This window comes from Vigna umbellata, chromosome 2 (assembly GCF_029865625.1).
Source record: "Vigna umbellata cultivar VRB3 chromosome 2, Vumbellata_1.0, whole genome shotgun sequence".
In the NCBI taxonomy this organism is placed as follows: Eukaryota; Viridiplantae; Streptophyta; class Magnoliopsida; order Fabales; family Fabaceae; genus Vigna; species Vigna umbellata.
In genome coordinates, this window is record NC_142166.1 from 7,971,124 (window position 1) to 8,093,019 (window position 121,896).

The following is a 121,896-nucleotide window of genomic DNA, read 5'->3' on the forward strand; positions in this document are numbered from 1 at the left end:
TATGGCGCCAAAAAGACGGCAACAACACGGCAAAAGAAAAGGAAAACCGTCTACGGCCTCAGCGTCAGCTTCGGCACCGGCACAAGCACCGGTAACAGCACCGGCACAAGCACCGGTAACATCACCGGCATCAGCACCGGCACCGGCACCGGCACCGGCACAAGCACTGGTATCAGCACCGGCACCCGATCCAACATTTACTCCTGCACCGGCACCAGTGTCGGCACAGACATCTTCCCCGCCGTGGCCAGTGTTACTCCTAAATTCGTTACCGACTAAACTGAAGGGAGTGGGAAATTATCGTTTGTGGAAAGAACTAGTTCGGAGTACCATCATCTCGTACAATTTGGAGCGGTTCGTTGTAAAGTTTCTGATTCCTGACGAATACGCGAGCGAAAGCGATCGGAAAAATGATATCTTAAGCAAAGAGTATCAAGAATGGCTTATTCAAGATCAGATATTGTACAGTTGGCTTTTATCGTCTCTATCCGAAGACCTTTTTCCCATAATAGCGCGATGCATACACTCATGGGAGGTTTGGAACACAGTCAACGAATACATGGGTTCTGAACTGCAATCGAGGGTTAAAGAACTCAGAGCAGAGCTCAATACGATAAAGAAAACTGGCTTTCTTGGAGATTATCTTGAGAGGATCCAAGCCATTGTTAACTCTTTAGCCGAAGCTGGTGATCCGGTCTCTGAAAAAGAACACATTCAGGCCATCTTGGAAGGCTTGCCGGAGCAGTATAACGATTGTGCCACCGTCATAAGAGGACGTTGCAACCCTCCACCGCTTATTAATGTTGTGTCCTTGTTGTCCATTCAAGAAGCGCAAATTGAACAGTTCAACATTCTTGTTCCTGTTGAATGTCTAATGTCATTTAAATCTCCAACTGCTGCTGATTCTACCGATCATGATAGTGAGAGACCTCCTGGCCCTCCAGCTGATGACAACGCTCCATCTTCTTCCCCTAATTGTCCCAGTGACCCCCGTCGCCGTAGTGGCCGTCGTTGATATGTGGGCTAGGTATTTTTCATTAAGCTCTATGCGAGTTTCAACCTCGATTACTGTTAAAGGCTGAGGTTAAAGATATGAGTGTTTTAGATGTTTCATCAGATTCTGTTTAACAAATGCTGTGATGTGCCATTCAAATTTGGTGGTATCAATTTTTAGGTTATGCAGAATAAATAGTTTTGTTGATCAGTGCTGTTGAATGCTATGGAGTTTTATTGAATTTTTAGGTGTTGTTGTATGCAGAATAAATGGTTTTGTTGAATGTCTAAATTGCCTGGGTGGTTGATGTGTGGGAGTTATGCTATACGTTAATTGATAGATTAATCTTCATTCACCAAACTTTTCCAATTAAATTGGAAGTCATTCTACGCGTTTTTCAATTAATCAGCTTTTTCATTCAATTTCTACAAGCAAGTCGTTCTAACCCTTGTCGTTTTTCAATTGCATACAACATCTACCATTGAACTCCAACAACAAGTTCAAAAATCCTGAGTTGGTCATTAACATGATGCTAAATTTACTAACCTTTTTTTAACAAATATTGTCAATTTTTTTTAACTTTATCTTATTTAATTTATTATATTGTGACTGCAGATGAGGTGAAACAACCTATTTTGCACAAGGAAAACTATTCATAATGAGAGTTCAATTTATTACATTGTCAAAATGGATGAGGCGAATGGAAGGAATTTAGTTTTAAAGAAAACACATTCGTTACTCATTTGTTCTATAATTAAGACAACCTTTGATAGGACAAAATCATGATTTCTTGAATGGGACTTCTAGGCAGACTCCATGTTAAATGTAGACCATCCGTATCCAGAACATATAACTGTAATCTTTTCAAAATAATCAACAACAAATAATCAGTATTTTGTCATGTGCATCCGTAATATTGTAAAATTTTAGAATTTGAGGTTCAAGAGATATGATTCCTCTACCATCATCGCAAACCAATGTCATACAATGTTAGATTAAATAATTAGAGGTGTGATTGCGATCATTTTTAAACACTTTGACTCTCTTGTAATCACATGATAGCAGCAAATGACTATTATTCTATACATCAATACTTACATCTCTTATATTACGAGTGGAGTGACAACTACTTTTTATATCATTATTGTCGAATAAACTTATATCACAACTACTTTTTATATCATTATTGTCGAACAAACTTATATCGCATTTACTAACAATGAGTAATTGAACAAACATTGCGTAACACTTCAAAAAGGTGCTACTAATAAAACGGATAACAAATATTAAACTAAAACGAAGATATATGGAATTAATACCTATTTTATTGTAAAAGTTTAAATATCCACAATGGTAACCGTAATTAATAAAAGAAATAATTCATTATGATAAAAAAAGTTATTCGAAATACATAAAAATTTAGACAAAAATCTCAACAGAGTTTTTCCTTTCCACACGACTGTGCATCCTGACCTTTATCTCATGACCTCTCCTCCTCACAAGTCATATGTAAAAAATCACAACCACACACAAAAATAAGGGTAACCTAACATATATATATATATATATATATATATATATATATATATATATATATATTTACCATTTATAACAAATTTCACATCACATAATATTCTATAGAAATGTTGTATTTACACATATAACACCCAAAACAACATCTAACATTCACAATTATCAACTCTTGTCATTAAGTCAAATTCTATGCATGTTGTATATGTTCCTTTCGAGTAACTTATTGTTTATTTTACTTGCTTAACAAGCTTTACAATTAAGATAATTCTGCCTGCTTACTGTAAGTAATCCTATCTGCTCAACAAAACCTTATAATTAGTCTGTTCAACAAAACCTTACTAACATAGAACTAAGTTGAAGCCAAGTGTTTTATAGTCAAAACCCAAACCTCACTTTTTCAGTTACCCATAAGGACATACATCGAATAACTCGGATTTACAGTCACTCACTCATTTTTAGTCTATTTCAGTCGATGGTTGAAATTGTTAGAGAATTATGATGGAGTTGAGACTCTACGTGTCATACTGTTAGAAACATAATAGTTAATTTAGTTTGAATAAAAACTACATTATAATTAATATGTATTAGAAAATGATATAATATGTATTAGAAAATGAACTTTTATCATGATATTGATGTTGGTTGATGTGTTATTTACAGGATAATATATTGAATGTACTATTGGATTGTGCAGCATGCAAATGTCTATTCCTACTCACCATAAAAATTAATTAGATAATAGCAACACGAAAATCAAAGGAAGTCCACAACTATTTGCTTAAGATATAATTCAGAAACTTTCAAAAGTCCAATATTAAACTTTTATGGTTTATTAAGTACTGAAAAGGTTATATTTTTTTAAGTATATCTTATTTTATTTTTTTTAAACAGGTAATGTGATGTGTCTATTGATTATTTATGTTTTTAAGTATAATTTTATGATTTTATATTTTATTTTATAATTTAAAATAAAAATAACTTTTTCTTGATACTTGGTATGTGGGTGTTTGAGTATCATCATCTTAAAAAGTAATGTAACTTTAATATAGTTTTATAAAAATAGGTAAAATTTAAAAAATCATGAACATAGATAAATTATAATTTTTTTTAATAAAAAGCTTGGTTTTTTAAACAAGAGGTGGAAAATGAAAGCATATGACTTTAATAAAAAAAATATTAGAAAGAAACCTGGCTTAAAAATAAATGCCCGTGCAAAATAACTTTTCAGTTGAATAACATAACCGTTGGACAGTTAATAGTTTTCTTGATAACAGTTATATATCATTTGGCTTGTCCAATCTATATATCAATTCAAAATAGAACCTTTCTCTGTATTTTCATGGCAGACAAACCAGTCTAAGTCGACGAAGCAGCATCAACATCAGAATCGTCATCAGCGTTGGGTTGATATCGAGATTAGCATCGTGGAAATCCAGGGACAGTGAGAGACGAGATGCCGCCGATAAAACTGGAAGGAGTGAGCAATATATTTCCATGGAGAGAACAAATCAAGGGTGAGTTGATCTCAGAAAACTTAGTAAGCTTCGTTACAAGCTCCGAACCCCTAAAAAATATGCAAACGATCTCTGTCGTTCTGCTAATGTCACAACGGAGGAGGAGTATAGGCGGTGGTTATCTAAAGATCAAATGGTGCGCATGTGGCTGTTAACATCTTTATCTGATTTCATGCGTTCTTTTGTCGTTGGATGGAATCACTCATGGGAGATTTGGAGTGGGGTGCACGAAATCTGTCGTACTGAGTTGGTAGGCAAGATCAAGATTGCCCTTTGGAATGAGATGAAGAACACAAAGAAAGAAAATCGTAATGTCATAGATTATCTTAGCAGCATCGGTTATTTCGTTGATATGTTGGTTGAAATGGGAGAAGATGTGACTGAACGAGAACATATTGACGCCATCTTGGAAGGGTTGCCGGAGGAAGGGTATGAATCTGTGCGATTCGTTCACGTGTAGATGCCACGTCTTCGGATCTTGAAACGTTGATGATAATTCAAGAAATGGTAGTTAGTGGGGCTCAACCTCCCATTGATGATCTTCATCGTACCAACGACAATGTTGATGCAGAGGGAAGAGGCGGTGGTGAACATGGTGGCAGAGGCGGTGGTGAACGTGGTGGCAGAGGTCGCCGGCGCAGCGGTCGTCTCCGTCTACGGGGTCAAGGCAGTGGTGGCGGTACAGGTAGCGGCTAGGTCTTGCTTTTCTTTTTTTGTGTACTTTGACTCATGTTGTTACTGTGTTGACTCATGAATTCAGTCATGCAGTTTGATAAACAGTTTGTTTTGAATTACAAATTATGCTTGTTTTTTCTTTTTTTATTTTTATTTTGAAAATTGTCTTTCCTTATTCTATTCAAACATTTTATTTGTAAAAAGAATAGTTTCTACAATGACAAATCCCATTTAATGTTGAAGTTTCATGTTATTTCTAGTTTGAATCGATGGATTGACTTAAACATAAGAATCGAATGTTCATTTCTTATTTCAATCATATAGAAATATTGTATGTAAGTTTTAGAATCCAAAAACATAGGATGGAAAAGCAAAAAAGCGTCAACTATATATTACTAGTATTATTAGTATTGTTGTGATGTGATAAAAATAATAATAAATGTAAAATATAATTAATTAATATCCATATATTATTACTATATTATTTTACTGAAAACACATGCCAAAATGCTAACTGATGGTGAAAATTATAAATTAATGATAGGAGTGTCGTATAAAATTTTAAATCTCAACAATAAAATAAAAACTATGATATTAGTTTTTAACTTATAAACAAGTTTCTAATATAAATAAAGTTTTAAAAGTTGAAACCTTATTATTAAAAAAATATATGATATAATTAAATTCACTTAAATTAAAATAATAAGATAATATGATAACGACTTGCATGCATTACTCACCATCATAATGAATTAAATAATAGTGACACGTAAATTATAAACAGCATTCAATAAGTATTAGAAACTAGATAAAGGACAATAAAAAACTATTTGCTTAAGAGATATAGTTTTTATAAGTCTATTGCTTCCAATCCCCTGAAGAAAATATTATTAAAATTTAAAATAATGTAGTTTTTACACAATTTTATAAAAATGGGTAAAAATTATGAATATAGATAAATATGTATGGAAGCATGATTTTTAATACCAAAGATGAACTCGAGGTGTTAATCTTTTCTTTTACACACATCATTATAATTTTTTTATTCTTTTAAAGGGATTTTTTTTTTTCAATAAGAAAGGGAGAAAGCATGCCTTTTATTAGAACAAAATTAGAAAGAAACCTGCCTGAAAAAAGTAAATGTTGGTGTCAAAATAACTTTTTCCAATAATATAAAAAATAATAAAATGATTCCTTTCTTATTTAATCGTATGATCTATTAAATAAAATATTAAAAATTATGACAATACATAGCACATAGATAAGAATCATACTGATTATAATAATACACAGAAAATAATAAGATCATACAAAATATTAATACAATTATATAATATAATAATCAAATTAACATAATATATGTACAAGGACATAGATAAATTAAATAAGTTTTTCAAAAGATAAATAACTATTAACAAAACTAAACTTAAGATTACTCAATAACATTTTTGATCACCACTAAAAACATGTCAGTACCTAATCCATCCTCTATTCACATAAAATATGTCATTACAAAGAGAAACATCATACATAGAAAAGAAGAAAGAGTAAGTTAGTGTTAAAAGAAAATATCGTAAAACAATTTAACATATCTCATATTAGTTCATCAATATAATCAACAACAAATAATCAGTATTTTGTCATGTGCATCCGTAATATTGTAAAATTTTAGAATTTGAGGTTCAAGAGATATCATTTCTCTACCATCATCGCAAACCAATGTCATACAATGTTAGATTAGATAATTAGTGGTGTGATTGCGATCATTTTCAAACACTTTGACTCTCTTGTAATCACATGATAGCAGCAAAGGGCTGGGCAAAAATAACTGATCTGTATTGTACTACAGTTAACTATACTATATTATACTTAAAAAAACTGATCCACTTTTACTAAAAGTTCAGTATACTATTTTATGGTTTATTTTTTAAAAACTGAACTTATAACAGTTTTGGTTCAGTTAACTGTGAGAACTGTATCTACTCTCTTCTCTTCTCTAGTTCGGTTCAATTGCTCTGCTAAAAAAACGTTAATATTAATAAAAGAAACCGTTCAAATAAAAAATTAATAATGAATTTTTTAAGACAAAATTTTTTTATCACAAATTTTTATATTCTTTTATCAATAAACATATATTATTTTTTAAATAATATTATTTTAAGTAATAAAAGTAAAATATTTTTTTTTTAAATTTAATTTTATTAAATGATTAAGTAATATAAATCATAAAAAAAATAATACTTTAAATATATTATATTCTTTAACATATTATTAAATATGTAAAAATATGTTAAAAAAACTTTTAATGATATTAAAATGTGTGTAAGCGCACACACTAAAATAACTATTTATTTTAAAAATCAACTTACTTTAAAATATATATCAATATTATTATTTTTAAATGATAGTATTTTACATAATAAAATTAAAATATATTTTTTAACGTTAAATTTTATTAAATGAATATATAATAAAATATCATAAAAAATTAGTAATGTAGCAAAAATAATTAATATTATAGAAATATCAAATGACAAAAAAATAACAAACGTTTATTAAGAGTAATTTTTCTAGTATCATCTTTTATTATATTATAATAATTAATAAATATTAGTTTAATTTTTACATAATAAAATATAAATAATAAATAATTGATTAATAAAACAATTTTACAAGGGAACAAAATAAATATAAATAAAAAATTATTTTAAAATAAAATAAGTAGATAAAAAGATAAAATAAATTATATACACATATAAAACAAAAAAATATAAATAAAAAATTAAAAAAATAAATATAAAATTAAAATAATATTCATGACAAAATAAATATAAGTAAAAAAATAAAAAAAATAAATAAATAAATAATAAAATAATTTTCATACACATATAATAATAAAAGAAATATAAATAAAATAGAAAATAATAATATCAAATAATTAAAAAGTTAATTTGTAAGATAACTTATGAATAAAATAAAATAAATATTAAAATAAATTTCAATTAAAAAGAACAAGTATTGTTATACTATTCAGTTTAAAAATTAGTACAATTCAGTTTATAAACTAGTACGTTTAAAATTAGTATAGTTAGTAGTTCAGTTTAGTTTATATTGTAGTTTAGTATAATTTAGTATAGTTCAATTCAGTCCAGTTTGATAAAACAAAAAACAGTTCAGTTCAGTTATTTTTGCCCAGTCCTACTTAAGATATAATTAAACTTTCAAAAAGTCCAATATTAAACTTTTATGGTTTATTAAGTACTAAAAAGGTTATATTTTTTTTAAGTATATCTTATTTCATTTATCAGGTAATGTGATGTGTCTATTGATTATTTATGTTTTTAAGTATAATTTTATGATTTTATATTTTATTTTATAATTTAAAATAAAAATAACTTTTTCTTGATACTTGGTATGTGGGTGTTTGAGTATCATCATCTTAAAAAGTAATGTAACTTTAATATAGTTTTATAAAAATAGGTAAAATTTAAAAAATCATGAACATAGATAAATTATAATTTTTTTTAATAAAAAGCTTGGTTTTTTAAACAAGAGGTGGAAAATGAAAGCATATGACTTTAATAAAAAAAATATTAGAAAACCTGCCTTAAAAATAAATGCCCCTACAAAATAACTTTTCAGTTGAATAACATAACCGTTGGACAGTTAATAGTTTTCTTGATAACAGTTGTATATCATTTGGCTTGTCCAATCTATATATCAATTCAAAATAGAACCTTTCTCTGTATTTTCATGGCAGACAAACCAGTCCAAGTCCACGAAGGAGCATCGACATCAGAATCGTCATCAGCGTTGGGTTGATATCGAGATTAGCATCGTGGAAATCCAGGGACAGTGAGAGACGAGATGCCGCCGATAAAACTGGAAGGAGTGAGCAATATATTTCCATGGAGAGAACAAATCAAGGGTGAGTTGATCTCAGAAAATTTAATAAGCTTCGTTACAAGCTCCGAACCCCCTAAAAAATATGCAAACGATCTCTGTCGTTCTGCTAATGTCACAGAGGAGTATAGGCTGTGGTTATCTAAAGATCAAATGGTGCGCATGTGGCTGTTAACATCTTTATCTGATTTCATGCGTTCTTTTGTCGTTGGATGGAATCACTCATGGGAGATTTGGAGTGGGGTGCACGAAATCTGTCGTACTGAGTTGGTAGGCAAGATCAAGATTGCCCTTTGGAATGAGATGAAGAACACAAAGAAAGAAAATCGTAATGTCATAGATTATCTTAGCAGCATCGGTTATTTCGTTGATATGTTGGTTGAAATGGGAGAAGATGTGACTGAACGAGAACATATTGACGCCATCTTGGAAGGGTTGCCGGAGGAAGGGTATGAATCTGTGCGATTCGTTCACGTGTAGATGCCAGGTCTTCTGATCTTGAAACGTTGATGATAATTCAAGAAATGGTAGTTAGTGGGGCTCAACCTCCCATTGATGATCTTCATCGTACCAACGACAATGTTGATGCAGCGGGAAGAGGCGGAGACGGTGGTGAACGTGGTGGCAGAGGCGGTGATGAACGTGGTGGCAGAGGTCGCCGGCGCAGCGGTCGTCTCGGTCGTCAAGGAAGTGGTGGCCGTAGCGGTAGCGGCTAGGTCTTGCTTCTCTTTTTTTTGTGTACTTTGACTCATTGTTACTGTGTTGACTCATGAATTCAGTCATGCAGTTTGATAAACAGTTTGTTTTGAATTACAAATTATGTTTGTTTTGAATTACAAATTATGCTTGTTTTGAATTACAAATTATGCTTGTTTTGAATTACAAATTATGCTTGTTTTGAATTACAAATTATGCTTGTTTTTCCTTTTTTTATTTTGAAAATTGTCTTTCCTTATTCTATTCAAATATTTTATTTGTAAAAAGAATAGTTTCTACAATGACAAACCCCATTTAATTTTGAAGTTTTATGTTATTTCTAGTTTGAATCGATGGATTGACTTAAACATAAGAAATCAAATGTTCATTTCTTATTTGAATCATATAGAAATATTGTATCTAAGTTATAGAATCCAAAAACATATGATGGAAAAGCAGAAAAACGTCAACTAAATATATATATATATATATATATATATATATATATATATATATATATATTACTAGTATTATTAGTATTGTTGTGATGTGATAAAAATAATAATAAATGTAAAGTACAATTAATTAATATCCATATTTATTACTATATTATTTTACTGAAAACACAGGCCAATGCTGACTGATCTTAGTAGGCCTTAATCATATTTCACACATGGACCAGAAAGCAAAATTTTTATAAATAAAAATAATTTGTAAGTTAAAAAAAAAATCTATATTAATATGTAATATAGTTTTAGGATAAGAAAAAAAAGTAATTCTAACGCAATATTAATTTTGAAATGAAAATACTAATTCTACACAGAATCAGATGTTAGGCATATCTAATGTACTAGAAAACATTAGCAAAAATATGGTGAAAATTATAAATTAATGATAGGAGTGTCGTATAAAATTTTAAATCTCAACAATCAAATAAAAACTATGATATTAGTTATTAACTTATAAATAAGTTTCTAATATAAATAAAGTTTTAAAGGTTGAACACTTATTATTAAAAAAATATATGATATAATTAAACTCACTTAAATTAAAATAATAAGATAATATGATAACGACTTGCATGCATTACTCACATCATAATGAATTAAATAATAGTGACACGTAAATTATAAACAGCATTTAATAAGTATTAGAAACTGGATAATAAAAAACTATTTGCTTAAGATATAGTTTTTATAAGTCTATTGCTTCCACTCCCCTGAAGAAAATATTACTAAAATTTAAAATAATGTAATATTTACACAATTTTATAAAAATGGGTAAAAATTATGAACATAGATAAATATGTATGGAAGGATGATTTCTAATACCAAAGATGAACTCGAGGTGTTAATCTTTTCTTTTACGCACATCATTATAATTTTTTTATTCTTTTAAAGGGATTTTTTTTTCAATAAAGGGAGAAAGCATGCCTTTTATTAGAACAAAGTTAGAGAGAAACCTGCCTGAAAAAATAAATGTTGGTGTCAAAATAACTTTTCCAATAATATAAAAAATAATAAAATGATTCCTATCTTATTTAATCGTATGATCTATTAAATAAAATATTAAAAATTATGACAATATATAGGACATAGATAAGAATCATACTGATTATAATAATACACAGAAAATAATAAGATCATACAAAATATTAATACAATTATATAATATAATAATTAAATTAACATAATATATGTCAAGGACGTACATAAATTAAATAAGTTTTTCAAAAGATAAATAACTATTAACAAAAATATTTAACTAAACATTGGATTACTCAATAACATTTTTGATCTCCACTATAAAAACATGTGAGGATCTAATTCATCCTCTGTTGACATAATTCAAGATATCTATTTTATGAACTCTTACGTCAAATCACACACTAAACAACAACAACACCATCAAACCCTTCTTTAGTGGTTCCAATCATTCTCAAATACTTATCACAAACTAATCATTATATTATTATTCAGTAAGGAATTCTTTAAAACCGTATAACTAAAAGCGCAAGTGGAAAGAAACGTTATAGACTCTGTCAATCTCGTCCAATAAGGTCATCTATTTGCTCAATTAGTAGAATTTAAAAATACTCTTGCTCAACAACCAGACACGTCTTGTGAGATCATCACTAGAGTACTCAGCCTAAAAAAAATCACGAAATTTATCTAGCGAGAATGGTCTCGCTCAGTCACTGCTAAGTCAATGAGTTCTCTGATTTTAGTCTCGTTCAGTGATTATCATCCAGTAAATACTAAATCAGTACATCTCTCACTTTGAGCTCGCCAACGACCATATTTTCACCTTACTAAGGTAAAGTCAGTGAATCCCCTGACTTTGGTTTGCTCAACGAGAGATTTTTGTCCAACAACAACCAAGTTAGTAACTGTAACTCTAACCTCATCGAACGAGAATATATTCACTTAATGAGTCTACATAATTGTGAAAAATATGAACTCTACTGATTTATGACTCACTAGCCTTTGTAATTCAACTTAACACGAATTCTATATTCCAAAAATACAAGTTCTCACATCATATACAATTTCAACACACATTTTACTTTAAAAATAGTTCCAATTATTCAACATAGCAGATTTTAAATCATAACATCTCTAAAGGCAATTTAATTCTCTAATCTCAACTTTCAAGGTTAAATTGCATAAGACAATGAAATTTCACAATTCAACTAACATAGATGTTTGTATGTAAGGAAAACACTATTACTTATGGACAATATTTGTATGTAAGGTCTACTATCCATACACAGTAGTGTTACATATGAATTATATACAAACAAAAATTCATAATTAACGTTACCTACAAATATTTTCATATAATTATATATGCATTTTTACATAAGTAATTACTTACAAAAAAATTCCATATGTGAAAAATCAGTATATAATTATATACACAAAAATTCATATATATAAAAAATTGGTATGTAATTATATATGAAAAAATTCGTATGTAACTTTATAGCTTTATAAATAAAATTTTAGGAAATCTCACTTTTGCATCCAATAGCTAAGAGTTCTATATAGCTTATAAGAGTCGAAAAGAACTGCTAAATTGTCAAACACAGTGTCAAATTATCAAGTATTAAGATCTGATTATCTTTTACAATTGATGCATTACCTAAATCAGTCATAAATTACTTTAAAAAAGCAACAAAATAAACATAAGCATGGATAAGGTTAAGTATGAATATCTAAATAAATTAACCAACACATGTATTATAATCTTCATAGCTACCTTCTCTACCGATCGGTCCTTCTCACTTCCACCTTCTTTCCTGGCTCTTGCTCTCTCAATCTCAAAGTGGGGTGACATGCAGAAAAACACTTCGACGCTCAAGTTAGAATTTGTCCCTGCGAGTCTATCGAAATTTAGTCAAAAGAGAACGTTTACCGATTGTTATTTATATGGTTTCAGAAAATATTATCCATTAATTTATCTCTTAATGACGTTCAATGCTCACCTTAACTGCTCGACAATGACGGTTACCTCATTATTTATACATTCATGAACATTCAAACGCTGTCTCCGGTTGGAGAGGCCCGATCAGACAAATTGAACTGTCGTTCCTACGTACTCGGTATTGTCTAAGCACGCTCGGTCAGTCAATCCTACTTAGTAGTAACAATAAGAATAACATTTATAAAAGCTAATTAACTGTCTCCAACGCCTGAAAAAGAATATCAGAAAAAATCTCTTTCCTAAAAGAAAATTTCATCCCTCTTCTTCATTCATAAAAAAAATATTGGAAACTTCTTGTTTGCTTCCCATCACCATATACAGTCAATGAGTGCTTACGAATAGCCTGCAAAAATAAATGAACAAATAAATAAAAATGAATAGTATAAGAAAACAACATTTTCAAAATAATTTGAAAATAAAGAAAAGAAAGTCAAACCTGTGCAACAAAATTGCTAACGACACGACCATCGTCCAAACACAGATATGTATTGAAAATTTGAGCAATACGACCCTGTATAACATAAAACCAGATCAGTCTCAATAACATGTAATTTGCAGAATTTACTATAGGTAGTTTAAATTTATCTTGTGTAGGATTAAATAATAACACAACTTTGCCACAATTGCTTTCATCACCAAGTCATCACAGTGTACAAGCTAATTAATATTTGTATGTTCTTGAGCACATTCAAGCATCCTCTTGTAAATGAGGCTCTAAAAGTAAAGTGATTCATTAAGTTATAGTAACACAATAAAGGGAACTGGAATAACTTTGCAAATGAAAAGCATGTCAAATTATTAATTTTTTTTTGCTGAAAGAGTTGCTAAATTTATTATATGAAAAAATGTGTTTTTAATCTCTATGTTCTGTTAAATGTTGCCAAGGTCCTTGCATATTTTAATAAATTTTTAGTCATTAAACTATAATTAATATATTAATAAATAGGAAGATGTGCAAGCAGTGGATTATAAAAATAATTAAAATATTATTGTTTAATTTGATAAAATTAAATACTTGTAATTATATTTCTATAAATTCAAATTAGTATAATTAATATATTATGATTTAAAAAAAACGGTACATTGCACGGCTACAAATATTAATTATGTATTATGAATGTAGATAAATTATATGTGGAAGCACGAGTTCAAAGCAAAAGTTGCACTATCGTGAATATACACATCTTCCTGTTGATTTTTTAAATGTGTTTACACACTTAATTATAATCTTTTATTCTTTTAATAAAAGGATTGTTTTTTTAATAATATTAGAAAGAAACCTGCCCAAAAAAAAGAAAAATAAACGAAACTAACTTTTCAGTTGAATAATATAACCGTTGGATAGTTAATTGGGAGATTTTCTGTTTTGACCAGTTATCATTCAGTTTCTTCAATGCTATATTTATTTATTTCTAAACTCATTTACCTTGTCTTCGTACAATTCAAGATAGAATATTTTCATGGCGGAAAAACCCGTACAAGTCGATGAAGGCGATTCAGCGTCGTCTCCCACCTCTGCTTCTGTCACGGTGTCTGCATCATCTCCCACCTCTGCTTCCGTTTCGGTGTCTGCATCATCTTCCACCACTTCTTCGGTTTCCGTACTTATGTCATCTTCCACCTCTTCTTCTGTTTCCGTACCTGCTTTATCATCCACCTCTTCTTCTGTTTCCGTACCTGCGTCATCTTCCACCCCGTCTGCTGGCATATCTTCTCTTTTAGTAGCTGCATCAGCTTCGGCTTATGTTTCCGCTTTATCTTTGACGTCAGCATCGGCCACAGCAAACAAAGTAGTATCGGCACCGGAGTTGAAGTCGCTATCGGAATTAGCATCAGCAGCATGGGCAACTGACTCAGCACCCAGAACATCTACATCATGGGCACCACAGCCTGTATCCACGTCATCTTCGGTGCCATTGAGACTCACAGACGAGTTACCTATAAAACTAGATGGAGTGTGCAATGTAACTGAATGGAAAAAACAAGTTGTGCGTGTATTGATCACAGAAAACTTGCTAGGGTTCGTGACAAACCCTACTACTCCTAAAAAATATGCAAGCGAAAAGGATCGTTCTTGTGATACGGTAAGGGAGGAGTATCGGCAATGGGTTATTCAAGATGAAAGATTGCGCACTTGGCTGTTATCATCTTTATCTGAAAATATGAGTTCTTCTGTGACGGGAAAAGAACACGCATGGGAGGTTTGGAGTGGAGTGTTGGAAATCTGCCGTAATGAGTTGATAAACAATATCAAGGCAGCCCTAAGGGCAGAGATCAAGAACACGAAAGAGAACAAAGGAGATCAAACTGTGAGGGATTTTGTTAGCAGGATCACTGCTCTCGCTAGTACGTTGATAGCTTTGGGAGACGATGTTTCTGAAGAAGAACATGTTGATGCCCTCTTGCAAGATTTGCCGGACCACTATGAAACTTTGCGAGCGTTCATTCGAGAACGTCGTGAACGTCGTGACCGTGAAGGAAGTAACTAGAATTTTCTTTTCTTTTTGACTCGTTGTTAGTGAATTTGGTTGACTCTTGAACTCGGTCATGGAGGTAGTAACTAGATCTTGCTTTCTTCTTTTTTATTTTTCTTTGCGTACTTTGAGTCATTGTTTCTGAATTTGGTTAACTCATGATCTCAGTCATGGAGTCTGCTACTGCAAAATTATGCTTACGTTCAAGAGAAACTTGACAGAAAAGGCAAAAAAGAAGGAAGTCTGTGTATGAAGAACTCACTGAATTTACACTTGATCTTGTGCAAGTTTTACAAGTTTACACTTCTTGAGATTTGATTTTTACAAGTTTTAATGAGATATACATGTTAAGGTGACATATCATTTGAAGCTCCATGATTTTTGAAAAGTTTATCAGATTCTTGATTGGTCATGAATTTAGGCAATTTGTAATGGTGACTGCTGACCCTCGTTTAAACTTGGATAACACCCTGAATTTAGGGCGTAAAATTATTGCACGTATTATGGTTAATGAGAGATTTTAGTGGATAATTATTGCGTAAAATTATTGCAAGTGTAATTTTTAATACTCATTAAGATAAATTTTTTGCTTGGATACTGAACAAGTGAATTTTAAAAGCTCTAAGATAAAAAAATGATTTTGAAAATTGTGCCTAAATTGAAGTCGAATTTCAGAAGTTCTTCAAGAACTGAGTGAACTGATGTTAGTCACGCGGGGTATAATTAATTACTTTTTTAGATGAATTTTTATTATTTAGAAAAAGAAATATAAAAGCCCCAAAATATATTACGACACCCAAAACAATGATTTTGATTTTTTTTCTTTTTTATTTATTATGTTAGAACACTGGTATTTTGATAACATAATATTTTTTTATTACTATTTGATTTTATTCCTCAGTTTTTTTCAGTAAAATAAAAATGAATTTTTATTCTTATAAAAATAATCAAAATGATAGTGAGTGTGAAATAACCTTTTTCATTCTTTTAATAAAAGAATGCTTGCTTTTTTTAATAAGGAAAAAAAAATGAAAGTTTTACTCTTAAAAAAAAAGAAAAAAGGAAATTGGAGAGTACGCTTCTAACAAACTCCATAAAGACCTGTTCTAAAGCAAAATTCCCAAATAAATGGGAAATTCTGTTTGAAGACTCAAACCTAACAATCTTATCTGTATTCTCATGGCGGAAAAAGCAGTCCAAGTCGACGAAGGCGATTCAGCGTCGTCTTCCAGATCGTCTTCTATTTCAGCATCTGCGTCGGCATCGTCGGCATCATCAACATCAGAATCGTCATCGTCGGTGCCATGGACACTCAGAGACGAGTTACTGATAAAACTGGAAGGATTGAGCAATTTAGTTGAATGGAAAGAACAAGTTGAGCGTGTGTTGATCACAGAAAATTTAACAAGGTTCGTTACAAACCCTGTGCCCCCTATTAAATATGCAAGCGAAGTCTGCCGTTCTGTTAATCTCATAAGGGAGGAGTATCGGCAGTGGGTTGTTCAAGATCAAACGGTGCGCATTTGGCTGTTATCATCTTTATCTGAATTCATGTGTTCTTTTGTGATGGGATGGGAACACGCATGGGAGGTTTGGAGTGGAGTGCACGAACTCTGTCGTAGTGAGTTGGTAAGCAAGATCAAGATTGTCCTTAGGAAAGAGATGAAGAACACAAAGAAAGGAAATCTTACTGTCACAGATTACATTAACAGCATCACTTATTTCATTGATACGTTGATTGTTTTGGGAGATGATGTGACTGAACGAGAACATATTGACGCCATCTTGGAAGGATTGCCGGAAAAGTATGAATCTTTGCGAGCGATCATTCATGCACGTGAAGATGCCACGGTTTCTGATCTTGAATCGTTGATGACAATTCAAGAAACGGGACTTAACACTTTAGCGATTGAACTTCCCCTTGAGACTCGACTTCCCGTTGGATCTCCTCATCTTGTTACTCCAGGACATCCTGACAGCGACAATGTTGCTACAGAGGGAAGAGGCAGGGGCGGTGGTCAAGGTGGTGGCAGAGGTTGCCGGCGCAGTGGTCGTCGCCGTCGAGGGAGTCAAGGCTGTGGTGGCCATAGAGGTAGCAATTAGGTCTTGATTCTTCTTTTTTTTCTGTGTACTTTGACTCGTATACTGTTACTGTGTTGACTCATTAATTCAGTCGTTGAGTTTGTTACTCAAGCTGTTTGTTTTGAATTACGGATTATGCTTGTTTCCTTTTTACATCTAATACATCTTTGTTAGTTTTGTTTGTTTCAGTCGAATGTTTTTTTTTTATAAAGTTGTCTTTCCTCTTTCTATTTCAAACATTTTTTTTTAAAGAGTAGTTTTCATATCAAGGAATCCCCTTTAATGTGCAAGTGATGTTATTCTAAAAGTCTAAATATTTAACTTAATTTTACTTTTTAAGTAGAGTGATTTAAAATATAAATTATAATAAAAACATTAATATTAATTTAATGAAAAATATTTAATTAGATTATTTTAAAAAACTGTACATAATTACCTACTTTTGATTATAATGTCTTAGTTTCTTACTAAGACTATAATACCTCAAAAAGGAAACAATAGTACTTAATCATCAGAAAGGCTATAGGACATGATCCAAAAGCCATGTTTAATGAATATGAAGTGCGTCAACAAGAACATATGAAGCAAATGAAAGCATAGTTTATGTATCTAAACATGGTGGCCTTTGTGAGTCTTAATTAAGCTCTGTCACTACCACCACCTTTTACCAATTTATATATATAGATGATAGAAATATAATTGGGACCCGATGATTAATATATAATAACTCATGACGTGTTCTTAAGAAAAAAATTATATAATTTCTTTTATCTGAGATTTATCATATTAAATAAGAAGTTGTTGGTTATATTTTAATTCCAAGCACTTAATGATTCACATCACTTCTCGAATGGACATCGAATATAATTAGAGACTAATGATATTTTTTAGTGGATCCATCAACTATATATAGGTAATGTTTGGACTCAAAAATCTTTCAATTGAATTTACTTTTAAGTTATTAAGTTATTGTTTTATGTTTCATATTTTATTCTATTTTATTTTATTTTTTTATAAACGGTCCATAGGTAAAATAGTAGTATAAGTAAGGTGTGATGTGAATCTTTTTTTAGGCATCAACAATAAATTGAATTGGATCTTTTTTTTAGGCACCCACACTCAGGCGGCATGTGAAGGTTGTTTACCGAATCAATTTTTGTACCAAGCACTCATAACCAAATAAAGGTTTCAACATATATTGTTGAGCTCGCAATGGATGGATAAGAAAGCAAGGACCAATCACGAGAGAGAAGGGGAAATTAGCGCGACAGAAACAAAAGGAGAGAGAGGAAGAAAGGGAAAACTCACATTGTGATGTATAAAAGCTGACAAAATCACGAGCAATATTTCCTGAAGCGTGTAGATTCATTGTCCTTAAGGACTTATCTGCGGTGTATTGCGCAAGTCCCCCAAGATACTCAGAAGAATATCTCTAAAGATCTCATAACTAACAAGGATCTCTAAAAGGAGTATAAAATAAACCCGGAATAATTTTAGAAGAGGAAAAGAATAAAGGAGAAAGAGAGAAGACTGGAATGGGGAAAAACTCTTTATTTAGGAAAGAATAAAATCAATAAAAAAAATAAAAGTCATTAAATATTTTACCGTTGAAGCACTTAATAAAATGAATTTAAACATTATTGACAATTAAAGTTTTGACTATTGCAATCCAACGTTTTCTTTTTTGCAATAATCTAACATTATTACAACACATTGCTCATCATTCATGGTGTCAAGTGCATCAAAACACACTTTATTCCCCAGGAAGTGTTTGACTTTGTTTTGGGTCAAATTTTCCATTTATTGAAATGGATGATTGAGTTCAATGTGAAAGGTTGTGTTCCCTACATCAATTACAACAACGTTTGCCCATTCAATTATTTATAACACAATTTTGATGTATATCATTTTCATCTCCTATTTATATGATTTTCAGCTTATGTTTATTTTGTTATGTTCGTATTGTCCAAATCAATAGATATAATTCAACATAATATATTGTTTGCTTGGTTGTCCAAATGTCTTTCGATGTCTTCATTTCGTTCAAAAATATATCATAACTATGATTGGAATTATGTGCACAATTTACACAGAGCGATGCTTCAAATTCAGGGATTCAAAAAAAAAGGCAGTCGTAATCGATTTCGAATGCTAGGTAATCAATTACAAAATGAAACATTGTTTTGTTCCTTAACACTCTACGTTGTCACAATTGTTTCTCTCTCCCACTTCCCCTCACATATCTAAACCCTTCAAAATTTCTTCCCCTTCCAAAATCTTAAACCCTAACAATTCCCCAATGGCTGGCAGAACACGCTAATTAAAATCAAAGGGTATTGGAAGTCCAACATCGACTAGAGATAAGGCCAAATCATAATATATAAGTGAGGTGCAAACCTCACATTACAAGCCGACTTTGTGGGGTTCAGTTAGGCAAAAACCCACTTTCTAATAAAGGGCTTCCTCTTCCACAGCGACACGTCGTTGTCACGACAACCCATACTTTATATTGTTTTCCCATACTTTATATTGTTTTCCTTATTCGTTTTTATTTTTGGAAGGATCAGAAGTTGTCTAACCGGCTCTGCCAGATTCAACTTCTTATTTCCTCAGACCTGTTATTATTCTTACTATTTAATTACATTGTATTCCTGGAAGGATGAGAAGTTGTCTAACCGGCTCTGCCAGATTCAACTTCTTGTTTCCCCAGAACTTTTATTGTTTTCCTTATTCGTTTTTATTTTTGGAAGGATCAGAAGTTGTCTAACCGGCTCTGCCAGATTCAACTTCTTATTTCCTCAGACCTGTTATTATTCTTACTATTTAATTACATTGTATTCCTGGAAGGATGAGAAGTTGTCTAACCGGCTCTGCCAGATTCAACTTCTTGTTTCCCCAGAACTTTTATTGTTTTCCTTATTCGTTTTTATTTTTGGAAGGATCAGAAGTTGTCTAGCCGGCTCTGCCAGATTCAACTTCTTATTTCCTCAGACCTGTTATTATTCTTACTATTTAATTACATTGTATTCCTGGAAGGATGAGAAGTTGTCTAACCGGCTCTGCCAGATTCAACTTCTTGTTTCCCCAGAACTTTTATTGTTCTATTTAATTTTTTGCATCTTTCTGAAAGGATGAGAAGTTGTCTAACCGGCTCTGCCAGATTCAACTTCTTGTTTTCCCAAGAAATTTTATTAAGATTATTTTAATGATTTTCAAACATTTGATTCTTCTTCGGTGACCATTTATAGTAATATTTTATTATTGTTAATTTGTTTGTAATATATTTATCTTGTATGATTTCTGTGATGAATGTATTTTATGATGTTGATATGAAATTATACATCTGAACATGATATGAGTAGTATGGGAAGATTTTGTAATGGTATGGTATGAGTTGATAAATATGAACATGATATGAGTCTCGCGGAGAGATTTTGTAGTAGCATGGTATTGTGTACACGTTGATGTTGAGGGTCCTGTATGAAAGGTCATCCTGGATACTCTAATAACTCTCCAATCTCAAGTAAGAAGGATGAGTTATGTGGTGAGAGGGGCAGGAGGTCCTTGTCTATGTCCCAATTTTGGACATAGTGTTAACGGACTAACCTTGTGGTTGACAAGTTGTATCTGGCCATGATTTTTAGTATGAGGAGTGGAGGTCATCACAAGTGCACGACCATCCGAGACTTCCATCAATGTTAGATTCGGATAATTGAGTCTAGCAAAAAAAATCATTTTCATAAATATGAGTTAGGTGTAGTAGTAGTATCATGCATTATTTTAATAGTTTGTTGCATGGTAGCTCACTCTTACTTATTTGTGCATATACCGGAAAAACCATATTTTTGCGATGATCGTATAATGTTTTTGTTATACGGGAGCAGATGAGGGAGTGTCGTCTAATCCAGTACAAGTGAAGATGGAGGAGGAAGGATAGTTAAGAAAAACTCAGATTATGTGAAATATTTTATATTTCCAAATGAATGACGGTATAAATGTTATAGATTTCATATTAATTATGAAAGTGTGAGAATTTGGGATGTTACAAAATAACATTTTAACACATATGTTCGTTGTAAAAATGTTATCAAAACTTAACCTTATATCGGCATCCTTTTGAAAATTGTGCCTATATTGAATGGAATTTCAGAAATTCTTCAAGAACTGAGTGAACTGATGTTAGTCCAATTACGCGGGGTATAATTACTCTTTTAGATGAATTTTTATCATTTAGAAAAAGAAATATAAAAGCCCCAAAATATATTACGACACCCAAATATATTTACAGAAAGAATTGTCCATATAACTTTACTCTTCAAATTCTGTTTTTTGTTTGTATCTTTTGTTGGTTTTCCTTTTTTTTTAAATAATTAATCCAAAGTAATAAATGTTAAAGGAATGTGAATTTGAAGGTTAAGAGACTTTCGCTTTTAATACTTTCTTTGATTTTATTATAATTTATTTTGAAATTTCAGGTAGTTTAGGTAAAGCTTAATACGCTTTAAAACTTAAATAGAGCTGCTAATTGTAGATTATCATAGGTAATAAGATTGTGACTTTTATCACAAGTATAGAATGCCAAAATCGAAGCATATAGATCCAAAGCACCAAAATGAATTATTAATTCAGATAAATTGTATGGAAGCATGGGATAAAAAAAATAGCTCACTCACTCATGAATATTTACATCTCCGTGTTGATATTTTTTTTTCTTTTTTTGTGTTTACATACATAACTTGAAATTTTGTTTATTATGTTAGAACACTGCTATTTTGATAACATAATTTTTTTATTACTATTTGATTTTATTCCTCGCTATTATTCAGTTTTTTTTAGTAAAATAAAAATGAATTTTCATTAAGAATTTTTATTCTTATAAAAATAGTCAAAATGATAATCAGCGTGAAATAACCTTTTTCATTCTTTTAATAAAACAATGCTTGCTTTTTTTAATAAGGAAAAAAAATGAAAGTTTTACTCAATAAAAAAGAAAAAAGAAAATTGGACCGCTTCTAACAAGCTCCATAAAGACCTGTTCTAAAGCAAAATTCCCAAATAAATGGGAAATTCTGTTTAAAGACTCAAACCTAACAATCTTATCATGGCGGAAAAACCAGTACAAGTCGATGAAGGCGATTCAGCGTCGTCTCCTACCTCTGCTTCTGTCACGGTGTCTGCATTATTAAAGTTGTTGTTATATGTAAAAATTTATTATTAAAGTTTCCTTAATTAGTTAAATAACTATTTGTTCTTTGTGATAGGTCGCACTGGCAGCTGATGGTCATCATTCCCAAACAATGTAAAATTATATGGTTTTGTTCGATGCATAGGAAGATGAAAAATGACTTGAGAACAATGCTTCAAAGGTAAGTGTTTCTCCAAAAATGACTTTGAATTTGATGTTCACCTTAAACTTTTATGATAAATATAGTTACTGTTATGTAGTAAGGATATTTATGTAATAACATAAATATCTTAGATATTTGTCAAAGCCACTAACCACATTTTTAGGTAAGGTGGTTATTTTTATTTTGCTTATAAATACAGTGACAGGACCAAAGTCCAGGTACGTTCTCTTTATGCTCTAGAGATCCTGAATAATATTTCAGAGCAGTATCATAATCATTCTCTTGAGAGCTTCAGCTCCATAACTCACATCTGACTTGAGCGTCGGAGTATCTTTGCAGGTACCTCCCCCTCCTTTGGCGAGTATGACGAACAACAATGATTGGAGAAAAGCACGCGTCCCAGACAGCCAGCAAGCGTCCCAGACAGCCAAGAGCAATAAAGACACACCGGACAAATGTAGACCGAAACATTTTGGCGCCCACCGTGGGGCCGAGGGCCATCCCAATGAAACCACAAGAGGAGCCTCGGCCTCTACCAAGCATTCCTTCGGATAAAACTACTCCATCAAGATGAAGCTGCCGCATCACTCCAGGATTCTCCTCCGTGAGCCATTGGCTCCCCCACGAGCACCTCTACGAAAACGCTGATCCTACGACAGTGGTGGAAACCACCGAACCGATGCATCTCAACAGGAACAACCCACACCAGCACCTCCATTGACGCCACTCCTCAGATCCCAAAGCGCGCAATCAAACCAAACCCAGATCACGAATTTCACGAGGTCGTTCATCATTATCCTCGGAGACCTTCATTCATATCTGCAAAGAGGAAACGGTGCAAATCAGAACTCATTCATTTCCACCTTCACCACGGAAAGACCATCCTTACTCCCTCACCCTTTAATCATCAGCTATTTTTTCCATAACTACTTTGAAATCCCAAATCTGTGAACCCCTCATGCGGGTCTCGTAACAGAAGCCACCAAACTCATCTTCCATCAGCAATCATGCACCTATGTCGTCATCACCATCTCCATGCCTTCATCGTCGCCACTGCGAAGATCAAATCCACAATTCCAATCAATTCCAATCAATTCCAATCAATGAAAATCCAGTTACAACAGAAATCCCCAAATTGAGCGCAGGTTCTCATTCTTCGTCTTCAATGGCAACATCTCTTCTGAAAACTGCACCCAACGTGTTCCAAAATCAATCCCCAAATCGGGTCCACCCATCAGCCTCCGTCGCGCCACCAGGCACTGCTGTTGCAGGAGCACCGTTAGGTCATCCCTATCATCTCCACGATCGCACAATCCGCAAACCGAAAACCCTAAATTCCCAAACTCGGGGACAAGCCATTTCGGCGCCTCCAAGAAAACCACATTGTCAGACCTATTCTCCACGTCTTCCGCAAGACTCGCTCCACCCACGCGTCATTCAGTTTGGCCTCCACGTCATCCAACCCAATTTCTATTCCTCAAATACTCCAGCGTTCGACCTCGACTTTCGGCCTCGAGGACGCTCGACAATCACTATGTACGAGCGTCCAAACAGTCGGCCTCACATCCCACTTGAACGCTCGAAAAATCGCTGTGTATGAGCGTCTGTCGGTCGTTCGGCCTCGTAACGAGCGCTCTGACATTCGAGCGTCGCGATCGTTCGAACCAACTGATGATAAGCCATCCGGCGACAAAGACGTTCGTCCTCAAACATCCAACAATCATTGTGAACGAGCGTTCAAGCAATCGGCCGTTCGGCCTCGACCATTGGATTCGAACGCTCGACAATCAATGTGGACGAGCGTTCAAACAGTAGATCGCTCGGCCTCGCCTTCGTAGACGAACGCTCGACAATCAATATGTGGACGAGCGTTCGTCAATCCATTTCAACGAGCCCTCGTCCATCCACTTCAAACGAGCGCTCGTCAATCCATTTCAACGAGCGCTCGTCCATCATTTCAACGAGCGCTCAAACACTGCTCGACACTCCACTTGGTTTAGGCCGCTCGGCAAGCAATGGGACGAACGTACAAACCATCCCCGACGTTCGTCGACTCGGTCATCAACGTTCGTTCACTCTGTCACCAACGTTTAGCCATCCATGGCCTCTCCACTCGGTTCCAAGCGTTCGTCCACTCGAATAAATAACGTTCGTCCAATAACGTTCGTTAACTAATGGAGTGTCGGCAACCCGCCTCAATAACGTTCGTCCAATCGACGTTTCAGCATTCGTTCTGACGCCCGTTCGGCATCAAGAGTTCGGCATTCTCTCAACACGAGCACGTCAACGTTCGAACGTCACTGACGTTCGAACACCGCTCGACAAGCCATGTGACGAGCGTTCAAACCGTCCACGAGGTCAACCTACGTGTCGAGCGTCCAGACCGCTCCCACGTTCAACCGCTCGGCACTCCATTTGGATTCGCCCATCCTTCCATCTCTTTGACGATCGGCATCTAGCGTTCGGTCATGCACGATCCAACACTCAATCGTTCGGCCACACTCTCGTTCAGTCTCCGTACGTTCGTCCTCAAACGTCCCGCTCTCGTCCTCGGGTACGTTCGGCCTTTCGACTACGAGGACGCTCGAGCACTCGACCACACGTACCACACGAATGTTTAAGGAATCAGACGTTCGACTTCAACAGCGTTCGCATTTAGTTTCAACAGCCCGACCATAAATATCAACCAACGTTCAAAGAGTCGGCCGTTCGGCCTCAAATGCGTTCGTCATTTCGTTCAGCGAGCGTTCTCAAATTCGTGTGTACGAGCGTTCAAATACCTCTCGACCGCTCGTCAATTCATGTGTACTTCCAACACCGCTCGACTATCTTGGTGTACGAGCGTCCAAGACAATCTGTGTGTGACAGTTCAAACAATCGGCCGTTCGGCCTCACTTTAGTTTCAACCACACGAAATTCTATATGTACGAGCGATCAAAAAAGTATGTGTCGAGCGTGCAAGCAATCCTCACGCTCAAGGGACGAACGTTCAAACGGTCCACAACGTTCGTCCACTCGATCTCCAACGCTCGTCCACTCTGTCCCCCGACGCTCGGCCACCCGCCTCCACAACGTTCGCCCATTCGACTAAACCCTGATGCTCACGCACTAGTCCTCAATGACGTTAGGCGTGTTGGTTTCAACCGTTCGGCATCTTTGCATCAACGTTCGGCCATTACATTTCTCGGACGTTCGTCACTTCGCTCATCATCGACGTTCGGTCTCTACCGCAGGAAGCGTTCGGTCATTCGGACTCACCGGCGTTCGGTCAATGGATCTCTTTGACGTACGGCCTCAAGCATCCAGCATTCGGCCTAATGAACGTTCGGTCACCAGGTTTGCAACTTGACCAAACGGTCTCACCTATATGTTTAATATTATTTCTTACAGTGCAGATAAGCATATCTTGTACGTAAAAGCGGACATCTGAGCGACGTTCATCCTGAAGCACTCTTAAACTCGGTAGATGTTCGCCCAAGAACACCCGGTTGCATAAAGGGATACACTCCCGCTGGTAGATGTTCGCCCTAGAACACCCAGGTGCATCGAACAAAGGGACACACTCCCGCCGGTAGATGTTCGCCCAAGAACACCCGGTTGCATAAAGGGATACACTCCCGCTGGTAGATGTTCGCCCTAGAACACCCAGGTGCATCGAACAAAGGGACACACTCCCGCTGGTAGATGTTCGCCCTAGAACACCCAGACCATCAAACCTAGGGGACCATCCCCATAGCCTAGCTTATGTTCACCCAAGAACATCGTTCGGCTTCAACGCTCGACATTCAATTGTCAACGAGCGTCCACTCAGTCAGTCGTTCGGCTTCAACGCTCGACATTCAATTGTCAACGAGCGTCCACTCAGTCAGTCGTTCAGCTCCAACGCTCGACATTCAATTGTCAACGAGCGTCCACTCAGTCAGTCATTCGGCCTCAACGCTCGACATTCAATTGTCAACGAGCGTCCACTCAGTCAGTCGTTCGGCTTCAACGCTCGACATTCAATTGTCAACGAGCGTCCACTCAGTCAGTCGTTCAGCTCCAACGCTCGACATTCAATTGTCAACGAGCGTCCACTCAGTCAGTGGTTCGGCCTCAACGCTCAACATTCAATTGTCAACGAGCGTCCTCATGATCGGCCTCGCATGCCACTCGGCCTCTACTGCTCGGTCATACGTATCCTCACGTTCGGCCTCACTTGCTCCAGCTTTTTGCCGTTTGGCTTTGCCTCCTTTTGGTCCATCAAATTCAACCACTCGGTCACGTTCAATCCACACATGAGCAATAACCAGGAACACGCTCTCTAAATTACAGCAAAGACAGCCTCCCTCAAACTCATAAGTCCTATGGTTACCACGTCCATAAAACGGAACGGTTAACTCGGACTTGGGGGGCATGTTATGTAGTAAGGATATTTATGTAATAACATAAATATCTTAGATATTTGTCAAAGCCACTAACCACATTTTTAGGTAAGGTGGTTATTTTTATTTTGCTTATAAATACAGTGACAGGACCAAAGTCCAGGTACGTTTCTTTTTATGCTCTAGAGATCCTGAATAATATTTCAGAGTAGTATCATAATCATTCTCTTGAGAGCTTCAGCTCCATAACTCACATCTGACTTGAGCGTCGGAGTATCTTTGCAGGTACCTCCCCCTCCTTTGGCGAGTATGACGAACATCAATGATTGGAGAAAAGCACGCGTCCCAGACAGCCAGCAAGCGTCCCAGACAGCCAAGAGCAATAAAGACACACCGGACAAATGTAGACCGAAACAGTTACATTAATTTTACTTTGTGTTTTCAATCTGTACAGAGTTATTGGTAAATCTCGAGGTCAACTCGTTCAAATTTTGTATCCAAAGGTTGTAAGTCATTTATAGTTCTAATTCATTTCCTATGTTATTGAATGATCTAAATTCTTAACTATTTAGTTTGTCATTTTAGTGTAACCAGCAGCTAGATTCATGGTAATGTAACTTCTATGTTATGTGTTGGATTAAGACCATCATTCGAGCTGTCATTATAGATGACTGGAATGAGGTAATGATGTATATCTTGAATACATTACAAATCAAATTTATCTTGAAACATATATGAAAACCATAATGAATCTTTCTTCAATTTTGCAGCGCTTCAAGAGTACATCTCCTATACCAGAGGACACAATTAGGCAGATAAGGTAGGAGTAGACAACTTATCTTCTGCAAAGATGGAGTTACGAATAGTTTTATTTGTTGTTGAACATTGTTTAGTTTTAGTTTAAGTTTATATCTTGATAGTTTTGGTAGTGGATTATTTTTTACATTAATTAGAACTTTCTTTATATGAAACGCATATATATATTATACTATATTGTTCTGGGACAAATTTCTGCTTTTCAGGTGTGGTTTTATTGTAAAAATAAATCAATTTTTTTTAAAAAAATACCCAGTAGTCGTCGGTTAGTGTACTAACGGACGTCTATAGACGTCTGGCAGTGCACAAACCGACGTCCAACCCCTAATCCCAGTACAAACCGTTCAGTCATATGGCCGTCGAGGGGATACACCTCGGACGTCTGTGTAGACGTCGGGGCTGATACAGCGGACGTCTACATAGCCGTCGGGGCTGACACATCGGACGTCTATGTAGACGTCCGATGTGTACCCCTCGGACGTCCACATAGACGTCGGGGCTGACACATCGGACGTCTATATAGACGTCCGATGTGTACCCCCGACGTCTGGCTAACGTCACCCACAAAGACGTTGGGGGGAGGTCGGACGTCAAAAAGCCAAAAGAACAGACATCTAAAGCCCTTTCTACACTAGTGAGTGAAATATTTTTGATTTTGAATCATAATATCTAGATCTAGTTTTCCTGGTTGAACAGGGTAATTTTTCTTAAATTTGTCAATCTAATCAGGACACAATATACTTTTACATTGTTATAGATTTTTTTGACCTAAGAAATTTTTTCAATTTAAATGTAAATTCAAAAAGTTTAAGGCGAGTCTAACAATACACAATACATGAATTTATCCATATATTAATTAGACGAGTATAAGAAAAAACATTAGATGAGGTATTTCATATAATGGTTAGATGACTCTAAGCATACACGAATTCCAAGTATAAAAAAAATTAAACGAGTTTGTCAATGTACTGATTAGACAAATTTAACAATATACATTAGATGAATTTGTCCACACAATTACTAAACAAGTATATAAAAAAATGTTAGATAAATTATTCCACACATTGATTATACAGGTTGATGAGTTTGTCCATACAATAATTAAACAAGTCTAGCAAGAAACATTAGATGAGTGTCCATACATTGATAAGAAAGTTTATTTCTCCATACGCAAATTATACGATTCTATTAATACACATTAAGCAAGTTTGTTCATTCATTGGTTAAACAAGTTTTGCAATTGAATTAAATGAATTTGCATATACATTAATTGGACGACCATGTTCATACACTAATTAAACAATTTTAACAACAAATCCTAGACAAGTATGTCCATACATTGATTTCATATGTTGATTAGACAAGTAGAACACAAATTATTAGAAAAATTTGAAAATAAATTGATCAAACGAGTCTAACAATACACATTAGACGAGTCATTCATATATTTATTAAACGACCATAACAATTTATACTAGACAAGTCTTTCAACACATAAATTAGACGAGTCTATTAATAAATATTATACAAGTATGTTCATTTACTACTTAAATGAATATTGCAACACATGTTAGACAAGTCTATTAATACATTGATTAGATAAGTATAAGTATAACAAAAAATACACAGGTTTAGCAATATAAATTACACGAGTTTATCCATATACTAATTAGATGTGTATAGCAAAAAAAAATACTATACATTTATTAGATGAGTATAAGAATATTCACTAGACGAGTATGTCCATATATTGATCATATGAGTCTTGTAACACACATTAGACGACTTTATTCATTCTATGATTATGCAAGTCTTGCAATATACATTATACAAGTTTGTCTATATACTAATTAGACGAGTCTAATAATACACATTAGACGAATGTGTTCATATACTGATTAAACGAGTCTAAGAAGACATACTAAATGAGTTTGTATTTGATGAGTCTAACAATTCACATTATTTCAGTCTATTCATATACTAATTTATATTTTTAGTGAGTCAACTCTACATATTTTTGGATATCTTTCATACTTTTAAAGAGTCTATTATACTTTTGCATATGTTTTATTTTTTATATTTTTACAAACCCTACTATTTATATTTTTATAGATATAACATTCTAATTAAAAACATATAAATTATTTTTAAAGTTGATTATATTCAAAAACTTAATTACAAACTTAAAAATAATTATTATTATTTCCTCAATCTCTAATTTTCTTTTAATAAACACATATACCAACATCAACCCGAGTTTAAAATTAGTCATATAATAAAAAAATTACATATAATAAAAATAAAAAAGTATTAACTTATATAATTAGTTTTTTATAATTATTTATTTTATGATTTTTTTTTATAATTCTCCTTTTTACTTTCCAAATTTGTTTTTCAATTTTACTCTTTAAATAAATTTTTAAATTAGAATAATTTTTTTATTAATTTTATCTTTTAAGTAACTGTTTTTTAAATTTAATCTTTATTTTTTTTTCAATTGACACTTTTTTTTTTAATTTGACCAGTTTTTTAAACCTAATTATTTTTTTAATTATAAACTTACCTACAAAATAAATAAAAAATGATTTACAATAAGATTATAACAATTATTTACATTTAATTTTATAATTATAATAATAATATTAATTTTATCATTTTATATGAATGTGTATTTAAATTTGGCTATTTTTCAAAACAAAAATAATTGCTTACGATAAAGAAAATGTAGCAAATATAATAATAATAATAATAATAATAAGTAATATTCCAATTTTGAATACACTTTTAAATTAATATACGAAATTTTATAAAATATTGCATCTGTTAATATTAAAATTAATTTGAAACTCCACGTTGTTGTATTATTGTACGAGTTAAACTTTGTGTTCATCGAAGCCTTGATACTTTATAATATAAATATTTGTTCACAATTTTATTCTTACTATAATAATGTTTTATTTAACTATTTTTATTGTTACTGTTTTATGGTAACTAATGGGAAGTAAAGTGCTTTCAGCCATCTATCACTTTTTTTTCTTTTTAAAACTTAAACAATACAATTTTAAACTATTTTACATCATTATAATATGAGAAACACCATTTAATAATTTTGCTTGGTATAATTTTACTCAACACAATATACTGAGTCGTTTCCTCTGCATTCTTATGGCGCCAAAAAGACGGCAACAACACGGCAAAAGAAAAGGAAAACCGTCTACGGCCTCAGCGTCAGCTTCGGCACCGGCACAAGCACCGGTAACAGCACCGGCATCAGCACCGGCACCGGCACAAGCACTGGTATCAGCACCGGCACCCGAACCAACATTTACTCCTGCACCGGCACCAGTGTCGGCACAGACATCTTCCCCGCCGTGGCCAGTGTTACTCCTAAATTTGTTTCCGACTAAACTGAAGGGAGTGGGAAATTATCGTTTGTGGAAAGAACTAGTTCGGAGTACCATCATCTCGTACAATTTGGAGCGGTTCGTTGTAAAGTTTCTGATTCCTGACGAATACGCGAGCGAAAGCGATCGGAAAAATGATATCTTAAGCAAAGAGTATCAAGAATGGCTTATTCAAGATCAGATATTGTACAGTTGGCTTTTATCGTCTCTATCCGAAGACCTTTTTCCCATAATAGCGCGATGCATACACTCATGGGAGGTTTGGAACACAGTCAACGAATACATGGGTTCTGAACTGCAATCGAGGGTTAAAGAACTCAGAGCAGAGCTCAATACGGTAAAGAAAACTGGCTTTCTTGGAGATTATCTTGAGAGAATCCAAGTCATTGTTAACTCTTTAGCTGAAGCTGGTGATCCGGTCTCTGAAAAAGAACACATTCAGGCCATCTTGGAAGGATTGCCGGAGCAGTATAACGATTGTGCCACCGTCATAAGAGGACGTTGCAACCCTCCACCGCTTATTAATGTTGTGTCCTTGTTGTCCATTCAAGAAGCGCAAATTGAACAGTTCAACATTCTTGTTCCTGTTGAATGTCTAATGCCCTTTAAATCTCCAACTGCTGCTGATTCTACCGATCATGATAGTGAGAGACCTCCTGGCCCTCCAGCTGATGACAACGCTCCATCTTCTTCCCCTAATTGTCCCAGTGACCCCCGTCGCCGTAGTGGCCGTCGTTGATATGTGGGTTAGGTATTTTTCATTCAAGCTCTATGCGAGTTTCAACCTTAAAGGCTGAGGTTAAAGATATGAGTGTTTTAGATGTTTCATCAGATTCTGTTTAACAAATGCTGTGATGTGCCATTCAAATTTGGTGGTATCAATTTTTAGGTTATGCAGAATAAATGGTTTTGTTGATCAGTGCTGTTGAATGCTATGGAGTTTTATTGAATTTTTAGGTGTTGTTGTATGCAGAATAAATGGTTTTGTTGAATGTCTAAATTGCCTGGGTGGTTGATGTGTGGGAGTTATGCTATACGTTAATTGATAGATTAATCTTCATTCACCAAACTTTTCCAATTAAATTGGAAGTCATTCTACGCGTTTTTCAATTAATCAGCTTTTTCATTCAATTTCTACAAGCAAGTCGTTCTAACCCTTGTCGTTTTTCAATTGCATACAACATCTACCATTGAACTCCAACAACAAGTTCAAAAATCCTGAGTTGGTCATTAACATGGATGCTAAATTTACTAACCTTTTTTTAACAAATATTGTCAATTTTTTTAACTTTATCTTATTTAATTTATTATATTGTGACTGCGGATGAGGTGAAACAACCTATTTTGCACAAAGAAAACTATTCATAATGAGAGTTCAATTTATTACATTGTCAAAATGGGTGAGGTGAATGGAATGAATTTAGTGTTAAAGAAAAACACATTCGTTACTCATCTGTTCTATATTAAGACAACCTTTGATAGGACAAAATCATGATTTCTTGAATGGGACTTCTAGGCAAACCATCCGTATCCAAAACATATAATTGTAATCTTTTCAAAATAATCAACAACAAATAATCAGTATTTTGTCATGTGCATCCGTAATATTGTAAAATTTTAGAATTTGAGGTTCAAGAGATATCATTCCTCTACCGTCATGGCAAACCAATGTCATACAATGTTAGATTAAATAATTAGTGGTGTGATTGCGATCATTTTCAAACACTTTGACTCTCTTCTAATCATATGATAGCAGCTAGTAGGGCTGGGCAAAAATAACTGATTTGTACTGTACTATAGTTAACTATACTATAGTTCAATTGCTCCGTCTTGTTAAAAAAACGTTAATATTAATAAAAGAAACCGTTCAAATAAAAAATTAATAATGAATTTTTAAGACAAAATTTTTTTATCACAAATTTTTATATTCTTTTATCAATAAACATATATTATTTTTTAAATAATATTATTTTAAGTAATAAAAGTAAAATATATTTTTTTAAATTTAATTTTATTAAATGATTAAGTAATAAAAATCATAAAAAAAAGACTATATAAAAAAAATAATACTTTAAATATATTATATTCTTTAACATATTATTAAATATGTAAAAATATGTTAAAAAAACTTTTAATGATATTAAAATGTGTGTAAGCGCACACACTAAAATAACTATTTATTTTAAAAATCAACTTACTTTAAAATAAATATCAATATTATTATTTTTAAATGATAGTATTTTACATACTAAAACTAAAATATATTTTTTAACGTTAAATTTTATTAAATGAATATATAATAAAATATCATAAAAAAATAGTAATGTAGCAAAAATAATTAATATTATAGAAATATCAAATGACAAAAAAATAACAAACGTTTATTAAGAGTAATTTTTCTAGTATCATCTTTTATCATATTATAATAATTAATAAATATTAGTTTAATTTTTACATAATAAAATATAAATAATAAATAATTGATTAATAAAAAAATTTTACGAGGGAACAAAATAAATATAAATAAAAAATTATTTTAAAATAAAATAAGTAGATAAAAAGATAAAATAAATTATATACACATATAAAACAAAAAAAATATAAATAAAAAATTAAAAAAATAAATATAAAATTAAAATAATATTCATGACAAAATAAATATAAGTAAAAAAATACAAAAAAAAAATAAATAAATAATAAAATAATTTTCATACACATATAATAATAAAAGAAATATAAATAAAATAGAAAATAATAATATCAAATAATAAAAAAGTTAATTTGTAAGATAACTTATGAATAAAATAAAATAAATATTAAAATAAATTTCAATTAAAAAGAACAAGTATTGTTATACTATTCAGTTTAAAAATTAGTACAATTCAGTTTATAAACTAGTACAATTCAGTTTAAAATTAGTATAGTTAGTAGTTCAGTTTAGTTTATATGTAGTTTAGTATAATTTAGTATAGTTCAGTTCAGTCCAGTTTGATAAAACAAAAAACAGTTCAGTTCAGTTATTTTTACCCAGCCCTTGTTAAGATATAATTCAGAAACTTTCAAAAGTCCAATATTAAACTTTTATGGTTTATTAAGTACTAAAAAGGTTATATTTTTTTAAGTATATCTTATTTCATTTTTTGTTAATCAGGTAATGTGATGTGTCTATTGATTATTTATGTTTTAAGTATAATTTTATGATTTTATATTTTATTTTATAATTTAAAATAAAAATAACTTTTTCTTGATACTTGGTATGTGGGTGTTTGAGTATCATCATCTTAAAAAGTAATGTAACTTTAATATAGTTTTATAAAAATAGGTAAAATTTAAAAAATCATGAACATAGATAAATTATAATTTTTTTTAATAAAAAGCTTGGTTTTTTAAACAAGAGGTGGAAAATGAAAGCATATGACTTTAATAAAAAAATATTAGAAAGAAACCTGGCTTAAAAATAAATGCCCGTGCAAAATAACTTTTCCGTTGAATAACATAACCGTTAATAGTTTTCTTGATAACAGATATATATCATTTGGCTTGTCCAATCTATATATCAATTCAAAATAGAACCTTTCTCTGTATTTTCATGGCAGACAAACCAGTCCAAGTCGACGAAGGAGCATCGACATCAGCGTTGAGTTGATATCGGGATTAGCATCGTGGAATCCAGGCACAGTGAGAGACGAGATGCTGCCGATAAAACTGGAAGGAGTGAGCAATATATTTCCATGGAGAGAACAAATCAAGGGTGAGTTGATCTCAGAAAATTTAATAAGCTTCGTTACAAACTCCGAACCCCCTAAAAAATATGCAAAAAAATATGCAAACGATCTCTGTCGTTCTGCTAATGTCACAACGGAGGAGTATAGGCGGTGGTTATCTAAAGATCAAATGGTGCGCATGTGGCTGTTAACATCTTTATCTGATTTCATGCGTTCTTTTGTCGTTGGATGGGATCACTCATGGGAGATTTGGAGTGGGGTGCACGAAATCTGTCGTACTGAGTTGGTAAGCAAGATCAAAATTGCCCTTTGGAATGAGATGAAGAACACAAAGAAAGGAAATCGTAATGTCATAGATTATCTTAGCAGCATCGGTTATTTCGTTGATATGTTGGTTGAAATGGGAGATGATGTGACTGAACGAGAACATATTGACGCCATCTTGGAAGGGTTGCCGGAGGAAGGGTATGAATCTGTGCGAACGATCATTCGTTCACGTGTAGATGCTACTTCTTCTGATCTTGAAAGGTTGATGATAATTCAAGAAATGGTAGTTAGTGGGGCTCAACTTCCCATTGATGATCTTCATCGTACCAACGACAATGTTGATGCAGCGGGAAGAGGCGGAGACGGTGGTGAACGTGGTGGCAGAGGCGGTGATGAACGTGGTGGCAGAGGTCGCCGGCGCAGCGGTCGTCTCGGTCGTCAAGGAAGTGGTGGCCGTAGCGGTAGCGGCTAGGTCTTGCTTCTTCTTTTTTTTGTGTACTTTGACTCATTGTTACTGTGTTGACTCATGAATTCAGTCATGCAGTTTGATAAACAGTTTGTTTTGAATTACAAATTATGCTTGTTTTGAATTACAAATTATGCTTGTTTTGAATTACAAATTATGCTTGTTTTTCCTTTTTTTATTTTGAAAATTGTCTTTCCTTATTCTATTCAAATATTTTATTTGTAAAAAGAATTTGAAAGTTTGAATCGATGGATTGACTTAAACATAAGAAATCAAATGTTCATTTCTTATTTGAATCATATAGAAATATTGTATATAAGTTTTAGAATCCAAAAACATATGATGGAAAAGCAGAAAAGCGTCAACTAAATATATATATATATATATATATATATATATATATATATATATATATATATATATTACTAGTATTATTAGTATTGTTGTGATGTGATAAAAATAATAATAAATGTAAAGTACAATTAATTAATATCCATATTTATTACTATATTATTTTACTGAAAACACAGGCCAAAATGCTGACTGATCTTAGTAGGCCTTAATCATATTTCACAGACCAGAAAGCAAAATTTTTATAAATAAAAATAATTTGTAAGTTAAAAAAAAAATAATCTATATTAATATGTAATATAGTTTTAGGATAAGAAAAAAGTAATTCAACGCAATATTAATTTTGAAATGAAAATTCTAATTCTACACAGAATCAGATGTTAGGCATATCTAATGTACTAGAAAACATTAGCAAAAATATGGTGAAAATTATAAATTAATGATAGGAGTGTCGTATAAAATTTTAAATCTCAACAATCAAATAAAAACTATGATATTAGTTATTAACTTATAAATAAGTTTCTAATATAAATAAAGTTTTAAAGGTTGAACACTTATTATTAAAAAAATATATGATATAATTAAACTCACTTAAATTAAAATAATAAGATAATATGATAACGACTTGCATGCATTACTCACATCATAATGAATTAAATAATAGTGACACGTAAATTATAAACAGCATTCAATAAGTATTAGAAACTAGATAAATGATAATAAAAAACTATTTGCTTAAGATATAGTTTTTATAAGTCTATTGCTTCCACTCCCCTGAAGAAAATATTACTAAAATTTAAAATAATGTAATTTTTACACAATTTTATAAAAATGGGTAAAAATTATGAACATAGATAAATATGTATGGAAGGATGATTTCTAATACCAAAGATGAACTCGAGGTGTTAATCTTTTCTTTTACGCACATCATTATAATTTTTTTATTCTTTTAAAGGGATTTTTTTTCAATAAAGGGAGAAAGCATGCCTTTTATTAGAACAAAGTTAGAAAGAAACCTGCCCGAAAAAATAAATGTTGGTGTCAAAATAACTTTTCCAATAATATAAAAAATAATAAAATGATTCCTATTGTACCGTAGGATACCCAAATCCACCAACGGTCGACGGGTACCATGGACGACAACGGTCGACGGGTACCATGGACGACAACGGTCGACGGGTACCATGGACGACAATGTCATCATCGCAGGAGTAGCGAACACTTCTTAACGTCAATCGTTTGTTGATGTCGACACCCATTTTGTTGAGTTGTTGATGTCGACACCCATTTTGTTGAGGTCGACATACTGGTGGTAGTCGACAAGACAACAACGATGTCCCGACATGTATTGCTCGCACGACATTTCATATATTTATGTCAACACAAACAGTGGTCGACATATAGTGAACGACATCATAGTAAACGGTTCATCAGTTAGGAATAAGCAGTTACAAATATTAGCTCACGCCACGAATCACGCCACGGATCACGCAAGTATTTGACTCAGTATCAAACACGACATAGCAGTTACAACTTTCAAGTAGTCCACTTCGGTAAACTGTCCGGATTTCCAGGTAAAACGGTTTATTCTCCTATTTTAAATATGCAAAGCACACCAGAAAAAAAGGTACGTTTTTCCCCTTAGGAGAAATTATTCTTCTTCTTGATCACTTTGAACCAAAAGATTCAGGTGACTCCTTTTCTGACTTGAGCGTCGGAGTGCCTTTGCAGGTACCCAGCCCATCTTTTCCTAAGGAACAGAGCATAAAGAGAGGAAGACAGTATTGTGAAGGAAAGCATAAAGAGAAGCAGTTCAGTTTTGTTAGGTTTGTATCTCGGCCTCCACACCCCTACTGAAACATTTTGGCGCCCACCGTGGGGCCGAGACTTAACATCCCAGCGACGACCACCGGAGCTATGGAAGACGTCAACACTCGCGCTTTGATCCAGCAACTGCAAACCCAGATCGAAGCACAAGCACAAACTATACGGGAGCAGCAGGAACTCCAGCGCAAGCAGGCGGAGGAGCTGGCGGCACTGAGGGCGCAACGCCCACCGCCAGAACAATCTGCCTCTAATCGGCAGGATAATAATGGATCGAGTCACCATGGAAAATCATCAGACCACTTCGATGGGGGGAGGAAAGGGCCTACTTCGATGCGCCTCACCAACTTACTCCCTTTCACGGAGGCCATCATGCAAGCGCACATGCCAGATAAACCTCCCCCTACGTTAGAACGTTATGATGGCTCCGCCGATCCTGACAATCACCTACGCAACTTTGTAGACGCCATGGCGTTCTACACAGACAATGACCCTGTCATCTGGAGAGCTTTTTCCTTATCCCTCAAGGATGAGGCCTTGGAGTGGTTCCACACTCTTCCACGGAATTCTATAGACTGTTTTGCGACAATCGAGACGTTGTTCAGAAAACAGTACGCAACCAACAGGAAACCGGAGATGACGGCTGCTGAGTTGGTAAATACCAAGCAGGAGAAGGATGAAACACTGAAAGCGTTCATGCAACGATACAACGAGACAGCCCGGCGTGTGAAAGATATCAATCACACTTTCATCATCAGCAATCTACCTTCATGCTTGAGGCCAGGATATTTTGCAGAACAATTATATGCTGACCCTCCAGCATCTATGGAAGAGTTACAATCCGCAATTGCAAAATTCATCCGCATCGAGGATCTCCGAAACTGCCGGAAGAAACAGCAACAAGATACCACCAGTCACGATGTCAAGAAAACCGCAAAACGATCGACCAACGACTACAAACCAGATCGACCGCCCCGAAAAGAATCAGGGTGGACACCTAAGTACGATCGTTATGCAACCCTCAACGCACCCAGGGCAAAGGTGCTAGAGGAGGCGTTACACGCAGAACTACTAACTGTGCGACGACGAACTACTCCCAAAAACGCGGACAGCAGTAAGGCCTGCCGTCTCCACATGAATCGTGGGCATGACACAGAAGAGTGTAACTTGGTGAAAGACGAGCTGGAACGACTCATCCGAGCAGGCTACCTCCAGAACTACGTTAAGGACAGAATTTCTACCAGAGCCACAACTCCTCACCGAAAGGATCCATCCAGACGGAGCCCTGAGCGTTCACCTCCCAGGGATGACCGACGCCGCCGGCGATCGCGCAGTCCGCCTCGACGGACAGAGAGAGAACGTTCGGTTAGAGGTCGAATTGACACCATATCGGGTGGTTTCGCCGGAGGGGGAGTGTCGTCCTCCGCCAGGAAGCGACACCTTAGACAGCTAAAATCAGTGCATATGATAGATCGACAGACTCGGTCTATTCCCGATATTACCTTCACCAATGCAGATTTCCACGCGCCCGACCCTGATCACGATGACCCTATGGTCATCACTGCGGAAATAGCTCAATACGACGTCAGTAAGGTACTGGTCGATCAGGGAAGTTCGGTCAACATCTTATATTGGTCCACTTTCAAGAAGATGGACCTATCCGAGGACCTCATCGCCCCTTTTAACGAGCAAATTGTAGGTTTCTCAGGGGAAAGAGTAGACACCAGAGGATACCTTGACCTACGAACTCGGCTGGGAACAAGTCGAGAGGCACCTGAACTCCGAGTTCGATTCCTCTTAGTCGAGGCAAATACGTCGTACAACGCCTTGCTAGGACGACCTTGTCTGAATGCTTTTGGAGCAATCGTATCTACCCCTCACCTCGCCATGAAGTTTCCGACAGAGAGTGATACTATTTGTACCGTGAGGGCGGATCAGCGAACAGCCCGACAATGTTATGTGGTCGGGCTAAAGGTCACCCCCTTCATACCAACTCGAAGGGCGAAAGGAGCTGAGACGGCGGCAGTCGACTTGGACCCCCGGACGAATATAGACGAACGTCTTCACCCGCAAGGCGAGGTCAAGCTCCTTTCATTGACGGCGAATACATCCAAAACCACCACCATAGGTGGGAATCTCACTCCGAGTGAAGAGCACGATCTAGGATGTATACTCCGGAACAATGCAGACTTGTTCGCATGGACGGCCGCCGACATGCCTGGAATCCATCCTGGGGTCATGGCTCACAAATTGTCCATCTTCCGCGAGGCACGACCTGTCGCTCAGAAGAAATGACGATTCGGGGAGGAGAAGCGCAAGGCTATTCAAGTCGAAGTCGAAAAGTTGATGACCGCCCGGTTCATCAGGGAGTTGACCTACACTACGTGGTTGTCGAATGTCGTCATGGTCAAGAAGTCGAATGGCCAGTGGAGAATGTGCGTCGACTTCACCGATCTCAACAAAGCGTGTCCCAAAGACTCATATCCCCTACCTAGTATCGATCGTTTGGTAGATGGAGCTTCGGGTCACGTTATACTCAGCTTTCTCGATGCCTATTCGGGATACAACCAAATCCCAATGTATGAACCTGATCAGAACAAGACATCCTTCATTACCGAACGCGCTAATTACTGTTATGAGGTCATGCCGTTCGGTTTGAAAAATGTCGGGGCCACTTATCAACGTCTCATGGATAAAGTCTTCCATCATCAAATAGGACGATGCATGGACGTATATGTCGACGACATGGTCATCCGCAGCAATTCTGTGGAACAACACCTGCAGGATTTAAAGGAAGTTTTCGGCCAACTCCGACGGTATAATATGCGCCTTAATCCTTCCAAGTGTACTTTCGGTGTCCCGGCGGGTAAGTTCTTGGGCTTCAAGCTTACACGGCGCGGCATCGAAGCTAATCCCGACAAGTGCAGAGCTGTACTCGACATGGTTGCTCCAAAAACTCAAAAGGAGGTGCAACGTCTAGTGGGTCGACTCACACCCTGTCCCGATTCATTCCGAAGCTGGCTGAGCACATCAAGCCCATCCTGAAGAATTTGAAGAAGAGCACCACACAACACTGGACGATGATTGTGAAACAGCATTCAACACGGTCAAACGCATTCTCACCAGCCCGCCTATTATGGCTCGACCAGATGATGGGTCCGACTTGCAGCTGTATATCGCAGCATCCCCCCATGCTGTCAGTGCGGCCTTGATACAGGAAGCGCCCTCCCTCAAGCTGATATACTTCATCAGTCGTACACTGCAAGGGGCTGAAGAACGATATTCTCGGATTGAGAAAATTGCTCTAGCCCTGCTCACAGCTTCTCGCCGACTCCGACCATACTTCCAGAGCCACCAGGTAATAGTCCGCACAGATCACCCTATAGCCAAGATCCTCCGCAAACCAGACTTGGTAGGTCGGATGGTTGCCTGGTCCGTGGAACTGTCGGAATTCGGGATCCGTTATGAGCCGCGCGGGTCCATCAAGGGTCAACATTTAGCAGACTTTGCAGCTGAGTTGATACACGCACCAGAGGACTCGACTCCCATGTGGCACCTCAGTGTGGATGGTTCCTCCGACAAAAGGAGGGGAGGAGCCGGTGTCGTCCTAGAAAGACCAGATGGTTTAGTCATAGAGCAAGCCATCACGTTTAAGTTTCCAGCTAGCAACAACCAAGCCGAGTACGAAGCCTTAATAGCTGGCCTATCCCTGGCCAGGGAATTCATGGTAAATCGTCTTGAGTGTCGAATGGATTCAAAGTTGGTAGTCGGCCACGTGAACGGCACTTATCAAGTCAAGGATAATAACTTACTCCGCTATTTCCACAAGGCTCAAACTTTACTCCAAGACTTCGTCGAGGTTAGCGTCATCCATGTACCAAGGGAGCAAAACGCAAGAGCAGACCTCTTGTCTAAGTTAACTCATTCTAAAGAGCGAGCGCAACTATCCTCAATCATTAAGATGACGCTCGACCGTCCAATCGTCGAAACTTTTGTCACCAGGACGTCGGCCCCCATAACAGACTGGCGTCAGCACATCAAGGATCTCATGGCGAAACAAGACCAAGGAGAGAGCATCACTGTGACCGACTCCAAACGCGTTGCACGTTTTGTATGCATCGGCGACGACCTATACCGCCGCGGTCACAACACTCCTCTGTTAAAATGCATATCTGAGGAAGAGGCAGACTACGTGCTACGCGAATTGCACACCGGGATATGTGGATTCCATTCAGGTAAGCGGACCCTACGGGCACGCGTTCTCCGTGCAGGTTATTACTGGCCTACTCTCGACCACGACTGTGAGACATTTGTCAAGAAATGTATCTCATGTCAGGCCCACGGTCACGACATCCATGCACCTCCTGAAGATTTACACAGTATTGTTTCTCCCTGGCTGTTCGCTTAGTGGGGCCTCGATATAGTTGGACCGTTACCGATCGCCAAAGGGCAAAATAAGTTCCTTCTCGTGGCGGTCGACTACTTCACAAAATGGATAGAAGCCGAACCGTTGTCCATCATTAGTGCCCAACGAGTGCAGAAGTTCATTTGGCGCCTCATCTGCCGGTTCGGCCTCCCCCAGAAGATCATCACTGACAACGGTCGACAATTCATCGAGCGAAAGCTAGAAGATTTCCTTAGTAAGTTGGGCATTAAACATGTCACCTCGTCCGTCGAACATCCTCAGACGAATGGCCAAGCAGAGGCCGCAAACAAAGCCATATTGACGGAGTTAAAGAAGCGACTCGGTGAAGCAAAAGGTTTATGGGTGGAAGAAATACCAGAGGTTTTGTGGGCATACAGATGCACTCCTCACGGATCGACAGGAGAAACACCATTCAACCTGACTTACGGCACTGACGCCATGCTCCCAGTCGAGGTTGGCGAACCTTCGTTAAGGCGAAATATCACTGATATGACACTTAACGAAGAACAGTTGCGGACGAATCTCGATGTACTTCCTGAGCGTCGAGAAATCGCCACCATCCGTGCAGAAGCACAAAAGCGAATGTTATCTCGCCGATACAACACCAAGGTCAAACCCAGAACCTTCAAAACTGGTGATCTAGTTTGGAGAAAACGAGGAGAAGCTAGGAAGAATCGAGCACATGGCAAGCTAGCCGCCAACTGGGAAGGCCCGTTCCGCATCGCCGAGGACATGGCAAATGGAGCATACCGCCTTCAACTCCTCGACGGACAGGCCATTCCCAACACGTGGAACGCTACCCATCTTAAATATTATTTCAGTTAGCATTCAATTTTTCTGAAACATTACTCATTACAGTTTCAAACAAGAAGTATATTTCATTATTATTATCATTTCAGTTCATATTTAATTTCTCGCGTGTCGAGTCCCAGGATCATCGTGGATTACCATAAGCATTTTCGAACGCATAGGAATTATTCCCGGGTAACTGTTCTCCCTTGAACACCCAATCCATTCGGGACACACTCTCGCGGGTAACTGTTCTCCCATGAACACCCAGTCCATTCGGGATACACTCCCACGGGTAACTGTTCTCCCTTGAACACCCAATATTCGCCCTCGACCGTGGCGTACGACGCTATGTATGCATTCGACATCGACATGTTAGGTATTATTCAACATCTTTAACATTAGCTTGTTCAGACGAATATTCAACATGCAAACACACGTCCCATTTTTCAACACAAATATATTACAACCAAAGTTTATCACTCCAAAATTCATAAACACCTAATCTATTACAATATTGGTGGGGTTGCCCGCAACATCTTGGACCGTCTCGGCAGCTGGTTCATCCACAGCAACTGCCTCCACGGGTTCCTCGGTCACAGCAACCTCTTCATCTTCTTCTTCGTCCATGAAGGCATCTTCGGGAATTTCGTTGAGGGGTTTCAGTTCCCCCTCATACACATCCTTCCGGACATCCAACTCCAATCCATCAGTCGACACCTTCAGCAAGTGGGCAACTTGTCTCACACCTTTCCGAAATCCCCTGGTATGTTCAATCATCACCGCCTCCTTTAATTCTTCTATAAGCTCTCGGTCCTCTTTCCCTTCTGCCCTTAGCGCATCCCGCTCCTTGCTCACCGCCGCCCCTATTTTCTTGGCTCTTTCTAGCTCGATTAACAGTTCATCACGCTCCATCCTTAATGACAAGCCAGCATCCCAGGCATCGTTCAGCAGCACCTGAGCCTCCCTCAGCAGTTGCTCTGACCGTTTCTGCCTTGCATCACAGCCAGCATGAACCTCAGTAAGTTCCTTCAGCTGAACCCGCGACTTATCCAACTCGCCCCGCAGCGTACCTCTGTCGGAGGCATATGCAAGTTGCCATGCCAACATCTATGACCGAGTCGTCATTTCCAGCAAATCATCGGCCATTTGCTGCTCAGTCATGCCCTCAACCACCTTCTTCTCCGAATTATCCAAAATGGGTTCAACCCTATGGCTCATGGTAAAGGAGGGATTCCATACACCGAGAGGAAGGGGACGCTCTGTCTCATCTACAACCTCTTTCCTCTTCTTTGACGCGGCAACATTGGCGTCGATCACTTTCCCTTTTCTTTTTCGTATCAATGGCTGCTCTTCAACGGTCGTTATCTCGTCAGTCGAGGCCACCGCCACCGCTGGCCTGATTGGTTGCACTTGACTACGCTGTAACTCTTGCATACGTCTAGAAGATGACCCAGGAAGATCACCTTCGGTCTTCTCGTTGTCGATAGCCTGGAACCAATTACGACCGCTTCCCTTTCTTCCCATTATCTCTGCACAACAAAAGTCAACATAGGAAGTTAACAACTATCACACAACAAATACAAATAACAAGAAGAGGATCATACCAAACACCCTCGACTCAGCATCGTCATGTTCAAGGCAGTTTATGAGCCGACGGGAAGAAAAGGGGCGTGGCAAGACCCTCAACACGTTTAACGCCTCTAATTCCTCGATCGTCATTACATCCTCGGCCCACGAGGTAAACCTCAGCGGATCCTGCGTCTAGTACAATGGAAACTTGAGGTTTCCCTCTCCATTAAAAAAGTACCTCCGTCCAGAGTCCAGGATCGACACTTTGAAGAATTTATTTTTAAAACCCCTATACGATTGCAGGAACAGTTCCAACAGAGCATTACCCGGCTCAGAAATTAACGACACCCAACCCTTTTTCGCAGCAGGTCGACACCTAAAGAAATGTAAAAACAAGGCCACTGTCGGCCTAATAGCCAATGCTCGACACAAAATAGCAAATGCTTGCAGATATCCCCAACTGTTGGGATGCAATTGACTAGGCGCGACATTTAAGGCCCTCATCACATCCATTTGGAAGGTTGTGAAGGGCACTCTCACATACAAATCATAAAATGGCGACGCATAACAGTAAAAAAACTCATGGGAACTATTCTCCCTCCCGTGAAACACCCTCTCATCCTCCCTACAGGCCACCACCTTCACACACGATTTGTACCCTAGGGTTCTCAGAATACAGCTATTTTCTACCCAATCTGCTAACGCGGCCCTACTCCTAAATAAACTACTATATTCGTCAACTTCACGCGCCACCCAGGCATAATCGCCGTCACGAGCCGGCGATGTTCCACGCGTCTCTGGACCTTCACTCTCCACATCTCCATAAAAAAACGCATTTTCCCCAAAAGGTAAAGTGGTAACACCAGGACATTCACACGATGACGACGGGCCCGGTAGTTCTGTACCGGTGATCCGCCCCTTTTCTTCCATTTTCGGTTAACAACAAACCACACGAGGACGAAGACAAAGCAGGATATTTACCTGGAATAGTGCGTCTGAAGATCAGCAGGTTGAACGATTTCGCAGCACGCGAGATAGCTCCCACCAGTGGATAGATAACGTTCTCAAATTCTAGAAAGCACAGCGCGTCTTTTCATCTTCGTTTCATATTAAAGAAGCCAAAACCAAAGATACATCCAGCGCCGTCAGATCCAGTCCCATCCAGCGGTTATAATTTCTAGTCTCTTCGCCTCCTCCTAAGAGCGGGAAAACCCTAAAATTTCCAATCCCGAAACGGTGCGTATCGTTTCCCCAGTACACCACCACTCGACGTCCTTCAGTAAACTCACACGCAAAATCCGTAATCGTTTACTAGGACTCGGGGGGCATGTACCGTAGGATACCCAAATCCACCAACGATCGACGGGTACCATGGACGACAACGGTCGACGGGTACCATGGACGACAATGTCATGATCGCAGGAGTAGCGAACACTTCTTAACGTCAATCGTTTGTTGATGTCGACACCCATTTTGTTGAGTTGTTGATGTCGACACCCATTTTGTTGAGGTCGACATACTGATGGTAGTCGACAAGTCAACAACGATGTCCCGACATGTATTGCTCGCACGACGTTTCATATATTTATGTCAACACAAACAGTGGTCGACATATAGTGAACGACATCATAGTAAACGGTTCAGCAGTTAGGAATAAGCAGTTACAAATATTAGCTCACGCCACGAATCACGCCACGGATCACGCAAGTATTTGACTCAGTATCAAACACGACATAGCAGTTACAACTTTCAAGTAGTCCACTTCGATAAACTGTCCGGATTTCCAGGTAAAACGGTTTATTCTCCTATTTTAAATATACAAAGCACACCAGAAAAAAGGTACGTTTTTCCCCTTAGAGAAATTATTCTTCTTCTTGATCACTTTGAACCAAAAGATTCAGGTGACTCCTTTTCTGACTTGAGCGTCGGAGTGCCTTTGCAGGTACCCAGCCCATCTTTTCCTAAGGAACACAGCATAAAGAGAGGAAGACAGTATTGTGAAGGAAAGCATAAAGAGAAGCAGTTCAGTTTTGTTAGGTTTGTATCTCGGCCTCCACACCCCTACTGAAACACCTATCTTATTTAATCGTATGATCTATTAAATAAAATATTAAAAATTATGACAATGCATAGGACATAGATAAGAATCATACTGATTATAATGATCCAAGGAAAAAATTTTGATGGTTGTTTCAAGTAGCTTATTATTTTAGGAGCTTAGTCTTAGGGATTATCTTGACACTCTAATGGTCATTTTTCTCAAGTAGAGAGGGGTGAGGCATGTGGTGAGAGTAATAAGAAGTCCTAGTCTAGGGGCTTTATCTTGGGCTAAGGCATTGTTTAACGGACCATTACAAGTGTACAACCTGTCATAACTCGAAAATAACGCATGTATCCAAGTGTTTGAGTCTAGACATTATAATATGTTTAGGTGTTGTGCTTAAGTTTGAAAGTGAAATATAATATATAATAGTTTGTGAATTCCATGTTTTATTCCTTTGATAGCTTACACTTTTTTCTTTGTTTGTTTGTGTGTGCTTGTTTTCTCTTTTGCAAATCACCTTAAATAGTGTGAGTTTAAGGGATGTCCTTCCGGTTGATCTAATGCGGGATAAGGGTGAAGCAACAACATAATTAGGTTTTCATTAATCAGATGTAAATATTCTTAAAAGATCTTTAGGTTTTTTTGTTAGTTATTATCATTGTAACATTTTATTTAATATTTTTACACTATTAAAATGAGATGTTAATACAAATTATATTATAATATTAAAAATAAGAAATATTGTTATAATATTATTTCTTGATTTTTTATTTTAATAAAAATTACTTTTCGTTAAAACATTATAAAAATATCTTAAGGGTCGCGTTTTGTATATATATTATCACGCTCTTGTCTTCCTTGCATACGTGGATTGTTTAAATCACTAGTTCGAAAAGAACATGTGCATGCAACATTTGATCACGTAGTCAACGTAAAAAATAACGGTGATAATTTTGTAAATAAAATTCAGAATGAAAGAAATTTTATTAATAATTATACTAATTTAATTAAAATATTAATACAGTCATTGTTGTGGGAAATTTTAACACATAGTCACCGTAATAATTAGATAAGAACATAAATATTGGTAATACCGTTCAATATTTTTAATTATATATATTTATTTATTCTCATTTGCACCCTTTACTGAAATTACTAACATATTTAGAAGATTATCTGAAAGACTTATATATAGGAGTATCATAGGAAACAACAATGCAATTTCTTTTTGGTACATGTGTGACATCTTAAATGGAGGCAATTGCAGAATAATATGCATTTTGTAAATTGTTGTATTTCAAAACAAAGAAGGTAATGACGATCCTCTTGTAACTCAAACTCCTCAGTCAAATAATGTTATTTTTAAGTGATGCTGGTTGTTATTGCCAAAGCTGAGGCCTTCATTGGGAACTTCTACAAACAGTTAAAGATGTAGAAATCTGATTTTAGGCTAGAACCAAGGAATGTTTGTCAATTATCATCTGATATTTCTGTTGATAGAATTTTATAGTGTAAATTTTCATGCTCCCAAAACTAAAGCAGTCCAAATCTGATTGGCAATATGATAAGTAACAACAAATATAGAACTTGTAATGGAAATGAAAATTTCCCAGTATTATTTCTGAATCAAAACAAAAGAAGGTAATGACGATCCTCTTCCCAACTCCTAGCCCAGAGTTCTAGTTGGACTTGTAACTCAAACTCCTCAGTAACATACGGTGGTAATGGTTCGACAATTTCAACTGTCATAGTAGGCTTCAATAGAGACACATGAGAGACTCCATACACCTTCCTATCCTCAGGAAATTTCAATCTATAAGCCACTTCTCCAATCTTCTCAATAATTTCATACGGACCGTAAGTTCAGGTGCAGGATTGAAGAGTAAGATGCCTCAAGCATCTGGTTCTTGTTTGGCAAAATGGGTTCCTTATTAATCAGAGACTACATTAGACCACATAGAAACAAATTCCCCCTCACAGGAATGACGAAAATGACGGTGAGACAATGAAGGTGGAATATCTGGTTCTTCAAAAGAATGATCTCTTCTATTCATCAAATCACCAAGAAACAAACTCTTCCCAGAGAAAACGTCGATGGATAGAGACAATGAATAGTGAACAACAATGAAAGACACTGGTAAAGAATTAAAATTAGGTGAGCAAACTGATATACTTATGTGTTGAAAGACAAAATTCTTTAAATGATCAACCAAAACGATAAAAAATCGCGTTGCCACCGGTCAAAATTGAAACTCGGACTGTGACCACGGTGACGACTACGGTAGATTGCTGCGCTTGGAAAAATAATGTAATCCTTATATACAGAACTTAAAATTCCTTTTATTCTTTTAATAAAAAGTGTTGCTTTTTTTTTTAATAAAGGGAAAAAAATGAAAACCTTTACTTTTAATAAAAAAAAAGAACGATAAAAAAAGGAAATTGAAGAGTACACTTCTAACAAACTCCAATAAAAACCTATTCTAAAGCAAAGAATCCCAAATAAATGGGAAATTTTATTTAAAGACAGAAACCTAACAATCTTCTCTGTATTCTCATGGCTGATAAACCGGTCCAAATCGATGAAGGTGCTTCAGCCTCGTCTTCCACCTCATCTTCAACCTCTGCTTCTGTTTCGTTACCTGCGTCGTCTTCCACTTCATCTTCCACCTCTGCTTCGGTTTCAGTTGCTGCATCAGCTTCGGCTTATGCTTCCGCTTTAGCATTGGCGTCAGCATCGACAACAGCCAAAACAGTAGTATCATCATCGGCGTTGTCTTCGCTGTCGGAATTAGCATCAGCGGCGTGGGCAACGGACTCAGCACCCAAAACATCCACATCATGGGCACCACAACCAGTATCCAACTCATCTTCGGTACCATGGAGACTCACAGACGAGTTACCCATAAAACTGGAAGGAGCGAACAATATAGTTGCATGGAAAAAACAGGTTGTGCGTGTATTGATCACAGAAAACATGCTAGGGTTGGTTACAAGCCCTGTTATCCCTAAAAAATATGCAAGTGAAATGGATCGTTCTCGTGATAACGTAAGGGAAGAGTATCGGAAATGGGTTATTCAAGATCAAAGGGTGCGCACTTGGCTGTTATCATCTTTATCTGAATCCGTATGTTCTTTTGTGAGGGGAAAGGAACACGCATGGGAGGTTTGGAGTGGAGTGCTGGAAATCTGCCGTAATGAGTTGATAAGAAATATGAAGACAGGCTTAAGGGAAGAGATTAAGAATACAAAGAAAGGAAATCAAAGTGTGAGAGATTACGTTAGCAGGATCACTGCTCTCATTGGTACGTTGGTTGCTTTGGGAGATGATGTGTCTGAACAAGATCATGTTGACGCCATTTTGGAAGGGTTGCCGGACGAGTATGAATCTCTGCGAGCGATCATTCGTGCGCGTCGTGAACGTGCCACGGTTTCTCATCTTGAATCCTTGATGACAATACAAGAAACCTTGGTTAACAATTTAGAGAGTGAAGTTCCCCTCGAAACTCTACTTCCCCTTGGATCTCTTCATGTTGTTACTCCGGGACATTCTAGCAACGACAATGTTGATGGAGCCGGAAGAGGCCGTGGCGGTGGTCAGCGTGGTGGCAGAGGTGGCCGTTACAGTGGTCGTCGCCGTTAAGGGGTGAAGGAAGTGGTGCCCGTGGAGGTAGTAACTAGGTCTTCTGCTTCTCTTTTTTTTCTTTGTTTACTTTGACTCATTGTTACTGAATTTGGTCGACTCAATAACTCAGTCATGGAGTTTGCTACTGAAAGTGTTTGTTGGAATGACAAATTATGCTTACTGTTTAAGAAATTAGATGTCAATAATATGGCCATTTCTTTTGTTACAAATACGGTGATTGTTTTCATATGTAGCGCTGCGCACCACCGATTTCTCTTCCATCGAGTCGCCCTGTTACAATTATAGGTAGATTTTTTAATATTAAAAATTAAAATGTATAATAATAATTTTATAGTTGTTAGCAAAATAATTAAAAAAATTAATATATGTTTCAATTATGGACCAACTGTTTTTATAGTTTGTCAATTAATATTTTTAAATGTATAATTTTAAATGTATTTGTAAACTGTATAAATAATAATAATAATTAATAATAATAATAATAATAATAATGAAATTAGTGTATGTTTAAGATTGTACGAAGTTATTAGCTAACATAGAAATAAATAGTTAAATGAAATTGTTATTAATTATAATTATTCATTATATATTATTAATATTTAATTAGTTGTTACTAATGCTTTGGATTTGAGGATACATTTGAGAAAGATAAAACAATTAGTTTAATAGATGAAACTGTAAGATGACTAAATTATCCATGTAATAAAAGCTACTATAATAATAATAATAATAATTATTATTATTATTATTATTGTTATTATTATTATTATTGTTGTTAATATTATAAACTAATGTATTTAGTATAAATGTATTTATATTATTATTATATTTTACTATTATTATTATTATTTATTATTATTATTATTATTATTATTATTATTATTATGTAAATTTATTTTTTATTATTATCAGCGGTAGTTTTTTTTTATTAATATGTTGTAAATTAATTTAAATGTATATTTCTCAAATTCTTTTTTATACTTAATTTTAGTTAATATACTATTTTTATATATTTATTTAAAACATCAAGTTATGTAATATAACTCTTCTAAATAACTTTATGTAATTAAAGTATAAATAAAACACAATTTACAAGGAATTATGTCAGACCTCACTAAAAACGCACCCAAAACCCTCCTCATTAAAAACACACCTAAAACCCTCTGCGCGGCCGCCAGGTGTCAAGCAGTAAGGATCCGAAAATCAGATAGTGGAATGCAGGTGTCAGCAGAGGAGCGGACATTCGGTTTTAACAAAACTAAATTTTCTGAAAAACCACGTCACACACTCTGCATGCATCTTCCTCTCCAAAATCTGATTTTTCTCAAATTCTCCTCCTTCTCTCTAAAAACCCTCCCTTCTCTCTACTAAAACTCACCATTTCTCTTCTCCGATCACCGTTCAGGCACCAGTTCTACTCTTCCAGCGTAGAGGACGATCGTTTGAACTTATCAGTTTCGGATTCTGGACTGGTAAGTTCATCCCTCCTCCATTCGCGTGTTTTCTGTAACATGCAAACCCAGATTCTTGGTTGCCTGAGTTGATCTTATCATTCTAAGTATTTTTCTGGTCTTGTGTTTGTTATAGTTCGTAAAAACATACCGTAGAACGTTAAGGCCTCTGTTAGAGAAGAACCCTAGTCCGTATCTGTGAACATTCGACTACCTTTAAAGGTAAGGGAAGCTTATTTAATTTGATTGTATGTTCGTTGTACGTTCGTTGGTAATTAATGAATGTTGTTGAGTGGTTGAATGTATATAAAGTATGAATATGATTAATTACTGAGTTATGGATTGTATGAAGTATGCAAATTAATTTTTATATGAATGTATAAAGTTATGAAACTATATGTTAAGAAATGAGTTGGAAAATAAATGATCCTGGTATGAAATTCCCTTAAGAAAGTGTACGTACATTACCAAACGGTCCTTGACCGTTCGGTTTTCTAGTGAATTTGGTTAGTAGTGGATTCTTTCATTTGGGAAGAATCCTAGTTGAGGACGAGCGTCTGCACCTCAAAATATTGTGCTTGAGTGTTCGGCCAAGCATAGTTCTGTCTTGATATCCTGTTATAAACTTAAGTATGTATGTATGTATGTATATATATATATATATATATATATATATATATAATTGTATATTTTAGTTATTCTTAAATACTACTCCAATAGTATCTTAGTATAATTATCAATCCTCTTTTCTTTAAGTTTAGTAGCACCTGGTCTTATACCAAGTGTTCGTCCTAAGCAAGTGTTTGGTCTTACACCAGGCACTCGTTCTATTTCCTTAAGCTAAATTTTCTAATACGAGCGTTCGTTCAAGCCTTCTTGGGTTCGCTCACTATAGTGTTCAGTCTTTGATTGGCATTTGGATTTCTCGATACTAAACTCAATTGAACTAAGTATTCACAAGTGTTCGGTTTCTTCATGTGAATTATTCTAAGTATTAATTTTGAATGCCTTGAAATATTCTTATTCATTGGTTTCACTCTGGAGTCCTTGTTCTTGGTCTGGTCTTTTTGATGTTCAGATGGAGTTCTTAAGAGTCAGTTCATCTAATTGGTTTAGCGTTGTAATTGACATTCGTTCCATTCGTTTCTTGGAATATATGATTATGCTCGTTATCTTTCTCAACCCGATATTAAACCCTTGTTATTAATCTATTCCAAAATTTGAGATCTCGCGATTTCGCTCTACGTGTTTGGTCTCGTTCTGAGTTCGAGTTGAACGTTCGTTATTTAGAATTAGTATGAATCTTTGTACGAGATGGTTAAATGAGATACTTATTAATGAAAGATGAAAAAAATGTGATATGGAAATGTTGTGGATTATGGACGAGCATTCCGGGGAGGAACAACTCATGTATGAATATTGGAATTTGTAAGGTATGACTGTGGGCATGCTAAGCTGGTTGTTCATCCTGATGTTCCGTGAGTATTCATCTTCACGTAGAGGAGGGTAGGTCATGTGTGGGAACGGCAGGAGGTCCTAGTCCTTAGGGGTACTTTGGACAGATAGGACTAACCTCGGGTGGCAGCTGTTGAGGGCATCCCAGTTACTACATCACCCGGGTGCACGAACGCCTGTAGCTACACAGATTTCATACAGTCCGGACAGTCAGTCTATTAATAGGTTTTGTATGATACGTATGTTGAATTTATATTGTGTGTGGATGGTTTGAAGATGTATGTTATACGTGAATTAAATTATATAAGCTTACCCTGTGTTTTCTATCATGTCTCGTTATGTACGTTCGTCTTGTCGTTGCAATGATCATCCGTGTGGATGTGAGCAGAAGGGAACGAGCGGTTGGAAGATGCGCTGGAAGAAGAAAATTTGGTCGAGGTTGAAGTTAAGACCGAATAGTAGAACGTTTGGTCAGCAATTTAGTTTTGTAGTAAGGTGGTCGTTCGATCACCTTTGCCTTTTTGTTATGTATGACCGATCGATGTATATTATTTTGTAAATCGTTCGGTTAGTTTTGTACCGCTGTACAGTTTAAGTTTGTAACTCTGTTTGTAAGACCGTTCGGCCATAATCGTACGCTATTCTAAATGTAAGACTGATCTGAATTATTATTAATTGTAATTATTCTATTATATAGTTTATACTGTATTTTTGGGATGTTACAAATTATTAAGACAAAAAATGTTCATTGATAATTCAAAGTATTGTTAGAAAACAAAAACTACTTATATACAAATCACATATATTAAAGGGTTTACATCATCGCTTTCATCCAAGAAATTATTACTTGGCAGTTCAACTTTTTTTCATCTCCTTGATCTTGCTGGTTCATATTTGTCGAGATTGCAATTCTCAAACAAAATTATTAGATAATATAATCACACAAAAATAGTTTTATGCAGGGACTACAACATATATAAACCTCATATACATATACTTTTTTTCTTGAAATCATTTGCAAATTTATATTATCTTACACTAATTATTTGAAAGTCTTACATTAATTAAATATTTTTGAAATATTTACCTTATTTTTCACAAAGAAAGTCTAAACCTGGAATCTCACAATCCTAAAATCCACTTCAAAATAACAATGACATTAAAACATTACAATAAGCAATATGAGCTAATCCACCTCAAAATAACAATCAAACTACTATAACTACAAAGTAAAAGAAATAACAGCAATTATTACAAATAAAAACAATTTCAAAACCTAAATAACATCCAAATTGAAATTGTATCCAAACACTACTGTTTAGAGAATTAGCAAAATTTATGAGTATCCGCAAATGAACATATATTTCAAATAACATATAAAATAAAACAATGTAACAGACTCGAGTACGCATAATATAACAATTAAAGTTAAGAAAATCAACACCTTAAAAGTTAATCATTACTTAAAATAATTTATAACTACAATTATTGTAATTTCTTATAAAATAATTTCATTATAATAAATAAAAATCCATAAATTTATTTTATTTCATTATAATAACTTTTTTTAAAATAAATAATTGTTTAAGTAAATTTATTATATTAAAAAAAATTAGAATGAAATATATTTTTTTTTCAATTTTTAATTACATAGTTACAATAATAATAGTTATAAATTATTTAATTAAAATCATTTTATAAAAAAAATTAATTGAATTACAAAAATAATTAAAATCATAAAATTTATTTATTTAATAATATTAAAAAAATTTAATTATTAATTATATATAATTTTAAATATTTATATACATTTAAATACATTATTTATAAATTATAAATCATTTTAAATAAAAAAAATTGAAAAAATAAAAGTGTGTGGGGGTGCACGACTTCAAGAAGTCGTCAACCCCTACAATTTTATTTATTTTGTTTTTTAATTAATTTAAATAATTTATATTTAATATTTTTATTAATTTAAATAGTTTATAATGAAAAAATTGTTATTAATTAATTATAATTTCTAAAAAAATATACTATAATAATAAAAATGCAAAAGAATAGAAATATGATTTTTTTTTTTAAATTTTTAATTAGATAATTAACACATTACAAATATTTAGATTTTTATCAGGGATTATTTTTTCCGTTTCCGGCGATTTTAACTCCCGAAAAGTACGTTACCCGCGGTTAGAAAAACTGCTGGGAAAGACTGCGTCGCTAAGTAATTATTGACGGCTTTTGAAAAACCGTCGGAATTAGGGGGGTTTGAAAAACCACCGAAACTAGTGGGGTTTTGCTGAAACCACCGGAAATAGCTGGGGTTTTGAAAAAACCGCCGAAACTAGCAGGGGTTTTGAAAAAACCGCTAAAAAAACCGCTGGAACTAGCGGGAGATTTGGAAAAACCACCGGAACTAGCAGGGGTTTTCCAGAAAGCCGCCGGAAATGTGTACATATTTTTTTTTTTTTAGTTTTTGACTATAATAAAATGAGACTGAAATAAAATTAGTTTTATTAACCAAACATAGAATAAAATAATATGAACTAAAACTACATACTATATATAGAATAAACTATATTGTTCAAATTGTTTAACATATTAACATGTTCATACAACTAATTGTTGATATATTAAAAAGAAAAATATTCAATACTAAATTAAAATATTAAAAATATGACTAAGATGTTCATTACATTACTAAAAAAGAAACAATGTCTAATTTTTTAAAGGTCTCTTAAGTCATCCACTCCCCTCAAACTCCTTTAAGCTAATTGCCTCAGTTCCATTTGGTTGGGAAGAAAACCCAGAAAAACTTCTTCCTAATTTCTCATATGTATCAGTTCATCTTGTGTTTCCCAAACCCGAGAAAATATTCATTCATGTAGAGGATCATCTTCAGAGTTTTTTTGTTGCATGCAACTTTGGCCACGATGACAAAGACAAAGGAACCTGCAATTTTGACAGTGAAAACATAACTAGTTTAGACCTTGAAGCTTGAAGCTTTTACATTTGATGGAACTAAGATACGAATATTATCTTGAAAATCACCTACTTTTAACGGATAAAATCATCATATACATCTATCCACTTTACCACCCATTTACTCTTACCACATTCCCATTTTCCACACGATTACGATATTATAATAGAATATCTTAAATGACTATCTTTTCACTTATTCATGTAGAAATATAGTGCATCTATACTATAAAGGATACAATACTCAAATGAAAAATTTGCTTACATATATAACAAATTTAGTTTAATTAAGTTAAGGTAATCAAAGCTATTTGACAAAAAAGTTGTAGGGTTTTTAAAATATTTAAAACATTATTCACATGATAAATTATCCAATATTTTAATCACACACGAGTGGATTTCTTTGAATTCTGTGTCTACCAGTAGTACTTTATATATTTTATTCTGACTTACTTTTGCAATTAATTATCAACTTCAAAATTTCACAATCAAATTTAACTGGCCTTACATGTGATTTTCTAGTTTATTAAATGTGAAAACTTACAATAGATATTAAGCATTCAACTTTTTATTGACACGTTAAAGTAGAAGAAACATAGAAGACTTGTGGATATGTTTGTGACCATAAAGCTTTAATTTAAAATACATTGTTTGGCATAATTATAGAAGTCTTCCCAGGTATTGATTTGATCCATAATACCACCCTATCATCATTTTTTGAGCTATGTATCTCCTCCATGCTACACCTTTGCCTCTCCTTTTTTTTCTATTATCTATGGATGTTGTCACTTTTTTTATTATTTCAATTAAATATTTTGTGATACGTTTAATTCTCTGGTATCATCCTTCTCGGCAACAAAGACAGAGAAGTCGTCAAACTGATTGGAAGAAATTTTGGCACCTACTAAAATGAAATCAAATTCCTAGACAAATTACTTATTTATAAACCATGATTTATGATTGAAATAATCATGCAGCCAGAAAAGAAAAAACAGCACCTGATAATACACCAGCCGCTGGAATGCATTTAATATCTTGCCTGTAAAGAGCAAATGACGTTTCGAAATCAATTTGACTCATTTAAATAAATTCAGTTAAAAAATCATATGGGCAACTGCTAGAAAACTCTATCAAGAAAAATGTCATGATGCCCCCAAATCATCATTTGAGGAATTTAAATGGATGTTGTATAATAAAGTATACACTCAAATAACCTATGCAATTTGAAATATATTTCAGAAAGCAGAAGTGCCTTTTTAAAATATTTCTTGCACCAACTTTAACTTTCCATGAAAGACCATAATGTCCATAAATCAGGATAGGCACAATATATTGGTCTACTTTCTGCTTGCACCTGATCACCTGAAAACAAAAATTTGTGTTACCAAAGAACAGGAAACAAACTACCCTTAGCTTCTTTCAGAAAAGAAAAAAACAAGACAAAGGGAAATGTTAGATATATTATATCTTTTATCTTTTAGTTAGTTTGTTATTATTTCTCATTTGTATTTTGGGCTTAGCCCATATTTCTTCTATTATAAATAGAGAACCCTATGTGTATATTTAATACAAGGGAGATTAATCTCAAATATAGTTTTTCACTATATTCAACATGGTATCAGAGCAGGTTCGCTGATCTTCTTCCGCGTCTCGTTGTCTGCCGGCGGTCGGCCGCCATGGCCGCCGGCAGCCCCTAAAATTTCAGTCGGCAGTCCATTTTCTCTTCTTCTCAGTGCAGCTAGTCACCGACCATCGTCGCTTTTCGCTGTCGTCGCTGCCGCCACCACCGTCACAGTTTCGATGGGTGACCTGCGGATCTGGACCGTCCCTTCGAGCGACGGCCAACCACGCCGGTTTCGAGAGTCACTTCTCAGTCACGCGCCGCCACGCAGCGCTTCTTTCCGGCCAGTCCCCCATCGTCGCCGGCCGCCGTCACAGTTTCGACCGATGACCAGCAGATCTGAAGCGTCTCCTCGAGCGATGGCGAACCCCGCCGGAGTGAAGACCAGACTCCTCTCCACGCGCCTCCACACGCCGCCTTCCTTCAGCCAGTCTCGGGTGCGTATCTATCACGCGCCGCCGTCTCGCCGGCGATCGTCACACTTTCAACCGTTGTCCAATGGATCTGGACCGTCTCTTCAAGCGCGACCTAACCCTGGTGGTCGTCGTCTAAGCCTCGTTCGCATGCACCGTCTGCCGCTGTCCGACACTGTTTTGCCGCTGTCCGGCATCGTTTCGTCGCTGTCCGCGTCGTCTGCCGCTGTCCAGCACCGTTTTGCCACTGTCCGACACCGTTTTGCCGCTATCCGGCACCGTTTTGCCGCTGTCCGGCACCGTTTGCTGTTGTCTAGGCGCCGTTTGCCTCTGCCGCTGTCCAAGCGCCGTATGCTTCCAACCACTGTAGGCCCCATCACCTCGTCAGTTAGTGATGGCAGTCCCTGTAGTTTTGTCGCTTCCAGCCACTACAGGCCCCATCAGTCAGTGATGGCAATTTAGTCCCTACAGTTTTATAGTAGTCAACCGCCGTTGCAGTCACTACCGCCTCAAACAGACGCAACTGCGTCAGTTCTTCTTTGGCTAGAGTTTAGTCTGATCTTCTTGTGATACACTACTAAGTATCACCACTTAAGAGTTGTCCAGCAAAGAATTTTGGACCTCCAACATATCTTTGGATCTTTGATGCCTTTGTTTCAGCATTGTAGCTTAATATTTTGTTTTGTTTTAGTGGTCCAGCAACTGTGATATTCCACATTTCTGTCGTTCACACTAAGGGGAGTATGTTTCCAAGACACTGCAAGTCACATATATATGGGTGTAGTCCCTGCAGTTTTGTAGATTTCAGCTACTACTGTTGATCTCGTCACTCAACCATCATTGATGAGGATTTAGTGTAGTCCCTACAGTTTTGTAGCTCTTAGCTTTCAGCTACCACTGTTGATCCTGTCACTCATCCATCATTGATTGGGAATCAGTCCTTGCAGATTGTCATTGTCCACCACTGCTTTCCTTCATCCACTTTTGAAGTTGAAGTTTCACAAGCTGCTATTAGTCCATCTATGTTTGTCCCACACTCTTGAAGACAAATCATCTAGTTCAACACTTAGTTCATCTATTCCAAGCTTAGTTCATACAATTTGTATGCTCCAGCTTGAGGGGGAGTGTTAGATATATTATATCTTTTATCTTTTAGTTAGTTTGTTATTATTTCTCATTTGTATTTTGAGCTTAGCCCATATTTCTTCTATTATAAATAGAGAACCATATGTGTGTATTTAATACAAGAGAGATTAATCTCAAATATAGTTTTTCACTATATTCAACAGGAAAAAACTAAAAAAATCAAATGAAAATGAGAATTGGATTAACCTATGGAGTGAGATTTAAGATGAAAGTTTGAGATGCTACATGCATTCTTTCTTTCAATTGCAACCAATAATTTCCTAGGGTTAGTTGGTGAAAACTGCAAAAACTAATCATATATGATGTGATTAATGATCAGCCTTCAATAATTTTGTATAGGGTGTCCTAGAAAAGCAAATTCCAAACGAGAAAAAGAGTGACAGAAGTAAACAACCTGAAAACCAGTGATCCTTTTCCCTGATGTTTTCTTCTTTCCTCATAAACACAACTGAGCATCCAATTGCAGATGTTTATCTAGACAAGAGAATTCAACAATATGAAGATTGTTATAAGCTACTCATAATCCTTTCTGAGATCATTGGTTTAAGTGTGGACTTTGTTCTATATACTATAATATTTCCCTATATACAATATATTACATAATTACAAGATTATTATCAGTGCTTCATTTACTTTTATGTAAGGAAGAAATGAAACAACAATGATCATGTAGTAATAATTCCCAAAAGTAATTTCGCTCTCAAATTCCCATGAGGTTTCCTAATAAATCATGCATCAGCTTGCAACATCAAAAGGAATAAACTGATAAACTAAAATCATGACAACATTAAACCTCACTTATAACTCCATGTGCAGCTAGTTCTCGGGGATAGTTCTTTGCCTCCATATAAATACAATGACTTAAAGCATTCTTTGTAGCATTATGGTACTTAATTGCATACTTTGGGCCAACAATGTGGATAACTTTCTTGCAGGTAATTTATCAAAGAATAAAACATGGTATACAAATAATACAAATTGTAGACAAGAGATTGCTAAGTAAGAAATTTGATTGGGTCAGTAACAAGGAGTATAAAGTAGAATGCATCCATATAATTACTAGTTAAGATGTTTACTCATTTTAACAAGTTGCCACTCGTTAACATTTATATCTTATGTTGTGTGAAAAGTTTCTATTTTACTCCTTAACTGGTGCTGGTGCCCACCGGTTAGGATTTTCCCTTTTTTCTTTAGTCATTGGTTTAGTAGAGAAATTTAATGCAACAATTAAACATTATTCCCTGACAAAGAAATACAAGAAGTTGACTTACCAAATAGTAAACCAGATTAAGAATGGGATGGTTCAAGACATCAAGATCTGTATTCTTACCAAATACAGAAAATGCAAGCTACATCAAAGGTGAAAACAAACATCATATCAAAAAACAATAACTTCAAATAAATACAGTAGCTTTAAATGGGAAGGAACTCACCAATCACATCTTATAAGAAAACAAGTGCAACAAATACTAGTAACAGACCCAACCTACCAAGGTGAAACGTTAGTCAAAAACAGCAAAAGCTTTAAACCATATAGTTTTTACCCTTCCTGTTACATATTATTGGAAAATCAAACAGTTGATGAGAAAAAAAAAAGAAAAAAAGTAGGTTAACAGAACACACATAACACATATAATATAATTAAATCCTTATGTCTGACAAGCACTGTGCCAACTGAGCTAGAAACTCATTCTAACTTTGTCTAAACTTCAAAGTTGTGGATTCAATAACACCATAATCTAGATCTGCATAAGAAGTGTTTGTAATGGTATGCAGAGATATACACTACAAAAAATAACACATATTGCAGTACATTGAAAGGAAGATAAAAGAGTTCAAATTGTGTCTTCAAAGATGAGTAAATGAAATATCTTGTCTTTATGATATATAGCACAAACAGCTGCAACCACACTATCTACTACTGAACACACAAACAACACATGCAAAAAAATAAAATGAATCCTTTTAACTAGCATAATATATGATGCTTCAAAGTCATAGAAATGACAGATTAGGTAGATGATAGATAAACTAAAAAAGAATTAGAAGTTTCAAAATGATGAGGATAAATCTTTTCATATTAGCATTATTGCGAATCATGAATACTTCTGCCGATTGAATTCCCAAGATATTAAAGGGGAATACCCTAGAATTTGCACAAACAACAACAATGAATTTTTCTGGAAATTATTAGTAACGAATTCTTATTTGCTAATGCTTCAATAGACAAATTAAAATGAACTACCATTGATGAGGCACCACTCTAGAAAACTCGCGGAGCCAAACAAGGGGTTGCTTCAACTACCGGCTGTTTCGGTTCACAATAATGCATAGAAAGAGACATGCAATGATTTATGGAAATGAAAATGGCGACTGAAATAGAAACAAATCGAAGATAGAAAATGATAGAATGGAGGAAACAAAAACGAAAAAGAAAGAGAAGCTTGTATATCAAATTAGGAATTGCAAAGTGAAACAAAGAAAACGGAAGGGAAGGTTGTGAAGATGAAAAATTCAAGACGAGAAGGTTGGATAAAGCAAGATGTGAAGCCTGTGAAGAGAAAAAGGAGAAGTCGAGGCGAACGTCCTAAAGAAGAAATGGCGAACAAAGACTTGAGGTGCGAACGAAAACTTGAGGCGCAGCAAAATGAAAATTAGGGTTGCTTTAAAAGTGTCAAAAAATTATTAAAAAATAAAATACAAAATCTAACTGCGGATTTTAACTATAACCGCGGAAAGTAGTAAGGGTTTATAAAACCCCTAGAAACAAACCTCTAGTAAAATAGGTTATTTTTGTAGTGACATAATTGTAGTTATAAATTATTTAATTGAAATTATTTTATAAGAAATTTAATTTAATTACAAAAATAATTAAAATCATGAAATTTATTTATTTAATAATATTAAAAACTTTAATTATTAATTAGATATAATTTTAATTATTTTAAATACATTTAAAAACATTTTTAACAAATTATAAATGATTTTAATTAAAAAAAATTAAAATTTAAAAAAAATAAAGATGTGTGTCGGGTACACAACTTCAATTTTTTTGTATTTTTTTTTTATGAAAAAAGGTGTGGTAATCGATTACAATACCTGGTAATCGATTATCATGTCCTAAAGTCGTTTTTTGGATGCACGACTTCATCTCTGATTATAATATCAAAATGAAGTCGTGTAGGGAGGACACGACTTCTTCATTTAAAGTCATATGAACCTTCCCGACTTGTCTATTTTCTTAATTTAAATTTTTTTTGTCTAAATCGATAATTTATACTTAAAATTTGCCAGTTTAATGAAAAAACCTCTTTCAAGCATAGGCTACACGAATTTGCGACACTCATACGTGAACTTACCCAAGCTATTCTTTACATGAGTCACCTTGAATGTAAGATCAATTGTAGAGTAGGAATAAAAAGGCTTGTACCTGGGTTCCCTCAACGGGTTGTAGGTAGATGTTAGGGTTATGTAGAATTTTAATTGGACCCACTCAAGCCCAATTTAAAACCATGTATAGGTTGACTAATTTAAAAGATTAATTTGTTTAAATTATATTATTTTAAGGATGGAAATATACAATTTTATTGTAACTTAAATAATTAATACTTGCAAAACAATTTTTTACTATTAACTGTAATAAAATAATTTAAGATACAAATGTAATAATTATTTTAGTTTATCCAATATATAATTAATGAATTAAAAAATTAAAATTATTTATATAATTAAATATATTTATTATATATATATATATATATAACGTAAAGAGTTACAAGAAAAATAAAAAAATTGACAAATCACAAATTCAAGCTCATTTTACTATAAAAATATAAATATACAAAATAAAATTTTAAGTAGGTATTAAATAATTAATATTTATCTCGTCTATAATTTTATTTTAAAGTTAATTAGATTTTGTTAAATGTTTAAACAAAACCAATCTAAATAAAATTTAACAAATAAATTATTACGTGAATTGAATTAGGATATTTGGGCCTACTTGATAAAAAAAAAATAAGAGTTAAATATGTTTTTGATTCTTAGGTGAAAATTGGAAATAATTCTTTCTCAAAACTTTGACCAAATTTAGTTTTTCAACTTTTTAATGTATAGATTTAGTTCTTTTAACTAAATTTTGTTACATTATTTGACGTTTTAAACACATTTATTTTAACTTTAAAAATGATATTTGATACATTTTTTATTCAATGTTGACTAAGAAACACATTTGAAATACTAAATAAAATTAATAAAATTTAGTTAAATTATTAAATTCATGCAGTTTTAAAGATAGGAGATTAAATTAATTCAAAATTTGATACTAATTCTAATTTTCACTTAAAATTAAGAAACTAAAAATATATTTAATCTTTAAAATAATGATGTTAGCAAACTTTAAAGATATGTAAATATTTTTTCCTATCCCTAATTATCATATATATTTTCGTGTAATATTTTTGGTAAAGAAAGTAAGTTAGTTTATATTGTATAAATTTTGTTTTCTTTTTTAAGATTTTCTCGCGGATAAAATTGAAATTGTGATTTATGTTATTACCATAATTACAAAGCTAATTCACATTCAAAATAGAAACTACACTTCAATATTAAATCCTCTTCTCTATACTTATATTTTTGGGATAAACTTAAATTAGGGTTTATTAATAATTTTGTTTGAATCTTTTATTAGTTTTAGATTTAATAATATTTAATTTAATATTAATAAAAATAAAAAAAAATAAAAAATTTTGATTTTTCATTTATTTAAATATAATATTATTTTATTTTATTGATATAATATAAAAATAAATTAGATAGATTTTATTTTAAATTAGTTTATATTTTGTTTTTAATTTTTATTATTTATATTTGACTCAAGATCCTAATTGTCTAGAAAGTCCCCCTCTCAATCGTCATGCCACCCCACGTCATCGTCGTCTTCCCACCACAATGCGTCCACATTGCCACCCAGTTCGTACTCCTTATCGCAACTGATAACGTTGTTGTCGTCGGCATCGGTGCATCGGTGTGGTCGCTCAATTCACCAATATTGGCGTCAATAGTCACTCTGACATCCGTGTCGATATCAAATTTGTCATCCATGTCTGTAACGACATCATCGTCCACGTCACGGGTGTCGTCCACATACACGTCGAGCGCAACCTACGCAATCACATCTCTATCAATATCCAACAATTAGGGCAAACACTAACAATTAGAGTCATGGTCTAAAGGATACAATAATATTATTCTTGACAGAGTCAACTTGAATGTAAGATCAATTGTAGAATAGGAATAGAAGGCTTCTACCTGCTAACTTTTGTGCCTTTATAAGTGTAAAGAACTTTTCTTCTCTGTTAACTCTCTATTTTGTTATCCATTCTCATCACTGTAAATTTGTTCAATGGAAAATTCTCTTATCATGTTTCAAAGTGTTGAGCAGATTTCCTCTAGAGACAATTTTGGGTGCAATGCCAAAATTAGTTTTATTCAATGGAGAATTATATATATTATAGATTTAAACTTTTTTTATAAAATAATAGAATAAGATAATTGTATATGTTATATATTACTATGTAAATTATACGAAGAACTGACTAAACAATCCATTAAAATGTTATAATAATAATTAAGTAATAGCTTGTTAAAAATAAAATAAAATAAAGGAAGAAAGTGAGATAAGGTTGCACATGGGAAGCTGCAGACCTTATCCCATCTGAGAATCACTTTATAGAAAAATATGGAATGAAAAGTGAGAAACTAATGTAATTGGAATATGTTTAAAGGAATTTATTGAAACTTTGACTAAATTAATTATTACAATAACTCTTATAAATAGGTAAGTGAGGTGAATGAAAAAAAACAGACGTAAGAAGAGATAGATTAAATCAGTGCAATGAGAACAGAGAGATAATCTTTAAAATGTTTAAATTCAGATTGAGTGTATCATCACTAGGAAACGAGACATTTATTATTTATTTATAATTATTTATATATATTTATATTAAGTAAGATGTCTTTAATCTCATTTTAATTTTTGTTTACTTCTAACTACATATTCGTTCTATTTTATCTATATTTATCTCCACTTGTCTTATTTATTTATTTATATTTATCTTGAATTATACATTAGTTTGATTTATTTAGTCATATTTATTTCACTAATCTTATTTATTTAATCATATTTATCTTCAGTTATGCATTGCTCTTATTTATTTATTTTTATTTATATATTATTTGTTTTGGTGTCAAATATAATAATAATAATAAATATTATTATTATTATTATAAAATGATGAAAGTTATAATAAATAAAGATTTAATTATTGTCGTGGGATGTAACTTGAGAATTTAAACGAGGGAGTTTTATTCAAAATAAGATGTTTTTAAGTTATGTTTGCGATAGATAAAAGAATCATACGGCATACTTTCGTGTATTAGCTAAAATATTATGTGTTGATTTTTTAATAATCATATAAACTTTAAAGGGACATATTTCTCAACACTTATGACTGCTCCAATAACAATTAAAGTAATTATGTTAAACAAAGGTAGAAGACATATTTATAAACTTATTGAATATATTTTTATTTTATCAAAACTCAAGTATAATGTAGTCATCTATCAAATAATAATTAAAGAAAATCAAATTATCAATTAATTGGTAAGGGACGTCTCAACGATGTCTGATCAAATTTGGAAAAGTTAAACGAACATGTAGCAAAAACTTTCAAAATCTTATTCTACGTAATTTCGTTGAGCGAAAATGGTTAAGCGAATTTTTCTAATAAAGGTACTTTAAAAAAGGTTTAAAAGAGATTAAGTTGGTCTTTTACCTAATACCTCTAAACAAAAATTTCAGAATGGTATCTCCTTGAAAAAGGGAGAGATATGTAAAGTAGTTAAAACATTTAATAGTATATATTAGCATATAATTTTGAAAGTAATAACATGTTCAAGGTAGCCACTTTTCATATGTGATAATAGATGAATTTGTCTAAATTATATTATTTTAAAAATACAAATATACAATATTATTGTAGTTTAAATTAACACATACAAATTAACTTTATATTTTTATTATTAGTTATAATAGAATAATTTAATATGAAAATGTAATAATTATTTTAGTTTATGCAATATGCATTAATTAATGAATTAAAATCTAAAAAATATGTATATAATTAAATATATTTGTAATATATATATATATATATATATATAACTTAAAAGTTAAAAGAAAAATAAATAAAAAATTGACAAATCACAAATTCAAGCCCATTTTACTACAAAAATATAAATATACAAAATAAAATTTTAAGTTGGTATTAAATAATTAATATTTCTCTAGTCTATAATTCTATTTTAAAGTTAATTAGATTTTGTTAAATGTATAAATAAAAACCATCTAAATAAATTTAATAAATAAATTATTACGTGAATTGAATTACAGCATCAAAAAGAATAATTAAAATAATGATACTTGCTGACTTTAAAGATAAGTAAATATTTTTTCTGTCCCTAATTATCTATTTTTGTGTAATACTTTTTGCGAAAAAAGTAAGTTATACTCATACGGTATAACTTCTTTTTTTTTTTTTTTTTTAAGATTTTCTTGTGGATATTCGAATTAAAATTGTGATTTGTGTTATTAGCATAAATATAAAGCTGAATCACATTTAAAATAAAAAGTACATTCCAATATTGAATCCTCTTCTCTACACTTAAATGGCGCCAAAGAAACAAGGCAGTAGAAAAAAAGGCTCTGCGGCTTCCTCTAGAAAGTCCCCCTCCACATCGTCATGCCCCCCTACGTCATCTTCTGGCCACCCTACGTCATCTTCTGGCCACCCTACGTCATCTTCTCGCCACCCTACGTCATCGCCAGGCCACCCAACGTCATCGTCGTCTACCCGCAATGCGTCCGCATCAACACCATCGCCACCCAATTCGTTTTCCGTATCGCAACCGGTGCCATTCTCAACATCACCACCGGTGACGTCGCTGCCGTCGGCATCGGTGCCGTCGGACAGTTCGCCATCGGCCAGTTCGCCGTCGGCGTCAACAGTCACTACGACTACCGTGTCCACCTCGACTTCGGCATCCGCAACGACATCATTGTCCGCGGCATCGGCGGCGTCGTCCACGTTGGCTTCGGCCGCAACGTCAGCGATGTCATCTCTATCAATATCCGACGACCTAACTATTACCGACGAAATACCAATTAAGCTGAACGGCATGAATTATCTTGAATGGAATGAGAAAGTTGAAGCTGTCTTGAAAGCGCGCAATCTGCTAGAGTTCGTGGAGAAGATCTTCGATCCTGAACCGTACGCAAGCGAGAGCGATCGCACGCAGAACAACGAAAGCGAAAAGTTCCGGCGATGGTTTGTTCAAGATCAGATATTGCGCACGTGGTTGTTATCGTCTATGCGCAAAGACCTTGCTTCTTTGATGGCCGGATGCCAATACTCGTGGCAGGTTTGGGAAACGGTGAAAGAACTCTTCCATTCTCATTTGGCGGTGAGGGTTTGGCAACTTAGGTCAGAGCTGGGGACAATAAGGAAAGGAAATTTGTCTGTGTCTGAGTACGTTGGCAAGATCCAAAGCATTGTTGATTCTTTGGCTGAAACAGGTAATCCTGTGTCTGAAGAAGATCACGTTGAAGCGGTCTTGGCAGGATTGCCAAGGGAGTTTGACTCGGTCGTCAAAATGGCGCGAATGTTTGAGGGTCTCACTCCTATCGCAGTTAGTAATATTGAAACCTGGTGTTTAGTCTTAGAAGAGAAATATACAAGTGAATATCGCCATGTTGACGGTGGAGGAGGCCCTTCAACTCAAGATGACGAACCATCTTGCTCCCCTGAGTGTTCTACTGCTGAAAGAGGTCGTGGAAGTCGTAGACGAAGAGGCCATGGTCGCGGTGGCCGCCATCGAGGCAGGAACTAGGTTTTTCTTTTCTTTCTCGTTCTTCTTTTTTTTTTCTTTCAGAAAATTTAAGCCCTACAAATGTTTTAGTCCCAATGAATGAATCTCCACGTATTATCATAGGTTTCTTCCCTCGGATTAGCTTCTGCTTTATGTTGCATGGCGTTCCGTATAACGATTTGGTCATTTACGTTTTGTGGTCTCACTTTAGGTATTTTACACGCTATTCTTGAACTTTGTTTGATCAAGAACTCCATTATCAAGTTACTATTTCTTTGGTTCAGCTACTTTAGGTGTGTGTAATTTCTTTGCGGTAGTTAGTTCTACTTTAGTTATTAATTATTAGATCGTAAGTTTAAACTTCGCTAAATCAGTTTGTTAATAGTTGGTTCTATCTGTTCATCTGCATGACTGATAGTTATTGATGGAATCTTTCAGGTTAACAATCACTGGCTCGACGCAGAAGCTTGAATCCGGTCAAAAAGAATGTCATTCTGGTTGGAGGGATTATCTTGATATTAGTTACTGGGAATCTAAACATGAGATTGGAGAACTCGTCAAACAAAGGCATGCAAAACGTCATTTCTTGTGTTATCTTATGAATGTAGTTAGCAGTTGCACGCTATCATTACTAAGATAACCTTGTTTTGACAGTACATTACACAGTACTAGTATCATAACTGCCTCATGTGTAATATCATTTTCTCAACTACCTCTGTAAAATAGACAAAAACAGAATATAAGAACATCCCAATATTGCATTTTTAGAAGAGTACTTTTTTAGAAATTGGTGGGTCCTGTGTCATCTCTGCTTATAAGAACTTTAGTCAATTTTCTCCAAAAGTATAATTGAAACGTGTCCTTCAAGAATAATTACTTGATATATTGAGAATTGCAGTTAGTCATGTAACTAACTAATAACTGTCAAGGTAATAATTGTTATAATATTTTATACATAAATTTTGTTAATTCTCATATTCATATTATTATAGTTAAAATCAAGAACTACTTGTTTGAAATGTTTAAAAAAACAGAGGATGTTAAAATAACATTTTTGAATCATTTATTCCGTATACCGAAATGTTTTATCGCTAACAAAATGTAGACATTTAGTTAGAAACTCCTCGACTTTAATGTGTTTCTATTACAGAAACAAAAATCTAAAAAATCGCTGTTCTCATCTTGCCCTCTCTTCAAAAGAGGTAATAGGACCAAAGCGATAGTAAGTACACAATGTAACATAAACGGTGAACGAAAATAAAACCCACAAATACTCAAAGAACAGCAGCTACGTGTTATGATAACATCCATCACTTTACATAATACGAAGATACTTCAACAAGGTGCAAAGAGAATATGGGGGGAATTTATAATAACTTTTGAAGGAAATAGTTGATACATAAGATCAATGGTTCTGCGAATCAGATCCATGAAAATACATGTTCCAAATCAGTATGTTAATGATCCATGTTTCAACCATATAATGCACGCCATGGCTCTTTGCTTTCACCTGATTTCTTCTTAGGATTCAATACCACTCTCTCTTCTGAAAACTGCAGACCTGTAGCGCTAGCCAAAATTTCTCCTATAGCATGAATTATCTAGCAAAAACAAACATAAATTAGCTGTTGAAGAGGCGCCAGTTTATTGAATTGAATGATAAAAAATGAAGAATGCCACACAATTTCTTTTTTAGGTTATTGCAAGGAAGAAATAGAATAACTAAGCCAACAGTCCCCCTGTAACCCTGTTTACAGGACGGTAGCCACATGATATGCAATCCATTGAGACCAACCAGTCTCAAAATTAGTAGACAATTTTCTATAGAGATATAAAATAAGCATGCTTTAAAAGTGATGAAGAAAATGAATACCTCATGATGTTTGGAGGATTTAGTGTCCAAATATTGACTAGTTTGTCCAATTAGAAGAAAGGTTGGCAACTGCATTACACGAACAAAGTGAAGAAAAGATGCAAAATTTACATGTTGAATCCATAACGAAGATGGTAGCTCCTGTGTTTTGTTGAGTAATGCCTGCATTATGTCTGTATTTTGACCAATCCGTATACCAAATATTAGAGGTTTGCTTTCATCTGATCCTAGGTATTTAACTTGCCCTTTAACCTTGGAAGATTCCACCAAAAATGGTACCAAAAGTGTTGGCAGGGATGATTTATCAGCAGTAATTTTATTGAGGACCTCATTTAGAGCACAAGCTAGTACTGGTGGCTCATAATGCTCCATAGCCACAATTGAGACCTGAATACGAAAAGTCTAGCAAAATCAGATGTATTTCTAAAGCATGCCAATAACAAATCATCTCAGAAGATAAATTTGTATGGTTTAAGTTTACCATTATTGTAATCTAATTGCTCAGAGTATTAACTCCAACTTTACAGAATCAAGCAGCAGCTCGTAAAATTTTCAGAAAGCCAACCTCAGCAGAAAAATTTATCCAATATAAAGACAATACTAGAATTCACAATTGTTTAAGTTGAAACATCACACGTAATCATAGAAACACCTTGAACAAAGATATGAAAAATCATATCCTAGCAAGGGAGTGTGAAATTAACTACAAGATACTAGACTGGAGAATAAATCAGTTATGATTGATAAATTCTGTTTTCAGAAAGGAAAAAACAAAGATGTTGATCGAGAGAATCCGCTCAATATGCTGTTTCTAAGCATTGGAATCCATTCATTAATTTCATTTAACATCGAAGTAAGAACAGTCTAGTCCACCCACCACAGAACTCATTTGCAACCTTCAACAACCAACCACCTCTATCCATACCAAAATTTCAGATCCAGCATTTGAAAATAAAAACCTACCCTCTTTGTAAGAGGCTCAAGGATTGTCAGAATGACTTAAGACCTTTTTAGGTTGCCTCACCAGGACTCAGCAGTCAAACAAAAGTTGTATTCACTCTCTTCAATGCCACTCCACTCAACAAGAAAGCCAAATTTAACATATATCTGGCAACCACTCACTATCATTTCACAATTTCATCCAAAAGGGCATCTAATTTTTGTGCTTTACAAATCAATTACCATCATATTACAATATCTGATAAAACACGAGAAAAAAGAGTTAAAGGGCGGTTGAGGAGGGTGACCATATAAGCGCCGTGCTCATCAACGAAGTGCGAAACGCTGCCAGATGCTTTGACGTGCTTGATTCCATAAGGCTCCAGGGAGTGGTCGAATGGTTCCTCTCTACAACACAAAAATTCATGAATGAATAATGATTATGAGCTTGAGTTGAGTGAAGAAAAAGAGAAGAAGAATCACCGGCGGGTGAAGGAGGATGAGGTGTTAGGGTGGAGAGCTTGTAAGATAGCGGCGGCGAAACCCTCATCGTCTTTGAACAAGAACACCACTATCGGAGCAACCTTCATTTTCACTCTCTTCTCTTCTCTGCTCTCTCCAAAACACAAGGGCAGATCACCGATTTGGTAGCTTCCGTCGATTTAATCTTTTATGTAAATATTTTGTTCAGACAAAACTTTCTCGTAAATTTAATATTTTAAATTAGGCTTTCTCATAAATTTAATATTTTAAATTAAGCTTAATTAAGTCTAAATTACTTTGATAAGATTAAGAATTTTCGATAGAGTTCCAAATGAATTTTTGTAATTTATTGAAATTTTAAAAATTTAAAATTTTTCAACCCGATTCTTTATATTAATTTATTTTGATTGGATGATGTGATTATTATCCGTCATGTTACTGAGTTTTTATCACATATAATTTTGTAATTTTATGATTTTGTTATTTTACAATTCTCCAATTTTATAATTTTGTAATTTAAATAGTAAAGAAAAAATAAATAAATTTGAATGAAAAAGAGTCATTCTCAAGGGTTTTACGACATTAGTGGCATATATTTGTATATTTTATCAACTAAACAAATCAAACTAATCATAATTTGAGTTGAACCTATTATTTAACAAGTTCACTCATTTAAGGAAGTTCAATGAATTGATTATCGAATGAAACTTGAAATAAGTTTGAGTTGGTTCTATTTGTTGTCAACCCTGCTTATAACCTTCTAGAACTATGTTTCCACAAAGAAAATGACCTAACAAAGTGTCAATAATACTGAACACACCAATTTATATAAAAACCACTTCAAAACCTAAAAGTGAACAATCCTAAAGAAGAAAGTTTTGAGAGTGATTTCGATCGAGAACAAAATAAAACAAAAGACAAATCTGCGGAATGAATCAAAACAGCAAAGGCTAGATAATTTTGTAAAATTGCACATTCCAACAAGTTAATAAAAATGCCTCTAATACGTAAAAACCCGCCTTTGCCTTTACAGTTACAATAAATAAATGACAGAATGTGCATAACTATCTTCTCTTTTCATTTATGATACTATAAATACCACTTAAAAAAATTATCCAAAGCCATAAAACAGCCTAACAAATGAAAAGGAATGACCAATACACATTTATGACCCTTTTTTCAGGTGGAGCAGATCTCTGATGAGTAAAATTTTGCAATTTATAATCTTCAACTCCAAGGTAAAAGTGGAGCTTACATGACATCTAGATTATCTTAACTTATCGTGTTATGTCTTAGGTTATGTTGATTCATGTGCAATTCACACCCCTTAATGACAGAAGGATCAAAAAGTTTAAGATCATTCTCCATATCCCCTGCTTCCAACTCTAGTACATTTAAGATTGAGTATATATCCTCCCATCTTTGATGAGATTTATCTGCAACACGAAACTCGTGCACTTGTCCATTTAATTCAAGCCAGCTACAACCTGGTGTTTTCTTTAGTCCTCTATCTCTAAGAATACTCCTCATTTTAGCAACTTTGTCCCACTTTCCTGCTGCAGCATATATATTGGAGAGCAATACATAGTTTCCAGCATTTTTAGGTTCCATATTTATAAGCTTCTGAGCAGCAAGTTCTGCTAAACGAGTCTCTGAGTGCATCTTACAGGCACTCAACAAGGGGCCATAAACCCTTGCATCTGACTCCAGTGGAATATTTTTTATTATTTCATTGGCTTCATGGATTTGGCCAGCACGTCCGAGTAGATCAACCATACAAGTATGGTGTTCCTGACAAGGTTGGCAACCATATATTTCCACCATTTCCTTGAAAATCTCTTTGCCTTTGCTAACAAGGCCTGAATTAACACAAGCTGTGAGCAGCCCAAGAAATGTTACTTGGTCCGGTACAATGTTCGATAGTTTCATTTGGCTGTACAATTGAAAACATCTAAACCACTCTCCGTGTTTAGAATACGCACTGATCATTGAGTTCCACGCAATTATATCTCTATGGATACTTTTCTCTTCATCAAAAAGCTTTCTGGCCATTTCTATGCAACCACATTTTGCATAGCTACTAAGAAAGGATGTCTTAAGGGATTTGAGTGAATCAAGACTGATTTTCAAAGAGTAACCGTGTAAATAACTTACACAATGCAATGCCCCTATCTTTGCAAAGGCTGGCAAGATGTTAATGACTATAATGAAGTCAATTCTAGTACCACTCAACTTCATTTTCAAGAATAGAGACAGAGCCTCGAGAGGCTGATCATGCATTGTATATCCTTTTATCATTGCACCCCATGAAACCACAGTCTTGTTCATTATGAAGCCAAAAATCTTCTCTGCCAAATTTAAGTCATCACATGCAGAATACATGTCGATCAGAGAATTGTGAATGGAAACCTGATAATCTGAACCATTTCTTATCACATGAGCGTGCATTTGCTTTCCCCATCCATTATACTTTAACTGTGTGATAGAAGAAATGGCAGGAATTGCCGTGAACAAGTCAGGTCTAAAACCTGATCTAACCATACAATATACAAGTCCTAAGGATTCCTTGGGGAATCCATTCCGTGCATATGCTGAAATCATTATGTTCCAGACTACAAGGTCCTTGTCAGGCATTTTCTCAAACAGCATTCTTGCATCTTCTAGACTACCCAACTTTGCATACATTGACAGCAGTGCAGTATTTACAGCTAGTTCTTCACAGAGGTTGCTCACAACAACAAAGGAGTGTAGGGCTTGTCCTGTCTTCAGAGAGTTCAACTTAACAGTGGACCTTAACAAGCCAATCACAGTACTTGAATTAGGTTGGATATTCTCCTTTCTCATCCTACATAAAAATTTAAAGCTTTCCTCCATTTTCCCATTTTCAGATGCCTCTGAAATCAAGTTATTCCAATAATTCAATTCCATTACATATTTTCCTTCAGCAGCTTCATCCACATTTAAAAAACCATTCATGTCATACAACTCTACCAAAGTTCTTCCCACCGAGTCAAATGCATCCAAACCCAGCCTTACTATCTGCCCATGAACTATCTTCCCTTGTTCATGAGACAAACAAAAGCAAGATCTCAAAACAAAAGAGCAACTTTCTTCATCTGGGTACATGGACTTCCCAACCATCGCTTTGTACAAAAAGAGGGTCTTGTCATATTCACCAGACTGATACAAGTTTCTTGAGATTGCTCTGTAGAGAACAGAATCTGGGTTTTGAATGGAGTAAAAAAGCTTCTGCATTAAGTCCAGGAGTCCAAATTTGGAGTAGCAGTCCATGAGTTTGGAGGAAAGAGATTGGTTTTGGTGGAGGCCATGGAGGAAGAACCTGGCATGGAGTTGTTGAAGGTGCTGGGGCTTGGTGCAGAGATCTAACATAGAAGATGAAGTGCTGAAAAACCTTGTACGGAAGATTCTGGGAATGCTGAAGAGATGTAACAAATGGTGGTGAACGGAGCATTTGGCTGAACCTAAAAACATAAGTTCGGCACGAAGTTCAGAGTAGCCAAATGAAAGGACTAGGATTAATTCATCAGAATACGCATAGAAATCACACAATTAGTATTTTTATACCATTATTATTTAAATAATAATTTATTATCATTACTTACTAAATTATTTATTTATTTATTAATAAGATCATAACTTAATTTAAATACAAGTAGGTTTGTGCATTCTTCATGCTTTCGATTTTGATATTTAAGTCTGTTGTATATTATAATAAGATAAATATAAAAAAAAAATATTTCAAATTCATAATTTAGTTCTGATTAAAACCATCCTTTTAGAATTTATTTAATATTAAACTTATACAAAATTAATTAAAACATTTCAAATCTAAAAAGTTAGTATTATACTTTTATCTATGTTTAGCTTTGGGTAAAACATTTTTCAGAAATAAGAAAATATAATAACTTTCTTTTATAAAACAACTATATATATATATATATATATATATATATATATATATATATATATATATATATTATTTGGTGAAGTATAGTTGTAAATAAAATAAAAGACTTGAACGGCAAGATTACAACAGTAATTAATAAAAACATCATTCATATGCCAGAATGCAAATGCAAAATTGAAAAAAAAAAAAGTTATAAAGCTTGAACTCACTTTTTGCCACTTTAGCTAAAACTTCTCTATAACCGCTGATATCTTACAAGCCTTAATTCTTTGTATTTCCTCCCTGCATGTATTCAAAATAAACAAATTTATATGATGCATAATCAACAATATAGTCTACCTCATACAGAAGTTAGCCTCATCATCAACCTTATTTGACAGCTTCTACACTATTATGCTCGTGTATTACAATTCAGTAAATTAAATTTACAGCAGCAAGCCTCATCATATTAGTGAGAAATTGATGTTCACAATTATATGCCAAAAACAAGTAATGTAGGAGTTACCAACTAGCAACCAATGAAATATTTAAACCAAATATAGGTAATAAAATATGAAATCACATACCTCACTCTACCAAAGCTTCTTAACTTGTAATTGGACCAGCTTTCAGTCCCATATTAAACCTTCTTTTCCTGGCAGCAACGAATTGCTTTAGTATATAAGAAAGACTTAATATCTATTTTAGTTTTTATATTTGTTTAAGATGGTCCTCAAGTTTTTCTCAATTTTCAAAGTGGTTCATTCTTCTATTAAAATTGTTTAATTTGGTCCATAGCATTTAAATAGCCAAATGTCTATCTTAACTAATATCAATAAGCGGTCATTTTATAAAATACTAAAATATGTGACAAAATAACATTAAAAGACGTGACAATTTTTATTATTAATTTTTTTCATTTATTAAGATTTTTGTTCTTTTCTTGCTACATAAAGAGCCACCACAAGGTTAGAAAGGAGCAAACTGTGCTGCCATTAGCCACCACGAACGAACCAAAACATCTACGGACCCAAAATCACATCATGACTTGCGTCTTCTCCGTCGCACACCACCAATGTAAATCCCAAAAAATCTCTAAAATGCAAGATCAACCGTACGTAAGAACGGATTAGTTATGTGAATTAGAGTTGAACAAACGGAGTAAAGAGAACAATTGACCTCCATTCCACACTCGAAACACCTCTTAAAATTCATGAGTCAAAAGGAAAACTTTCGTCACTGATATTATACATGAATGGTTTATCATTATTAAATGCATGTATTCAAGCTACACAGGTGACAGTGTGAAAAGAAAAGAAGAGAATTTGAGGCATGCAGAATATTTCATAGCAACCCCGAATCGTCACCTGAAGCAAAGAGAGAGGGAAAAGAAAGAAAGCAATAATGTTCCAAGACTGAAGGTGTTTGACAGTGACACTAGAAATAAGAACACGGGTTGAGGGTGAGGGTTAGGACCAGTATTCCTTTACCCTAGAAATGAGTCTGGGTATGTAAATCTACCATTGCCCGTTCTGAAAAGGCAAAGAATATGACTTACCTAAAGGCAAAGAATATGACTTGCCTGGGAAAAGGAACAACTAGCCCCTTCAACAAGGTACCAATACTAAAAATAAACTAAAATATGAAGCAAGTAAGAATCAGGATGAGGCATATTTGGTCTTGCCTTGAATTTGAAGCATGAGGCATTATCTTTACAACCTGCATGGCCCTTTTGAAGTAGCAGCCTTAGCAAGTAAAGAACCTAACCTTTCATCTACTTCTCCCATATATAACACCTCCTTCACTTCCACATAACACATCCTTCTTCTCATTTTCAGCCTTTCACAACCTTTTAGCCTTTCTCTTTGTTCCTTCCAACCAGCTTTTTTCCTTGTCTACTTATATGGCTAACGACCAGATGAAGCCCATTGCCACCCTTCTTTTGGGGCTCAACTTCTGCATGTATGTCATAGTTTTAGGCATTGGTGGATGGGCCATGAACAGAGCCATCGATCATGGCTTTGTCATAGGTAAATAAATTATCCTATCTTTCCTTAGTACAAGCCCCTCTCATTTTTATACTCTTTGCATCGAATCATAAATTGCTATGTATGATTTTTTATAACATTTTCCTTATAACTCTTATCTGTCATGGTTTCTGACTAGTTGACAGTACAAACTTTTCACACTGATAATACATAATTTGTCTCATACAAATATTTAAAAACAGAATATGCACAGTAATAACTAGAATTTCTGTAGTGATGAGTGAATTAAAAAATTATTTTGTGAATGCAGGCCCAGGATTTGATCTACCTGCTCATTTTTCACCCATATACTTCCCAATGGGAAATGCTGCCACTGGATTCTTTGTAACGTTTGCTTTGATTGCTGGAGTTGCTGGCGTTGGATCATTAATTACAGGAGTCAATCATGTCCGTTCATGGACTTCCGAGAGCTTACCATCTGCAGCTTCAGTGGCTTCCATTGCATGGGCTCTCACTGTTCTTGCCATGGGGTAATCTCTCCTCCAACTTCATACTCTGACCAAAAACGACACCATATCCCAAGAACATCATTCGGATTTTGCAGTTAATACATTTGTCTGTTTGTTTATTTTTTATTAATAGACAAAGAATTTATTAATACTGGTAAATTTGAAGACTAATTTATGTCTATTATTCTCTCAGTGATGATATAGCCATCATCAAAGTAATTTTGCTTTGCATTGATAAAACAAGTTTTGTTGTATCATGTTACTTACTGATATCACTATAACATATAATTATGCAGTTTCGCCTGCAAAGAGATCCAGCTTAACGTCAGAAATTCTCGCCTGGTAAGAATAAAAAATTCCATTACTTACTGTCATTTCGTTATGCTTTAGTTCAGATTTTAAATTTTATCATCTGCCAAAAAGTAACTAAGTAATTTTATAATTTTTTATATTATATATACTGATTAATCTCTTTAGTCAATTATTCTAATTGTGATAAATATTTCATAGTCTTACTCATAATTTTATATATAAATGGATTTTGAATGAAATATAATTAGAGAATAATTTCCTTCACTTAAAAGACTTGGAATGTGGAACTTTTGCAGAAAACAATGGAGGCTTTTATGATTATCCTTTCTGCTACACAGCTTTTTTACATAGCTGCTATCCATGGTGCTGCTTCAATCAGGAGATAAATTTGAAAGTATTGACGTGAAGTTGTGGTTTTCATTGTTTATTTATTATTTTTCTCCCCTCTGCTTTTCTTAATTACCTCTTATTTATTTATTTTTTTCTTTTCAAACTGGTGTGATTATTAATTACATGAATGGATTTGTATTGAGAAAGAATAAGTTGTGTACAAAAGTAAAGAACATCTTCTATACCATTTTCTTTCTTCTTGAATATTTCTAGAAGTACGTTATGTCGATTACAGAGTGAGAAAGCTAAATTCATTTTAGCTTTTAATTTTCTTGTCTTACACTATTTATTGAAAGGATTATCCAAACAAAAAATGTGATGCCTTTTAGAAACACCGACGAACTATAGAATACAAATATGTTGCCTTTACAAATTAAATATCCTTTTAAACCTACAAATTATGCAGAAAGTTATACAGAAGCTTCTCATGTTATAGTATGAGGAATTCAAAAGTATGGAGTTAAGAGTCGTATATTGAATTAAGATGAGCGACATAAGTAATACATAAAGAAAAAGGTGTATATACTTCTAAGTTGTTGAGTTGGTAGGAATATGAAATGTTTATTTTATGTTTTAGAACTCATCAACACAAAATTTTAACGAATAAAATTGAAAAATTGTAGAGAGTGAAAAATTAGACAAAGCCAAATTTTTGTGACACCGAAATGAGATGAGAATTTTCATAATTCTGTGTACCAATCTCTTTAATCAACTCATTACACCAAAATGAGCTTCCTTAGTTAAGTTTTTCTGAATAGTTTCTCCTTTCCTTTGTCTTTCTTAAAACCTTCAAGAAAGTCACTCAAGAGACTTAAGGACCATTCTAATCACTCAAGATACTTAAGGTATTTCCTCATGAAGAAAATTCCCACATGTTTCCATCATAAAATAATGATAAATGATGAACCAAAAAGGGTTAAAATAACATCATTTCAATTAGTGTTATTTCGTATTCCTTTGTCCAATTTTGTAATGGAACTAATAATCCAAGAATGCGAAATTTCTTAATTCGCTAAGTTTTAGGAGAACCAATTGTAGAACATATGACTAGGTACCCAATTGAGTGTGTGCGGACGACTTTGAATGAGAGAATATGAAGATGAAATATTTTCATAGTTCATTTGACCAAAAATATATTTACTTGGTAGCATTTTCTTCCACCATCTCTACATTTTTTTTCTCCCAACCCAATAAATGTAGTTACTAAAATACCTTTATCCATCAGCTGATACGGATTTGTTGTTTTTGTAAGATTACTATTTTTTTTAATAATAAATTACAAATTAAGTAATCCAAGACAATTTTTCAAAACATGGTTATGAATTAGAGATTTTAAAACTATAATTTGAATTTAGAAATATACAATTACACAATCTTAAAATATATTCCATACTCTGGGATTATAGAATCCATAATTATATTGTAGATAATTGGTTATTAAATGAATCATAACATAAAATAATTTGGATAGGTATAATAGGACTAGAATTTTCTATTCAAAAGCTAGTACCCACCACTCACTCAGATATATGGTATAATTCACTGATAAAGTTGGCAGATAAATAAAATTTACAAACAAAAAAAGGTATTCATTTTAGGAACACTAAAGGAAGTCATATAGGAGACTCATCTTGCATGAGAAAACCAGCTAGGGTTGCAAATTATGCATTATTTTTATCCTATGTTTATATGATGATAAAATTAAACAGGTTACATAGTACATAAATAATCTGATCAACATTAAATCTTCACATAAAAGTTTCAAGGTTACATGGTAGAAATGAGGGAGATAAGTCTAAGAGAACGATAATATAATTGCATAGTTACAAAAATGTAGTTTAAAAAGTTTCAAGCACTTGAGTATATTGAGTTGAAACTGTTGCTAACACAATTACTTACGACAACAAACTTTTGATGATAAACCTCATGAATTATGTAGTTGGGTTTCTGCCCATTATTGTTTGGAAAATCTTAACAACACATCTACATTAAAATATCACAAAATTTTATCAATGAAGTCCTAAGTTTTCACTAAGTCTGATCCATCAGATGAGATCCCCGTGCTTGTATTTCTGCAACAGAAGCAAGTGGCCAATGTTGTCAACAAAAACTGTACATGGTGGTTTCAAAATGTATGCTGATAAAAGACCTCCAAAATCAGAATTGTAGAGAGAATATAGAGACGACTCTCTAAAACAGAACATGCAAACAATTCTTCTAAGTGAGGAGGCACTCTTGATTCTTGAAACCTACAGAATCTGCAGTCTTAGTTCTTTAAATTCACTTTACCAAGATGAATTGAAAAAAAGCAACAGAAGGTTAAAACAATAAATAAATTAATAATCTTTTTCCCAGTACAAGACTCCAAATTCAGGTACTCGATCATCATGCTACAAATGCACACAAATAAGAGTATTCCTCACCTCAGTTGAAATCATTATCAAGACTCAGGCTTCAGAATATTAAGAAACTTTATTTTTTTTAGGAAAAATCATATAATTCCTGTGCTACATTCTTATAGTAATCCAAATGACAACAAGGATTCTAGAATCAAAATAATCTGTCAAACCTTCATAATGTAGTTTTGTCCTAGTCCGTCCGGGATAGTATAAAATTCAATCTTTACTAACCCAATCTTGAAATTACAAGACTGTTTTGAGTCTTGAGCAGATAGCTAGAGCCTTGACATAACTTCAATTTAAGCCAATAATTTTGTCACACTTCATGCACAATAGGCCTTTCTGGGAGATAGTAAATTAGAAAATCTATTCTAGAGCTTATATATAACAACTCATAATTTCAGGTCAAGTATTTAAACAGTTATTTCTTCTTCGTAGCCCCAAAACATAGATGTTATGGACACAATTAACTTATGACTGTGGGAACAAATTTGTGGGTCTCAATGTACTCTCTATTTCCAAACCAACAGCCACAAATTTTAAATCATCCATACTTGCTTCCTGATTACATTATGATTCACTCCACATTTCTTATATTGAATTTCAGTTGACACAACTATGTCATCTCCTAATCTTGCGTTGCATACTCCATTAATAAAAATAAATAATAGAAGTCATAAATTTAAATAATAAAAAATAAAAAGATGCCAAAAAAGAAGGGCAAAATTATCTGAGCAATAATTGGAGAATACAACATAACCAGCAAACTAAGCATTGAAAACATAAAAATAGAAAATGGAATAAAATTGGACCATTTAAGAACAATGTAATAGGGTAAGCAACTTAACAATTGCAAACAAGCACAAGGAAGCACACACACATATATATATATGACAAGATAATCTTATGCAAGCTTCAAAAATATAATTTTCCAAGACAGAATAGTTCCCAACCTCAACTTATCTGTTGGAGCCAGACACAACATCAAACAGTCCACAGCAACTCAACCAGGAAGTCTTCTGCATCACAGGCGGGACTGATGATACAAGAGGCTGCATATTGATTGATTCAGCAAACAAAAAGATTTAATGTAATTGTCCAACAAACAAAAGATTATCACTGCCAAAAGTGTCTAAACTGATACAGACACACACACACACATAAATATATAATAAAAGCACTGAGAAAGATGTAAGAACCTGGTTTTCAGAGCTTTCTGGAGCATCAGAATCTTTAACATGTTCTGCAGCAAGAGTAGATTCAGGGATAGGACTATGAAACACTGTTGCTGATACTTCATTGACAAATTCCCTTGCCTTAGGTTCCTCCAAACTTGGTGTTCTGACATTCTGATCAGTGATTGAATGCTCTTCATCCTCATTTTTCTTCACAGCAAGATCAGTTGCTTCTACTTGAGATCCAGTTGGTTTCTCTAATGAAGCATTATCATTATGAATGGTTTGCCCCTCAGGTACGGATGCCACTGGTTTAACTGGTTCATTAGAAGGTTCTGCAACCGAATCAGCAGTCTTCTCAACCAGAACGTTTTGAGTAACTGGCGTCACTTTTGCATACAACGAATCCTTCGATTTAACCAACTCATCAACTGCAACGGTCTCATTTATCGAATCATGTGACTCATACTTTGAGTTTTTCACAATTCCGGTTTCATCACTTGAACTATCAGATTTTCCATTCCCATGATGGGATCCCTTGGCAGACTCAACATGCCCAGCTCTCACATCTTTGCTCTCAGAACTCTCCTCGGATTTCACATCCCACTCTATAATAACAACACCTTCTTTTCCCTCCTCAGTTTCACCGATCTTAGCCTCCAAATCCTTAGAAGCACCAGCATCAGATGGTTGAGCAGCTGAAGGCTCTCTCTCCTCCTCCTCTTCATTGAAAGCAAGATCATGGTCTCCATGTGAAGGTGAACCACCCTCGCCGCCATCACTTCCTTTCTCATCCTGTGACTTCCCCTCATCATTCCCTAACATTGGTCATTGAATCAATCAGTTTTAATACCACCATCAATCAAACAACCCCAATTACCCCCAAACACCAACAATCATAAAATCCTTCCGTTACAAAGCAAAATCTAATCTTTAACAAAAAAGGAGTCAATTTAAAGATACCCATCTGCCCAAAATTACCAAAAAACACCCAAAAAGATAAAAAATCGAAAAGGGTATGCTTTGCATGAATAAAGTTGAGCAGTGTACGGTGAAAGACGGTACCTTGAAGGTTGGTAGTTGAAGGGTTGGTGTTAATTTCCGTTTCCTTTTCCTTCTTTTTCTTGGCAGCTTTCCTCTTCTTAGCACCTGATGGCATGATTGAGGGTAGCGACTAAAATAGGGGCAGCCTCAAATGGTGGGATGTTGTCCCCTCACACTCACTCTCTCTCTCTCTCTCTTACTTTTTATGTGTGGGCAATACAGAGATATAGAGGAGCTCTTGTAGAGACAAGTTGCACAAAAGAAGTAGGTAGGTTGAGGAAGGGGAAGAAGAGAGAGACCTTGTTTTTTTTTTTAAATTACAAAAATTGAGATCTTGTGTTAGAAAATTGGTAATAGGAAAACGATGGGTTCTGAGAAGGGATATATCCTTCACTCCGTGCTGACACTTGGATTCTGTGACTCACAAACAAATGCAGATTCTAATATTTTTCATTCAGATAATAAAATATGCAGATTATGTATTAGACATAATTCTTGTTGGTTATTATTATAATAAAATATGCAGATTATGTATTAGACATAATTCTTGTTGGTTATTATTATAATAATCATTTTAAAATTCATATTAAGAATTAAGAATGTATATAATTTAAACTCTTAAATTTTTAAGTTTTGAATTATGAATGAGTTTATTTTAAAAAAACTTAATTAAATGTGTTTTTCAAATTAAGTGGATTTAGTTTTATCATCTATTTTTATTGGTATTATTTTTTATTCAAATCATTTTCGGTTGATGAAAAATTTGACATGAAATAATTTTGAAATTTTAGTAGCAAATATTTAAATAAAATAGAATTTCAAGAGCGAAAATACAAGATTTATAATTTTGGGTAAAATTTGATAAGATTCAAACACAATTTCGTTGATACAATTTGCAAAGAATTTAAATAAAAAGGAAAATTTTTAAAAAATTAAGTAAAATTGATTAAAATACAATGTTTATTTAATTTTAGATAGTTAGATATAATTTAAAACATAAAAAATCAAGAGAATTCAAACTATAATCTAAGTTAACTTAAATAAAATAAACATAAATGACTAATTTGGTCTTGTGCGAGACGTTCTCAATTTAATTATTTAAGGAATGAAAATCTGATTTAGTTTTTAATTATATAAAATTTAAGTTCATTCTTGATATTACTATAATAAATAATGTAAAAGTTCTTAATTTACAGTTAAATTGGTCTTTAAAAGTATTTACTATAATAAAATAGCCCTGTACAAATTTAAAACTAAACATATTTTACATGAATTTTAAACATATTTAGGAACTAAAACAAATTTCCCAAAGCTAAATTATGTAATCCATGAATAAATTTGTGATATATGGTAGAAAATGTCAGTTTATCATATAGGATGAATTGAGTTTTAATTTTTTTTATTAAAAGTGTTCATTGTGAAAGGAAAAAATGCAATATAATTTAGTGTGACTAAATTCTATTAAGTAATATCAATAAGAATTTATTTAAATTTAATTAAGAAGGAAAGGACATTTATGATCTTTGAAGAAGTAACTGGGGCAGGTCATGGACCGACATATAAATAAGGGTCCATAGCTATTTATACTGAATTTTTCTAATTAAAAATAAATATTTTAATATTTTAATATATAACTATATGGATATCTCTCATTTTACAATTTTTAGGATGGAGTTTAGATAAAAAGTTAATTCTTTAATATGATATTATATTTTAAGAAAAATTAATTCTACTGAAATTTATTATTTATTAAATTTATAATTCAAATAATTATCGAAATTAATACTGTAAAAAAGTGGATTGAAAGTCCTATCCAACTAAAAATGCCAATTCCTAATATATAAATTTTACCTTATAATTTATTTTGTAACTAGATTTTGTTATTGATTTTTTAAAGGTTGAGAATGAGATTGTGGGTTTATGAGATTTGCAGCCAGATTCAAAATTTGGAATCTTTTTGGGAATGAATGGGTAACGGGACGTGAAAAATGAACCACACAATACTTTCATTTTGTTTATAAACTTTTTTATTTTGTGTATATATATTCTTTTTTTTTTTTCTTTTGTGAATGTGTGATTTAAGGAGATTGAGAGGTCTGTGATCTGCCAAATAAGTTGATGTATGATTTATGAGACACTGACATATAACTTTTCCTTGTTTTCATTTCAATAAAAAGTATATATATATATATTAATTAGCTTATTTGTTTTTTTGTAATAATTTTAGTTTTGTTCATATTTGTATAGTAGCTATGTACATTAATTAAGAAATGAAAAAGTGAAAAACGGATAACAGTTAAAAAAGAGTGTAAGATAAATAAAACGATAAGTCGTGTTTAAAAGATTTGTAAAATCGTACATGATAAATTTTTTTAAAGGTTTATAAGATTAATTTGCGTATTGGATTTACTAGTCATTTTCCTTATATTTGGTTGGCTTGGACTTCAACAAGTCGACCTGGGTTTTCAACCAAAAAGTTAATTCTGCTTGCTATACCCGCCCAAACGTTTTATAATAAATTAGAGTATGCAACTATCTAAAAGAAAACTTGTTCACCAAATAATTTCGAACCTTTAATATCCATGTTTACCATTAGTTTTAAATGAATAAAACATCAGTTTACCTATTGTGGGATAGGCGCAATCCACTGTTAATATGGCAGAGTAAATGCAATCGCAAAGAATAATTGGCTTTAACTAGACCGTAATATTAACTCAAAATTGGGTAAAAATAATTTGTAACAGTAAACATTTGGCGACATAATAAACGTATGACATTGCAAAATGGTTTTGACAACGAAAATAGCAAAAAGCAATCAAAATCTACTAAGTGTGTCAATTGAAGCTCACTACAAAACATAAAATCGTCTCCCAGACATTGGGATCTATTCATCTTCCTGGCTGCGCAGTCTGGCAGTTTTGTTTGTCACAACTACATCAAGCTGAGCAGCTCTCTCAACAATGTCCTTCCTCTTCCTTGTGGACACATTGTGAGCAATCTCAGCACAGTACGTCCTGAAGTGATGTTAACATAAGAAACAGAAAACTCAGCAAACGTGTACGTTGTGCACCTTAAAAAAAAGATGCATGCAATGAAATTAGTAAAATTAAATTACTCACCGATTATGCATCATGAGAAGTTCAAGGTCCTTCACATTGTGCACAACAAATTTCTTAAAACCATTTGGAAGATAATGGCGAGTTCTCTTGTCTGAAGCATAACCAATGTTGGGCATCAAAGTGCATCCTTTGAACTTTCTCCTGACACGAGAGTCAATACCCTTGGGTCTGCGCCAGCTTGGCTGTCAAAACACAAATTGTAAAACATGACTACTCGCATTAGAACATAACCAACTAGTTTCAAACCTTTTTGACATCTTTATTTTAAAAATTTACCTAAACCGACACAATAATTCCACAAAAAATGCTAGCACCAAAAAGATAAAAAAAAAAAGGAAAAGTATAATCCTACATTAACATGTCAGGAAATTTTCACTCAGTCCTAGCTAGCATGATTTAAAAAATTACAAGAAAATAAAAGTGAAGTATCATGTTAAGTAAAGGCTAGCCATGCCCATGAATGAAATTTATACAAATTCATGCACTAGAATACCATTCTGCAATCTCAGCCGAAAGATGGTGATTTGGTAAAATAATCACTGATTAATCAGAGTACTTCTAAAAATCATCACAGATTGCAGAGCAATATTAGACTCTAGCTTAAAACCACAACAGTATTTAGGGAAAACAAGTTATCAGGATTAGGCCACCGTGGCCTGAAAATACATAAAAGCATCCTTAATGAATAATGTGAAAAATAATATTAGCTATAAAGTAAAAAAAAACTGCAGAGAGATCAGATGGCAGTGCATAATTAAGAATCATCATTCATGTTGCAGAATTGATGTATAAATAACATCATATATCACTGCATTTAAAAATAAACTTATTAAACTTAAATAATAAACAATGGCATAGAGAAAGTGCTTCAGAAAAAACAAAAACATATCACTTTATCAACATGCACAAAGTAAGGCCAGTCTGCAAAACACACTCAAATCCCCATCAGATGTAAACGAAGAGATTCGCAAACATGGAAGAAAGGAAGAATCTAAACCTAAAACTAATATACTAAAATTGAAAAACAGGGATCAGATAATAATGTCATTCACCATCTTACACCGTCTGGTGCAAATTAAGACTGGGGCGACAATAACAATCATCATGTCAACCTAAACAAAGCTAAAAAAATCACAACCGTAATCAACCGTAATGAACTTCACCCACACCGTTGACTGACCTTGACGGAGATCTTGCGATCGCTTTGGGGGCGCTTGAACTTCTTCACTCGCTTCTTCACGATCTTCTTCGAGATCAAGGGTACCGCCATTTTTACTAACCTCAATTAGGGTTTCCCTACAGGAGAAATTTGCTTCTCAACATTTATAAAACATGAAAATTAACATGGGCTAGGTTTTTGCAGAACCGGGTCCAAACCCGACCCGCTTCTTTGCTTTTTGTTTAGAGCCATGAACTTGAAAGTTTATCTCTGCACCATCCCAATTTCTTTCTGCACCTCCCCTTTGGTAAATTTTACTTTTAACTTTTTTTTTTTTTAAATCCTAAACCCTTTCTTTCTCCTTTAATTTCAGTCGCCCTAGCACCCCACCCTCACCCCCACATCCACACATCTTTCTCTTCTTCTTTTTTCTTTTTTTCTCTCTTTTTTTAGTACAATTTTATTTTTAAGGTTAATATTTTTTAACTTCTACCCACTCTAATCTCATTAATGTAATGGTTTGGTTTATGCTTAATTAACAAGCATTTGTTATTGATAATTATACTGATTCTTTCTTTTTTCGATCTCATCACCCAAACAACACAATCATTTTAATGGTGGATCCATGTTCTATGTTTCATTTTCTTCTAACTCTTTCTCTGTTTTTTATGTTTCTTAATATTGTGGAAGATAGTTAATTTTATAAAAAGGTTGAAACATTTTATATAATCATTTAAATAAAAAATTAAAATATTGAAATTTTAAAACTTTAAAAGAGGAATTTGTTCACTTAAATTTAGAAATAATAGTACCATTCTTTCTAAAGTGTATTTCTAAAGTATATAATTATAATATAAAAGAAAAAAAATTCCTTAATAAAAAAGTAATATGTACAACAAACTAGTATTTGTACGGGTTAATTAAATTTTAGTTTTAAGTAACATGTACAACAAATTTATCTTACCAACGTTTCATTCTAAGAATCTTAATAACATTTTAATATAATAAATTTTGAAACTCATCTTTATTTTGAAAAAGATTTAATTACTTGGATATAAGTCTACTTTATTTCCGTTTTAATAAAGAAATATCAATTTCGTATTTATTAGGGATTTTTAATGTAGAAATATATAAAATCATCATCTAATTTATGGAAATTTATATTTAATTTAAATTACTGTATTAAAAATATTATCGTATAATAATTTTAATTTTGTTTGTTATCATTATTTTTATAATTTTTATTATTTGTTACTTTAATTAATAAAACTGTTATTCTAATTTTAAATAAAATATATAAAATTAATCAATTCTATAAAATTTATTTTTATTATTAAATATTAAATACTAGTATCATTTACCTTTTTATAAGATTACTTTTTAACTGTTTTATAATTGAATTAAAAAATATAGATATTCATATATTTCTCGTAAAACTACTTTTGGTTTTTGTATCTTAAAATTAATGAATTTAGTTTTTAAATTTTGAAAATATTAAGTGATTTATCTTTATTTATTATTATAGAGTATCTTTTACTAAATAAGATAAATATATATTATTTTATTTTATTATCTTATCATATTAATTTATTCTATCCCAAGCTTTAAATAAACGTATATATATATATATAGAAGACGTTCAGCCTCAGAAACTATATAAATTTATAAAATCATCATCTAATTTATGGAAATTTATATTTAATTTAAATTACTGTATTAAAAATATTATCGTATAATAATTTTAATTTTGTTTGTTATCATTATTTTTATAATTTTTATTATTTGTTACTTTAATTAATAAAACTGTTATTCTAATTTTAAATAAAATATATAAAATTAATCAATTCTATAAAATTTATTTTTATTATTAAATATTAAATACTAGTATCATTTACCTTTTTATAAGATTACTTTTTTAACTGTTTTATAATTGAATTAAAAAATATAGATATTCATATATTTCTCGTAAAACTACTTTTGGTTTTTGTATCTTAAAATTAATGAATTTAGTTTTTAAATTTTGAAAATATTAAGTGATTTATCTTTATTTATTATTATAGAGTATCTTTTACTAAATAAGATAAATATATATTATTTTATTTTATTATCTTATCATATTAATTTATTCTATCCCAAGCTTTAAATAAACGTATATATATATATATAGAAGACGTTCAGCCTCAGAAACTATATAAATTTATAAAATCATCATCTAATTTATGGAAATTTATATTTAATTTAAATTACTGTATTAAAAATATTATCGTATAATAATTTTAATTTTGTTTGTTATCATTATTTTTATAATTTTTATTATTTGTTACTTTAATTAATAAAACTGTTATTCTAATTTTAAATAAAATATATAAAATTAATCAATTCTATAAAATTTATTTTTATTATTAAATATTAAATACTAGTATCATTTACCTTTTTATAAGATTACTTTTTTAACTGTTTTATAATTGAATTAAAAAATATAGATATTCATATATTTCTCGTAAAACTACTTTTGGTTTTTGTATCTTAAAATTAATGAATTTAGTTTTTAAATTTTGAAAATATTAAGTGATTTATCTTTATTTATTATTATAGAATATCTTTTACTAAATAAGATAAATATATATTATTTTATTTTATTATCTTATCATATTAATTTATTCTATCCCAAGCTTTAAATAAACGTGTATATATATATATAGAAGACGTTCAGCCTCAGAAAACACAGTGGAGAGATTTTGTTGCAGTGGTGTCATCCCAGAGAGAAGATAAAAGTTCATCAAAAACTTCATCAGATTGCAGGATTCAAAAGTTTTCTGAATCACGTTTTGGAAGAAGAAAAATAAGGTTTTGAGAATGAAGAGAAAGAGAACGACTGAAAGTGGTGAAAGAAGGGAAAAAGATAGACTCAGTGATTTACCAGACGAAGTTATTCAACATATAATGGAGTTTTTGCCCACAAGACAAGCTATTCAGACTTGCGTGTTATCAAAAAGATGGAAGAATGTTTGGAAAGGCATGACCACTTTGCATTTCAGATGGTCGAATGGAATTCGAAAATACAACAAACATGTGATTCATGTTCTCTCTAATCGAGATGATTCTATTTCCATTCGCAAGATGAATTTGACAGTGTTTAATTCCACTGCACCAAAAGTGATGAACAAAGCCATTGAATACGCTTCGTTGCACCATCTCCAGGAGTTGACACTCATCATGGATATCAAGTCCAAACAAATACCCACTTCTTTCCTTCCCCTTGTTTTCAATTGCAAATCTTTAACCTTTCTTAGCCTTTACGCCAATTTCTCTTCCTCACCCTTGATACTTCCATCATCTCTTCCGCTACCATCTTTGAAAACCTTGCATCTCTCCAATGTCACATTCATACCGAAAGATGACAATAACGTCGAACCCTTCTCAGGATGTACTTCGTTGACCACTTTGGTCCTTCAACATTCCATGCGTGGCCCTTCAACACAGACTCTTTGCATATCAAACCCTACTGTTTCCATTTTGAGAATGGAAAACATAGTCTATTGGCATACTTTTCAACCCAAAATTGTTCTTTCTCTTCCTAAACTCACTTCGATCACACTCGAGAATAATCACTTTCCCATCTGTTATAAACTCACATGCACTTGTGATCTTCCTCTCCTTAAAGAAGTCAAAATCGATAATCGTACTCATGTACATTCTTCCATCGTTGTGCATTGGTTGCAAATGTTCTCTAACGTAAGAACGTTGATAATTTCATCTCGTACCTTAGTGGTAACATACTTTTCTTCCTTTCATGGTTATCTTTCTCAATGTTAATCTTACATTTTAAAGATTCCGACTAAAAAAATTCTAATTTTCTGTATAATCATGCAGGAATTATATATTGATCTACTGGAATTTCAACCTCCCTACTTTGCCAGATTGGAATTATTCAAAATCGAAACGGATTCTAGAACTATGATGTTTAAAGCTGAAGTAAAAAAAGTAGTGGATTACTTCCTCCGAAATTGTCAAAGAAGAAATGTTAATGTGATAGAGTGCTCAAGGCCATGTTTGTAGTTTTATGTTGTAATTGTCTTGTCTAAGTGGTGTTTTGTTGCTTGCCTTTCACAGATGATAGATTTGAACATATCATTAGTGCGAAGAATGTATTTGAAACTGATTCATTTTTAAATTTTTGGTGCAATTTTTTTATCATTTAATTAAGTTTCATCTTCTTACTAAATTTAGGTATGTTAGGTCTTTCTTAAATTATTTTTTTATATTAGTATATAATTTTTTTTCTAATTTCTTAATTAAATCATGACCTTGACACAATGAAAATAATAACATTCATTCATTAAATACATTATTATTTTTATATTAATTACAAGATAATATTATATCTCTTAAATATATATATATATTATATATATATATATATATATATATATAAACAAATAAATAATGAAAAATATAAACAAGAAATATTTAATTGAAAATTTTAAAAATTGACAACTGTACCAAAAAAGTTTAGTAAAAAACTCAATTACAACTATTCAAGTTTTCCAAAAATTAATTAAACCTGTTGTCAGTTATCTGTTTCTTGGAGCCTTTATTGTATAGCGGTGTGAAAATTTTAAATACATGAAATATGTTATATTCTTGAAAGATGCAGAAACAGAAAGTGAATCTAATATTTTTAACAACTAAAAAATATAGAAACAGGTAACTTAGGAAATAATATAATTAGAGATACGACTGTGTATTTGAAATCTGAATTTCTGAAATAAATCCGTTTTCTAGTGCTAATTTTTTAATCATTTGTCAATTAACCAACTATATAATATTCGGAATCTAAATTTCTAAAATTAATTAAAAATTATTGTACGGTCCATTTTCAATTAAGGCAGTTGCTACATTGTATTTTTCATAATTTTCCATATTTCTAAGTAGAGTTTGATTTTTGGTTACTATATGAAATTTAATTATTTTGAATATAGTATTTTTTTTAATAATGACATTACATTTTGTGGTCCTTCTAATTTCGGATGATTCTGATTTTTGTTTTTCAAAATTTAGAATATTTTTACTCTTATTATTACTCTATGAAATTTAATATTTTTACTCTTATTTTACTCTATGAAATTTAATATTTTTAACATTACATATAATTTAGAATATTTTTAAATTTTTAATATATATAGTATCTCCAAAATATTTATACATTTATACATAAAATTTGACAGGTTAAATATATATATATATATATATATATATACATACATACATATATATATATATATATATATATATATATATTGTATTTTTTAAACATAAAAGCAAACTGCAATAACTATAAAAAATAATATTATACCTGCCCCTTATGCTAAGATTCATAAACCTAAGCCACGACAAAATATGAAAATTTCGAGAACAAACAATTTAAAACTTATTATCTATTATAATATATCTATTATCTATTATAATATAATATAAATAATATTAAGAAATTTTTTTAATTACTCATATTTATTTTCTTAGCAAATATTTTAAAAATTAATTTTTTATTATTTTATATTAATAATTTATTTTTATTTTATTATCATATCATATAAAAAAATATTAGAACTTTTACTTTATTATTTATATTTATTTTGTTGAGAAATATAAAAAAATTGTTTTTCTAAACATTTTCTTTATTTATATTTATTTTGATGTCGTAGGCATAGAAATTATGTTTTCCTTTTACTTATTTTTTAAACTTATTTGACCTGTTATTTTCAAAATAAAGTATATTTCTATATTATAATTTTATTCTTAATTTTATCTTTTTATAGTTTTTAATTGATTAAAATATAAAAAAAATACTAAATTTTTTTTTTATTATTTATATTTATTTTGTTTACAAATGTTTCAAAAATTACTTATTAAAATATTTATTTTGTAGAAGTCCTTTTGGCAAGGCTTATGAGCTTTCAATGTTATGTTCTTTTTTTTTTTTAATCTTGTTGAAGTTTTTTTTTATGAACTTTCAAGATTCCAACAAGCACTTCTAAGTTCATCTCATCAATATTCTTTGAGATTCTTAGAGCGGTAACTTGTAGTCTTCATTTTCTGAGAAGACTGCGAAGAATTTTTTAATATTATCAAAATTGTCATAGGTTTTACCTGACGATCTTAACTCATTTAGGATCGTTTGAAACTAGTTGAACATGACTTGAATGTTCTCGTTGTCTAGCATGGTGAATAACTCGTACTTTCGAGTTAATAAGCTCAACTTTTTTCTTTTGACTTCATTTGAGCCTTTGTATGTGACAACTAAGGTATCCTACATTTCCTTTGCTCCCCTGAATGCATGTACTTTCCTACATTCTTCCTTAGACAAAGCACACATTAGTGAATTTTGAACCTTAGAGTTAAGAAGGTATCTATATTTTTGCTCATCGGACCACGAGGTTTTCTGTAAGGGCTCTCCCTTATTATCAAGGTATACAATTACCATTCTTAACCACATCTCACATATCGATGTGACAGGATTCAAAGAATGTAATCATTCTTTGTTTCCAATAGTCAAACTTTTCCCCCTTAAACAGATGAGGCATGTTGACAACATATCCTTCGTGTTCCATTGTCCGCTAGGATCTTTTCCTCAAGTTTTGTTAGGAACTCACCCTTAAGGTAAGCTTTGATGCCAACTGAAAACACTAAAAGGATGAATAATGTTTCCGAAATCTTTTCGCAAAGCAACATTTAATAAGTTGTTAAAGAGATGTATGATTTGTAAAATGTTTTTATAAGATGAGTAAGTGGAAAATGTTTTAGGTAGCAAAACAATAAACCATAGATTTTGTACTGGTTCACTCAACCTGAATTACGTCCAGTTCTCCCTTAAGCATTATTAAAGGGTTTCACTAATCTTTTACAAAGATTACAACGAGTTTAACCTTTTCAGGTTTACAATAAGTGTTCTTACCACTTCTGGTTCACCTAGTCAACATAACTAATTTGAGTTTAACCACTCCTGGTTTACAAGTATTTTAACCACTTCTGGTCTTAAGTATTTTAACCAATTCTAGTCTCAAATCTAGACAACATGTCTAGACAAGTGTTTTAATTCTCTTCAGAATTTACAAGACAAACAGTGTTTAAGAGCAAAGGTATAGATGATAACTCTCAAAGAGATTATATAAACAATACAAAGAGTTATGTGATTTGCTAAGGTTTTTCTCTCAAAAGAAATATATCTTTACATGATATATGAGTGCAGTAAGCTTGAGTTCACTATTTTATTCTTCTTTTCTCATCCTTCTTGTGTTATCATTACTATCTTCTTTTTAAACTTTTGTCTATGTACTTTTTCTTGAAAGGTGACCGTCAAACAAGGAAGTTTACTTCAGGAGAACAGATAACCTTGAAGTAGAAAATCAGACTTTAGTCTTTTTTGTAAGGGTCAGAGCTTTATCATTGCCTTAAGCAAACTGAGCTTATACGATGTGACAGAATATAAGGCTTCATGGGAAACATTTCTAGAATGCTCTTCTTCTCACATTACGTCTTTTTCTTAGGTGCAATTATTTTGATCATATCTTTCTACTTTAGTAATCTACACAAATATGAAGAATAAAGTATACAAACATCGAAACACTTTATCATACATGCATTACATGTTTTGAACGTTGATAAGCGTTAGACTCTATTACGTGTTCAAGATATCTTATCATTTGTTATTTCATTCATAAATACATTATTTGGTAAAACATACAATATACATAATCATCATATGGTATAAAAATTAGATATTTCTTTAAAGGATATAGCATTTAAGGATCTTCATTAGACTACGTTTTCTTTAAAACACTTTGTTTGATATAACACTTGTATTAAATAAAAATTTCTTTTTAGTCATAATATTAGATAAATTTTCTTTATCATAAGACATTTTGCTATTCATATAGTTTATTAGATTATTTCAAAAGAAAGACATTTTCTTTTTCTTAGTCGCGGTTTATGATTTTTAATTTATTAAACAATTTAGAAAACATTATTCATAAGTTTAATTCTATCTAAAACAAACATTATAAAATATTTTTTCTATAAACGCTATTTTTTTTAAACATCATTTCATACACAACAATATTTTATTTACTATTTATTATTAAAACCTGAGTTGTTTAATATAGAAAAATGATTGGAGAATAAGATGAGGATGGGTGCAAGTGTGACTGGTGCAGCAGTAAAATGGGGAATAAAAATTTTTGTCGGGGTGGAGGAAGAAAATATTTCTTGTGGAATTTTCTCTTGTTGAGAGACTTAAAGATTATTTTTCTTAGAGTTGGTAATATTGTTTTACATTTATTTGCTTTTCTCTTCTAAAATACTGATTGTTCTGACTTCTACTATTCTCCTTTTCAGCCCATATTTTTCCACGACATGAAAGGCCTTAAGCAAATTATTTTCTGCACCTCAACTTTTCATCCTAAAACACAATTTTTTAAAATATTTCCCTTTATAGATTATCCTGCACAAGGAACATTTCCTCATTACTCTAACTTATATCATCCAACAGAAACAACAAAGCCGTAATTGGAAATCTTCTTTTATGGGTTCCATGCTATAAAGGAGTTGAGTAGATTGAAGATGTGAAAGGAAGAGTAAATCATAAATTTGAATTTCATAATGATTTTGTTTTATAGAGAAACCAGATCAAAATTTGTTAACAAAGAAGCTGAACTAAATAAAAATTATATAATCTCACATCTGAGGAGACAATTTTATCCACCAAAGAGTAAAACATGGCAGCTAGGCCAACCTTGGTAACAAAATATGGCAGATAAGTAATAACTACAGCAAAAATGTGGTAAAAGGAGCTAGCCAACCTGTAAACCTTTTTTTCCACTTTCATAATCCAATTAACGAGAAGAAATTCAATGATGCCTGTCTGTGTCCTCGTGGAAAACTGAAAACCATGCTCCCTTGCAGCTATGACAAAAGCTGTTTCATGTAGTGACTCAGATGCATATGATGGCAGATGAACCTCAGTACCCATTTCAGGCAAACATATCTCAATCATAGATCTAAAACATAACCCATCATCTTAGATATAATGTATGAAGAGATTATGAATTTGAACAAAAGAACAAGCTTATATGGAATCACAAAAATCTGTGGATGTTACAGGACACCACATCAGAAACAAATACCAATAAACTATTAACTAATTATGAAAATCAATAAAATAGGGATTAGACCTAGTTACTCAAGGCTTGTCCTTCTAACAAACCAAACTTCATGAAGAACTTCTTCTTGTTGCAATCCAACATTTCACTCAAGCTACAATTTAAATTCTTCTCCTTTAGAAGTTTGTACCGCGGTTCTATTCTTCTCTTGAGGCCATGGTGAAAGAAACAAGGATAATCAACAACTTCATCAACTTGTCTTCCCATCACATCCACTAAAAATTTGAACCTTGGTTCTAATGAATTCTGAATGCTCTTGATCAATATAGGAGGAAAACCAACCACCAAAGCAACTACCTGTCTTTCTTGAAATCCTCGTCTCTTTAGATACGCATAATTGGGTACCAAAAGCTTGTTCACATCTCTACTCAAGATTGCTGGGAACTTCACAGCCACTGCTTGAAGATCCTGCTCACTCAGACCTATTGATTTGAGGAACTGTGAAGTAGGGCGGAGTCTTTTCTCAACACTATAACCCATAATATAGGGGTCCTTGACTATAACTTTTCCAATCATTCCATCTTTATTGAGACCAAGGCTAGCAAGAAAGTTCACAATTTCAGTCAACTTTGTTTCAATGCTGTAACTTATAAGCCTAGGATTGAGCAGTATCATTTTGCCAATATGCTTTTCAGGAATACCCAAAGCCTGAAAGAAGGCCAAAAGGGGACAAAGCTTCTCTTCCACACTGTTTGAGAGTATGTGAGGGAACTTGGCTATGGCAGTAGCAACCTCACGTGGTTTTGTTCCCAGGGTCCTGAGACATTCAACCGTGGGCATAATCTTGTCATAAAGATCCAGCGCAAGAATTTTGGGGCATTTTGAAACAATTGAGGGCAACTTTCTTTCTTCAATGCCAATGCTTCTCAAATACTCCCAATTCTCACTGGCTCTTTCCTGATGCACATCCTCAAGGCGCCTACACCGTCGGAAAATTCCTTGCACACTGTTGTCATCAAACCCTTTATCTTTGAAAAACCACATCATACTGCTCGTGATCTCCATTTTACTCTAAAAATAATTTATTTTGAGAATGAAGAAATAAATATTAGCTTACATACGCAAACACCAATAGAACTAGAAGAGTAACTGAAGCTCAAAACTTAGCACAATTCAAATTCAAAGGTTACATAACACTTTGTTCAGCACAAACAGGCATGTAAACCCGATTATTCGCACTCACAATTTTGCAAGGGAAACAACAAAGGGTTTGGAAATTTTCTTCATTGAAAGATTAAAAATTTTTGGAAAACGAAAAAGAGAATTGAAATGTTATAACTGAGAAATGGATATGGTGTTAGGAAGAGTGAGTTACCGAAGGGTTCTGCCGAATGCATGCGTGGGAGGAGAGGAGGGTTCAACACTAACAGTGAGGACGAGCTTCGCAGAAAAATTAAAATGGCCGATTGAAAGATAAGGTGTGTAGTGTTCCCCCATTTGATTTTTTTTTTTACTTTATTATCATATAATATAAATAAATATTAGAACATTTACTTTATTATTTATATTTATTTTGTTGACAAATATAAAAGAAAATTGTTTTTCTAAACATTTTCTTTATTTATATATATTTTTATGTCGTAGGAATAGAAATTATGTTTTCCTTTTACTTATTTTTTATTTTTAAACTGATTTGCCCTTTTATTTTAAAAATAAAAATATATTTCTATATTATAATTTCATTCTTAATTTTATCTTTTTATAATTTTTAGTTGATTATAATACAAGAAAAAAAATACTAAAATTTTTATTTTATTATTTATATTTATTTCGTTCACAAGTGTTTCAAAAATTATTTTTTAAAATATTTATTTTGTTTTATTATATTTATTATGTTGAAAATTATTTCAAAAGTTATTATTTTAGTAATTTTTTTATTTATATTTATTTTGTTATTACATGTGCATGGTAGAAATGACAATCGGAATTAGTTTCATTATTTTATACTCTTAAAAAAAATTATCTTCATATATTTGTATATGTACTCATATTTGCACATGTTTAAATGTTTGAAAAATGTTTATACGTGAAAAAAATTCTTATAAAGAAAACATATTTTATATTTTGAAAGACTTAAATTTTGTAATAGGACTATAATATACTTATTATATGATTGTATATATTTCTTTTATTCACACGTTTGCTTAATACCTAAGTAATATGTAGGAAAAACTAATTTATTTTTTTGAGTTGTTACAACTTTGTTATTTATTAAATAAAAATTTAGAAAAATATAATTTGTTTTTCTTAAATTAATTAGATAAGTATCGATTAAACAAACTTAATAATAATATTGAATAAGTTTGTTCATATACATTAAATAATTCAATTCATTCTCTAGTTAAACAGGTCTTATAATATCTATTAGACAAGTTTATTCACATAATAATTAGACGAGTCTATCAATACATATTATACATTAGACTAATATATTCATATACTGATTAAACGAATTTAACAAATATTAGACGAGTTTAGTTTGCCAATGCATTGATTAAACGAGTCTATCAATAGAAATTAGACTCGTTTATTCATGCATTGATGTGTATTTTTAGCTAATCTACTTTACACATTTATACGTATCATTTATACTTTTAGAGAACCTACTAGAATTTTTTCTCATGTTTTATCCATTATATTTTTGCAAAATCTATTATATTTTTAAATTCTATTTCTATATTTTTTCTAAATAAAACTTTTTTCTAAACAAAATTTTTATATTTCTATAATTTTAAATATTGTTTATATATTTTTTCCAAATAGAAATTTATATTTTTTTCAGAAAAATAGTATTTAAACTGCATCTACTGTCAAATTGTTTAGTTGAGAAAATAAAATACATGTAAATATAGTGGTGGTAATAAAAATGTGAAAGGATGTATTACAGGAAAAAATATATTCAATTTTAAGAGAATAATTCATTTATATGAAAATTTTGAAATGCTTTATAAGAAAATATGATGTTCAATTTCAAAAGAAATTAAAATTTTAGAATTTTATTAGAATAATTTAATTACTTAAAATAAAGAATTTTGAATTTCACTTAAAAACTTGAAATTATTCATATTTTTAAACTCGTATTTTTTTCTTTATATTCTCTACTGAGTTGGGAGTTGTCGACATGTTTAATACTAAAATATTGTTATTGATGTCGATTAAGGATTTCTTTTTATTGATATTGATAGCAATTAAATTGTTAAGATTAATTTTTTTATTTTTATTTTGTAAATCACTATTATTTCTTGTTTAATAATGTCAAGATATTATCTTTCTGATAAATGTAAATTAGATTTCTTCAGTTAATATTTGTCATGATTTGTTTTTGTCAATATTTATAGTGATTATCTCTTAAATATCTCTCGGTAGTGTGTTTAGATTTTCTTTAACATATTTACAGAAAAAAGTTTCAGTCAAATCATTTTCTCCATTTAGTTATATTTGAAAGGAAGGCCTCACACCAGAATATCTATTCCGATTTCTTACAATATTAGAAATATCAGTACAAAAAACAAAGTATGGATTTTGTTTCTTAAATTATTAGATTTGATGCATCATATTTGTGCTATAATTTGAAATTGTATATTTATAAGATAAGATAATTGCTAATATATAATCATATTTATGTCATAATTATACGTGATTAGAATCATACAACACATATAATTATGTCTATAATAATTATTTGAGATTTAATGATGATTTAACACTGCTTTATAAGATGAATAAAAGTTTCCTACATATTGAATCCCTACCTTTGCTCTCTTTTTTTCATTCGTGAATTCTCATAGTTGGAAGTTTCCAAAAGGAACTTTTTTCTCTTTTTATCATCGAAAGCAGTTTGCTTTTTCTTCAAGAAAATTCTTGGTGAGATTTTCTATACTGTCCATCATGATTTTCTTTATCATTTATAATAATAATTTTCACGAACTTTTCTTTATAATTTGTGGTAAAATCCAATTCATGAATTAGTTGTTGTTTGATCTCTGTTCTTTGATCTTAACCTTTGTTGATCAATTTGTATATGTGCGTGTTTCAGAATATGGGTCGTCCAAAATTGATTTTGAAACCCATCACAAATGGGAGAGATCGTGATTTGGCTTTGATGAAGAGAAAGAAGGCATTATTGAAGACAATGTCTGAATTTTGTAGTGTGTGTGGAGTGAAAGCTTGTTTGATTATGTATGATGGCAAAGGTGATTCTCCACCATTGACTTGGCCCCAAGACCCCATTGAGATGCACTCCATCATTCAAAGGTATGAGCGTATGGTGTATGAGAAAATTCCTAAGAACTTTGATCTCAATAACTTTTTTGAGACGAGGAAGAACATGGTTGACAGTGAGATTGCCAAAGTTCAGAAAGAGATCCTTGAGACCAAATATCCCACTTGGCATCCATGCTTCAACAACCTTGGTGCTGAAGAATTGAAGAATTTCATAGCTAGATTGGACAGTAAGCTTGAAGCATGTAATCAACGAACAGTAATGTTCAAATGCAAGAAACAAGATGAAGCCCAATTCAATTTCAAGCAATGCCTGATTCAACCAGAATGTGTTGCTCCAAATCCAACCCAACTGGTTGTCATGAAGGATATTCTCCAAAACCAACTTCCTTTTGCTCCAATGAACCCACTTAATGGTAACCTTGCACCATCTTTCCAACACAATTCTGAAAAAGGCTCTAGTTCTCAATCCCAAAAGCTTAACTTTGATCCAAATCTCATGCAATTGAAGGAAGAGAACAAAGGAGTGGTGGATACATCCAATGCATGCCAAACTGATGTGCTTAAAAATCCTTCAAATAAATTTGATGTGCCTTATGATTTTCTTGATGAGTCCTTTAATCTTTTTGACCAACTTGGTGAAATACAAAGCTTGAATCAACATTGGGGGAATAATCAACAGGATGCACTTGTGGTTGGAGGAAGTATCACAACAATGAATGGTGGTGTTACCGATGATACAAATTTTCATGGAAATCAATACAATACAGAGACCTCTCTTTGCAATTACAATGGAGTTATGCAATCCTATAACTATGACGCATCATGGCAGGATATTGGTTTTCAGCAACAGAATCTGCAGCAAATGGTAACTTTACCTTCATTTCAACCATCAGTAGATAAATTCAAGCAGATCACCACAACAGAGAGCTTAAAAATCTGTTATCCTAACATATGACTTAAATAATATTTGTGGTTCTTTTTTACTCTGTCTTTATATTATGTTAAATACTCATGGTTGGTAACTTGTGTAATTTATACTTATTTTATATAGAGTTTAGTTGTATAAAATAGTACTTGTTCAATATCCATTATTTTTTGTTGAATAATAGTATGTTATTCATTTGACATATATTGAAAACTTACAATAATTACTAAAAAATAAATTTTTATATTTATAAAAGAAAAGAAAAAAATAATAAAGAATAGTGTTAAATAAATATAAAAATTTTGTATGTGTCAAAATATTATTGTTAAAAAAATGTATTTATATTAAAATTATAATAAGTGATTATTAAAAAAATCTGAAAATAATTTAAATAAGCATATCCAAGATAGGTGATCAAATTGTATGATATAAAGTCAATGATGCAATCCTTTTTTTTGCTTGACAAATTAATGTAAGATATTTTGGTAATCATGAATTAATGTAAAATATTTTGGTAATCATGAATTAATATAAGATTTTTGACAAATTCAAGTTAAGAGTTTTATTCGGATGAGGAGAATAAATTATTTGCAAGTTGATATGCAAATATTTTAGGACGTATTTGTTTCTGCAAATGGAAACTCACCAAGCGAAAAGCGATGATTGTGCAAATATCAATGCATAAAAACACAGATAACGATAAAAAACTATGCTTCAGATTTTCTTCGCTCGAATGCAAAGAAAGTAGATGGAAGTATATTTTTATAAATTTTACATTAACTTTTTCTTATAAATTAAACTAAGAATCTATTAAAAAATTAATTGAAAAGAAATAAAAATATTATTTAATTTCACTAATTTAAATTATAATATTTTATTGTTTTGATATATTTTTATTTTGAAATATAATTTCCATTTTTTAATTTAAAATTTATTTTAACTTTAGTTTATATTTTTTATTTTATAATTTCATATATTAAAACATTTTTTAATCTATCAAATTCATTAACATTATTTATAAATTTTTCATAAACTTTCATCTGAAGCCCTTTCATTTTCAAATCACACAAAATTCTATAACATAAAAAATTGAAATGTAAATGATTACATGATGAAATAGTTTCACTTAAAAAGATTTAAGAATTTGTCCTCACCACAATACCTATTCCCACTTCTTACAATAGAAATATCGGTGAAAATTAACTATTGATTTTGTTTCTTAAATTATTTGATTTGATATTGTATGTGTATGTTATAATTCCAAAGTATGTATTTATGTTATAATAGTTAATATATAACTATATGTGTTATAATAACCTGATTAGAATTACATATGTAATCATTAACTCTAAAAGATTGTTTGAGATTTAATGATGATTTAATAGAAGAACACTAAAATATATTCAACCTTTACTTTATATGATTTACTGATTTATTATTTTTTTTGTTATTTTTATTGTAAAATCAAGAATAATGATTTGAATAGTTTTGTTATTCATGAAGAATATTCTGGAGAGTCCTAAGCATTGGATTATCAGTGTTACTTTTACTATGAATTACTACTATAAATAGGTAGTTGAAATAAATTTATTATTGAAAGATTTTGTTTGGACAAATTAATGTAAGATCTCATGGTAACAATGAATAATATGGATCTTTTATTTTGGTCAAAATCAAGGAAATACATTTTCTGCAATGACTTATATAGATATTCAAGATAGTATATCTTTATTTTAAAATTGAGTAATAATTTAATTTAGTCTTAATTATGTTTTAAATTTGGTTATTAAATTTTAATTACTTTTTTTCTGATTGGTTAAATATTTAAAAGTTTTTTATTTTCTAATTTAACTTTTAGAACTTCATTTTTCTGTTTTGAATAACATGACTATTATCTTGTTTCCTTACCATCATATTTAATTATCTTTACATAGTATTTTATTAAAAAAAACTACTGATTAATATTTTTTTCTAACATTTAATATATTAAGAGTTATTTAGAATTATAAAAATATAACATTACAAATTAAAACATTATAATTTAATAAAAACTGATACAAAAACAATGACTGAAATGAATGAGTACTTACTCATTTCCTCTCCATACTAAACCTAAACCTAAACCTTTAAATTATATCCAAACATATCCATGCAAAATCAATCCAACACTCTCAAAAATAAAATAATGCTACAACACAAAAACCAAGCCAATCATAGCAATAAAATTCAAAAAATTCTTACCACCTCATATGTAAATGCAACATTGATACCCTTCACCTATGATATTTAGTACTTCAAATACCAATCTTTTGAACCATTTTTCAGTGAAATTCAATGTTTGGTCTAAGACTTATTTTGTGTTATAGCTACACCCTATATCCTGCGTACTTTATTTAATTTTTTTATCTCTTGTGATTGCTACATCATCCAAATTTGATATATAAAAAAAGTGTTGATAATTCTTGAACAACATAATCATCATATAGTTTTTCTAAGATGATAATTAAATGACTAAAAAATTGACTGAAACCTTTTCTCATTGAAAAGTAATTTTATATAAACACGCACTGTCAAACTGCAGTTTGGTAAAAGTAACCTCACAACACAATTACATGGCATGAGCTTAAATACCTGGTTTCAATGTATTTTGTTTAAATTGTTAGGATGTTCCTTTATAGAGTTCAAAAATTTCAACAAAGGCCCAAATATGTTTTACTAAATAAAAAGGAAGTTGTGGCTGAATTTTTTGGAATAGAGTAAAGTTCGAATTCTGTAAATGTTTAAAACATAATAAACCATATCAGGTACCCATGAAATAAATAAACCAAACATTTTAACTTAGTATGCTAAATATCGCATTAAATGACCATATTCTAAGTCAACTAAAGATCAAAAGAGCTACAACAAAACTTTAACAACCTTCTTCCTAGTATTTACATAGGTTTACAGCCAATTGTAAAGACAAGAATGAAAAATGGCCAGGGAAAGAAAAAGAAAATAACAATGTCTTAAAATTTCCCAGTTAGATTTTACAACTTTACACAGCGCCTTGCTTCAGGTAAGGAAGGTGAAACATGGTTAAAATATTATGGCAATATAATTAACATATCTTCTGGATTCCTGTGTAATCAAAATTTACATACCTATCAAACAGCCATTAGAGGGATAATCTAATAAAATTTTCTTCACAGACCTGCAGGCAATGGATGCAAAATCATGAAAGCATATGAAGATAGGAAGGAATAGCAGACAATCATTAAAGCAGTGATAGTCAGCTATTTAATACAGGCCAAGTCTATGAACTTATAATCCAAACCTAAAGGACTGTCGGGCAGATTAAAAAAGGTCCAAAAACCACCTCTCTTCTAGAATAAACCACATAAACATACATATCATATCATATGCACAAACACAGATACTTAACTTCCAATATTTCCATTCGATCACATATAGTTAAATTGTTCACTGTAGCATACTGATGATATAATGACAATAATATATTACTCCTTTTAAAATATATCACCTCCTGTTGTAGTTGTTATATTAGATTACCTCAAACAAGTCCACTGCACTAAGGTTGACTTATAAGTCGATACTCTGGAGAGGGTTACACTGATACGGCTGCGTAAAACATTTAAGTTTAATAAACTATATCGAAAGATACAACACTACAGGCAACACTCAACATCCTCCGGCTGTCAGCCATAGCATTAGGGATATCCTATCCATTTGTAAACCATTGAAGCAAAATCATTGTCACACAGGTAATTCAATCTTAACTTATGTTTTCTAATATACACCAATGGCAATCCTAATAAATGACACTTCTTATATCACCCGCGTACCATTATAGAGGATGATAATAGTAAATTTATTACTAGTAAAGTATATAGCAGTACAGCCAAGTATGTGATACTCAAGAATATTTACAAAATTATATTATTCTCCTTCCACCTGTGCCAACTGTTTTCCACAATGACAATAAAAGTCTAGATACATATGAAGGAAATGGTCAAGTTATCAAGATAAGCATTACAACTGATCACTTGGAAGCTTAGAAAACAATTTAGTTGATATATAAAATGATTGCTTGAACCAGAACTCAGTACAGGATAATCTTGAATGGAAATTTATATCAAGTTAGTTTGAAGTTTAAAGAAATAATGGAAAACGCGGGAAAGCTAGTTTGTTACCTCTCAAATCTTGACAACTCAATTGAAATTATCAAGGATGATGGCTTCCAATTCAGACCTGATAGTGGCCAAAATACTTTATGTCTACAATGATGATGCACATTTAAAATTAAAGACAGTATAAGCATCCCTCATTCACAATTTTGATATACCATTCTTGACAATTAATCTTTCAATAAGTTTCAGAAACCAAAGGAATAATTTTTATTAACCACTTAATAGTTTATTGCAAGTGTGTTAAGATTATCAGGTTAAGAGCAATTCTCTATCTTTCTTCCATCTGATTACCAAAAAAATTTCAAGCATTGAACTCCAAAAAAGTATATTCAGCCATTTCTTGCATAGTCAACCTTTTTATTTAGTGAATGATCTTGGTCTTGAGTCCTGGTATCTTTTATGGAAAGAGTAAGGAAGAACTCCCCACTCCCCAATTAATAGAATAAAAGACAAACTATTGAACTTGCGTCAGCACCTCCCAGTGACAAAGGCCCTAATTTCCTCTCATATATGACAAGATGATCTATGTCTAACTTCCCATCATATATAGGTAACACGCCTTATTCAGACCATGTAACTAACTCAATCTTAAAATTAACTAATGGGTAACTAACCTATTGTAACTAACTGCAAATTGGGGTCACCTAACAATACTCCCGTCCAAAAATAAAAAGCATTCACATTGTCTTCAAGATGAAATCGCTTACAGCTGCAAGTTCAACCAGAGTTCCAATTATTTGAAGTATGACAACCAAGCCAAATCCCACCCCCACAGCAGCTCCAAAGATATCATCAAGCCATTCTTGGTCAAATGCAACTAGTTGAATACCTCTATTCTTTTCCAATGACATATTTTTGTAATATTATTGGCTGTGAAACTAAGTATCAATTGGCCCAGCACAGGACTGAGATTCTGACTCCCTTCCGAATTGCACCAAGGTAAGTGGCACAAGATGATAACTATAGCAACGCTTCACTTTCTTTTGTTGGATCTGACCCAATAAATTAGAAAAGAAGCTCAGCCTACAAGCTCCATTTGCACACAACCAAAAAGAAACTAATGCCACAGTACTGGGCTTAGAACAACAGAACAAATATATCATATATGGGCTTGACTAATTAGGCTAATGAATTGGGGTTGGCTCCTTCTCCCTTCCTGTCTGTTCTACTGGTATGAGGTGGGACAGCAACCACCCCATCTTTTGACCCCACTATTATCATTGCATCGGTTACCACACACATCTTGATCTGTTAGTAATGGTAGTACAACTTGGTCAATGAGCTAGACATTGCCTAAGACTTTAACTCTTGTTAGCTCGTGAATGGAATTAATGTTTGGGCCAGCAGAACCACTTCCTTCTCGACCCTCTTCATTTTCAAGGTAACATAGACCATATCCCCACATATCAATGCTTTGGATAACTAAGACAAATCCAATCTTTCTGTCTCTGTTTCATGCGCCATACGTGTCCTTTGCCATTCTGATGATGGAATCTGGGTTGGTGTACACATGTGACAGAATGACTACCCATTCTCCTAAATGGAAGCATTTGAGTCTGGTGGTTGAAGCAGTGGTTTACACACTAGTGCCTGAGCTCCTACACAGCTGATGGTAGGTTGACTAGAACTCATCGGGTTTTACTATCTCTCACATCTTCGTCCATGCACATACTAAGGTTTCTCTTATTCTCAATCAACTGATTTGCTAAATTATCACTCTTGTTCTTTGTTTCTTTTGCTTCCTCCCCATTGATGTTCTATCCACAACCTTGATTACGGTTTTGGAACTCTAATTTTGCTGCTGGTTCCAATTAACAACAGTTTGTTTTATCTCGAATGTGAAGGTTCTTGCTTTTCACCCTTGTATCTACATTCTTGAGTCTGTTTCTCGGCTCCCATGGGTTCTCCTCATCCCAAACTCAATCCTCTTAATCAAAAGTACTCTCTGGATGAAGTCTTTTGACTGCTTCCTTCACATAGGTAAACCAAATTTCCCTTTTAATTACTCTGTTTCTACTGATTGAGAACAACAATGCCATTACAGCCTAAGATAACTCCTTTTCTAACACCATGGCCTCAAAATATTCTCTACACGTTTATTGGCCACCAATAGGCCTCTTTTCCATCAAAAGTTCGAATTATTTTCAAAATCTTCATCATACCCACAGCTACAATACAATATTCTGATACCAGTCAATAGAAATCAGATATCTTTACTGGAAAGAACAGGAAAGAACTACATCAAATTTCCCAACGCCAATAGGCCCCCAATTTCCTCCCCCATACAACAAGATGATCTATTTCTCTCCCTCCCTTCTTATTTATGGGCAACATGACTTATTCAAACTATTGAACCTAACTAACTAATTAGTAGCTAACCTATCATACTGCTAATGTGGTAACCTAACAAAGAACCATTTGATAAAAAGTTTTAGAGAATATACTTAATAGTCCCAACTTGTATCCTTGTGAAAGCCCAGACACAGGATTTTCTCTTTCCTCATCCTTATCTATTTTATTATTATTTTCACAACCCAGCCAGATGGCATTATGAAATTGAACAGAAACAATAAAGGGATGGGCCCGACACATTTAACAAATACACATCTATGCATATCATAATACGGATATTTAACCCAGGACATAACTGAAAAATCCAGAAACATGAGCCATCACTTGATTTTGAATATATTCAGCACAGTAACTCAGGTCATATGAATATCTAGATGACATAAATAGACCAGAGGAAAGGACTAAAGAATATGTAGATTTCTGATTTATTAAACAACACAAGATACATGATATATATAGATACATGGAGAATTCAAAATAAGAAAAAATTGAAGCTGGATCTACAGAAATGGTCCGGATTACATTATGTACAGGAAATCTCTTAAAAGAAAGCTATTTATTTACATAAAATCAAATTAAATATGTTATAAATTGAAACAAAGTCAACTAAGACTATGTTTGGACCAACATTCTTCTTTATATTATATCTTAAGAACTACTTTAAAGTTAAAGCTCAAAATAAGAGCTCTAAAAATAAATTAGTTGTTTGGTAATTTTCAATTTTTTTAAAGTTTAAAAGAGGACTCGAGAGTGATGGCAGAAGAGCAGAGGAAGAGAGAGAGAAAGAGGGGAGTACAAAAGACAGAAAGTGGGTACAGAGAAATTGAGAGGACAGGGAGAGAGATAGAGAAAGAGAGTAAATGACAACTTGTTTTGAAAACACCACCTAGCATTTTAAAAATAAAATAACTATTGAGAGCTCTTTAAAGAAAATGTTCCAAACTTATTTTAAGGAGAAGAGAAAATAAAAGAGTTGGCTAAATACTACCTCAATCAAATATGTATATATCATCCTGGGCTGGCATTGCAATCTACTTAATATTTCAACAGCAAGGAAAAGCGGATGCAGGAACAATTTTTCATTGAATCATAAACAGCAGGATGATGAACTAAACACTTATTTATCTGGATGTTTAGATAATGAAAGGGATTAATTTGGCATCCGTATGCTGCAATTAGTTTCAAAATGCAACCGAAACCTTAAATGAAACAAGGTTATCATCATACATAGCTATCCTCAAAACTAAAGTATCCAAGTAACTGGAACCTTAAATGAAACAAGATTATCATCATACATAATTATCCTCAAAACTATACTATTCAATTATTTTCACGAACTTGATGTTTCATGTCTATGATCATATATTTGTATGTTTCAAATTGAAAGATTAATAAATAAATAGTATTCAATCTCATCCATAGAACTGTTAACTTGATTGTCACAAATTCAGCTCTAAAAAATTTACCCCTTTTCAATTTGTACTTTCTCAGTTTTTCCTACTATTTTTTACTGTTCCTGGACAAATAGTTCAGTATTTCTTAATATATCAAACTAAAATTGCCTCTTTAGACGACAAATTACACACTTCATCAATCAATGTCCATAAGAAAATATTTGAATCATAACATTAAAGGAGTATATGTCAATAAAAAGATTAATAAAAGGTTCCATTTCTATCAGCACGCATGAAAATTGATTGGCCTTTAATATGAAACACAAATGAAATATGTAACTTTCAGAACTATATTCCTTAATATGATAAATTTCATGTACACCCCCACGGAATATTCAAACTTTTACTGTACAAGGACTAACACGAGGAAGTGAAGACAAAGAGATGGTGGCTACAACTACCTTTTGAGAGAAACACAGAACTCCACATTTGTCAACTGAGAAGAAAGGGGAACCAATTCTGGACTCAACAATAAGATAACCAATAGTTTATTTTATAGGTTAATTCATCTCAAACTCAAATAGAAAGGAGGCTTTAGCATCTAATTAGAGGCCAATTTTTTTCTTAATCCTAGAAGAAAGAAGATCAGCTAAATTTGGTCTAATGAGAAACCTTATTCTTTGTTACCATATCTCTTTGCTATGATAGGGCGGACATCATCAGCATCAGCCAAGGTCTCAAGAAAAGGAAGTAGTGACATCAGTGCGCAATCTAATGGATCATCAAACCAACTCTTTATAGGAATACCATTATTCACTTGCAACCGGAAAACCTGAAATGCATTATATAAGAATAGAAGGATTAAATACCCAAGAATATTCATTAAAGAAAATAATATCTCCCCACCCCTATCCAGGGTGATGGGAGCCTCTATGTGTTTATAAGTAGGGAAAGGGATGAAGAGTTGAGAGAAGGGGATGGAAGAGAGTTATCTCCTCTTGTATGGATGTTTAAGGATGTGAAGGAGAGAATGAGGACTATTTTCCTCTTTAAAATAAAGCCTTCAACCCCAGCCCAATCATGCGGGGAAAAGAAGAAAACTTCCTCCACCCTTCCCTTATTTAAAAACTTTCAGACAAGGTCCGACTAAATTTCCCTTCCTTTACCTTACATCCAAACACCAAAGACAAGGTTATTAAGTTATTATTAACTCATTGTAAGCAATCTCAAATTTCTTCTATTGTATTATTGTCTTGGCAAATGTTAAAGCCCAATGCTCATCTAATGCTTGCTGAAGGAGTCCAATTGATAACTTGCGAAGCTTTTACCATAATAAGTTTATATGTGCCTTAAACCTTCTAATATTTACAACAATTAGAAAAGCGAAATATTTTTAATTACCCTCAGACACAAAATAGCACTATGGTCAGAGTTGAATACTAAACAGATATTATAAACTACTTAAAACTTGGGAACTGAAGACAATAGTTGAACCAACAAAAGTGAGCAACGGGTTACATACCTGAGGTGAATTATCAATTATAGCAACTTTTGCAAGATCAACACCTAATATAGTAAGATCTTTTGTGTAATTTCCATCTGAGAAAAGGCATGATTCTCTATACATGCGACGAGAGATAAATCTTCCATCAGGATCCAATATATCAAGTAGTTGCTTTGCATATATGCTCTGGCTGGCAGTAAAAATAACTACTTCAAACATCTCTGATACTCTCTCCAAGAATGCATGGAGATACGGCCTTTGTTTCACATATACCGTGTATTCTTTCATATTGAAGAAAACACTAAAAGTGAAATCCGCATCATCACAGTGTTCCAGTGTAGAATGAACAAGCGTTTCTGGATACAAGAAAACATGACAGGTGGCTAGGTAAAAAGTCTTTTCAAACAGTAAATATTTCAAGAAATTCAGAAAAATGATAAATCTGCTTTGTATGAATGAAATAGACAAATATCATCCAGTAGAGATGCGTAAACAAATCAGTCAAACTATGCCACTGTTCGGTAGAGAGGAAAGGGAAGGACATGGGAGGGTAAAAATGATATGGTGTGTTTGGTGGAAGAGAAGAGAAGAAATACTTGAAGAGACATTATACTATTTGCCACCTATTTTTATTCATCTCGCTATCTCTCTCCTCAGCTCATCTCTATTCTTCTTTAATCAAACACCTTTTAATTTCTACATTATTTCTACTCTACCAACTTATTTCTACTCTACAGTTTCAAAAAGTATGTTTAATAGTCAGTTAATTGAGAAATTAAAGAAAAAAATTCCAACTTATTCCTAATTCTTATTCAATTAGAATTAAACGTCTTATTATATAATTGTATTAGAGTAGGCTTGGGCTATAGTACTTATCCTAAATATGTTTTGAGCTGCTAGTATTTTGTATTTTACAACAAACCATAGCACACAATATCAATTTGAGATTATATTTTTCTATTTTTTTATTCTCTTTTACTTATTACCTATATCCTGTGACTATGATTTCAACAATACGAATGTTTGTTCCTTGCCAATAAATGTATAGCATATATCCATGTTTAAATATGCATCTGATATTTACAAATTGTTTCTCTGGGCAAAATTAATATTATTTTTGACAATTTAGGTGAAAATAATAAGCTTTGCCATGTCATGGACAAAAAATATATTCACATGGATACCTTTTTTGAGCTAAAGCATTAAAAAGTCCGAAGATAAATAATCCAAATTTTATTCTTAAGCAAAAGTAAAGTCACATATTTTCATGGTAGAGACCAATCTGTATAAATAACAATTATAAAGTGAAAAAAGGTTGTCATGCATCAAAAGCAACTTATAATCATAATAAATAAGGAATGGTGAATTGATATTATAAAGATAATTTAAGTTAATGGTGTCAATTTATCTCAATGCTATATTAATAACTATTGATTATTAATATTCTGTGGGAGAAATGCTAAATTATTTTCTTACCATCTAAATCAAGCACTAGAGTTATTGATTTTCTTCTTGGAGATTGCTTAGGAATTAGGGTTGGCTGCCCATTCCCTTCTATTTCTGATAGATCGGGTAGATTCTTGATAAATGATTGTGGATCAAAGCACTCTGATTTATCCAAGTCACTTTTAACATCTAACTCCTGGTTGCAGGATCTTATCTGACCCATTGCCGAATACAAACTGGCACTTTCTCGAACCATCACAGTTTCTTCAAATGATATGAGATCAGAAGTACAGCCAACTTTAATATCATCTTCGAGAGCAGGCAGGATCATGTACTGTTCAGATGCAGTAAACATGGAAGGCTCAGCAGATGCATAATCAGATAGACAGTTGGTTTCACTGATATCATCATCAAAGGAATTTCCACCAAAGGGTAAGCTTGTAATGATCATGTCAGAAATGTAAAAGTCAGACACATCACATGTCTCATAACCACATATGGTTCTTCCCTCATCAGCTCCCAGTCCTTCCAAGTTTGCATCACCAATGCTCCCTAAAATAGAATCCAAGTATAAATGATGACAATCAAATAATCAGGAGGTAAGAGGCATACATTGTGATGCAGGCAGTTCAATATAAAAAAGAAACTTAAGAATCAAACACCTCTAACTAATCTGGTCCACTGGGAAATAGTGTTCGACTGTAAATCTCACAAATTTACAGTGTAGAAATTTTAAGCCAAAATATTACATGTTCAATCATAGGGGTATTTCACCACTTTCGTTTTAGGGCCTTAAATTCTTGTTTTAGTCAGGCAGACTTTGGTTTTAAATTCTTGCACACACAGCATTCGTTATTAAACATAAAAGAATTAAAAGGAGTGCTTTTTAGCATTATCACTTTATGCACACACAAACAGAACCACCAAACTTTGAAGTTTCCTTAATAAAAATAATCAAACCAAATAATCTTGATAATTCTATGTTTAAACATGCGTCTAGAAAATTCATCAATGAAGGTAACAAAATACTTATGCCCTAAAACAAAAGTGACATGACTTGGAACCCATATATTAGGAAGAAAAACATCCAAAGGAGCATGAGCTTGTGACTTTGACACCGTAACAAAGCATACATGTTTCGAAGCTAACAAGCTCAACACTCCAAGTACTATACTATACATGAGGACCGATAAGGAACCATTTTCTTTGACTTCTTTTATACCCAAATGACCCAGCTAATAGTGAGGAAGGTGGCAGATTCTATAATGGTAAAATCAATTGAGGATGAAGATTAAGGGTTCCTACCCCATAAACATATATATAAATAAACACTCCGAGATAAAACAAAAGCAGTTCTTATTACAAGAATGTAAAAACTATAAAATATGGGCAAATGAAGTGTAAAACATGCAAGGTTGGTCGAGACTAAAAATTCATTAGTGGTCACATGACAACTTAAAGTATTGTGATTTATCTTGACTATTTAATATGAGCCAATGATCTTTATTTAATTTATCAATGTTTTTTTAAGAAAAAAAACAGTGGAAATTGTTCTAATTGAAACAGTCTAGAATGGGCTGAAAAAAAAAAATTGAAGCATCCCAAAACCAGAAAATAACCGGTCAAACTGGTCCAAAAACAGCTTAAACCAGTTTTTATTTTTTTTTCAATTTTTTAAATTTTAATCTGTAACATTTTTAAGATAAATAAAAAGATATATTTTAAGATTTCACATGAGTATAAATTATTTTCAATTATTTTAAAATGTAACGTAGTCATTCATATAACTTAAAATTGAAGATCCTGATTTCTTATAACTTTTATGTTATTTTATTACACAAAATATCACAGATAAAAATCTTATTATTACCAGTTCAAACATTGAATCTTGAAATCAATGTTTTAACCGGGTCAATAACCAGTCCTCTTTAAGAACACTGAAATATATTTTTCTGGTTTATCATTCTTGAGTAACTCGCATTCATATATAAATATGTGTGTATACCGAAGATTGTTTCAAGGTTTAAATATGTTTTTATTCTCTTAAAATAATGCAATGGTTTCTTTAGTCCCTACAAAAGTTTCATTCATTTTGAACAACTGTATTTACCAAAAATGATGGGATTTTCATGTTATTACTATCCTGTGAGGGACTAAGACTAAATATGTCAAGTGTAGGAACTAAAAATTAATTTAAAATGGACTAAAAGTATGTGATATTTTCAAGAATAAAAAAAAACATTGAACACATCTTTGTTTTATTTTTAACCATTTATTTTACATATATAGTTGAGATTCAGTCCCTCTACGCTTTCATCCCTTTTCTCCTATTAAAATATGTATAAGAGCATAAAAACAAGTACATTTGTCATTTTGAAAATGTGAGAACTATAAATTTAGATCATATAATGATACACGGATGGTCAAGATCAAAAATTAGTCAGCGACCACATAAGAAAGTCATATATATGATAAAGGATATTTCATTATTCTCATGTCTCATACCTGCATCTTTTTCAGTATAATGTTGTGAATGATCTTCAATGGGCTCAAAAGCAGGAGAAAATATTGTTTCTAAGCTTGCTGTACAGGGGTTGGTTAGTTCCTAGAAAAAAGAGAACGAATTGTCAGTTGTGCATGATAAAAAAGTTCAAATCTCACGGATACAGGTATAGAGTAATGATTGACAAGATATGAACATTAGCATAAAAATCTACTATTATTTTTAAAATGCCAAGGAAAAAATATTTAGCTTCCATATTAAATTGAAGCATCACATCCCGGACCAATCATCCTTTATTCTTCTCTCAATGTGTTCAGATATCATATGGCATAACATAACTTTTAAACAGGAAAGCTATGTTACGCTCAAAACTTCTAGAAGTAGTTCCTCAATGCTCTCACTATAACCAAAACTAAAGCTTCTAGAAATATGCTTTAATTAGGAAAAGACATAATTTATTTATCTGGGAGAGAATGATATATATAATATAGCACGGATATATCAGTATAGTTACAGTACATACCCAAATTAAGTTGACTACGGGGTGCTTGCCAACCATCAAAAGTCAGATAACATTTCTAAAATCCTAGACGTGTTTGGTATTCCACAATAATTCAATAAACTTATTCTTGATTAACTAATTTTTTTAAGTCTAAACTAGTTCGAACAAATCCAGGATGTGGTTATTTTATTTGTAAAAAATTATCTATAAATACTTTTAGGAGAGTAAAATAATAATAAAATATTAATGAAACAAGGTTTACCACAAGTAAAAATTACTTTACACACAAATTAAAAATATGAATTTATAGAAGCTATATGAGAGAGTTTCTACAAATTACTTATGCATATGCTAATTTTAGCTTATAGAAAAACACATTTCATTTTTCCTTCTTATTTTTTTCCTAAAAGTGTTTATGGAGAAGTTTGTCTAAATAGATCAAAAGTAAGTTGTTTTTAAAATAACCAGTGTATGGTTTTAATTTATTCCTCTCCCTGTTTCTCATTTGTCTACTAAACTAGTATGTAAAAGAAAGATACACAAAGCATTGACAAAAAGAAAGTATTAAACAAGAAGTGAACTTCCAAAAAACAATTGTCTAAAGCCAATAAATCAAACTCTACCATTTTTCCCAGGACAGAAGAACAAACAGAAAATTGGTGCTCTGATTCAGACTTCTCTTTATCCAGAAATTCTTTGCTGTCAACAGATTGATCGCATGCTATGTCTTTCGGCTGTGTCCTTGAGGAAACTACAGAGAAAGAGCAAGAACTATCAAATGTGAAGAATTGAAATGAAATAATTTAAGCACAATCCCATGAATCAGGAGATTGTTAGTCAGAGAGTAAAATGCCCATTATTGCAGCAGAGTAACAGATTGTGTAGAAAACAACAGCAAGAAATGAATACAAAGTTCTATAGTTGGCCCACTCTACTCAGTCAAAAGATCAAGAACTAGTTCTGTTATACCAAATGAATCTTACCATAACAATTTTATCTGTTCCATAATCTAACACTAAAACTTTTAGAAAACCCCAAATAATGGTTTAATAGCTGTACATTAATGATGCAGTACAGCTGCACTTTGGAAAACTATGATCAAAGATTCCAACACATTACAAATAGAACAAATTTATGACAATGAAGAGTCCTGAAGATTACAGTTCAGAAATTCATAAAGGGCTTACCAGAAACGAAAATTTTAAATCTCAGATTAAAAATCTAGATTGGTATCACAGACAACAATCTTTCGTACATCCTCATTTGTGTGGCTCAGAAGCATCAACTTAGATGACCATGGAAAAGACTGGTAATCCACATTATCTAGGTAAAGACTACCCTTACGGAAGTAAAGTAGCTTCATTTTTGGATCTCTTTGCTTTTGTCATGTCTTTCTTTTTCTCATTTTTTATTTATAGCAAGGATTTAGATCTTCTCACCTGAATTTTCCATATGACTATGCCATGTGATGGTTAACATTACATAGGACAATTTATTAGTCCCTATGTAGGGGTGTAGCTTCCATTGCAGGAGTTCCTTAATTTCTTCACTTTCTCACATGACATGGTCAATTGAAAAACTAACATGAGAGAATCTACATCCAAAGGAAATTTTGAGATGTTCTTAAATTTGTCTTTTCTAGTATAATGCCAAAAGTAATGTATTTCACACATCACTTGTTTTCTTAATTAACAAACAAGTGAAGATAATAATTGATCAGGTGGATCAGCATGAACTGTTTTGTAACTTGCAAATTTTCATAAATTATGAACAATGAAAAGTCACTACTTATTCATAATAAAGAAAATCTCAATATCATGAATTAATGTGATCTCTTGTCCACACATGAAAGATTAAATCAGTAGCATATTATATAATATATGTTAAAAATAGCAAAAAGGTAAGATGAAGAAGAACAACAAAGTTAAATGCGAAAATCATTGATAAAGACACTGATTAGCAAAATAAAAAGGAAATCAAATAGATACTAAGAAAAAAGTCTCAAACAGATTGGAAACTGGCTCCTACCATCTAGGTAAGTAGTGTCTATTTCAGCCTTCTGTGTAGAGATCATGATTTTAGAACATGGGCTTTTGGCGATAACTTTTGATTTCGAACACACATGAAGGTCCTTTGTTTCTGTTAAACAGCTCACGCTTACTTTGCTCTTCATTTTTAGGGATGGCATTTGATTTGTGCTTACAGTAGGTGCAACAATCTTGCACTGGGCACATCTGTTGGGAACCAAAGTCCCTCTAGACAGTCAAAGCAGCAGAGGCTGTTGCATAAAAAGAGAATAAAAATCTAAATTTCCAATTATATAATAGACAGTAGGAAAAATAAATAAAGAATTTTTAATAAAAAGAAGTCACACAAAAAGCAAGCAGCTTTTTATATCAGAATTTAGAAGCATGCATTTGCCAATCAGAAACTAAAAGCCCAAGTATATAAGACTTTCAAAACATAGAGTCCACAAAAAATAAAATACCTCACTAAACAATTATTTCCCAAAATACAAGCAAGCCTAAAGGAGATCACAGTAGTAGTTTACAATTGCTTACACAATGTGAAAATCAACTTACAAAACATTAGATTCAAGTTTGAATTAATTAATCTAACCTATATTCATAATTTTCCAGGCTCCACCCTTGAGGCGATCATATTAAGGAAGTTCAAATTTAAGTTCAAATTTCTTTCATATCCATCTTTTCGTTCTTAGGATAATAATTACTCACCACAATAGCCTAATTTATAAGAACTAAAATTACTTAAATCAAAGAAATCAAAAACATAATCTCTTCCTGAGTTCTAAAACCTGACTAGTAAATCCCTATTTTACATTCTAAAGAAAAATCTCTATGACCATTTTCTATGGTTGCATGTTTCCAGTTATAGTTATTTTCTAATCGCCAAAAGAATTTAACCTGAACTCCATGACCTCCAAAACCAAAAGCCTTTAAAAAGTCAAAACCCAAAACCCCAAGTCTCAAAATACACACGAAACTCATGAATTGACGCCTCAAATCGGAAGTCAACCCGAAAATATTCCCAGCAAAAACCAAGCAAATCACAATTGCCACACATGCAGACCCAAAAACCGAACCACAGAAAGATTCTCACCACAAATTGAAAACATAACAACCAAGTCTCAGCTTCCACTTACACACCAGCATAACTAACAAACAACTGCATGACCAAGAAACAGTTTCTGAAAAAAAAAATTATGAACAGAAAAGGACAAAAATAATTTACCTGAAAAAAAAATGTGAAAGGGTGATTGAGAGTGAAATTGGAGAGGCGATTATTACCTGTGTGGTGGTGGCAACCGAACCAACCCTTAGTTTCTCTCTCTAAAATTCCATTTGGGTTAGGGTGAGAAAAGAGAGAGAAAGAGAATGGACAGTGTGAACCTTCAAGTAGTATATGTGTTGTTGGATGATGGTTCTGACGGCTGGGATGGGATCTGTGCATTCAACCGCTAGGAGAATGACGCGTGGCATAGTGGAACCAGCTCAATGTGACGCGTTGACACGTGCTATTTCGCGGAAAGAGAGGACCTTCATGGCGGGAGGGTAAAAAATTCCCCACTCACTCTATAAAAAGTGTCAGCCACGCGCCTCCTATTTGTTTGGTCCTTTTTCGTCACTTGTGCATAGTTGTTCAAGTTTGAAGTCAACTTTATCAGTTACAAATGAGTTATATATATATATATATAGAGAGAGAGATTGAAAGTATGTATATAAACTTGTAGGTGAAAATTGGAGGTGGATATCAATTATTTGAATTTGAATAGTATTACACTTTTTATTATAATTAGTAATATTTGTTTATTACACTTTAAGAAAAAATGACATAAACTTTAATTATATAACCTTACAAAAGTGCGATTTAAAAGAAAACATTATTAAAAACAACTCTTATAATATGACTCTTCATATCATTTTGAAGTGTTGGTGATTGACTCATAAGAACTGTTTTAGATGAAGGAATAACATTTGGTATACAATGATTTGATTATGAGTTCTATTGTATTAAATTAAAGAAGGGTGAAATTCAATAACATATTAAGGCACACTCCTGGAGTAGGTTAGTCAAACAGCACTTTTGAAGTAGGTTTAGTCAAACAAAATCTATATTTTCTTTCTTGAATAATATAGTTTTAACTAAATATATAAATGTGTATTTTCATTTAAGGGGTTATTTTCTTAAATTTATGGAAAAAATAAGATGTTTAAAATTATAATTAGTATCCAAATGTGTATTTTTAAAGAATTTGAATAATAATTTTTTAATTTGATATTTTAATTAATGGACTATGTTATATAAATTAATATATTACTTTATATCATATTTATCATATATACAATTGTATAAAATAAAATATTGAAGTTATTTTATTACACACATGTCGTAATTATGGTTTTGTAATGTTCTCATATAATATTAAATAAATAAAATTTATATTTGATTGCGTACAACTTTCAATGAAATAGGAGATGAAATAGGAGAATAGTTCCACTTAACTAGAATTATCCATTTTATTTATAATCTGTCTATTGTGTAGCAATGACACAAATAGAGTTACAGTTCTGAATTATTTTATGAAAGCATACATGAATGAATATTCAAAAAGTTCCTTGTCATTTTAGAATATGTATTAGTCAGAAGAAGATTCTTTTTCTCTTTTTTTTTCTAAGAATTTTTATAAATTACAATCTAAATCTTTATAAAAAGACGAAAATTTATGTCTCTTTTCAACCATTCAAAGAGACAAGGTTAGTTTAACCCCTTTTCCTACAACAGATATATATGTTTTATTCTCTTGAGTTCCACAACCCAAAGAAGGATAAGTTAATATTTACTTAATAGAAGATGTTGAATAAAAAAAAATAGGTTTGAAATTTAAATTAAGAAAAACTATAATCAATTGTTTTATGCATTTCATGAATTACATAAAGAAGAAAAAGTATTTCTTATTCAGACAATAGACTTAAAAGAGAGAATATATTAACTCAATTACAAGAGAGGAAAATGACAATTTGAAAATTGATATTGATGTTTTATAAATGATTTATGAAAATTTATTAGACAACAATAAATCAAAGTCTCAATAAAAAACTTATAATTGTGAGGATTATAAAAAACATGTAACAAATGTATCCTATCGACTGAAAAGCTAAAATTCACATTAGGGAGATCAAATTTATATGTACTCCTAACTTTACAAAAATATGTTATGGCCAAAGCTAGAATTGGTTTTTCATTTCAAAAGAAAAAAAAATAGATTTTTTTTTAACTTCGTAAAATCATTTATACCAGTGACTTGTTTTTATTATTAGAAAAAAGGATAATCCATAATTTTTTTTATAATAACTTTTTTTTATATTAGAAATTATTGTATATTTAATGAGAAGTATGTTTTGATCCCAAAGAAAATATCAAGAACCCGATATAATTTGGGTAACTAAAACTTTTGTTCAATTTGTTTTGTAAACATGTCTTGTAACAACAAGTTAATGTTGTATCTTAATAGTGATTACTCAATACGTATAACACACATGACTTACTTGATAGTGATTACTTTGACAAATTCAATAAAATTTTCCTAGAGAGAAATGGTTACGTTGACAATAATAAAGGGAAAATACTCAGAATATGTTGGAAATTTCTCATTTATTATCACTTGAAAATGCATTGTTAGTAAAAGGCTTCGTACAATTTACTTAGTATTAGCGAACTCTATGATAAAGTTCTAGAGATACATTAGACTCTAAACATAAAGATTAAATATTCAAATCTTATAGATCAACTCTTAATATTGTTTTTAAATTTTAGGATACAAAGGCACAAAACAAAAGACCTTTGTCGAATGTTATGTGAATCAAAAGTGCCAAGAATCATGAATCTTTGCCAACATATAATATTGATTGTTTTCCTCTTTAGTTTAGAAAA

General features: G+C 32.7%; 9 protein-coding genes, 1 long non-coding RNA gene and 2 other non-coding genes across 26 annotated transcripts; 3 read left to right on the forward strand and 9 right to left on the reverse strand.

The window, feature by feature from the left end:
- Window positions 1-55,865: 55,865 nt before the first annotated feature.
- Window positions 55,866-62,121, reverse strand: LOC148203329 (uncharacterized). Of its 12 annotated transcripts, XR_015784063.1 has the most exons (7): window positions 61,707-62,121; window positions 60,895-60,947; window positions 60,732-60,810; window positions 60,255-60,389; window positions 59,856-59,935; window positions 57,280-57,320; window positions 55,866-56,251 (listed from the first exon to the last, which is right to left on the reverse strand). It is a non-coding gene; the product is annotated as an uncharacterized LOC148203329 (long non-coding RNA). The 12 variants fall into 12 exon arrangements; XR_015784067.1 differs by lacking the exons at window positions 60,732-60,810; window positions 60,895-60,947; window positions 61,707-62,121 and adding an exon at window positions 57,534-57,643 and having other exon boundaries at window positions 60,260-60,390; XR_015784066.1 differs by lacking the exons at window positions 60,732-60,810; window positions 60,895-60,947; window positions 61,707-62,121 and adding an exon at window positions 57,496-57,643 and having other exon boundaries at window positions 60,260-60,390.
- Window positions 62,122-67,145: 5,024 nt separating this feature from the next.
- LOC148203330 (uncharacterized) lies at window positions 67,146-68,595 on the forward strand. The gene has a single exon (XM_088105668.1). It carries the CDS (start codon window positions 67,190-67,192, stop codon window positions 68,408-68,410), a length of 1,221 nt encoding a protein of 406 aa, XP_087961794.1. The 5' UTR covers window positions 67,146-67,189; the 3' UTR covers window positions 68,411-68,595.
- A 1,065-nt stretch (window positions 68,596-69,660) lies between these two features.
- On the reverse strand, window positions 69,661-71,855 carry LOC124828760 (uncharacterized). The gene is made up of 4 exons (XM_047302132.2): window positions 71,685-71,855; window positions 71,510-71,609; window positions 70,263-70,649; window positions 69,661-69,990 (listed from the first exon to the last, which is right to left on the reverse strand). The coding sequence occupies exons 1-4, from the start codon at window positions 71,789-71,791 to the stop codon at window positions 69,862-69,864; spliced, it is 723 nt and encodes a 240-aa protein (XP_047158088.1). The 5' UTR covers window positions 71,792-71,855; the 3' UTR covers window positions 69,661-69,861.
- Window positions 71,856-72,741: 886 nt separating this feature from the next.
- Window positions 72,742-75,215, reverse strand: LOC124828761 (pentatricopeptide repeat-containing protein At1g11290, chloroplastic-like). The gene has a single exon (XM_047302133.2). It carries the CDS (start codon window positions 75,174-75,176, stop codon window positions 72,957-72,959), a length of 2,220 nt encoding a protein of 739 aa, XP_047158089.2. The 5' UTR covers window positions 75,177-75,215; the 3' UTR covers window positions 72,742-72,956.
- Window positions 75,216-77,402: 2,187 nt separating this feature from the next.
- On the forward strand, window positions 77,403-79,019 carry LOC148203331 (membrane protein PM19L-like). Its single transcript, XM_088107932.1, has 4 exons — window positions 77,403-77,621; window positions 77,890-78,109; window positions 78,385-78,430; window positions 78,697-79,019. Exons 1-4 carry the CDS (start codon window positions 77,495-77,497, stop codon window positions 78,784-78,786), a joined length of 483 nt encoding a protein of 160 aa, XP_087964058.1. The 5' UTR covers window positions 77,403-77,494; the 3' UTR covers window positions 78,787-79,019.
- A 1,567-nt stretch (window positions 79,020-80,586) lies between these two features.
- On the reverse strand, window positions 80,587-83,752 carry LOC124828762 (uncharacterized). Of its 2 annotated transcripts, XM_047302135.2 has the most exons (4): window positions 83,430-83,751; window positions 82,389-83,182; window positions 82,143-82,241; window positions 80,587-80,862 (listed from the first exon to the last, which is right to left on the reverse strand). In XM_047302135.2, exons 1-3 carry the CDS (start codon window positions 83,521-83,523, stop codon window positions 82,149-82,151), a joined length of 981 nt encoding a protein of 326 aa, XP_047158091.1. In that variant the 5' UTR covers window positions 83,524-83,751; the 3' UTR covers window positions 80,587-80,862; window positions 82,143-82,148. The 2 variants fall into 2 exon arrangements, with proteins under 2 accessions (XP_047158091.1, XP_087962096.1); XM_088105970.1 differs by lacking the exon at window positions 80,587-80,862 and having other exon boundaries at window positions 83,430-83,752.
- Window positions 83,753-86,105: 2,353 nt separating this feature from the next.
- On the reverse strand, window positions 86,106-87,865 carry LOC148203332 (large ribosomal subunit protein eL32z-like). Its single transcript, XM_088106095.1, has 3 exons — window positions 87,708-87,865; window positions 86,528-86,709; window positions 86,106-86,422 (listed from the first exon to the last, which is right to left on the reverse strand). The coding sequence occupies exons 1-3, from the start codon at window positions 87,795-87,797 to the stop codon at window positions 86,293-86,295; spliced, it is 402 nt and encodes a 133-aa protein (XP_087962221.1). The 5' UTR covers window positions 87,798-87,865; the 3' UTR covers window positions 86,106-86,292.
- LOC148203333 (small nucleolar RNA Z196/R39/R59 family) lies at window positions 87,026-87,107 on the reverse strand. The gene has a single exon (XR_015784567.1). It is a non-coding gene; the product is annotated as a small nucleolar RNA Z196/R39/R59 family (small nucleolar RNA).
- Window positions 87,556-87,637, reverse strand: LOC148203334 (small nucleolar RNA U31b). Its single transcript, XR_015784569.1, has one exon. It is a non-coding gene; the product is annotated as a small nucleolar RNA U31b (small nucleolar RNA).
- Window positions 87,866-96,394: 8,529 nt separating the features above from the next.
- LOC148203335 (transcription termination factor MTERF6, chloroplastic/mitochondrial-like) lies at window positions 96,395-98,358 on the reverse strand. The gene is made up of 2 exons (XM_088105977.1): window positions 98,220-98,358; window positions 96,395-97,915 (listed from the first exon to the last, which is right to left on the reverse strand). The coding sequence occupies exon 2, from the start codon at window positions 97,907-97,909 to the stop codon at window positions 96,917-96,919; it is 993 nt and encodes a 330-aa protein (XP_087962103.1). The 5' UTR covers window positions 97,910-97,915; window positions 98,220-98,358; the 3' UTR covers window positions 96,395-96,916.
- Window positions 98,359-100,664: 2,306 nt separating this feature from the next.
- Window positions 100,665-102,210, forward strand: LOC148203336 (uncharacterized). The gene is made up of 2 exons (XM_088105976.1): window positions 100,665-100,768; window positions 100,941-102,210. Exon 2 carries the CDS (start codon window positions 100,944-100,946, stop codon window positions 102,081-102,083), a length of 1,140 nt encoding a protein of 379 aa, XP_087962102.1. The 5' UTR covers window positions 100,665-100,768; window positions 100,941-100,943; the 3' UTR covers window positions 102,084-102,210.
- Window positions 102,211-104,869: 2,659 nt separating this feature from the next.
- LOC124839328 (uncharacterized) lies at window positions 104,870-119,335 on the reverse strand. 3 transcript variants are annotated; one of them, XM_088105973.1, is made up of 8 exons: window positions 119,253-119,328; window positions 119,065-119,130; window positions 117,973-118,222; window positions 116,568-116,695; window positions 115,445-115,544; window positions 112,970-113,491; window positions 111,512-111,849; window positions 104,870-110,821 (listed from the first exon to the last, which is right to left on the reverse strand). In XM_088105973.1, the coding sequence occupies exons 3-8, from the start codon at window positions 118,130-118,132 to the stop codon at window positions 110,663-110,665; spliced, it is 1,407 nt and encodes a 468-aa protein (XP_087962099.1). In that variant the 5' UTR covers window positions 118,133-118,222; window positions 119,065-119,130; window positions 119,253-119,328; the 3' UTR covers window positions 104,870-110,662. The 3 variants fall into 3 exon arrangements, with proteins under 3 accessions (XP_087962099.1, XP_087962101.1, XP_087962098.1); XM_088105975.1 differs by having other exon boundaries at window positions 119,065-119,152; window positions 119,253-119,309; XM_088105972.1 differs by lacking the exon at window positions 119,065-119,130 and having other exon boundaries at window positions 119,253-119,335.
- Between the last annotated feature and the right edge of the window lie 2,561 nt (window positions 119,336-121,896).

Bases quoted from the DNA above. Each gene is read 5' to 3' on its own strand.
- LOC148203330 (XM_088105668.1), top strand. From the start codon at position 67,190: ATGGCGCCAAAGAAACAAGGCAGTAGAAAAAAAGGCTCTGCGGCTTCC.
- LOC124828760 (XM_047302132.2), bottom strand. From the start codon at position 71,791: ATGAAGGTTGCTCCGATAGTGGTGTTCTTGTTCAAAGACGATGAGGGT. The intron at 71,610-71,684 runs GTGATTCTTCTT...TTTGTGTTGTAG, and splicing joins TCATCCTCCTTCACCCGCCG to AGAGGAACCATTCGACCACT. The intron at 70,650-71,509 runs GTCACCCTCCTC...TTTCGTATTCAG, and splicing joins ATGAGCACGGCGCTTATATG to GTCTCAATTGTGGCTATGGA.
- LOC124828761 (XM_047302133.2), bottom strand. From the start codon at position 75,176: ATGTTTTTAGGTTCAGCCAAATGCTCCGTTCACCACCATTTGTTACAT.
- LOC148203331 (XM_088107932.1), top strand. From the start codon at position 77,495: ATGGCTAACGACCAGATGAAGCCCATTGCCACCCTTCTTTTGGGGCTC. The intron at 78,110-78,384 runs GTAATCTCTCCT...ATAATTATGCAG, and splicing joins CTCACTGTTCTTGCCATGGG to TTTCGCCTGCAAAGAGATCC. The intron at 78,431-78,696 runs GTAAGAATAAAA...GAACTTTTGCAG, and splicing joins ACGTCAGAAATTCTCGCCTG to AAAACAATGGAGGCTTTTAT.
- LOC124828762 (XM_047302135.2), bottom strand. From the start codon at position 83,523: ATGCCATCAGGTGCTAAGAAGAGGAAAGCTGCCAAGAAAAAGAAGGAA. The intron at 83,183-83,429 runs GTACCGTCTTTC...GACCAATGTTAG, and splicing joins TTCAACTACCAACCTTCAAG to GGAATGATGAGGGGAAGTCA. The intron at 82,242-82,388 runs GTTCTTACATCT...ATCAATATGCAG, and splicing joins CAGAAAGCTCTGAAAACCAG to CCTCTTGTATCATCAGTCCC.
- LOC148203332 (XM_088106095.1), bottom strand. From the start codon at position 87,797: ATGGCGGTACCCTTGATCTCGAAGAAGATCGTGAAGAAGCGAGTGAAG. The intron at 86,710-87,707 runs GTCAGTCAACGG...GTGTTTTGACAG, and splicing joins ATCGCAAGATCTCCGTCAAG to CCAAGCTGGCGCAGACCCAA. The intron at 86,423-86,527 runs GTGAGTAATTTA...ACATCACTTCAG, and splicing joins CTTCTCATGATGCATAATCG to GACGTACTGTGCTGAGATTG.
- LOC148203335 (XM_088105977.1), bottom strand. From the start codon at position 97,909: ATGGAGATCACGAGCAGTATGATGTGGTTTTTCAAAGATAAAGGGTTT.
- LOC148203336 (XM_088105976.1), top strand. From the start codon at position 100,944: ATGGGTCGTCCAAAATTGATTTTGAAACCCATCACAAATGGGAGAGAT.
- LOC124839328 (XM_088105972.1), bottom strand. From the start codon at position 118,132: ATGCCATCCCTAAAAATGAAGAGCAAAGTAAGCGTGAGCTGTTTAACA. The intron at 111,850-112,969 runs GTAAGAAAATAA...TCTTGTATCCAG, and splicing joins TCTAGTGCTTGATTTAGATG to AAACGCTTGTTCATTCTACA. The intron at 110,822-111,511 runs GTATGTAACCCG...AATGCATTTCAG, and splicing joins TAATTGATAATTCACCTCAG to GTTTTCCGGTTGCAAGTGAA.